General features: G+C 50.3%; 30 protein-coding genes across 30 annotated transcripts; 13 read left to right on the top strand and 17 right to left on the bottom strand.

Annotated features, from left to right (window-relative positions):
- Positions 1-38,810: 38,810 nt before the first annotated feature.
- CLAFUR5_11083 (Dicarboxylic amino acid permease) lies at positions 38,811-40,480 on the bottom strand (the record flags this gene model as incomplete). The annotated part of the gene is made up of 4 exons (XM_047910231.1): positions 38,811-39,019; positions 39,157-39,292; positions 39,351-40,026; positions 40,077-40,480. The coding sequence occupies 4 exons, from the start codon at positions 40,478-40,480 to the stop codon at positions 38,811-38,813; spliced, it is 1,425 nt and encodes a 474-aa protein (XP_047765132.1).
- A 1,637-nt stretch (positions 40,481-42,117) lies between these two features.
- CLAFUR5_11082 (N-acyl homoserine lactonase) lies at positions 42,118-42,993 on the top strand (the record flags this gene model as incomplete). Its single annotated transcript, XM_047910230.1, has 3 exons — positions 42,118-42,698; positions 42,766-42,859; positions 42,913-42,993. 3 exons carry the CDS (start codon positions 42,118-42,120, stop codon positions 42,991-42,993), a joined length of 756 nt encoding a protein of 251 aa, XP_047765131.1.
- Positions 42,994-43,358: 365 nt separating this feature from the next.
- Positions 43,359-43,979, top strand: CLAFUR5_11081 (uncharacterized protein; the record flags this gene model as incomplete). The annotated part of the gene is made up of 2 exons (XM_047910229.1): positions 43,359-43,428; positions 43,486-43,979. 2 exons carry the CDS (start codon positions 43,359-43,361, stop codon positions 43,977-43,979), a joined length of 564 nt encoding a protein of 187 aa, XP_047765130.1.
- Positions 43,980-45,144: 1,165 nt separating this feature from the next.
- On the top strand, positions 45,145-45,700 carry CLAFUR5_11080 (uncharacterized protein; the record flags this gene model as incomplete). Its single annotated transcript, XM_047910228.1, has 2 exons — positions 45,145-45,193; positions 45,252-45,700. The coding sequence occupies 2 exons, from the start codon at positions 45,145-45,147 to the stop codon at positions 45,698-45,700; spliced, it is 498 nt and encodes a 165-aa protein (XP_047765129.1).
- A 349-nt stretch (positions 45,701-46,049) lies between these two features.
- CLAFUR5_11079 (uncharacterized protein) lies at positions 46,050-46,580 on the top strand (the record flags this gene model as incomplete). Its single annotated transcript, XM_047910227.1, has 1 exon — positions 46,050-46,580. One exon carries the CDS (start codon positions 46,050-46,052, stop codon positions 46,578-46,580), a length of 531 nt encoding a protein of 176 aa, XP_047765717.1.
- Positions 46,581-46,601: 21 nt separating this feature from the next.
- Positions 46,602-47,488, bottom strand: CLAFUR5_11078 (uncharacterized protein; the record flags this gene model as incomplete). Its single annotated transcript, XM_047910226.1, has 4 exons — positions 46,602-46,608; positions 46,842-47,142; positions 47,205-47,238; positions 47,321-47,488. The coding sequence occupies 4 exons, from the start codon at positions 47,486-47,488 to the stop codon at positions 46,602-46,604; spliced, it is 510 nt and encodes a 169-aa protein (XP_047765718.1).
- A 924-nt stretch (positions 47,489-48,412) lies between these two features.
- CLAFUR5_11077 (uncharacterized protein) lies at positions 48,413-50,264 on the bottom strand (the record flags this gene model as incomplete). Its single annotated transcript, XM_047910225.1, has 2 exons — positions 48,413-49,850; positions 49,906-50,264. 2 exons carry the CDS (start codon positions 50,262-50,264, stop codon positions 48,413-48,415), a joined length of 1,797 nt encoding a protein of 598 aa, XP_047765725.1.
- A 2,527-nt stretch (positions 50,265-52,791) lies between these two features.
- Positions 52,792-54,051, top strand: CLAFUR5_11076 (uncharacterized protein; the record flags this gene model as incomplete). The annotated part of the gene is made up of 1 exon (XM_047910224.1): positions 52,792-54,051. The coding sequence occupies one exon, from the start codon at positions 52,792-52,794 to the stop codon at positions 54,049-54,051; it is 1,260 nt and encodes a 419-aa protein (XP_047765726.1).
- Positions 54,052-54,576: 525 nt separating this feature from the next.
- CLAFUR5_11075 (uncharacterized protein) lies at positions 54,577-55,206 on the top strand (the record flags this gene model as incomplete). The annotated part of the gene is made up of 1 exon (XM_047910223.1): positions 54,577-55,206. The coding sequence occupies one exon, from the start codon at positions 54,577-54,579 to the stop codon at positions 55,204-55,206; it is 630 nt and encodes a 209-aa protein (XP_047765723.1).
- A 1,438-nt stretch (positions 55,207-56,644) lies between these two features.
- On the bottom strand, positions 56,645-58,480 carry CLAFUR5_11074 (uncharacterized protein; the record flags this gene model as incomplete). The annotated part of the gene is made up of 2 exons (XM_047910222.1): positions 56,645-58,216; positions 58,331-58,480. 2 exons carry the CDS (start codon positions 58,478-58,480, stop codon positions 56,645-56,647), a joined length of 1,722 nt encoding a protein of 573 aa, XP_047765724.1.
- Positions 58,481-58,830: 350 nt separating this feature from the next.
- Positions 58,831-60,672, bottom strand: CLAFUR5_11073 (putative transporter mch1; the record flags this gene model as incomplete). Its single annotated transcript, XM_047910221.1, has 1 exon — positions 58,831-60,672. The coding sequence occupies one exon, from the start codon at positions 60,670-60,672 to the stop codon at positions 58,831-58,833; it is 1,842 nt and encodes a 613-aa protein (XP_047765721.1).
- Positions 60,673-61,096: 424 nt separating this feature from the next.
- On the top strand, positions 61,097-63,602 carry CLAFUR5_11072 (Ring assembly protein 3; the record flags this gene model as incomplete). Its single annotated transcript, XM_047910220.1, has 2 exons — positions 61,097-62,067; positions 62,144-63,602. The coding sequence occupies 2 exons, from the start codon at positions 61,097-61,099 to the stop codon at positions 63,600-63,602; spliced, it is 2,430 nt and encodes an 809-aa protein (XP_047765722.1).
- A 48-nt stretch (positions 63,603-63,650) lies between these two features.
- On the bottom strand, positions 63,651-64,595 carry CLAFUR5_11071 (3-oxoacyl-[acyl-carrier-protein] reductase FabG; the record flags this gene model as incomplete). Its single annotated transcript, XM_047910219.1, has 1 exon — positions 63,651-64,595. The coding sequence occupies one exon, from the start codon at positions 64,593-64,595 to the stop codon at positions 63,651-63,653; it is 945 nt and encodes a 314-aa protein (XP_047765719.1).
- Positions 64,596-64,966: 371 nt separating this feature from the next.
- Positions 64,967-67,087, top strand: CLAFUR5_11070 (uncharacterized protein; the record flags this gene model as incomplete). The annotated part of the gene is made up of 3 exons (XM_047910218.1): positions 64,967-65,656; positions 65,713-65,952; positions 66,002-67,087. The coding sequence occupies 3 exons, from the start codon at positions 64,967-64,969 to the stop codon at positions 67,085-67,087; spliced, it is 2,016 nt and encodes a 671-aa protein (XP_047765720.1).
- A 1,736-nt stretch (positions 67,088-68,823) lies between these two features.
- CLAFUR5_11069 (uncharacterized protein) lies at positions 68,824-69,087 on the top strand (the record flags this gene model as incomplete). Its single annotated transcript, XM_047910217.1, has 1 exon — positions 68,824-69,087. The coding sequence occupies one exon, from the start codon at positions 68,824-68,826 to the stop codon at positions 69,085-69,087; it is 264 nt and encodes an 87-aa protein (XP_047765258.1).
- A 1,592-nt stretch (positions 69,088-70,679) lies between these two features.
- Positions 70,680-71,519, bottom strand: CLAFUR5_11068 (uncharacterized protein; the record flags this gene model as incomplete). Its single annotated transcript, XM_047910216.1, has 1 exon — positions 70,680-71,519. The coding sequence occupies one exon, from the start codon at positions 71,517-71,519 to the stop codon at positions 70,680-70,682; it is 840 nt and encodes a 279-aa protein (XP_047765257.1).
- A 578-nt stretch (positions 71,520-72,097) lies between these two features.
- Positions 72,098-73,837, bottom strand: CLAFUR5_11067 (tRNA (uracil(54)-C(5))-methyltransferase; the record flags this gene model as incomplete). Its single annotated transcript, XM_047910215.1, has 1 exon — positions 72,098-73,837. The coding sequence occupies one exon, from the start codon at positions 73,835-73,837 to the stop codon at positions 72,098-72,100; it is 1,740 nt and encodes a 579-aa protein (XP_047765264.1).
- A 460-nt stretch (positions 73,838-74,297) lies between these two features.
- On the bottom strand, positions 74,298-74,772 carry CLAFUR5_11066 (uncharacterized protein; the record flags this gene model as incomplete). Its single annotated transcript, XM_047910214.1, has 2 exons — positions 74,298-74,645; positions 74,698-74,772. The coding sequence occupies 2 exons, from the start codon at positions 74,770-74,772 to the stop codon at positions 74,298-74,300; spliced, it is 423 nt and encodes a 140-aa protein (XP_047765263.1).
- Positions 74,773-76,656: 1,884 nt separating this feature from the next.
- On the bottom strand, positions 76,657-78,848 carry CLAFUR5_11065 (putative ATP-citrate synthase subunit 1; the record flags this gene model as incomplete). Its single annotated transcript, XM_047910213.1, has 4 exons — positions 76,657-77,093; positions 77,146-78,431; positions 78,489-78,605; positions 78,682-78,848. The coding sequence occupies 4 exons, from the start codon at positions 78,846-78,848 to the stop codon at positions 76,657-76,659; spliced, it is 2,007 nt and encodes a 668-aa protein (XP_047765266.1).
- Positions 78,849-80,436: 1,588 nt separating this feature from the next.
- Positions 80,437-82,007, top strand: CLAFUR5_11064 (putative ATP-citrate synthase subunit 2; the record flags this gene model as incomplete). Its single annotated transcript, XM_047910212.1, has 3 exons — positions 80,437-80,877; positions 80,930-81,697; positions 81,753-82,007. 3 exons carry the CDS (start codon positions 80,437-80,439, stop codon positions 82,005-82,007), a joined length of 1,464 nt encoding a protein of 487 aa, XP_047765265.1.
- A 433-nt stretch (positions 82,008-82,440) lies between these two features.
- On the top strand, positions 82,441-82,957 carry CLAFUR5_11063 (putative small nuclear ribonucleoprotein F; the record flags this gene model as incomplete). Its single annotated transcript, XM_047910211.1, has 3 exons — positions 82,441-82,446; positions 82,502-82,692; positions 82,885-82,957. The coding sequence occupies 3 exons, from the start codon at positions 82,441-82,443 to the stop codon at positions 82,955-82,957; spliced, it is 270 nt and encodes an 89-aa protein (XP_047765260.1).
- A 548-nt stretch (positions 82,958-83,505) lies between these two features.
- CLAFUR5_11062 (uncharacterized protein) lies at positions 83,506-85,596 on the bottom strand (the record flags this gene model as incomplete). The annotated part of the gene is made up of 3 exons (XM_047910210.1): positions 83,506-84,664; positions 84,810-85,036; positions 85,099-85,596. The coding sequence occupies 3 exons, from the start codon at positions 85,594-85,596 to the stop codon at positions 83,506-83,508; spliced, it is 1,884 nt and encodes a 627-aa protein (XP_047765259.1).
- A 970-nt stretch (positions 85,597-86,566) lies between these two features.
- CLAFUR5_11061 (uncharacterized protein) lies at positions 86,567-87,040 on the top strand (the record flags this gene model as incomplete). The annotated part of the gene is made up of 1 exon (XM_047910209.1): positions 86,567-87,040. One exon carries the CDS (start codon positions 86,567-86,569, stop codon positions 87,038-87,040), a length of 474 nt encoding a protein of 157 aa, XP_047765262.1.
- A 2,642-nt stretch (positions 87,041-89,682) lies between these two features.
- CLAFUR5_11060 (uncharacterized protein) lies at positions 89,683-92,367 on the top strand (the record flags this gene model as incomplete). Its single annotated transcript, XM_047910208.1, has 2 exons — positions 89,683-89,866; positions 89,918-92,367. The coding sequence occupies 2 exons, from the start codon at positions 89,683-89,685 to the stop codon at positions 92,365-92,367; spliced, it is 2,634 nt and encodes an 877-aa protein (XP_047765261.1).
- A 377-nt stretch (positions 92,368-92,744) lies between these two features.
- Positions 92,745-96,364, bottom strand: CLAFUR5_11059 (Glycerophosphocholine phosphodiesterase GDE1; the record flags this gene model as incomplete). Its single annotated transcript, XM_047910207.1, has 2 exons — positions 92,745-96,133; positions 96,223-96,364. 2 exons carry the CDS (start codon positions 96,362-96,364, stop codon positions 92,745-92,747), a joined length of 3,531 nt encoding a protein of 1,176 aa, XP_047765748.1.
- A 1,173-nt stretch (positions 96,365-97,537) lies between these two features.
- Positions 97,538-105,367, bottom strand: CLAFUR5_11058 (Cell morphogenesis protein PAG1; the record flags this gene model as incomplete). Its single annotated transcript, XM_047910206.1, has 2 exons — positions 97,538-105,258; positions 105,358-105,367. The coding sequence occupies 2 exons, from the start codon at positions 105,365-105,367 to the stop codon at positions 97,538-97,540; spliced, it is 7,731 nt and encodes a 2,576-aa protein (XP_047765749.1).
- Positions 105,368-107,340: 1,973 nt separating this feature from the next.
- Positions 107,341-109,268, bottom strand: CLAFUR5_11057 (Sporulation-specific protein 5; the record flags this gene model as incomplete). The annotated part of the gene is made up of 3 exons (XM_047910205.1): positions 107,341-107,854; positions 107,908-108,180; positions 108,235-109,268. The coding sequence occupies 3 exons, from the start codon at positions 109,266-109,268 to the stop codon at positions 107,341-107,343; spliced, it is 1,821 nt and encodes a 606-aa protein (XP_047765740.1).
- A 3,337-nt stretch (positions 109,269-112,605) lies between these two features.
- On the bottom strand, positions 112,606-114,748 carry CLAFUR5_11056 (NADPH--cytochrome P450 reductase; the record flags this gene model as incomplete). Its single annotated transcript, XM_047910204.1, has 2 exons — positions 112,606-112,902; positions 112,961-114,748. The coding sequence occupies 2 exons, from the start codon at positions 114,746-114,748 to the stop codon at positions 112,606-112,608; spliced, it is 2,085 nt and encodes a 694-aa protein (XP_047765741.1).
- A 910-nt stretch (positions 114,749-115,658) lies between these two features.
- Positions 115,659-117,119, bottom strand: CLAFUR5_11055 (Ammonium transporter 1; the record flags this gene model as incomplete). The annotated part of the gene is made up of 1 exon (XM_047910203.1): positions 115,659-117,119. One exon carries the CDS (start codon positions 117,117-117,119, stop codon positions 115,659-115,661), a length of 1,461 nt encoding a protein of 486 aa, XP_047765742.1.
- Positions 117,120-118,049: 930 nt separating this feature from the next.
- On the bottom strand, positions 118,050-118,480 carry CLAFUR5_11054 (uncharacterized protein; the record flags this gene model as incomplete). Its single annotated transcript, XM_047910202.1, has 3 exons — positions 118,050-118,094; positions 118,147-118,202; positions 118,270-118,480. 3 exons carry the CDS (start codon positions 118,478-118,480, stop codon positions 118,050-118,052), a joined length of 312 nt encoding a protein of 103 aa, XP_047765743.1.
- Between the last annotated feature and the right edge of the window lie 19,789 nt (positions 118,481-138,269).

Here is a 138,269-nt window from a genome sequence, read left to right as displayed (position 1 = left end):
CCTATAATACCTTATTAATATAAGACTAGAACGAGGCTAGGCCGTTATATAGTCCAAAGGGTAATACGAGGCATTCGTATATACCGTACCGTATCGTAAACGCCGTTAACTATTTATGCCCCTCTATAATACGTAACTTGTTAAAGGCTACTATAATGTCTAGCTTCGTAAAGTACTTCTTACCGTATATACGGTTGAGCGTCTCTTATATTAGGGGAATCGGATATCTGTTCTTGATCGTAATAGCGTTAAGGCCGCGGTAGTCGATATATACTCGTAGCCCTCTACCTAGTTTCCTTATAACTAGGACCGGCGTAGGCGATTAACTTATCTTTTGGCCTACTTTACGTATTTTGCCTTCTTCGGATTACTCTAGTATCTACTTCTTTATAGCTTCATTTTCCTTCTTAGCTAAGCCGTAGGGTTTACGATATAGTAGCTCCTAGGGCCCGTCCGGTTTAATATAAATCTCGTGATCTATCCCGGGTCGATAAGGTAGAAGTCCCTTATAATCTTTCGCCGAGAAGGCGTCCGCGATGTTATAATACATCTATAGGAGCTTCTCCTTCGGATTGTAGTTAAATTGCTTATTTAGGAACTGATCTAGATCATTAGCCGCTATAGCACTTAGCTTTAGGTCGCCGCCCTCGTCCTTACGTCCCGTAGGTAAGATATAGAAGCACTTAGCTCTAGGCCGGTACGCGTACATCTCCTATACGCGTTAAGAAACGCCCTAGTAGTCCACCTCTTCTTCGTCGCCTATACTAAACGATAAGACATTTAACTCCGCCCCTCCTACTATAAACCTACCGGAGGTTCTAGTAAAGGGCTCTAGTCCGTATCGTACTTATACCTACCTTCTAAGGTAGTTTAGGGACTGTACTATTATCGATGTCCGGTTAGGTAGATAATGACTAAAGCAGTAGTCGGATCTAAAAGCTACCTTACCTATAGCCTAGAAGATGTCGGGGTTATACTAGCTTAACTATAGTAGTCTAAGGACAATATCGTACTCGAGGTCGGTTACGTAGTATATCATTTGCTTATAATAACTACCGATAACTACGTCGATTAAGGCTACGTAGGTAAGGCGCCGTGTACTTACCTTTCTATCTCCTAGCGTAAGCCTCTTACTTTTTACTAGCTCGAAGAGGGGTATTATATGTTTGCGTATGAATTTCTAGTTAAGAAAGAGAGATGTGCTCGTAGAATCTAATAGGCCTCGAGCCTTTTTATGTTATATTATCACTAGTAGTACTATATAAGGATGTATATCTAGTTGTTATCCTTTTAGTACGCAAGCTAATAATCTTAGCTCGCCCTTACTATAGTCCGCCTCTTACATTCTATATCTCTTAATCTTATGCTCCTTCTAACCTAGGAAGTTCGGTTGACCGCTATCTACTACGCTTAGGTAGCGGTCGTACTATTTCCCTTTTACTATAGGTCTATAGTAAGGGAGCTGAGGTTCGGGTTAGCGTTCGCGTTATTTCGTAGTCGCGGTAGGCGATAGTCGCTATCGTAACCGTATATCGGGCACTCGGGGTTAGTCGATATATATAAGCCTATACGGTAGCGGTAGTACTTACCTTACTTCTTAAGTTCTTCGCGCTACTTACGGTTAAGCTATAGTAGATTCTATAATTGAACAGGCAGATCTTCCTTCTTCTTAGTACCGGCGTATTACGGAGGACGCTAGACTACGGCACCTACTACGCCTATAGCGGTACTAGTAGCTACTAAGCTATTCTAGTTATTCTAGCCGCCGTTACCGTTACTACGAGGACGCTCCTTCTACGGGTATAGGCGGTCTGTTTCGTAGAAGCTCTCGTCTAGGGTAGTATACTCTTCGATAACGTCATATATATTATATAGTCGACGGTCGACTTCGCGGTCACCGAAGGTCTTAATAAAGTACTTACGGTTTAGTCGGTTACGGAATAGTATAAGCTCGGTCTTATCGCTCTATTCTATCTAGGCACGTAGCTTCGAATAGCGAGCGTAGAAGGCTACGAAGGTCTCGCCCTACTCTTACTTATAGGTAGCGATATTAACTATAGCCTTAGTTCCTTCGTTACGGGTACTATACTAGCGTATTATCTAATCTAATAGTTCTTCGCCCGTCTTAAACTTATTAAAGGACTGTTACCCTAGTATAGGGATCCTCGGCTTAATACTTCGCTAGGGATCTCCTTAGGTCTATCCGTATACGAAGCGTAGACTATCTACTTCTATACGGAAAGTGGCTATAGTTAACTTTAGGAGTACGCTACTATACTAGCTGTCGAAATTTGGATCGTTATCGTTCTTAAAGTGTCTAGGATCTGGCACGCCTTTCCTAATCTCTATGCCGCGAGTTAGGGTGCGGTCGATAGTAAATAGGCGTTTAGAGAGGTCCGTAAGTAGTGTCTATATACGACTAGAACGTAGTCTCGAGTCGCGGTTATCTAGGCGTAGGCGATTATCGCGGCGGTTGTTACGTCTTCCGCTATTACTATTATCATCGTCATCTCTACTACTACTACCCCCGTCTCTACTAGTAGCTTCGCGGTACCTACGTATTAGCTACTCGAGTAAAGTCTTACGTAGGCGGGAACGAGAGGGTCGGCGACTAGATCGGCCTCGATTACCTCCTTCGTTCTATATAGTGCCTATAGCTTCGAGTCGAGCCTTTAAGTTATCGATCTCCTTCTATAGGGCCAGGTTTTTTACTTTAGCGTCCTACTTCTTTGCCTCGGCATCCTATACCTTCTTCTTCTCTTTCTCGTAGATCTTACTAAACTGCTTATACAAGTTATTAGCTTCCTTATACTTCTTCTCTACCTCTTATAACTTGGCTAGGTCGTAATCCTTCTTACTCTTAAGGTCCGCGGCCATTCTCTACGTTATAGCCTCTTCGCTTTATAGCATCTTATAGATACGGTCGTACTCGGTATATAGCGTAGTATACTAGTCGTTCTAGACGGTATTAGCTCGCTCTATTATATCGAGTTACTAGCCTTTAGTGATTATAGTATTGACTACCTATAGTACTAAATCGTAGGTAGTCTTTAGGTATTAGGAAGCGAGGTTCGCGAGTTTATCTAGATCGACATTCTAGTATTCGGATACGAGGATATACTCTGCCTCGTCGAGTAATAGATACACCTCGTCTAGTTCGTCGGGGTCGTTAGGGTTCTCTTCGAGCTTGAACTCGAACAGTTCTATAAAGTTAATCTCGCTAGCTACTACTCGGTCGATAGCCTTCTAGTATACTTCGTTAATCTCTTACTATAACGCGACACCGGTATTGACTATAACACGCCGGTTGTCGTCCTATGTCTAACTCTAAGGAAAAGAGGAGAGGTCGGGGAAAAGAGAGGTACGTTACTACTTACCTTTACCCTTCTAATTAGGCTACTAGGGTAGCGGTATACCGCTATCTATCTATAAGGTCATATTGTCTAGGTTGTTCGGGGGAGGCGTAACGATGCCTATATCCTAACTATTTACTAACGCGCGACTACCTACTAATAATGTCGCCGCGTTACGCTCTCTAGGTATCTACGCGTAATACGCCTTACCGTGTTCTAGGGTGTCGCGCTCTCGCAATTCGAGTTCTGTCCTATTATTACGCGTCCCTTACCTAAATCCGTGATCTAGGTAGGGTAGTAGAACAAACTATAAGGGTGCGCGTACTATAGAGTCTAATTGTCAGGGCGAGAGCCTAGCCTATAAGATATAAGGGTGAAAGCGAGAATGCAGGTGCGAAGTGCAGATGCAAAAGGGCATGGTATGATTGCTACACAAAACAAAAGACGAAGAAAGCAAGAGAGGCCTAGGGAAGGCCAGATATTTATACGCGACCCTCGCGAGTGCGTGTCCCCGCATTAACAGGGCTAACCCGTACGAAGCCGCGCTCAGCAGCTTTGCTCAAAACCTTATTCCAACCTGCCCTACGATCCGAGTCTTCCACGTGCTTCAAGGTTTGGTAGAGGGGTGAATCTGGAGGGCTGGGTCCCGTAGTGAATGTTGCGGGGCATGTGATTCTTGGCGTTCACACACCAAGCTGGACTGTCACTTCTTGACGACTTCTGAGCGCTCTGAGACTCTTCTGTCCCCACCTTCTGTACACTCTGTGGGGAGACCATGACAGTAGCCCCCCCGAACAAAGCTGAGTTCCTACGAAGCCGTAGTAGTTCCACATATCGAGGATGTTCAGCTTCAGTACCAGGCCTAGGCCTGATGTCATGGTCGATACACCATTGGTAAGCCCCGTCGAAAAGCTCAGATTCGAAGAGCCTGCCGATGTTGACTTCTGGGCCGTCTGCGCGGGCGTGGTATTCTTCGATTGCTTGACGATTGAAGATGATATGTTGGATAGGTTCCCATGAGGTATCCCACTCAGGGCAACCTTGCCATTCGACTTCATACTTGATCGGCGGTAGTCCTTCAACGTCGTTGGGCTCTACGCGGATTCCCCGGATCTTGCGGACGGCATAGTCGTCAGAAGGTAGGTTAACAGGCTCGTCGACTTCTACTTCATCGGGAGGACCTGGCATGTCTTGGTTTTGGTTCGGGAATGGGTCCTCAGCCGACGGCCGAAGGCGTACGGGATGGAAGACGTCGTGGATCTTTATGTTCGCAGGAAGAGCTAGACGGTAGGCGTGTGAACTGATACGCTCGGTGATCTCAAAAGGACCTAGGTTCTTCCAGTTCAGCTTCTTGGAGGGGCGGTCTGTCTTGATGTTCTTGGAGTTGAGGTAGACCATATCGCCTACTTGGTAGTCGGGAGCTGGCTGGCGACGACGATTGGCTTGATCCTCGTAGATTGCTTGTGCGTACACCATCTCGTCGTGAACTTCTTCATGGATCTGTGAGAGCATAGTAGCGAACTCGTCTGCTGCTTGCTCGTTTGCATCTTCGGTAGGCGGGAGAGGTTCTTCTGGTTCCATGCCTGTACGAGGGTGGTAACCTCTCGTAGTATAGAAGGGAGAGTAGCCAGTAGTCTCCGAGTCCCAGTTACGAGTAGCGAACTCTACCGCAGGGATATGCTGAGGCCAATCCTTCTGGTGGTAGTCGACGAAGCAACGAAGGACCTGCTCGAGGATAGCGTTCGTAATTTCGGTCTGGCCGTCGGTCTGTGGCTGAAAACTGGTCGAGAGGTTATGCTTGATGCCTAGGATAGCACACAGACGCTTCCAGAAGTGCGAGATGAACTGGGTGCCTCTGTCAGAGGTGATGCTATCCGGGAGGCCTTGAAAGCGCCAGACGAATTCGTAGAACAAGCGAGCAGTCTCCTTTGCGGTCATGCTCCAGCACGGGATCATGTACCGGTCCTTGGAGTGACGGTCCACGATCACTAGAAGGGCCTTTGCTTTCACGCCGCTGAAGGTCTTGCCGTGAGGAAGATCGGTGATAAAGTCCATAGTGATGTGCTTCCACGGACGATCAGGAGCCGGGAGAGGGTGCAAGAGACCGTGGGGACGGTGGCGGTTAGCTTTGGCTCTTCGGCAAGTAGCGCAGTTCAGCACGTAGCGGCGGACGTCCTTCCAGGAATGCGGCCACCAGTAATACCTAGCGAGGAGCTTGTGGGTCTTGGCTACGCCTGGGTGACCCCCAGAGGCGGAGTCGTGGATGATTTGAAGAATCTCAGCTCGGATATTAGAGCCTTCGGGCTGCGGTACGTAAAGCTTCTTACGGAAGTAGACGACACCTTCCTGGAGCTCGCACTCGGACAGCGAGAAGCCCGGGAATGTCCTCGCGCCAGATCTAAGGGCCTGAACTAACTCTTGGGCGTCTATGTCGGCATCGTACGCTGTTCGTACTCGTGCCATGATGCCTTCGGGCTGCTCCTCATTATCAAACCCCTCAAAGTCTGATTCGGATGAGCCGTCGGTCGTTACTGAGCCCTCTTCATCGTCGTTCAAGTCCTCAGCGTTCGAGGCGTATTCTTCAGGCTCGGATTCATCGTCACTCTCGTCAAGGTAGGCAGGAGCGAGCACGAGAGTAGCAAAGGAAGCGGCGAGCGTAGGCTGGCCGTTCGATAGGTACTCTCGAAGCTCGGAAGAGAGGTTGTGCTCTTTGATGACTTGTTGCCCTGCGATTTGCCGGCCCCCTCTTCGATCAACTGGAGAGTCTCCAGGGCGGCGGGTAAGGGCGTCGGCCATCGAGTTGGCCTTGCCGGGCGTGTACGAGATCACGAAGTTGAACCGGGAGAGGAACTCGCTCCAGCGGGCCTGGCGACGATTGAGCAGCTTGCTCTTCATAAAGTAGACGAGGTTCTTATGGTCGGAGCTTACTTGGACGGGCATAGCAGAGCCTTCGAGCTCGGGGCGCCACTCTTCGAAAGCTTTAACGATGGCGAGAAGCTCCTTGTCGTAGATCTCGTAGTTACACTCCGTGGCGGTCAACTTCTTGGAGAGGAAGGCGACAGGTAACCAGGGGGATTCAGGCGAGCGGCGTTGTAGCAGGACACCGCCCACCACGCCGTCGGATGCGTCGGTCTCTACACGGGTCTCCAGTTCGAAATCGAAGTGCTGTAGAAGCGGGTTCTCAACAAACTTCGCTTTGAGCAAGTCAAAAGCCTCCTGGCATTCGTCGGTCCAGGCGAACTTCTCACCCTTGCGCGTGAGCTTCGTCAAAGGGCGTACCACGCCCGAAAATGCGTGGATGAAGCGGCGGTAGAAGTTGGCAAAGCCTAGGAAACCCTGGACCTCTTTGACGTTCGTAGGAGCATCCCATTCGACGATAGCGTCGATCTTCTCTTGGTCCATCTTGATGCCGTCTGCGGTAATGATCAAACCAAGGAACTTGACTTCGGTCTTCTCAAACTCGCACTTGTCGATATCGAGCTGCAAGCCGGCGTCTGCGAGCTTCTGAAGGACCTTACAGACGTGCTCGCGGTGCTCCTCCTTGGTCTCGCTGTAGACTAGGATGTCGTCGATGTAGGCAGTGCAGAACTGATCGAGGAACTCCTGAAGGATGTCGTTAATGAAGTTCTGGAAGGTACTAGGCCCGTTACAAACGCCGAAGGGCATAACGAGCGACTCGAACAGCCCGTAGCGAGTACGGAAGGCTGTGAGATACTCGTGTCCTTCTGCCATTCGTAACTTGTTGAACGCAGCGATGACATCGAGCTTGGTGAAGTACTTGGCCTTAGAGAGGCGCTCGAGCGTCTCCTGAATCAACGGTATTGAGTAGCGGTTCTTCTTTGTAACAGCGTTCAAGCCTCGGTAGTCTACGCAGAAGCGTAGACCACCGCCGGGCTTCTTGACGAACATGACGGGACTGCCAGCGCTGGAACGGCTCGCTCGAATGAACCCCTTCTTTAGGTTCTCTTCGAGGTATCTCTTGAGGACGATAAGCTCTTCTCGGGACATGGAATATAACGGTCCGAACGGTGTCTCTGCACCTTCTTCTAGCTCAATCTTGTGGTCGTGAGGGCGATGAGGAGGCAGCTCGTCTGCGGCTTTAGCATCGAATACGTGGAGGATGTGGTGTGCCCAAGGAGGGACCTTCGTAGCAGGGTCGGTAGGTGTACGCTTCTTGTCGAGCTTCTCGAGGGCGATGTCGATATCGCGGAGAGAGGCGGCGAAGACTTGAGCTTTGGGCTGCTTAGCAGCAGTGGTGAAGGCAGCGGCGTTCACCTGGAAGATCTTGGTATACTCAGGACCGCGCTGAGGCGGCGGAGAAGGCGGAGGTGCCGGAGGAACTTCTGGAGGGAAGCTGACAGTAAGGGAAGTCCAGTCGATGATAGGTCGGTGTCGTCTGAACCAGGGGAGGCCGAGGATAAACTTCTGATGCGGTAGGGACGTAAGGAAGCTGGTGATCGACATACGCTTGCCTCCGAGGGTGATTGACGTGTGTACAACATGAGTAATCTTACCAGTGGTAGTCTCCGTGCCGTCAAAGAGTTCAAGGGTGCGAGGGTACTTAAGTTCCTGGGGTTCGAGGTTGAGAGAGGTCGCGAGTTTATAGTCCATAAAAGACTCGCCTAGTGCGCCAGTGTCCATGAGAGTGAGATTGGAAGAAGAGAGTTTCTTTGAGCCGATATTTACATTCGTGACGAACGGTTTGCAAGCGTGGTCCTTGCCCGTCTCGTCGTACAGGTCTAGCTGTGCTGTATTGATCCTCAACTTCTTTCCTCTCTTCACTTTCGGTAAACGTTGTTCTTGGTCTTCATCGCGTCGATGAGGAAGACCTAGGCTTTTTCCTGCTCAGCGGGAGCAGCAGTAGCAGGCTCGATAGCGCCGACAGCGCCGCGAACCGGGTTGCGGGCGTTACGGGCAGCGAGCTGCGGACAGTTAGCTGCGATGTGGCCTGGACCGCCGCAGTAGGTGCAGAGTCCGGCCTGGCGACGGCGAAGCTTCTCTTCGGGAGTAAGCTTACCGTTAACGAGGCCCTGGACTCGAGGGACGGCGGCACCAGCGCTGAGATCCATAGCGTCACCTACAGAGACGGGAGGGAGAGCCGTAGGAGCGGCGGCGCCTAGTGGAGCAGCGAAGTGGCTTCCGGGACCACGAGGCTGACGACCTTGAGAACGGGAAGCGAGGAGAGAGGCGGTGTGTTTCATGTTGGAGTCGAGGCGCTGGCAGGTCTCGACGAGCTCACGGAAGCTCATAGCACCAACGTCCTTGTCCTCGAGGGCTCGAAGAAGCTCTGCTGACAAACCACGGCGGAGAGTGCTCTTCTTGGTCTCTTCGTTGTAGCCGGTGAACCCGATGTCGCGGTTGAAGGCCGCGAGGTACTCGGCGAAGCTCTTGTTCTTCTGGAGGAGGTTGTGGATGGCGTTCTGGGCGGTGGCTCTACGGTCTGGATCACCAAAGGCAGCACGGAGGTCCTGCATCAAGGTGAGGACGTCCGGGCAGCCGATAGTCTGCGTGGCGTTGTCGATGTAGTGTTGTACCTGAGCCGCGGCGTCTCCCCGAAGGAGGGAGAAGACGTACGTGACTTTGTCCTTCTCTTGCGGAAAGTGGTCGGCATTAGCCAACAGCTTGATGGTGAGCTGTGTCTCAAATGCCTCAAACTTGCTCTTGTTGCCGTCGAACTCGTCTGGGTCGTTGACCTTCTTGGAGAAGTGCTGGCGGCGGTTGTCGTCGGCGTGCGGGGCGAGGTTCTGGAAGGTGTTCACAATACCTTGAAGGTATGTTGCTTGGTTGTTTGCTTGCTCGACCTGCTGGGCGGTCTCGCGGAAAGAGGAGACGGTGCGGTTGATGAGAGCGTAGGCGGTGTCGGGGTTGGCGTTTGCCCAGGCACCGAAGGCAGCGGCGTTCGAGAAGGGGATGTCAGTCCACTCACTGAAGTGGAATGGAGTGTCTTGGTTGTCGAGGTTGACACCTCTATCGGTGGCGTGGTCACCCATGAGGATGACTCGAGTGGTTGACGGTTTGTTGGTCTTTTGTGATGTCAGGGCGAGAGCCTGGCCTGTGAGATGTAAGGGTGAAAGCGAGAATGCAGGTGCGAAGTGCAGATGCAAAAGGGCATGGTATGATTGCTACACAAAACAAAAGACGAAGAAAGCAAGAGAGGCCTGGGGAAGGCCAGATATTTATACGCGACCCTCGCGAGTGCGTGTCCCCGCATCAACAGGGCTAACCCGTGCGAAGCCGCGCTCAGCAGCTTTGCTCAAAACCTTATTCCAACCTGCCCTACGATCCGAGTCTTCCACGTGCTTCAAGGTTTGGTAGAGGGGTGAATCTGGAGGGCTGGGTCCCGTAGTGAATGTTGCGGGGCATGTGATTCTTGGCGTTCACACACCAAGCTGGACTGTCACTTCTTGACGACTTCTGAGCGCTCTGAGACTCTTCTGTCCCCACCTTCTGTACACTCTGTGGGGAGACCATGACACTAATTGAGATAGTTATTGTTCTACGAAGCTACGAAAGAGGAGCGCGAGGCGCGGCGGGCTTATAAGGAAGCGCTAAGCCGCGCTAACCCGATACGGAAGGTCCGCGGTTTAGCCGGGCCGACGCTTTAGTAGTAAAGTAGCGCGGGTCGCCCGTAATAGTATCGTACGATTTATTAAGAGCTATATACGTACCTACCGCGCTTACCGTACGAACAAGAATACTAATATCTAGTACCTAGGGCTATTAAGACCGCTACTAGTACTATTTAGCGCTTAGGAGGATATCTCTATTAACTTCGTAGTCAAACTACCGAAGGGAATAAGCGTAGTCGACGGACAAATGTACGAGAATATTATAACCGTTATATACCGCTTAACTAAGGAGCGATATATTATTCCTATTACCTCGACAATAGTAGAGTATTACGTACTAGTATTCCTTAAGTACGTATTTAGTAGATATAGGCTCCCGAAGTCTATTATCTCGGATTGTAGTACGTAATAGGTTTCCGTATTCTAGCGTAGGATATACGCGCTACTTAGTATTAGTCGAAAGCTATCTTTATCGTTCTACCTAGAAATAGATAGACAGTCGGAGAACACGAATAAAGTAATAGAGCAATACCTAGGTATCTTTATTAACTATACCTAGGACGACTAGCTAGATTAGACTCTATTAGCTAAGTTTATAGCAAATAATATAGATAGATAGATTTGTTATTCCCCTATTCTAGGACCCTATCTGGCCTATATAGGTATATATCTATTGTTATAGATAGATAGATAGATTTGTTATTCCCCTATTCTAGGACCCTATCCGGCCTATATAGGTATATATCTATTATTATATACAAAGGGAAACCCGAATAGGTGAAAACCCTTCCCGCCCCTAACTACTCCTTATCTAGTTTAGCTTTCCCTCTGAACGTACGTAGTCTATATCACTACCCCGTTAGCCCCCGCTCCTAGCCGGTCTCGTCGCGCTACGTCGTGTCCTCTCTTCCTATACTACTCCTACTAGGCGGTACTATTCTAGCTAGCCCTTCTCTAGTATCTAGTTCGTAATACGCCGTAGGTCCTTAGCGTTATTAAGAAGTGCCCTAATCGTCCGGTTCCTCGCCTTTACTATCTACTCCCCCCTTCCTAGCGACTACCTCGGATAGACGAGGAGTACGTACCGTACGTTCTAGGAGCGATAGCCGTAGGGGTAGCTAGTATTTGTATATCCTAGAACCTTCCTCTATAATAGGTACCCCTAGAGGCCGATATGTTCGCTTCGTAGTTAGGTTGCTATACTACTCTATGCCCTCGTAAGGCGGTAGTGGATGAGCTTCGGGGGGTGCTTGACCGCGGATTTTGTAGCTGACCATTCCTTAGGTTGTCCCGCTGGCTGAGGGCGTCCACTATGCCCTACAACCTGGTTGTTCCACCTCTCTTTCTATAGTTACTCTACAAACGATTTCTTACCTTCCTATTATATTACTAGCTATTCGTCCCTTGCCCGGTAGTTCGGCTCGTTTCTAGGTCGAATGCCTCTATACGCTAGTACTGATTCGCGGGCCCTTACGACTATACTAGCGATGACCTTCTATACTAGGTACTGTGCCGACTTACCTAAGTAGGAGGTCCGTAGTCCCTAGATATATAGGTCGATCGGCGGTATAGCGGTCTCGTACTTAAGTATCCTTATTAGTATCGACTTATATACCCCGGTGATCTTCCTTAGGCATTAGTTTTAGATCTTCGCTAGCGGCGCGACGAGTCCCTTCGATAGGTAGGCCCTCTCGCCTAAGGACCACACTTAGCTACTATAGGTAAGGACTAGCCGTATAATAGCCGTATATAGAAGTCGTGACTACCGGAAGTCCGCCCCCTATATAGACGTAGTAAGCCTCTAGTATAATGCTATATTCTGTTTAGCTTTCCGTAATATTGCCTATACGTGCTTCCTCTACCGTAGCGCCGGGTCTACCTATAGTCCGAGGATCCTAAGCTAATTTGCCGGGTTAGTCGTATACCCCTATATCTAGATAGAAGCTTGTATATTATAGAACCGTAGCCGGCGCGTAAAGTATATTAGATTGTACTTTTCTAGGGCAAACCGAGCCCCGTGCCTCCTAGCCTAGTCCTCGTAGATCTTATACTTCTCTTCTAGTAGCCTATAGTTCTCCTTAGTCGAGGAAGACTACGCTAGGATGTTTATGTCGTCTACGAAGCCGCTCGTAGCGGTGTTCTAGGATTCTAGGGCTAGGAGTAGCGTCGTTATAAAGAAGAGGAACAGAATAGGTACTAGCGTTAAGCCTTACGGGATTCTAGTATAGACTGCTTAAAATAGGCTTCTATACTAGCCGACTAGGATCGACGTACTACGGTTTTAGAGGTAGGACCGTACGAAGTTAACAAGCTACTTAGGGAGTCCTTTCGACCTTAGGATATAGAGTAGCCGCGGGTATAACACGTAGTCGAAGGCTCCCGATATATCTAGGCTAAGTAAGGAAGCCACCTTGTCCCTATTCTTATACTAGATAGCCTTTACCTAAGAGGTAATAAGTTCTATCGCGGATAGCGTCGATCGCTATAGGCGCGCACCTATCTAGGTGTCCGGGAGTAGGGAGTGTTCCTCTACCGCCTCGGAGAGTCTCGTTATAACTAGCTTCTTAAGCGCCTTCCTAAGAGTGTTAAGGAGCGTAATTAGGCAGTACGACTTCACCTACGTATAGTCTTCCTTCTACGGCTTACGTAGGACCACTGTCGTCGATTGTTTAAAAGCTATCGGGTAGTATCCGGTCTATAGGTAGGCGTTAAAGATCGCTATAACTACTAGGGCTAGTTAATCTCTATACTTCTTTAGTAGCTCGTTTAGGATCCTATCCGGCCCCGGGGCTTTCTTCGCCGGCAACTTCCTTAGTATAGCGGCAACTTCTCCCTCGGACACCTTCTATTAGACCGCGATGCTAGGGGCTAGGGGAGTAGAGCTATTTATATCGCTTAGATTAGCCTCGACTAGGGGCGGGAAGAACTTACTAGCTAGTAGACGCGCCTTGGCCTCGGGGTCGCTAACCGGGCTACTAGGCGATTATAGCGCTAGGATAGAGAAGGAGGGGCCCTATATAGGGTCCTGTCGGGCCCATTTCGCTAGCTTCTACATCCTCTCTAGCTTACCGGCGATTTCTTCTACTATAGCCCTCTAGCCGACTGCTTTCTCCCTTCGTATTATAGCTTTCTTCTATTAGTATACCTCCCTATATACGTTCTAGGCCTCCTCGCTATAGCTACTCGTCTATACCCGGCGGGCTCTCCTTACTTCTCTTACTACCGTAGTGTACTCCGGCGTCTAGTATAGTTTAGACTATGTCGTTAGTTAGGTAAGCGGAACGTGAAGTAAGGTCGCTTTTCTTATTTCGTCTATCAACCCCTAGACTACTTCGTCTATCTCGTCTTTACTATTGTATTGCTACTACGCGATCTAGACTAGCCTCTTAGAGTCATCGAGGTACGCCTAGATGTTGGCCTAGTAGGCCTTTCTCTAGTTTAGCTTAGGGGTTCTCGCTAGTATACGTTATATCTATGTCGTAATAGAGGTCCTAACTAGTATATAGTCTAACGACGCCTCGAGTTTATGTTCGATCCTATAGTAGGTTACCGTATAGTAGTAGCTATCTAAGATCTAGGAGAGGTCGATCGTGCCTTAGAGTCCCCCTCTCTTCTAGGTGCCTAGGTCCTTCGGGGTATTAAGGGCAAATACGTTACCCGCTATCAAGTCGAGTACTTCGTCGGCTATAGGGTACGGCTACATAATAATTTCCTAGGAAGGGTAGTATATGTTAAAGTCTCCTACTACAATGTGACACCCTTGTCTCTTAAGCGTACTGTCTAGGTGTCTATAGACCCTAAGGTCGCGGCTAGACCTCGAGGCTAGCGGTTATATATATAGGTTGTATATCTAGGTACTACCTACGTAGAGGGAGGTAATATCGCCCCCGCCTTCTTCGTCTACGTAGTATACTACCTCCTAGTCGGATTCTAGTATGTCCTTACTAATATAGAAGCACGTACGGGGTCTGCCGTCGCCTCGTAGGCATATCGTATAGCCTAGTAACTTGTAGGTCGTTAGTCTCTTATAGTACGGGTTAATCTATAGCTCCTAGATTATAAGGACGTAGTAGACGCGCGGGTCCGCCTCGTATAGGAAATAGTTCTAGACTATATCCTTGCTATAGTTGACGTTATACTAGATAATACTAAGCGTGTCGAGGCTAGTTATCGGCATCGACAATTATTTCCTCTATATCGTCCTATATCCTACTACCCTATACGTCCTAGTCTACGCCTATCGGCTGTATACTAAAGGGGAGCCGGGCCTAGTTAGATTCCCTCGCCGTAGCTAGTAGAGTACGTAGCCTCCCGTACGCCCTAGGTTACGTATCCTTTATATCGTTCTCGGCCCTAGGGCGCTTATACCCGACCGCCGCTAGTTAGTTCCGGTATAGGCTAGCCTTACGGTCGCCGTAGAATCTTAGGGCGACGGTTCTGTCTATAATTGCCTTGTTTTTCGCTAGTTTCCGCTATAGGCATTCCGTACTATACGATAGGTAGTACCCCGGACAGTTCGCGTACCGTCTCGTAGTCGATATATAGTCCCTAGATATATAGTCTCCTACATAGTTAAAGTAGGCCTACTTATTTATATACGTATAGGTTTGGTGTCTATACTGTTAGTATTTGAAGTATTAGAGGACACGAAAGGATAAGGAGTGCTTTTCTACTATCTTAAGGCTATATTACTAGACTAGGCCTTGTTCTATCGCTAGATCCGCCGCTTTCGCGTCTTATAGCTATACTATTAGCGCCGAGGCCTTCTTGCCTTCTAGCCATTTCCTAAAGAGCCAAGTCGCCTTCTAGATTAGAGAGTTAAGAGTGACCGGGTTGTCCTCTTAGAGAGCGCGTAGGTGACCCTAGTTAGTTAGGTCAAACTCCTTAGGCATGTCGTAGACTAGGATCGTAAATTGTTTCGTTAAGATCTTCGCTAATACCGCAACCTTAGATACCTACTATAGCTATACCTCTAGGTACCTCCTAGTAGTAGTAGAGCTAGTATAGATCTATAGAGTGCCGTTAGACTATTAGTTCACTACGACCACCCCTAGTTAGTTAATTCGTTAGGCGAGCTCCTTGTTCGATAGCTTCGTAACTTCGGCCTAGTCTTCCTTTACTATAATACGGATCGTAACTATATCGTACGTTAGGCGGGGGCCTAGTATCGATGCCGCGACCGATGCCTAGCTATAGGGGTGTTGATTCCGGGTAGCCTTACTAATCGCCTAGGACGTCGTCCTTATTTCTTATTACCCTCGGTAATACGATAGTATAAGCGCCGTACGTAGCTAAGTGATTATTACCTATAGAGACCGGTAAGGGAGCTGATCGTTAGTTTCTATACTTTTTGCGTCCTCTATAAGTTACTACTAGTTGTCTTAGGGGGGCTTCGCCTATAGGGCCGTAGGCGCCGTTAGTACCGTAGCCTAGGCTACTATTGCCTAGGAGTTGCCTAATATAGCTAGGCACCTCCGCGGCGTTTAGAGCTAAAGAAATAGGGTGAAGAGAGCTTTAAGCTATCTAGATTAAATAAGGTAGAACTCCCTTAGTCCTAGGGGCAGTGGCCTGCTTTATATATCGTTAGAATAGCCTTAATAAGAGCTTTCGAATGTGTCTTGTTTTAGCGTAGAGATCGATAAAAAAAGCTCCTACGGTTCGTCGACAATATATTATCTATTGTTATATATAAAGGGAAACCCGAATAGGTGAAAACCCTTCCCGCCCCCGACTACTCCTTATCTAGATTAGCTTTCCCTCTAAACGTACGTAGTCTATATTACTACCCCGTTAGCCCCCGCTCCTAGCCGGTCTCGTCGCGCTACGTCGTATCCTCTCTTCCTATACTACTCCTACTAGGCGGTACTATTCTAGCTAGCCCTTCTCTAGTATATAGTTCGTAATATACCGTAGGTCCTTAGCGTTATTAAAAAGTGCCCTAATCGTCCGGTTCCTCGCCTTTACTATCTACTCCCCCTTTCTAGCGACTACCTCGGATAGACGAGGAGTACGTACCGTACGTTCTAGGAGCGATAGCCGTAGGGGTAGCTAGTATTCGTGTATCCTAGAACCTTCCTCTATAATAGGTACCCCTAGAGGCCGATATATTCGCTTCGTAGTTAGGTTACTATACTACTCTATACCCTCGTAAGGCGGTAGTAGATAAGCTTCGGGGGGTGCTTAACCGTAGATTTCGTAGCTAACTATTCCTTAGGTTATCCCGCTAGCTAAGGGCGTCTACTATACCCTTAGTAAACAATATAATGTCCGTAATAATAGGCGTCTTACCGTTCTATACTAACACTAGGCGTAATCTAAGGTTCTCTAAGTTCGACTTAGACTTACCTATACTACTAATACTATATAAATAGCGACTAGACGCCGAGTCCGCGGACAAGTTTACGGCTAAGATATAAGAGATATACTAATACTTACGATAGTAGATAGCCTTAGTATAAGTAGTCTAAGCTAAGTACGTAAACTAGACGCGTACGCCTATACTACGGTACGCTAAAGGCGACGAAGTATAGGTAAGTACTAAGAACTAGACGATAGAGAGACCTTCTCGTAAGATAGACGTAAAGTAGTCTAGACCGTACGTAATTACGGAGGTACTACCGGGCAATACTTATAAAGTAGAGCTCCTACCTACTTTAAATATCGATAATCGCTTCTACTTATACCTTCTTATACTAGTTTATCCGCCGGTTATAGGATAGACATAACCCGTACTACTACCGATCCGAATTATCGACGACGAATAATACGAAACCGATCCTACCGAACCCAATTAATAGGAAGTTAAGTAAATTCTAGACTATAAGAAGAGATAGCCGCGAGGACTAATACCGGTAGGAGGTAAATAGCTATATTAGGAATACTTAGTGAAATATATTAGATATAATAAGCTATCCTATAAAGCTACGAACTAGGTTATCGAGACCGCCGCTACCTCCGTAGCCGACTTTTACTATAACTACCCGAGAGTAACTAAGCTACCTAGTTTTTAACTACCTATAGACTAGATACTAAATAAGAATGCTATAGGTATACGTATAGCGCGCTAACTAGTAAAAGTAGCGATAACTCTAATACCGGTAGATGTTATAGTCTCCCTATAGAGTATATAGAAGGTAGGGACAGAAGAGCCTTAGAGTGCTTAGAAGTCGTTAAGAAGTGAAAGTCTAGCTTAGTATATAAGCGCTAAGAATTATATACCCCGTAATATTCACTACGGGACCTAGCCCTCCAAATTTACTACTTTACTAAACCTTAATAGTTTCACTTCGGCTCGTAACTATATAACTTACGGCACTCCCGCGAGCACCCGCGACTACGCTAGACCCTAGAAGAAGCTCGTAGAAGACTCGGAACGTAGGGTAGGTTGGAATAAGGTTTTAAGTAAAGCTACTAAGCGCGGCTTCGTACGGGTTAGCCCTATTAATATAGGGATACGTACTCGCGAGGGTCGCGTATAAATATCTAGCCTTCCCTAGGCCTCTCTTACTTTCTTCGTCTTTCGTTTTGTATAGCAATTATACTATACCTTTTATATCTACACTTCGTACCTACATTCTCGCTTTTATTCTTATATCTTATAGGCTAGGCTCTCGCCCTAATACTACGAAAGACTAACAAACCGTTAACTACTCGAGTCATCCTTATAGGTAACTACGCTACCGATAGAGGTGTCAACCTCGATAACTAAGACACTCTATTCCACTTTAGTAAGTAGGCTAATATCCCCTTCTCGAACGCCGCTACCTTCGGTAGCTAGGTAAACGCTAACCCCGATACCGCCTACGCTCTTATTAACCGTACCGTCTCCTCTTTCCGCGAGACCGCCTAGTAGGTCGAGTAAGTAAACAACTAAGTAATATACCTTTAAGGTATTATAGACACCTTCTAGAACCTCGTCCCGTACGCCGACGATAACCGCCGCTAGTACTTCTCTAAGAAGGTTAACGACCTAGACGAGTTCGACGGTAATAAGAGTAAGTTTAAGGCATTTAAGACATAGCTTACTATTAAGCTATTAGCTAATGCCGACCACTTTCCGTAAGAGAAGGACAAGGTTACGTACGTCTTCTCCCTCCTTCGGGGAGACGCTACGGCTTAGGTATAATACTATATCGATAACGCTACGTAGACTATCGGCTACCCGGACGTCCTTACCTTAATATAGGACCTCCGTACTGCCTTTAGTGATCTAGACCGTAGAGCCACCGCCTAGAACGCTATCTACAACCTCCTCTAGAAGAACAAGAGCTTCGTAGAGTACCTCGCGGCCTTTAACCGCGACATCGGGTTTACCGGCTATAACGAAGAGACTAAGAAGAGCACTCTCCGCCGTAGCCTATTAGTAGAGCTTCTTCGAGCCCTCGAGGATAAGGACGTCGGTACTATAAGCTTTTGTAAGCTCGTCGAGACCTACTAGCGCCTCGACTCTAATATAAAACACACCGCCTCTCTCCTCGCTTCCCGTTCTTAAGGTCGTTAGCCTCGTAGTCCCGGAAGCCACTTCGCTACTCTACTAGGCGCCGCCGCTCCTACGGCTCTCCCTCCCGTCTCTATAGGTAACGCTATAGATCTTAGCGCTAGTACCGCCGTCCCTCGAGTCTAGGGCCTCGTTAACGGTAAGCTTACTCCCGAAGAGAAGCTTCGCCGTCGCTAGGCCGGATTCTATACCTACTATAGCGGTCTAGGCTATATCGTAGCTAACTGTCCGTAGCTCGCTACCCGTAACGCCCGTAACCCGGTTCGCGGCGCTATCGGCGCTATCGAGCCTACTCCTACTACTCCCGCTAAGTAGGAAAAAGCCTAGGTCTTCCTTATCGACGCGATAAAGACTAAGAACAACGTTTACCGAAAGTAAAGAGAGGAAAGAAGTTAAGGATCAATATAGTATAGCTAGACCTATACGACGAGACGGGTAAGGACTACGCTTATAAACAGTTCGTTACGAATATAAATATCGGCTTAAAGAAACTCTCTTCTTCCAATCTCACTCTTATAGACACTAGCGTACTAGGCGAGTCTTTTATAGACTATAAACTCGCGACCTCTCTTAACCTCGAACCCTAGGGACTAAAGTACCCTCGTACCCTTGAACTCTTTAACGGCACGGAGACTACTACTAGTAAGATTACTTATGTTATACACACGTCAATTACCCTCGGAGGCAAGCGTATGTCGATCACTAGCTTCCTTACGTCCCTACCGTATTAGAAGTTTATCCTCGGCCTCCCCTAGTTTAGACGATACCGACCTATTATCGACTAGACTTCCCTTACTATTAGCTTCCCTCTAGAAGCTCCTCCGGCACCTCCGCCTTCTCCGCCGCCTTAGCGCGGTCCTAAGTATACTAAGATCTTCTAGGTAAACGCCGCTACCTTTACTACTACTACTAAGTAGCCTAAAGCTTAAGTCTTCGCCGCCTCTCTCCGCGATATCGATATCGCCCTCGAGAAGCTCGATAAGAAGCGTATACCTACCGACCCTACTACGAAGGTCCCTCCTTAGGCATACTATATCCTCTACGTATTCGATACTAAGGCCGTAGACAAGCTGCCTCCTTATCGCCCTTACGACTATAAGATTAAGCTAGAAGAAGGTATAGAGATACCGTTCGGACCGCTATATTCTATATCCCGAGAAGAGCTTATTGTCCTTAAGAGATACCTCGAAGAGAACCTAAAGAAGGGGTTTATTCGAGCGAGCCGTTCTAGCGCTAGTAGTCCCGTTATGTTTGTTAAGAAGCCCGGCGGTAGCCTACGCTTCTACGTAGACTACCGAGGCTTAAACGCTATTATAAAGAAGAACCGCTACCTAATACCGTTGATTTAGGAGACGCTCGAGCGCCTCTCTAAGGCCAAGTACTTCACTAAGCTCGATATTATTACTACGTTTAACAAGTTACGAATAGTAGAAGGATACGAGTATCTTATAGCCTTCCGTACTCGCTACGGGCTATTCGAGTCGCTCGTTATGCCCTTCGGCGTTTATAACGGGCCTAGTACCTTCTAGAACTTTATTAACGGTATCCTTTAGGAGTTCCTCGATCAGTTCTATACTACCTATATCGACGACATCCTAGTCTATAGCGAGACTAAGAAGGAGCACCGCGAGCACGTCTATAAGGTCCTTTAGAAGCTCGTAGACGCCGGCTTATAGCTCGATATCGACAAGTACGAGTTTGAGAAGACCGAAGTCAAGTTCCTTAGTTTGATCATTACCGTAGACGGTATTAAGATGGACTAAGAGAAGATCGACGCTATCGTCGAATAGGATACTCCTACGAACGTCAAAGAGGTCTAGGGTTTCCTAGGCTTTACTAACTTCTACCGCCGCTTTATCTACGCATTCTCGGGCGTAGTACGCCCTTTAACGAAGCTTACGCGTAAGGGTAAGAAGTTCGCCTAGACCGACGAATGCTAGGAGGCTTTTGACTTACTCAAAGCGAAGTTTGTTAAGAACCCGCTTCTATAGCACTTCGATTTCGAACTAGAGACCCGTATAGAGACCGACGTATCCGACGGCGTAGTAGGCGGTGTCCTGCTATAACGCCGCTCGCCTAAATCCCCCTAGTTACCTATCGCCTTCCTCTCTAAGAAGATGACCGCTACGGAGTGTAACTACGAGATCTACGACAAGGAGCTTCTCGCTATCGTTAAAGCTTTTAAAGAGTAGCGCCCCGAGCTCGAAGGCTCTACTATGCCCGTCTAAGTAAGCTCCGACTATAAGAACCTCGTCTACTTTATAAAGAGTAAGCTACTTAATCGTCGCTAGGCCCGCTAGAGCGAGTTCCTCTCCCGGTTTAACTTTATAATCTCGTACACGCCCGGTAAGGCCAACTCGATAGCCGACGCCCTTACCCGCCGCCCTAGTAACTCTCTAGTCAATCGAAGAGGGGGCAGGCAAATCGTAGAGCAATAAGTCATTAAAGAGTACAACCTCTCTTCCGAGCTTCGAGAGTACCTATCGAACGGCTAGCCTACGCTCGCCGCTTCCTTTACTACTCTCGTGCTCGCTCCTGCCTACCTTAACGAGAGTGACGATGAATCCGAGCCTAAAGAATACGCCTCGGACGCTAAGGACTTGAACGACAATAAAGAGGGCTTAGTAACGACCGACGGCTTATCCGAATTAGACTTTAAGGGGTTTAATAATAAGGAGTAGCCCGAAGGCATTATAGTACGAGTACGAATAGCGTATAATACCGACCTAGGCGCCTAAGAGTTAGTTTAGGCCCTTGAATCTAGCGCGAGGACATTCCCGGGCTTCTCGCTATCCGAGTACGAGCTCTAGGAAGGTATCGTCTACTTCCGTAAGAAGCTTTACGTACCGTAGCCCGAAGGCTCTAATATCCGAGCTAAGATTCTTTAAATCGTCTACGACTCCGCCTCTAGGGGTCACCTAGGCGTAGCTAAGACCTATAAGCTCCTCGCTAGGTATTACTAGTAGCCGTATTCCTAGAAGGACGTCCGCCGCTACGTACTAAACTACGCTACTTACCAAAGAGCTAAAGCTAACCGCTACTACCCCTACGGTCTCTTATACCCTCTCCCGGCTCCTAATCGTCCGTAGAAGTATATTACTATAGACTTTATTACCGATCTTCCTTATAGTAAGACCTTTAGCGGCGTAAAGGCAAAGGCCCTTCTAGTAATCGTGGACCGTTACTCTAAGGACCGGTATATAATCCCGTACTAGAGTATGACCGTAAAGGAGACTACTCGCTTGTTCTACGAATTCGTCTAGCGCTTTCAAGGCCTCCCGGATAGTATCACCTCTAACAGAGGCACCTAGTTCATCTCGTACTTCTAGAAGCGTCTATATACTATCCTAGGCATCAAGTATAACCTCTCGACTAGTTTTTAGCTATAGACCGACGGCTAGACCGAAATTACGAACGCTATCCTCGAGTAGGTCCTTCGTTACTTCGTCGACTACTACTAAAAGGATTGGCCTTAGTATATCCCTACGGTAGAGTTCGCTACTCGTAACTAGGACTCGGAGAATACTAGCTACTCTCCCTTCTATACTACGAGAGGTTACTACCCTCGTATAGGTATAGAACTAGAAGAGCCTCTCCCGCCTACTAAAGACGTAAACGAGTAAGTAGTAGACCAGTTCGCTACTATACTCTTATAGATCTATAAAGAAGTCTACGACGAGATAGTATACGTATAAGCAATCTACGAGGATTAAGCTAATCGTCGTCGCTAGCTAGCTCCCGACTACTAAGTAGGCGATATAGTCTACCTTAACTCTAAGAACATTAAGACGGACCGCCCCTCTAAGAAGCTGAGCTAGAAGAACCTAGGTCCTTTTGAGATTACCGAGCGTATTAGTTTATACGCCTACCGTCTAGCTCTTCCTACGAACATAAAGATCTACGACGTCTTCTATCCCGTACGCCTTCGGCCGTCGGCTAAGGACCTATTCCCGAACTAAAACTAAGACATACTAGGTCCTCCCGATAAAGTAGAAGTCGACGAGCCTATTAACCTACCTTCTAACGACTATACCGTCCGTAAGATCCGGGGAATCCGCGTAGAGCCTAACGACGTTAAAGGACTACCGCCGATTAAGTATAAAGTCGAATAGTAAGGTTACCCTAAGTAGGATACCTTATAGGAACCTATCTAATATATCATCTTTAATCGTTAAGTAATCGAAGAATACTACGCCCGCGTAGACGGCCTAGAAGTTAATATTAGTAGGCTCTTCGAATCTAAGCTCTTCGACGGGGCTTACTAATAGTATATCGACTATAATATTAGGCCTAGGCCTAGTACTAAAGCTAAATATCCTCGATATATAGAACTACTACGGCTTCGTAGGAACTTAGCTTTGTTCGGGGGGGCTACTATTATAGTATCCCTATAGAGTATATAGAAGGTAGGGATAGAAGAGCCTTAGAGTACTTAGAAGTCGTTAAGAAGTAAAAGTCTAGCTTAGTATATAAGCGCTAAGAATTATATACCCCGTAACATTTACTACGGGACCTAGCCCTCTAAATTTACTACTCTACTAAACCTTAACAGATTTACTTCGGCTCGTAACTATATGACTTACGGCACTCCCGCGAGTACCCGCGACTACGCTAGACCCTAGAAGAAGCTCGTAGAAGACTCGGAACGTAGGGCAGGTTAGAATAAGGTTTTGAGTAAAGCTACTAAGCGCGGCTTCGTACGGGTTAGCCCTATTAATATAGGGATACGTACTCGCGAGGGTCGCGTATAGATATCTAGCCTTCCCTAGGCCTCTCTTGCTTTCTTCGTCTTTCGTTTTGTATAGCAATTATACTATACCTTTTGTATCTACACTTCGTACCTATATTCTCGCTTTTATTCTTATATCTTATAGGCTAGGCTCTCGCCCTAATAGTAGAACGAGGCCTCCGGGCTTATAAGAAAGAGAGCGATACGTATAGTCTAATAGATAATAAGGTGTTCGCGGAGGTAATAAAAGATATAAGAGGAGAGGAGAGTGCTCCGGAGCGTACTCTAAGAGGGGGGGGGTAGTATTACCGTACCGGCGTATATTTACTTAAACCCGCGGGTACGTACCTAGACCTCGCGCCCGCTAACTAATCCGACTAGCGGCTTAGCGCCCGTATATAACTCTCGCGCCCTCCGCGCCTCCCTTAGATAGAACATCTATTCGACTTATACCTTACCTAACTACGTACTTATACCTACTTATAATATCGTACCCCGAAAACAAGTTTACTAAAGAGGCTACTCTATACCTAGTAAAGTCTTCCGAGAACCCGTCCGTATCTAGGGGAATGTTCGTATCCCTTATCGTTACCTCGTTTAAGAGTATAGCAGAGTTAATTAACCTATATAGTATAGCTTTGCTATTTAGCTCGACCTTCTTCGCTACTAAGAACTAAGTATTCGTATAAGTACCTTAACTATACTTAAGAATTCTATTCTTAATTCGAGCGCGGATTATCTATTCTATAATCGCTCGTAAGCTTAGGTATAACTAAATGTTCCGCGCCTACTACGGTTTATACGTAATCGTCGTGATTTTCTAAGGAGGTATAACATTATATCTGATCTACCGTATATAGCTAAAATACTACGCTAGGACACCTTCTTAGTTAAAGAGCATTTTATTAAATAGCTATCTTTCCTTAGCCGAGAGAGCGATACTAACCTTAATACTAGCGAGCCTTTTAGGTATAATCCTCGAGCCGCGTTCGATACTAGAGAACTTTTTAATAAGATACTTCCTATCGAATAGGCCTTACCCTACTAGTATTAGAGATTCCTAGTAAAGGGCCTTCTACTTCTAATCTATATTACTATCTACTTTCGACTAAGGCCTCTCGTAAACGCTCGTATTAACAGGTCTTTTCTTATTAGCTTTTCGCTTATATATAGTAAATATTAAGATGTAGTATCTTAAAGGGAGTCAATAATTAGGAAGTGATCTAGTAGCCTAAGGCATCTACGATGACTTAGTTTATAGGGAGATACCTTCTCTTCCCTTTAGCTTAGATAGACATCTAACCTAATTAACATATTATTTCCTAACATATTACTATATACTCGTACTATTAGTTAGTTAAAGATTGATCTCTTACTCTACTCCGCTACTATCTACCCGTACCTATTTAATAGTAAATAGGGAGATAGAATCAGGTACAGCCCCTATTAGGGAGTACCTCTAGGGCATAAGGTGTCAATACGTAGAGAAGACATTAGTATACCTAGCCTAGGGAACTATCTAAGTAGCTACTTAAAGGATAAGAACCTAGTAGGAGAGGAGGAGAAGACCTAACCGGCTATATATAATCCTATAGAAGGAAGTAGACCTAAAAACATTATAGGAAATCCTACTAGCCCTTAAACAGAGGGAAGCTCTAAGGGAGCAAGCTAATATAGGGGACAAAGGGAAAAAGAAGCAAAGCTAAGTAGAAAGGATCGTAGGTCACCTATAGGAAACGTGTTAGAACTAAAAACCGGTAAGGCTAGGAGCCCTACTAGTAGCTAGGACCTTCGGGAGGTATAACTACCTTATCTACAAAGACCTAAAGAGGGCGGAAGTAAGTATAGCTATCTGTATTTGCTCTAAGTAAATTAGGCTAAGAGTATACTTGTACTAAAGAAGAGTTCTAGGATACGATTCTAAACGTTACCCCTATAGCTACCTATCCTAAAACCCGGAGTATATAGTACTGAACTGTACTAAGTAGGTAAAAGGGAGAAGCTAGTAGAGGGCGAAGGCAAGAGATAGGCAATACTAGGCTATTATCTAGAACAGACAAGATATAAGGAGAGTAACAAGATAGATCCTTAACGAGGACTACCTAGAGCAATTCTCCCTAGTAGTAGAAACAGAAAGGTAGATAGAGAGGAGGGAGAGAGAGAGAAGAGCCGGGGAAATAGAAGGGAGAAAGGGAATCGAGAGGAGGACATTACTAGGGTTACGGGTAAGGTAGTTATAGGGTAACAACTATAACACTAGCGTACCCTAAAGGAAGGAGAACGAAAGGACAAGATAGGAAAGAACGAGAAGGGCAAAGACGAGGAGGTTTTTATCCGTTAATCGGGTTTCCTACCTACATAAATAGACCTAAATAGCGAGAGACCTATATAGGCTATAGGGCACTAAAACAGGCGAATGAATAATCTATCTATATATAGTAAATATATACGGTATCCTAATACCGGGTCTATATAACCCTACGCCTTGTTTCTAAGCCTATATATTGATCTAGCTCTATTTTAGGATCTTACTCCTACTATATATCTACTTAACTATATTATAAGCTTCCGATCGGCGCTATCGCTAAACACGACACATTCGAAAGCCCTTATTAAGGCCATTCTAACGATCTATAAAGCAGGCTACTACCCCTAGAATTAAGGGAGTTCTACCTTATTTAATTTAGATAGCTTAAAGTTTTCTTTACCCTATTTCTTTAGCTCTATAGCTCTAAACGCCGCGGAGGTGCCTAGCTATATTAGGCAACTCCTAGGCAATAGTAGCCTAGGCTACGGTACTACCGGCGCCTACGGCTCTATAGGCGAAGCTCCTCTAAGACAACTAGTAGTAACTTATAGAGGACGTAAAAAGTATAGAAACTAACGATTAGCTCCTATACCGGTCTCTATAGGTAATAATTACTTAGCTACGTACGGCGCTAGTACTATCGTATTACCGAGGGCAATAAGAAATAAGGACGACGTCTAAGGCGATTAATAAGGCTATCCGGAATCAACACCCCTATAGCTACGTATCGGTCGCGGCTTCGATACTAGGCCCCCGCCTAACGTACGATATAGTTACGATCCGTATTATAGTAAAGGAAGACTAGGCCGAAGTTACGAAGCTATTAAACAAGGAGCTCGCCTAGCGAATTAATCAACTAGGGGTAGTCGTAGTGAACTAATAGTCTAACGGTACTCTATAGATCTATACTAGCTCTACTACTACTAGGAGGCACCTAGAGGTATAGCTATAGTAGGTATCTAAGGTTACGGTATTAGTAAAGGTCTTAATAAAGCAATTTACAATCCTAGTCTACGATATACCTAAAGAGTTCGACCTAACTAACTAAGGTCACCTACGTACTCTCTAAGAGGACAACCCGGTCACTCTTAACTCTCTAATCTAGAAGGCGACCTAGCTCTATAGGAAATGGCTAGAAGGTAAGAAGGCCTCGGCGCTAATCGTATAGCTATAAGACGCGAAAGCGGCGGATCTAGTAATATAATAAGGCCTAATCTAGTAATATAGCGTTAAGATAGTCGAAAAGTACTCCTTATCCTTTCGCGTCCTCTAATACTTCAAATACTAATAGTATAGACACTAAACCTATACGTATATAAACAAGTAGGCCTACTCGAACTATATAGGAGACTATATATCTAGGGACTATACATCGGCTACGAGGCGGTACGCGAACTGTCCGGGGTACTATCTATTATATAGCGCGGAATGCCTATAGCGGAAACTAGTAAAAAACAAGGCAATTATAAACAGAACCGTCGCCCTAAGATTCTACGGCGACCGTAAGGCTAGTCTATACCGGAACTAGCTAGCGGCGGTCGGGTATAAGCGCCCTAGGGCCGAGAATAATATAAAGGATACGTAACCTAGGGCGTACGGGAGGCCACGTACTCTACTAGTTACGGCGAGGGAATCTAACTAGGCCCGGCTCCCTTTAGTATATAACCGATACGCGTAGACTAGGACGCGCTAGGTAGTAGGACATAGGACATTATAGAGGAAATGATCGTCGATAATAATAACTAGCCTCGATACGCTTAGTATTATCTAGTATAACGTTAACTAACTAAAGTAAGAATATAGATAGATAGATAGATATTTCATTAAGCTGTTATAGTGCCCTTTGGCCTATATAGCTATACTATCTTGTTTTTGTATATATAGAGGGGAAACCGTGTTAGTGAAAACCCCTCCTCCTTCCCGCCTATCTTTTCCTCCTCGTTATCGTCTTAAATTTCCCTTATTAGGGGTACGCTAGTGTTATAGGCCTGCCTTAATGACTACTCTATCTACTACCCCCCTCGCTTCCGCCTCTTATCTATCTACTCCTCCGTCTCGCTCGCGAGGCTAAACTACTAGAGGTATCCCTACTATAGTATCTACCGAGAGATTCGGCGAATATTGCCTTTGTCCCTAATAATTGACTTATAGTCTCTCCTTCCCGCTTAGTGCCTCCAATTTCCCCTACCTCTCGCCTACTACGGGCATCTTAGTAGTATATGTTCTAGGTTTTGCGATAGGTAGCTACACTAGTAGGCTAGGCTATAGATGTCTAGTACGCGTCTCCTAAACAGGTAGGCCCTTAATCTAATATGTTCGGACCTGATTTGGATCGCTATACTTGCTTCGGCCCTTATTAGGTCCCTATATAGCTAGTAATTGTGTCTCTAGAAGGCTCGGAGCGCTATCGGGCCTATTGTCTTAGGGGGCTTCCTTTTCTAGTCCTACTCCTATAAGCAGCTCGCTATCTATTCCGCTAGGCTTTAGTAAGGAAGAAATCGTATTTAGTAAGCTAGCTACGAGATAAGGTAACAAGTCTTAACCGCGCTTTCCTACTTATCTAGTACTACCGTATAGCCTCGTTTCGAGAGGTTAGCCCGGAGTAAAAGCTTCCCTCTACGCCCTCCCTCCCTATTTGCTCCTTAAGCCAATATCTACCTCTATAGGCCTAAGCCCTTTAGTGCTCTCTATTGACCGACATACGTATCCGTCCTCTCGGGCTATATAGACAGTATTAGCCGTCGCTACTAGTATATACTACGCCCTAGGTTTTGACGCCCTTTACGTTACCGTAGCCTATCTCTAGAAAGCGGCTGTCTATACCTCGTAGGTTTGCTCGGGGCACACACTACGCCGGGTAGCGTACTCCTTACGTTTCTACCTACTAACTAATATAAAGTTCCTTATTACCCTACCCTCGATCCTCCCCGATTATAGAACTAATCCACTTGTATTATACGTCTTTTCCCCGTCCTAATAGCCGTCTTTTCCTTACTTAGGCTATCGTCTTTTCCTCGTCGTAATCTACTATATTAGACTAGGTGCGTTATGTAGCGGGATAGGTAGTGCCTTAGGCAAAACCCTCGTTCCTATACCGGGTGTTTAATAGGCCCTTATAGGCTTCGTCGCGTGTCTACCTACCTACCGTATTGCCCGCTAGCAAACACTAGATTGTTTCGTAGTCCGCTCGACGCCGTTATATAGTCCGCTTAGTTGTTATTCTATAGTCCGCTCGTCTAATGTTCGTCGCTTAGCCTACTCGGTTTACGGTCTCCGGAGGTAAAAATTCTATACTTATACTAGAGGTGTCCTATCGAGCGTATAGGCCACGGTTCCGCGCCCTTCTTATACGTAGAAAGAAGAGGGACTCGCTCCCGACACGAGTACACGCTCGTCGGATAGTTTTCATACCCGTTTTGCTAGTAGTTCCCTATTCGCCGCGGCTTCGCCTACGTTACGCGCCCGTCGCGCCTACGACGCTCTAGCGTAAGAATACTTAGCTCTCTCGTAGCTAGACGAGAGGTTCGTAGCCGATACTACGTATAGGTGATTCTCGTCGTCGACTATAGTAAGAATATAGTATAAAACTATTTCCTATATAAGGCGGACCCGTACGTCTACTACGTCCTAGTAATCTAGGAGCTATAGATTGACCCGTACTATAAGAGACTAACGACCTATAAGTTACTAGGCTATACGATATACCTACGAAGCGACGGTAGACCCCGTACGTACTTCTATATTAGTAAGGATATACTAGAATCCGAATAGGAGGTAGTATACTACGTAGACGAAGAAGGCGGGGGAGATATTACCTCCCTCTACGTAGGTAGTACTTAGATATATAACATATATATATAACCGCTAGCCTTAAGGTCTAGCCGCGACCTTAGAGTCTATAGACACCTAGATAGGGCGCTTAAGAGATAAGGCTACTACATCGTAGTAGGAGACTTTAATATATACTACCCTTCCTAGGAAAGCCTTATATAGCCGTACCCTATAGCCGACAAAGTAATCGACTTGATAGCGAGTAACGTAATCGCCCTTAATACCCCGAAGGACCTGGACACCTAGAAGAGAGGGGGACTCTAAGGCACGATCGACCTCTCCTAGATCTTAGATAGCTACTACTATATAGTAACCTACTATAGGATCGAATATAAACTCGAGGCGTCGTTAGACTATATACTAGTTAGGACCTCTATTACGATATAGACATAATATATACTAGCGAGAACCCCTAAGCTAAACTAGGGAAAGGCCTACTAGGCTAATATCTAGGTATACCTCGACAACTCCAAGAGGCTAGTCTAGATTGCGTAGTAGTAATATAATAGTAAAGACGAGATAGACGAGGTAGTCTACGGGTTAATAGACGAAATAAGAAAAGCGACCTTACTTTACGTTCCGCTTACCTAACTAACGATATAGTCTAAACTATACTAGACGCTAAAGTATACTATAGTAGTAAGAGAAGTAAGGAGAGCCCGCCGGGTATAGACGAGTAGCTATAGCGAGGAGGCCTAGAACGTATATAGGGAGGTATACTAATAGAAGAAAGCTATAATATAGAGGGAGAAAGTAGTCGGCTAGAGAGCTATAGTAGAAGAAATTGCCGGTAAGCTAGCGAGGATATAGAAGCTAGCGAAATGGGCCTAATAGGACTATATATAGGGCCCCTCCTTCTCTATCCTAGCGCTATAATCGCCTAGTAGCCCGGTTAGCGACCCCGAGGCTAAGGCGCGTCTACTAGCTAGTAAGTTCTTCCCGCCCCTAGTCGGGGCTAATCTAAGCGATATAAATAGCTCTACTCTTCTAGCCCCTAGTATTACGGTCTAATAGGATATGTCCGAGGGAGATGTTACCGCTATACTTAGGAAGTTACCGGCAAAGAAAGTACCGGGGCCGGATAGGATCCTAAACGAGCTACTAAAGAAGTGTAGAGATTAACTAGCCCTAGTAGTCGTAGCGATCTTTAACGCCTATCTATAGACCGGATACTACCTAATATTATTTAAACAATCGACGATAGTAGTCCTACGTAAGCCGTAAAAGGAAGACTATATATAGGTGAAGTCGTACCGCCTAAACGCGCTCCTTAATACTCTTAGGAAGGCGCTTAAGAAGCTAGTTATAACGAGACTCTCCGAGGCGGTAGAGGAGTACTCCCTACTCCCGGACACCTAGATAGGTACGCGCCTATAGCGATCGATACTATCCGCGATAGAACTTATTACCTCTTAGGTAAAGGCTATCTAGTATAGGAATAGGGATAAGGTAGTATCCTTACTTAGTCTAGATATATCGGGAGCCTTCGACTACGTGTTATACCCGCGGCTACTCTATATCCTAAGGTCGAAAGGACTCTCTAAGTAGCTTATTAACTTCGTATAGTCCTACCTCTAAAACCGTAGTACATCGATCCTAGTCGGTTAGTATAAAAGCCTATTTTAAGTAGTCTATACTAGAATCCCGTAAGGCTTAACACTAGTACCTATCCTATTCCTCTTCTTTTTAGCGACGCTACTCCTAGCCCTAGAATCCTAGAACACCGCTACGAGCGGCTTCGTAGACGACATAAATATCCTAGCGTAGTCGTCCTCGACTAAGGAGAACTATAGGCTACTAGAAGAGAAGTACAAGATCTACGAGGGCTAGGCTAGGAGGTATAGGGCTCGGTTTGCCCTAGAAAAGTATAATCTAATATACTTTACGCGCCGGCTACGGTTCTATAATATATAAGCTTCTATCTAGATATAGGGGTATACGACTAACCCGGTAAACTAGCTTAGAATCCTCGGACTATAGATAGACCCGGCGCTACGGTAGGGGAAGTACGTATAGGCAGTTTTACGGAAAGCTAAATAGAATATAGCATTATACTAGAGGCTTACTATATCTATATAGGGGGCGGACTTTCGGTAGTTACGACTTCTATATACGGCTATTATACGGCTAGTCCTTACCTATAGTAGCTAAGTATAGTCCCTAGACGAGAGGGCCTACCTATTAAAGGGACTCGTCGCGCCGTTAGCGAAGATCTAAAACTAATGCCTAAGGAAGGTTACCGGGGTATATAAGTCGATACTAATAAGGATACTTAAGTACGAGACCGCTATACCGCCGATCGACCTATATATCTAGGGACTACGGACCTCCTACTTAGGTAAGTCGGCATAGTACCTAGTATAGAAGATCATCGCTAGTGTAGTCGTAATATTAGGGCGAGAGCCTAGCCTATAAGATGTAAGGGTAAAAGCGAGAATATAGGTACGAAGTATAGATATAAAGGGTATAGTATAATTACTATATAAAACGAAAGACGAAGAAAGTAAGAGAGGCCTAGGGAAGGCCAGATATTTATACGCGACCCTCGCGAGTACGTGTCCCCGTATTAATAGGGCTAACCTATACGAAGCCGCGCTTAGTAGCTTTACTCAAAACCTTATTCTAACCTACCCTACGTTCCGAGTCTTCTACGTGCTTCTTCTAGGGTCTAGCGTAGTCGCGGGTGCTCGCGGGAGTGCCGTAAGTCATATAGTCACGAGCCGAAGTGAATCTGTTAAGGTTTAGTAGAGGGGTGAATTTAGAGGGCTAGGTCCCGTAGTAAATGTTACGGGGCATATAATTCTTAGCGCTTATATACTAAGCTAGACTGTCACTTCTTAACGACTTCTAAGCACTCTAAGACTCTTCTATCCCTACCTTCTGTATACTCTATAGGGATACTATAATAGTAGCCCCCCCGAACAAAGCTAAGTTCCTACGAAGCCGTAGTAGTTCTATATATCGAGGATATTTAGCTTCAGTACTAGGCCTAGGCCTAATATTATAGTCGATACACTATTAGTAAGCCCCGTCGAAGAGCTTAGATTCGAAGAGCCTACCGATGTTGACTTCTAGGCCGTCTACGCGGGCGTAGTATTCTTCGATTACTTAACGATTAAAGATGATATATTAGATAGGTTCCTATAAGGTATCCTACTTAGGGCAACCTTACTATTCGACTTTATACTTAATCGGCGGTAGTCCTTTAACGTCGTTAGGCTCTACGCGGATTCCCCGGATCTTACGGACGGTATAGTCGTTAGAAGGTAGGTTAATAGGCTCGTCGACTTCTACTTTATCGGGAGGACCTAGTATATCTTAGTTTTAGTTCGGGAATAGGTCCTTAGCCGACGGCCGAAGGCGTACGAGATAGAAGACGTCGTGGATCTTTATGTTCGTAGGAAGAGCTAGACGGTAGGCGTATGAACTAATACGCTCGGTAATCTTAAAAGGACCTAGGTTCTTCTAGTTTAGCTTCTTAGAGGGGCGGTCCGTCTTGATGTTCTTAGAGTTAAGGTAGACTATATCGCCTACTTAGTAGTCGGGAGCTAGCTAGCGACGACGATTAGCTTGATCCTCGTAGATTGCTTATACGTACACTATCTCGTCGTAAACTTCTTTATAGATCTATAAGAGTATAGTAGCGAACTCGTCTACTACTTACTCGTTTACGTCTTCGGTAGGCGGGAGAGGTTCTTCTAGTTCTATACCTATACGAGGGTAGTAACCTCTCGTAGTATAGAAGGGAGAGTAGCTAGTAGTCTCCGAGTCCTAGTTACGAGTAGCGAACTCTACCGTAGGGATATACTAAGGCCAATCCTTCTAGTAGTAGTCGACGAAGTAACGAAGGACCTACTCGAGGATAGCGTTCGTAATTTCGGTCTAGCCGTCGGTCTGTAGCTAAAAACTGGTCGAGAGGTTATACTTAATGCCTAGGATAGTATATAGACGCTTCTAGAAGTACGAGATGAACTAGGTGCCTCTATTAGAGGTGATACTATCCGGGAGGCCTTGAAAGCGCTAGACGAATTCGTAGAACAAGCGAGTAGTCTCCTTTACGGTCATACTCTAGTACGGGATTATATACCGGTCCTTAGAGTGCCGGTCCACGATTACTAGAAGGGCCTTTACTTTTACGCCGCTAAAGGTCTTACCGTAAGGAAGATCGGTAATAAAGTCTATCGTGATGTGCTTCTACGGACGATTAGGAGCCGGGAGAGGGTATAAGAGACCGTAGGGGCGGTAGCGGTTAGCTTTAGCTCTTCGGTAAGTAGCGTAGTTTAGTACGTAGCGGCGGACGTCGTTCTAGGAATACGGCCACTAGTAATACCTAGCGAGGAGCTTATAGGTCTTAGCTACGCCTAGGTGACCCCTAGAGGCGGAGTCGTAGACGATTTGAAGAATCTTAGCTCGGATATTAGAGCCTTCGGGCTACGGTACGTAAAGCTTCTTACGGAAGTAGACGACACCTTCCTAGAGCTCGCACTCGGATAGCGAGAAGCCCGGGAATGTCCTCGCGCTAGATTTAAGGGCCTAAACTAACTCTTAGGCGTCTAGGTCGGTATCGTACGCTATTCGTACTCGTGCTATAATGCCTTCGGGCTACTCCTTATTATTAAACCCCTTAAAGTCTAATTCGGATAAGCCGTCGGTCGTTACTAAGCCCTCTTTATTGTCGTTCAAGTCCTTAGCGTCCGAGGCGTATTCTTTAGGCTCGGATTCATCGTCACTCTCGTTAAGGTAGGCAGGAGCGAGCACGAGAGTAGTAAAGGAAGCGGCGAGCGTAGGCTAGCCGTTCGATAGGTACTCTCGAAGCTCGGAAGAGAGGTTGTACTCTTTAATGACTTATTGCTCTACGATTTGCCTGCCCCCTCTTCGATTGACTAGAGAGTTACTAGGGCGGCGGGTAAGGGCGTCGGCTATCGAGTTGGCCTTACCGGGCGTGTACGAGATTATAAAGTTAAACCGGGAGAGGAACTCGCTCTAGCGGGCCTAGCGACGATTAAGTAGCTTACTCTTTATAAAGTAGACGAGGTTCTTATAGTCGGAGCTTACTTAGACGGGCATAGTAGAGCCTTCGAGCTCGGGGCGCTACTCTTTAAAAGCTTTAACGATAGCGAGAAGCTCCTTGTCGTAGATCTCGTAGTTATACTCCGTAGCGGTCATCTTCTTAGAGAGGAAGGCGATAGGTAACTAGGGGGATTTAGGCGAGCGGCGTTATAGCAGGACACCGCCTACTACGCCGTCGGATACGTCGGTCTCTATACGGGTCTCTAGTTCGAAATCGAAGTGCTATAGAAGCGGGTTCTTAACAAACTTCGCTTTGAGTAAGTCAAAAGCCTCCTAGCATTCGTCGGTCTAGGCGAACTTCTTACCCTTACGCGTAAGCTTCGTTAAAGGGCGTACTACGCCCGAGAATGCGTAGATAAAGCGGCGGTAGAAGTTAGTAAAGCCTAGGAAACCCTAGACCTCTTTGACGTTCGTAGGAGTATCCTATTCGACGATAGCGTCGATCTTCTCTTAGTCCATCTTAATACCGTCTACGGTAATGATCAAACTAAGGAACTTGACTTCGGTCTTCTCAAACTCGTACTTGTCGATATCGAGCTATAAGCCGGCGTCTACGAGCTTCTAAAGGACCTTATAGACGTGCTCGCGGTGCTCCTCCTTAGTCTCGCTATAGACTAGGATGTCGTCGATATAGGCAGTGTAGAACTGATCGAGGAACTCTTAAAGGATGTCGTTAATAAAGTTCTAGAAGGTACTAGGCCCGTTATAAACGCCGAAGGGCATAACGAGCGACTCGAACAGCCCGTAGCGAGTACGGAAGGCTATAAGATACTCGTGTCCTTCTACTATTCGTAACTTGTTGAACGTGGCGATGATATCGAGCTTAGTGAAGTACTTGGCCTTAGAGAGGCGCTCGAGCGTCTCCTAAATCAACGGTATTAGGTAGCGGTTCTTCTTTATAATAGCGTTTAAGCCTCGGTAGTCTACGTAGAAGCGTAGACTACCGCCGGGCTTCTTAACGAACATAACGGGACTACTAGCGCTAGAACGGCTCGCTCGAATAAACCCCTTCTTTAGGTTCTCTTCGAGGTATCTCTTAAGGACGATAAGCTCTTCTCGGGACATAGAATATAGCGGTCCGAACGGTGTCTCTACACCTTCTTCTAGCTCAATCTTATAGTCGTAAGGGCGACGAGGAGGCAGCTCGTCTACGGCTTTAGTATCGAATGCGTAGAGGATGTAGTGTGCCTAAGGAGGGACCTTCGTAGTAGGGTCGGTAGGTGTACGCTTCTTATCGAGCTTCTCGAGGGCGATGTCGATATTACGGAGAGAGGCGGCGAAGACTTAAGCTTTAGGCTACTTAGTAGTAGTAGTAAAGGTAGCGGCGTTTACCTAGAAGATCTTAGTATACTTAGGACCGCGCTAAGGCGGCGGAGAAGGCGGAGGTGCCGGAGGAACTTCTAGAGGGAAGCTAATAGTAAGGGAAGTCTAGTCGATAATAGGTCGGTGTCGTCTAAACTAGGGGAGGCCGAGGATAAACTTCTGATACGGTAGGGACGTAAGGAAGCTAGTGATCGACATACGCTTGCCTCCGAGGGTAATTGACGTATGTATAACATGAGTAATCTTACTAGTAGTAGTCTCCGTGCCGTTAAAGAGTTCAAGGGTACGAGGGTACTTCAGTCCCTAGGGTTTGAGGTTGAGAGAGGTCGCGAGTTTATAGTCTATAAAAGACTCGCCTAGTACGCTAGTGTCTATAAGAGTGAGATTGGAAGAAGAGAGTTTCTTTAAGCCGATATTTATATTCGTAACGAACGGTTTATAAGCGTAGTCCTTGCCCGTCTCGTCGTATAGGTCTAGCTATGCTATATTGATCCTTAACTTCCTTCCTCTCTTCACTTTCGGTAAACGTTGTTCTTAGTCTTCATCGCGTCGATAAGGAAGACCTAGGCTTTTTCCTACTTAGCGGGAGCAGTAGGAGTAGGCTCGATAGCGCCGATAGCGCCGCGAACCGGGTTACGGGCGTTACGGGTAGCGAGCTACGGACAGTTAACTACGATATAGCCTAGACCGCCGTAGTAGGTATAGAGTCCGGCCTAGCGACGGCGAAGCTTCTCTTCGGGAGTAAGCTTACCGTTAACGAGGCCCTAGACTCGAGGGACGGCGGCACTAGCGCTAAGATCTATAGCGTCACCTATAGAGACGGGAGGGAGAGCCGTAGGAGCGGCGGCGCCTAGTAGAGTAGCGAAGTGGCTTCCGGGACTACGAGGCTAACGACCTTAAGAACGGGAAGCGAGGAGAGAGGCGGTATGTTTTATATTAGAGTCGAGGCGCTAGCAGGTCTCGACGAGCTTACGGAAGCTTATAGTACCGACGTCCTTGTCCTCGAGGGCTCGAAGAAGCTCTACTAACAAACTACGGCGGAGAGTGCTCTTCTTAGTCTCTTCGTTATAGCCGGTGAACCCGATGTCGCGGTTGAAGGCCGCGAGGTACTCGGCGAAGCTCTTGTTCTTCTAGAGGAGGTTGTAGATAGCGTTCTAGGCGGTAGCTCTACGGTCTAGATCACTAAAGGTAGCACGGAGGTCCTATATTAAGGTAAGGACGTCCGGACAGCCGATAGTCTACGTAGCGTTGTCGATATAGTGTTGTACCTAAGCCGCGGCGTCTCCCCGAAGGAGGGAGAAGACGTACGTGACTTTGTCCTTCTCTTACGGAAAGTGGTCGGTATTAGCTAATAGCTTAATAGTAAGCTATGTCTTAAATGCCTCAAACTTGCTCTTGTTGCCGTCGAACTCGTCTAGGTCGTTGACCTTCTTAGAGAAGTGCTGGCGGCGATTGTCGTCGGCGTACGGGGCGAGGTTCTAGAAGGTGTTTATAATACCTTAAAGGTATATTACTTAGTTGTTCGCTTGCTCGACCTACTAGGCGGTCTCGCGGAAAGAGGAGACGGTGCGGTTGATAAGAGCGTAGGCGGTGTCGGGGTTAGCGTTTGCCTAGGCACCGAAGGTAGCGGCGTTCGAGAAGGGGATGTTAGTCTACTCGCTAAAGTGGAATAGAGTGTCCTAGTTGTCGAGGTTGACACCTCTATCGGTGGCGTAGTCACCTATAAGGATGACTCGAGTGGTTGACGGTTTGTTAGTCTTTCGTGATGTCAGGGCGAGAGCCTGGCCTGTGAGATGTAAGGGTGAAAGCGAGAATGTAGGTGCGAAGTGTAGATATAAAGGGTGTAGTATGATTGCTATACAAAACGAAAGACGAAGAAAGCAAGAGAGGCCTAGGGAAGGCCAGATATTTATACGCGACCCTCGCGAGTGCGTGTCCCCGCATCAACAGGGCTAACCTATGCGAAGCCGCGCTTGGTAGCTTTGCTCAAAACCTTATTCTAACCTGCCCTACGTTCCGAGTCTTCCACGTGCTTCTTCTAGGGTCCAGCGTAGTCGCGGGTGCTCGCGGGAGTGCCGTGAGTCACACAGTCACGAGCCGAAGTGAATCTGTCAAGGTTTGGTAGAGGGGTGAATTTGGAGGGCTAGGTCCCGCAGTGAATGTTGCAGGGCATATGATTCTTAGCGCTCCCACACTAAGCTGGACTGTCACTTCTTGACGACTTCTGAGCACTCTGAGGCTCTTCTGTCCCCACCTTCTGTACACTCTGTGGGGAGACCATGACACGTAAGGGCCCGCGAATTAGTACTAGCGTATAAGGGCATTCGACCCGGAAACGAGCCGAACTACCGGGCAAGGGACGAATAGCTAGCAACACGATAGGAGGGTAAGAAATCGTTTGTAGAGCAACTATAGAAAGAGAGGTGGAACAACCAGGTTGTAGGGTATAGTGGACGCCCTTAGCTAGCGGGATAACCTAAGGAATGGTTAGCTACGAAATCCGCGGTCAAGCACCCCCCGAAGCTTATCTACTACCGCCTTACGAGGGCATAGAGTAGTATAGTAACCTAACTGCGAAGCGAACACATCGGCCTCTAGGGGTACCTATTATAGAGGAAGGTTCTAGAATATACGAATACTAGCTGCCCCTACGGCTATTACTCCTAGAATGTACGGTACGTACTCCTCGTCTGTCCGAGGTGGTCGCTAGGAAGGGGGGAGTGGATGGCAAAGGCGAGGAACCGGACGATTAGGGCACTTCTTAACAACGTTAAGGACCTACGGCGCATTACGAACTAGATACTAGAGAAGGGCTGGCTAGAACAGTACCGCCTAGTAGGAGCAGTGTAGGAAGAGAGGACACGGCGCAGCGCGACGAGACCGGCTGGGAGCGGGGGCTAACGGGGTAGTGACATAGACTACGCACGTTCAGAGGGAAAGCTAATCTAGACAAGGAGAAGTCGGGGGCGGGAAGGGTTTTCACCTATTCGGGTTTCCCTTTGTACATAACAATAGATACATACCTGCATAGGCCGAATAGGGTCCTAGAACAGGGGAATGACAAATCTATCTATCTATATGTTGTCTGGGTTCTTGGGGAAGAATATCTGACTCAAGGTGCACCTTGTGCCTAGCTCCAGAGAATGTTCAGTCTTCGCCATCCAGTGACCGGCTTCGGAGGAGGCTCTGGGTTGTGCTCAGCAATCTCAATGTAGTGAAGTATAGGCACATTTGCCAATGGTACTATATTGCTCTTCTTGAACAACTTGAACCCGATGTACAAGGCGATGACCAATGGGATGTTGATGTACTTGGAGATGAAGGTCTCTGTGTCCCAGCCTCGGACTTGTCAGCATACGTAACACATGTCGTTGCAGCGCATTATACTCACTGGCCATGCATAAAAGTCGTATATCCTCCAGTCAAAAGCAGCACGATAAAGGAGATAGCTGCCAACCAAGCAATGTATGGCTGACCTGGCGCCTTCCATGACAGTCGGTCTCTGCTGATATTCTGCTTCTTCATGGCGTAGTAGAAACGCAGGTAGACAGTGCAGATGATGATCCAGTTGACGAGAGCGCACACGGACACTAGATCTTGCAGCCAAGTGAACTACAGTCTCGACGTCAGCGTAGTCGTTGTACAGAGGAGCTGTACAAAGGTCACCCACCACGGTCGATGCTGTATTCCCCGATGTCATGTATCCAAGACCAAGGAACACGCCCATGGACAGTACAGCTACCCACGGTATGCCCAAGCGATTAGTACGCTTCAAGATTCTCGGCGCACGGCCTTCCTGAGCAAGACCATATAGAACACGAGATCCTGAAAGAAGTCCACTGTTTCCCGAGCTCCAAGCGGAGTTCAGTACCACTGCATTGATAATCAAGGGCACGATCTTGATGCCAGCTCGAGTAGCGGCAATGACGAAAGGCGATTGAGCAGCCGTTCCCGAAGTTTGGAGCAAGTTCTCATCGTTCGAAGGTACTATAAGACCAACCATGAACATGGACAACGCATAGAACAGCCCAACTCTCCAGAAGATCCGCTTGGCGGCGGTTGGGACATTTCTCCTTGGTGATTCGGTCTCGGCAGCGGCGACGGCGATGTATCCGACTCCGGAGTAGGCGTAGACAGCATTGGAGAAGACAGTCCAGAAGCCTAGAAAGCGACCCAGACTGCCGTCGATACCAAGGTATTGCACGAAAGGGCCGGGATTGCGCCAGTACTGGAAGCCATATGCATGATGATCGGGTCCGCATCCACAGGCTACGACTAGTGCCATGATATTGAGGCCGACGATGAGCATGATTTTGAGCATCGCGAACGGAATTGTGTGGTCAATGCTGATTCAAGAAGCTCAGCCTTGATTGCCAATGTGTTGCTTACCATGAACTCAAGCTTGCCATAGATCCTGACCAAGATGATAATGCTGGCCACCAGTAAGAGACCAAACACTGTGATCCAGATAGCATTGTTGACCGTGAGCCAAAACTCAACTAGCACGGCAGCAGCAACAACCTCTGCCGGCGGAGCCATCAATGAGTAGTAGACATAGTTCCAGCCACCCGCGAAGCTCAGCGCAGGATCCACGAAGTGTTCAGCATGTCGGATGATACCACCAGATAGAGTGACCAGCGCGCTCATCTCGGCGATGGAGAAGACTGATCCAACCACGAGGACTCCAACAATGGTGTAGCCCAGAAATGCTCCAAGAGGTCCTGCTTGGGCGATCGCGCTGCCAGAGCCAAGGAACAAGCCAGTACCTATAGCTCCAGCAAGGGCTATCATTGGAAGCATGCCATAAGAGAGATCTGAGCCTGGTACATAGCCGTGCCAGTGCCGATCTATCAAGACATCGCGTGCTTGGAGGTTTGGCCATCGATCATGTCTGGCCTATCTTCTGCGCGATAAATACCTGAAAAGATCTGGTGTCACTCGACTAGTGCTCATAGAAAGATGGAAGGCCGATTTGACAGGGCGCATGTGTCTCAAGCGATGCGGACCTACAGAATGCGAACGACTCATGATGGTGGGTAGAGATGATGTTGTTGTAGGAGGAAGGTAGGAAACGTCGTGAAGCGACGTGTGTTAGTGGCGTTCAGTACGGCGTACTATATCTGCGTTTGGCGCCAAACCCGAACTACGATTTCTTGCTTCCAGCCTTCTTTCCTCCGATTCGCAACAGCCGCGAGGCTTCATGTGATCTATTATTGACTTTCGTAGCTGTACGGCACCATATTTGATATGGCCTTATCCATTCAGTAGGTTATCGTGCCCACTTCCTCCGGTCAGCTGGCATAAGGAACTTCTGAACATCCTGGACCAAAGCGAGAGTATTCAGAATCGAGCATCTCACGTACTACAGTGCACTGTTGACAGTGTTCAGTACGCGCAAGTAAACTGCAAATGCAAAAGCCATGCTGGGCTCGACTTCTACGCGCTGCCTGGCGCTTTGAACGTCTCTCGACGCTGGTGACCCGGCGTACCTAGCCGCCCAAGCAGATCACCCTCCTCCACACAGTGCATGAGCCATATTTCGCGTCTACAGGAGGTGGTCAGCAGTATTGTTTCCGGCTCCGTTGCTACTTGGTGGTCCCGGATAGTATGGTCTTACTTGCTCCATTGAGGCATTGCTACCAAGGGTACGGCCGACATGTGGCAGGGATGACCTTGATGGCGAAGTCCTTGGAGCTTATCCAAACCCAACTTCAACGTCGTTCAGCTCAGCTCAATTTCTTTGCCGTACGGGACCTGTCAGATCAGCCAATGCCTTCCGTACAATGCCCGGGAGGTTGACATGCCCGCCTCATGGACGATCTTCATGCGGCTCCGTTCGAGCGAAGGTCGCGTCGACGATACCACCCCGGCTGGAGAAACTCGGGATGCTCAGTGCTCAATCCTGAACGGCATTGTTAGGAGTCACTGCTGCAGAACATAACATTGTAGTGGTCCCGTGGCACAACCTTGGCTTCAGAGCTCCCCTCTAGTGACGTCGGTGCGACTTCAAATCTAGACCTAAGCTTCGCATTGGCTCCAGGAAGATCGACGCAGTCACCTATAACAATCATGCATACCCAAGGCATTGGTAATCTGACGCTCGAGCGGATGGCAGAACTATGATGCGGCAGCAGAGCTGCTTGAATACTACTGCGTGCTCATAAGACCTTCATCTCACTTGTTAACACTGACTTGAACAGACTATCAAAGAATCTTCTGCCACGAAGATGTCGACACAGAGTACGTCAACGTTCGGCCTTGACCTCGTGAATCAAGCGCCTGAGTCTAGTGTTATTGCGATACCGAAAGCTTCATTGCTGACCATCTACAGGGCACCAAGCTTTGAGTGAGCTCATAGTTCGAACAACCATCTTCATTTGGTGTCATTGACATAGCATACAGCTGTTGCACTGCGGCAATATCGAAGCCGATGAAGGATGATTCATGCGCGGTGCTGGCACATTGACTGCCTCGAACCCTACTCCAACCACGCAGCGTCGCAAGGGCGTGATCATATCAGTCCTGATTTAACACCCTACAGAAGGTTAATCCTGTTCGAGACTGGCGGAGGTGACAACTATCCAGAAGTCTGGGGAGCGCCATTGAACGATATTTTCGCTCTTGTTGATTATGAAGCCGGCCATGAGTTGCCAGCTCAGATCAAGAAATTTGGCCACGACATCAAGGACGTCAAGGCAGTGATCATGGGCCACATGCATCTGGATCATGCCGGTGGTTTGGAGAACTTCAAGGGCACTGATGTTCCAATTTGGATTCACGAGAAGGAGTTGAAGCATGCTTATTACTCCGTAGCCACAAAGTCGGATCTAGGTGTCTATCTGCCAAAGGATCTTGGGTTTGATCTCAACTGGAAGGCTATCCACGGACCATTCCTTGAGATTGCACCTGGCATCAACCTCAGGCACTCGCCCGGCCACACACCTGGCTTGATAATCATGCAAGTAAATCTGAAAGAGTCAGGAACTTGGATCTTCACTACGGATCACCATCACGTGCTGTACGTATCACCCTACCTACAGGCCTATCCACGTAGGTTTGTGGAGCTTGACGCTGATCATTCACAGCGAGAACTATGAATCTGATGTGCCACAAGGCTGGCTGGCAAGGGACCATGACGATTGGGTTGCTAGCCATCAGATGATCAAGGCTTTGCAGAAGGTATGTCTCCTATAGCCGGAACCGCGACTGGACTCCCTACTGATACGCAGCAGCGTACGAATGGCAAGTTGGTCTTTGGACACTGTGGAACAACTTTGTTCAAATACAAGGTCTCTCCCCATGCGTATACTTAGCACTCTGGTACTATCAATACGACTTCGTTCGTGACGATGAAACATCCATTCACTTGCAGCATTTGCGAGCGCTGGAATGCTACTCTCATCCCAAAATTCCAGAAAGACTAGGTCACGGCCAGATCACTCGTAGTCTTCGGGCGGGAGCAAGGGGAAAGATAGCGTTCCAACACGTCAAGGCGCTGTATTGGATAAGGTATATTCACTGTTTCAAGCTTGGCGCTGACAGCACTCGCGCTCGACCGTGGGACTGGATCACTGCACTGCAAGCTCTCGTCGCAATCTGCATGAAGCCTTTGCCAGCTACACTCATCCCTTCCTAACAACAGTGTATCCGAATCAGGGGAAACGCACCGATCGCTAACATGGCAGTGACAACCAGGCAGTCCGCCAAGGCACAGTCACACCCACAGGCAAATCTTCTGGGTCTGCCACGTAAGCTTGCCGCCCCCTCTGCGACTGACGTGGTTATCTGTACTGACCCATGATCAGGTGAGCTCCGCGATCTGATCTACGGCCACGTCTTCGACAATCTCCCACTGTTCAAGCTCGAAAAACGAACGCCCTACTACCAGCAGGTCGGCCTTGTCACAGCAAGCAGGCAGCTATACATCGAGACCGTCGACCTGTGCTACAAATCAACCACGATCTACATGGTGCACAGCGACCGCAAGAAAGGAATCGATCGCGAAGAGCAGCGTCTTTTCAAGTGGCTTCGACGACTGCCGAGAAAGCGACGTGACCTCATCAAGGAGATCTGGTGCGACTTGCCTGGAGTGTACTGCGCACTTCAAAGGCCAACCTGCGTATGCGGCTCGTTTGCGGACTGTAGGTGGACTAAGAGAAGGAGTGAGTATCGGCGCATGCAGCGCGTTATGGGCGACCAGGGCATCAAGCTCCGTCCGGGAGTGCTGAAGTTTCGCACGAGGACGTGTGACTACAGCAACAAGAAGCTGGTGTGGAGTTCTTTCGATGAACGGGTCTAATAGCGAATAGACTGGCACAAGGGGCTGCTCGTGCTTCGAGAGAAAGCTTGATCGACTATGCCACTGTCGTTCAGGCCAGTGTAGAAACACACTATCTCGTGGCTGCCGTAGACGATCAGGGCTCGTCAAAGGACCAATTGTGCTCAGTACAGGCGGCAGTTCTGGGCTTGTCATTTCGATCATGCTAAGTACATTGGACGCGCAGCTCTTCAAATGGCACACGAAAAAAGGAGCAGCGGTGGATATGAGTCATGGCTCACGTCTCCTTTATTCATTTCAACCTGGCTCACACTATTCCAATTTCATGAAGGCAACAGCAACACATCTCTGTACCACAAAATACAGCGCATACACAAGAAATCATCAATGGCGCCACAGCAGACTGCGAAAGCGCATCCGTTGCTCATACTACTCACACGAAACAGAAGAACTGCGCGACGAGATCTACGGTCACCTCTTCGACAAGGACAAGGATACCGCTATTGGTCTAGCCGCCACGGACGCTCCAACTCATCCAGCGGCCAATGCTTGGACGTGCAAGCAGCTCAACCAAGAGACTTACCAGAAATATGTTATGGGCACCATGCGCACCACGATTATCGTGGATGATATGGACCACCTGAGAGCATGGCTGGTGAAGCACCGCCAGAATGGAGCGCCACTTCCAACACCAACCCTCCTCACCACGTCGACCACGTCCACAACGAAGTGGGCTTACGTGCTTGTTGGCTCGACTGCCCTTGGCATAGCCGGCTTCAACCGCGGAGTGTTGGAAGACGCATGTGGCCTTCTCCACGATGTCATGAGATACACCTCTATGGCGGGTATCAGGCCGCCAGATGGCACATCTCATGTGATGGTGAGGACGGATGCACTTGGTGGAAGAATGGTGTCGACTTCTGAGCCCGCAAAGTTGCGAGGTGCGCAGGATCGGACTTTGAGCAGGCTCTACCGCGAAGGGTGAGGGTCTGGATGCATGCATTCACTTTGGATGTTGCCCCTCAGGCTCGAACTTCTCCTAGGCAGCAGCGTCACTTCGGAGCACCTCAAATTCAGTCAATTCTCCTTCAGCATCATCACTACACAACCGAGTCACGACATCGACATGGCTACTACTTGACAACATCAAACGACACCGATAACAAGATTCGCCGCCACCACCACTATGGCGAAGAGGCCTCGTAATCCGCAGGCACATCTGCTCTGCATACCTCGTACGTCGAACATGGAGTGTTATCGACCTCGACCAGCCTGACGCACGCATCCACCTAGGCGGCCTCACCCTTGCCTGTAAGCAGCTCTACTGCGAGACGCATGACCGCTTCAAGGGCATCACAGCTGAAGTCAAGGAGAAGGCGAATCTCTTCACTTGGTTGAAGAAGCATGGCAAGAAGGCTGCTCTGTTGCCGACCATACGACTCGACCTGCCACCTCGCTCTAGCACTTACCCGATCGTGGACCATGACTGCGCTTACGGCTGGGCTGTGTATCGCCGAATTAAGTTTCATGACAGAGTCCATCCCCTACGCAGTGTTCAGAGGCAGGCACGAGATGTCGAGATCAAGCTACCTAAGGATGTTCTACAAGTTCGAGTGTATGCCGATGCGGTGGGCCGTGAGATGGTCTGGACGTCTGCTCCTCAGGATCTCGAAGACACATACGATCGTACAATCGCCAGGCTACACGATGAGTTGACACTATCGCGGGCATCGGGATCATAAGGTACTGACTGGTACAGAGGACTGTGGTGCATGAGGCCTGGTTCCATCGTCGATTGCAGCCTCAACTTCGCACAAGTATGAGAGATGAAGGCGCAGAACCAACTCTCGCACTTGGCAATCTTGCACGCTCGGCGGACAGCTGAGGTTCGGGATCACACCACAGCAAGCCTTCTACGCAAGCGCAGTGCAACAATCAGCAAAGCAGGTTGCCACGTGGCATCGTTCACTATCAGGCATCAGCTTGGAAGCAATAGTCACCAGCAAGCAAGAATGATGTCCCGTCCAACAATTCCATGTACCTCATCTTCCATCTGCCATCTCTCAGCCCCCTACCAGCAATACCATCACCATGCTCACCCCCACACAACCACAAACTCCCCTCCTCTCCCTCCCGCGCGAACTCCGCGACATAATCTATACCTTCGCCCTCACCTCCTTCCCCGTAAACTTCAACGCATCCTCCACCCGGAGCTCCCTTCCCGGCCTCCTCCTAACCAACAGACAACTCCACGCCGAAACCCTCTCACTCTACTACAAGCTCCTCGTCGTGACAATCCACCCTTACCACGATGGCCACTTCTTTCGCTGGCTTGAGAAGCTGCCAACAGAGCGTGTCGCTCTTATCCAAGACATGAGGATGACGTTATCGAAAGAAGGATATGATAGGGGAAAGTTGATGAGGGTGAAGGATCGGGCGAGGAGGCACTACCTCTTGAAGGAGATGAGAGCGACGTTGGATCAGAGGGGAATCAAGCTTGGGAGGGGGGTGCTGAGGATGGAGGTGTGTGTGGGTGATGGTGTGGAGGATTGGGTTTGGACGAGTGAGCCGCTTGGGTTGAAGTGGAGAGGTGGGAGGGTGCGTGAAGTCGTGGACATGTGATAGCCCCAGCGCTTGCGAACTTCATGGCCTGTACACTGCTCAGTACGTATCTTACGCCTTCCTCGCGTCGGCATCCGCCTCTTCTCCTTCATGTACTCTTCTCGGCCCCTGAAATATACACAGCCCGTACACCACTCCATACGTACCATCCACCATCCACCTCTCCATCACATCGGCATCCTCCCCATCTCCTCCACCGTCCAAAACCTCCTCATATTCTCCGCCCCCAAATTCCTCACCTCAGAATCCAAATGTCCCCACAAAGTCTCCCCAAACCCATCCATAACGCGCTTCAACTCCCTCAAATCCAGCTCCTTCTCCCCGCTCTTCACATCCGCTATATACCCCTCCAGCTGATTCACGCCCTCGTGGATGCCTTTGTGGTCTGTAAGCATCGCCTGGTTTTCTTGAAAGCACGTCATTTTCCTGGCGAGGACGGGGAAGATGTGTTGTTCTTCGATCGTGTGGTGGATGGTGAGGTGGTGGCAGAATTGGTCGCCGAGTGAGAGGAATTGGCGGATTGACATGCCGGAGGGGCGTTTGTTGGTGGTGCAGGCTTTGTCTATGAGGTGGAGGGTCAGTCGGTCTTCGTTCATAGCGCTGTGATGCTAGGGGGTGACTTACACATTGTATTCCATGTTCTTCTGAAGTTCTCATGCTGTTGATCTGTGTCAGCGTCCATCCTCTGCGTCTCCTCTCTCCTGCGGCCTTCTCTTCACTTCGCAACCACTAGGACTCACAAACATATCCATATGCTCCGCCATATGATTATACACCCTGAACTCCTTCGCACTCAACTTCGGCAACTCTTCCTTTGGCATCGCGACTTCCGTAGGCCTCTCCACCTTTGGAACATCCTCCTCTTTTATCTTCTTAAACTCATCGACTGTATTCTGTATCTCTGCCATCGTAGCGATCGTTCTATGTCCTGTGGTCCAAATAAAATGTGCTGTTGGCGGTTGTGAACCTCCAAAGGTAAGCGTAGCGAAGTGGAGCTCTCTACCAACCCTTCTAGACTGCAAAGTAGCGTGCGATCCACGCTACCGCTACCCGACGTACAGTGCTTATTATACGACGACATAGGCGTTAGCGACGAGTATATGTTTGCGAGTTCGCCAACAGGCACAGTGCGGTAGGTCACGTGACCCTAGGACTTGAAAGTTGACCAATCAGAGCAGGCGCCGAGGCTAGTTGAGGGCTGGTGATAGAGCTCCACTCCCTCCTCGCTGACGCCACCACCGTAGCGACGTGTGAGCTTGCGAACACTCGAGCGTAGGTGGATGGCTAGCGCTCGTCGGTCGTTACGCTTAACCAATTCTCGCCCCTCATTCGGCAGTTGACGAGGGCAGGGGTCCGAGATCCGTTCGGCGATATCATTTCATCCACATGCACCGATATGGGTCGGTGTGTACATGGGACAACAGTAGATGGCATCCATCATCTTCTATCATGATTACAGCATTACACTCAGGCATCAACATCAAGAGACACCCTTGACGTCATCCTCCCAAGCATTCGCTCAAATCTAACCAAGAAGAACCAGATGAAGCATCTGGTAAGATCTCGCTCGCTCGCTCGTTCGCTCGCCTTGTCGAAGGCTGGGTATAAAACAAGTGGAAACAAGAATTGTATGCACGCACCACCACATTCGCTAAGACATGTCCCATTCTGTGTGATGTGAGTGGAAAAAGACATAAAAGGTCGTAAAAGCTTGCAAGCAAGATTGTAGAAGGAAGCCAGCCCCGGGAAACGCCTCGCTATGCCATGTTCATGCCGTGAGGATCGTCGTTGTAGTCGTACCGATGTTTGGAGAAATGCTCGATAAGGTCGTTCTAGGACCCTCTATCGGGGAATCCTCCTGGGCCGGACCCTTCTGTTGAGTCGCTGCCTTCGATGGTCTTGCGCCAATGCTGAGGTAAGCAGACACAGACCAGAGGGAAGGCCTTTACGACTTCGCCTTCGTTGTCCGAGGTTGGAGGGTGAGGGACTTCGGTGAGACCGCTGTCTCTTTGCGTCTTGTCCTCGGGTAGCCAGTGTTCAGCCTTTTGCCGCACACGAACACCAGTCGCCCAGCCATCATCCCATATGCCTAGCAGCTTGACCATATCGCCACGCTCTAATTGAAACTCGTCGTCGGCGCGAGGTTCGTAAGCCCAGAGGGTAGCGACCAAGTCACCAGGGTGAATCTCGTCTTGGGAGTAGTAGTCCTTGAAGAAATTGAGCTGTTCACTCTGGCCTTGTGACTCCGGTGATGTATAGTCAGCTCCTGAGCTCGGCGACGTATCCTGCTGTTCAGTGACACCAAGACCAGTACCAAGCTGCGACCCACTCGAAAGTGATCCGCTGCGCTTGAATGGTGGCGCAAGTCGTGACTCTGGTGTTGCTTCCTCCTCGGACTTGTCGTTGTAGGCGCCCAGAATGTACGGGACTTCGTTGTGCGAGCTGCTGGAACCTTCGAGAGCGGACATTCTTGCAACACGTCCACCGCCGAGGATAGCCATGCCTGGCCGATCGTTGCTGTGGATGTCTCGTGTACCATCGTGAAATGCCATCTGCGGTGACCTTCCAGGCGAAGGTTGATTGAAAACACTGGTAGCAGGGCTATTGCTCCTGCGTTTCCGGAACAGCACGCATCCCACGATGATCAGTCCAAGCAGTAGTGCAGCACCGAGTATAGATCCAATCACAATGCCTGCGATGGCACCCTTGCTGAGACTATTGTTGTTGGACGAAGCTCCGCCATTGTTGCTTGATCCTGCGGTCGGCACACCAGTGGCTGATGTTGTGACCGTGATGGGCTGCAGTGAGGCTGTAGCCACAATGGGCAATGAGACCCCTTCGCATCGGTCGGTCGTTTTCGAGAATACGCAACACGAATCTGTTGCATTGGGCGAGCTCGCAGAGCAGTATGAGCAAAGTCCACCAAGATTGTTAGTATAGCCGCATTCGTTGGGCTGGTTGGTCGACGCCTGTATGCACGAGCCGGTGATCGAGTTCGCAGGCAGGGCGCAGTTCGTGAAGTCGGCTCGAATCTGCGTGAGCGCATTGTTCCCAGTAGTGCCGCAAACATTACTTGCTGCAATCTCCTGTTCGCTTTGCGCATACTCGGCGCAGCTGTCGGCGCATAGTGGCCGGATTGAATCTCCAGTCAAGCGGCATGCTTCTATCGAATTCTGCACAATGGCATTACATAGGACACTGGTTGTATATCTGGCATAAAAGTCGGTGGCATTATCGGGACTGTTGGAACAGCCTATTAGTTGTTGGTATCTGCGGAGGTTAGCTTGGTTCAGATCCATGGTCGCTTTGTTTGTTTGGACCCTACCGTAATTGGGTAAAGTCGCCATTGATGTAGTCTTTCAGACCGCTGTCGAACGATGCAGCGTCCGTCACACCCGAGAGAAAGGGAAACAGACCGGCTAGGCTGCTGTCGGTCGAAACAGACGCTCCTCTGAACGCTTGACACGCCGTCGAGTCGGCCAAGGACACGCAGTTCTGCGCCATGGTGGTGGATATGCTGCTCGCAAGCAATGCTGATATGGCCAGCTCAGGAGTGATGCGAAAGATTCTTCGCCGTCGGTGGTGGCGCAATGAAGTATGTCTTGCTGATTGATCTGCACACTGCATATGCGATGTGTGTTGCTGCCCGCTGGACCTGCGTCGGATGCTGTTCTGGCCTTCCATCCGACCCTGATTCTCTCCCTCGATCGTCCGCAACCGCCAATACCACTTCGGTGCGCTTTTCGCTTGCGATTCAGGCCGGACCGATGTCGTGTGTGAGAGGAGTCGGTCAATTGTTCGCTCAGGGTATGTTTTCGGCGTCGAGACGAATGGGGTTGCTGTTGCTGATGTTTACGCTCAGTCGCTGCGGGTCAACGCGTGGTGGTCGGCGTTCATGCTGTCGGCTCGGTATTGAATTGAGTTGGCGGGACGTGGTTGGTAGCGACTGTGGGACGTGGAAGCACAGCGTGACTTCACGAAATGGCACCGACAGAATCGTCTGCTGTGGAAGGTAGGGACGGTGGTGTGCTACCACCGAATGTCGTCAAAAGGAAGCAGCAACGGAGGCCTCCGCAGGCGCAAATTGCCACGAGATCCTTGTCGTGTTCCCTTGTCGAGCTAGACGCAAATCCCGCATCGTGACTGGTCGGCAGGCGAAGTCGCCGTTACGCCAGCGCCGAGGGAAATGAGCTGCAGCCTGCAGTTCGGTTGCGCCCGTCTGTGCCTCGAAGTGATCGTTTCATCCATTCGATCGGGCAGGTATGTGAAACACTTTCGCCGTGAAGATACATCTCGAAGTCTGCTCATCAGCAGCACAAGATGTTGTCCGCTTCCTCTCCGTCATACTGCCAGGTACATGCACCGTATCACCGCAGCGCGTGCTGCTGACCGGATGCATCAATCTGCAGGTACCATCGCTGAAACTCGGGCTGCTCCGCGGGCTCCTGCTCAAGATGATCCTTGTCCAACGGCGGGTCTGTGTCGATGTAAAGACTCCGCCCCGGCTCCGCAAGTGTTCGGTTGGGGAAGCATGCAAGGATGCGCATCGAGAGCAACGACAGCACCGGATGTCGTGAAGCAGGACAACGTGAGGTCGGACGATACTGCATATGGTTTTGCGCAAGGGACGACGGATAGCTACACTATGGCATTGTTGACCGCCTCCAGTCCAGAAGCAAGGGACGACAACAACAGCTCACGGGACAATTTCAAGTTCGAACAGGTGTTTGATCTCGTTTTGCATCGGCTTGCAACCCATGACGATGATGCCTATTTTAGCTTCTGGATCTCGATTGCCATTGAGTCAAGTAAGGTATGAACTGCCGAAGAACCTCATGGCTGACATAGGTCTTCCGTCGCATGTCCAGAGGTGCAGTGGTAGAGCACTCATGCCATTCAAGCTTCCCGCGACGCAATGCGAGCTGTGTTTGTGTGGGACCGTTATCGTAGACCATTGGCATCCTGAAGAGCGAGCTCTCGAAGGCTGGCGTCAACATCGAAAGCCGTCGAGTGCTTCCATCAAGTGGAAGTAGAGGGGCGACTCAGATCTGCCTGGGTTCAGCATCATGGCGAATACGTCAAGGCGCCCGGGAAGTGTTTGTGATATTCTGCGGTCGTCCATTGTCCATATTGGCCAAAGTCCGGCAGCGCCTTTTCCTCAAGCCGTCGTGGCCACCTGTGGAAACCGGCAAACCTGGTATGCAATGCTACAAAGCCAAGGTGGTGGACATCGACTCGCCCGAGAGTGTAGGAATAGACAGCAGACTCGCCTTGCCATGACTGCCACAAAGGACTCTCGAGCTCCTAACGAGCCAGAAGATCGCTTGCCAACCGCCGAGCTCGCTGTTTGGAAGTAGCCTCGTTCTGTACGACGTCTCCATCCGCCATGAGCAGGTAACGCCTTTGACATGTGACAGCAAACACGACTCCGTCCAGCATCCTTCCTCCAGCTGCCAGGGGGCACGCGATATCAAGTCTGCCAGCTCTGGGCATATTTCTCGAAACCAGGTCTGGGGTGTGCCATGGCACTGGCATCGACATGTTGGAGGTTCCACTCGTTCAATGGCTTGGCTTGGCGACAAGCTGTGACGACGGGAACGAGGCGTTGGGGCACTTCTGGAATATCATGGGCTGGTTAATGACCAGGCCCGTCGCCAAACTGAGCAAAATTGTGCCATGCTGTTGTTTTTGGCCCGAGCGGTAAAGGGACGAGGAAGATGGTGCGCACCTCACGGGCCCAATCCATTGCCGCTCATCGACGTGCGTCAGAGATAACAAGTCATGCCAAATTCTTCTTCTGCAGGAGACCGGGCCGGCCCTGGTAGCATCTTGCATCTGCGAAGGTGAGCCCCAGCAAGTAGGTATGGCACGCATCAGGCTCGAGTATAGCACGTCACTTCGCTATCACGCTTCGGCCAGCACAATGGCACCAGCTTTGTGAGTAGTTCTCTCCGCGCTGAAGCAGTCGCGCCCTGCCCTGCGCGAGCAGCATGTGAGCCTTTCACATGTCTCCACTTTTCTATGTCATACGTTGGTGAATGAAGTGCACGCGCTTGTCACCCACCACAACAAGAATCTCGTCTGATTGTCAACCTCAACTTCTCACCAACTTCTGTTCCCACTTCTTGTTGTCAACAACACCATTGACACTGCTCACCCGACATCGCATTTGTCAACATCACCACTGCCAATCGCACATCTTCCAAGCCACATGGGAAACATCGCGACCACCATCACCAAAGGCACCACCGACGAGATGGCACCTACTCTCAAGCGCACTCGCGACAATCGCGATGATCTGGCTCAGCCACCAACCAAGAAGCCTCGTCTCGAGGAAGGCGGCGACAACAACGCGACAGCTTCTGCGCCTCGAGACCCCCAGCGCACGGGCAAAGACCCGGTGCGCATACCGCATCCTCTGCCACCACGGCCACCACAGGCCAGCAAGACTGCCGGTGGCGCGAAGGCGTCTACTACTACAAAGGCGCGCGAGGAGCCAGAGCATGAGTCGAAGACTGGGCCAGCGGCGACATCTGACAAGAAGATGCGCCCCGAGCAACCGGCAATTATCACCGCAACGCCATCTACTGCTGCACCTACATTCGCCCCCTCCGATGAGACCGGCCGCGATTCCAGCGAGTCAACAGCACGCGCTCCCGCCGCCTCGCCATCCCCACCACAACCTCGCCGCAAGACAGGTTTCCTGGACCTCTCGGCCGAGCTGAGGAACAAAATCTACCACCAAAACATGTCGTATCCTGACGAACCCAGCACTCGCACCGATAAGAACACCCCAACCGAGCCTACCATCCTCTCTGTCTGCAAGCAAATCCGCGCGGAGGCCTCGAAGATGTACTGGGACAAGCCTTTCGTCTTCAATGACATGGGTCTCGCTGCCGACTTCCTGAAGAGCATCACGCCAGAGAAGCGTGCACTCATCAAGGACATCCAGGTCGTCGCTCCATCACCGGATCGCGTCGCCGAGCTTACGCTACGTCGCGTCCGTCGAGCACTCATCGCCTGGAATAAAGCTTACGCTAGGAAGGGCCTCAAGGATGGGGTGGCGCGGATCCAGATGCAGATCCACGAATACATGAAGGACGAGAATGGTGTCGATATGACTGATCATGACGGGAATAGAATGATCGGAGACAAGAAAGTGATCTGGTGCTCAGCGAGGCCCCTCGACCTGAGGTCTGACGACCAGAAAGCCAAGGACAAGAAGGCTGCAGATGAGAAGGCTGCTCAGGAGTTGGCCGAGAAGGAGGAAGCCAAGAAGAAGATGACTCCTCAGGCCCAGTTCGACAAGGCTGACAAGGAAAAGGGGGCAGCCGAGCAGAAGAAGTCCAAGTTTGACCCAGCCAGAGCCGAGGACATCGAACTCTTCAAGACGGTAAGAACTCACCGGAACGTGTTCGTGAACGTCCGCAAGACGGCGAAGGATCTCAAGAAAGACGAGGAAGAGAATTGAGGGTGGAGGCCGACTCGTTCCGGGCTATTCACTCACACGATGCGGCCAAACCGGCAGTCGATACCGAGATCCCAGCAGGCTTGCCGATCGAGGACGTCCAAGCGCCGAAACATCTCGAACGTTGCCAAGATCCAGAGACTCGAACGCAGCTCACCGCACCTCCTCAGATCGAGCCCAGAAGCGCTCATACCAAGGCTGAAGAACCCAAAAATGCACATGAAGGACATACTACACCAAGATTGAAAGACGAAGAAATGCGAGCTTTGAGCCGCACGATCATGCGGCGAAATCACCACGCCAAGGCCGCTACTAGCCCCAGAGTTGGCATGGGTTCAGCGTCATTAGCGGTACCTTATGCCGGGAAGCTCTCCTCGCTTGCTGGCATGCGCATGTGCCTCCTCTCCACGCGTATATCAAACGACGTTGCTTCCTTCCATCCTACACCATGCCATTGTCCGCGACCAACATCTCCAGCTCGGACGGCTGCAGATCTCTCACCCCACCGACATTACCACCACTAATACCATGACCAACCTAAACATTCACATGCAACCAAACTGGCTACCTCTCACAGCACTACCGCGATTCTGCTTCAGCTCAGCAAAGCAGCTACCTACGAAACAGCCTGAACCACCACAGCAACCCTCAAAATCCTTCGCCGACCTCCCCGCAGAGCTTCGAAACCAGATATACAACTACACCCTCGTTCGATCCGCCCCAATCGAGCTACCTTATGCATATGAGAAGGCATACTTCCGCGAACCAGCACTACTGGCTGCAAACAGCTGGGTCCGCGCGGAAGCATTACCCATCTTCTACGGCTGCAACATTTTCGAGACCCCCTCCCCACCTTCGGCACATCGCTTCCTAAAACAGCTTGCTCCCGAGAACATTGCTCGAATACGACTTTTCAGGCCAATCGACCTGATCCTACCACTGTCAGTTCACAGGAGATGGTCCGATGCGCTGAGAGGAAACCTGAACCGCTTGGTTGCAGATAGTGGGAAGGGCGCGTTGAGTTCAGACGCGGTCCACGTTCCGATCAGAAATGATGCTGGAGAGGCTTCTTGGTGCAAACTCGATGCGATTGAAGACTTCAAGATTGTGCCTGGGAGCGAAGGCAGGTGGAGCATCGAATGGAGGGAGACATCGTAGGAAGAACCGCCAGGAAGACATCAGATGTGCGCGAGAATGACGGAGAATAGGGAGGTTGGAGAGTGTTGGTGCTGGCCCTCGAGGCACAAGTACCATAATTGCTCTTGGTCGCAGGATACGTTTGGGTGAATTGAGGGGGTTTCTTGGGCGGCGCGGTTGGAGGCGATGACAACACTACTTTGGAGAAGAGCATTGGACGATGATATTGTATCTTGAAGGACAGCGGCTGGGGCATATTGCAGGATGAGGTTGCAAGGGCCCACCTAATTCTCCTCCGTAAGAGGACGAACTCAATACCGATAGCAATGCCATGATCGTGGACTTTGCACTACCTACACCGAGCTCATCATACCATACCTATATTCCACTTCACATCTTTGGCAGCTCCAAGTCAATCACCACCCCAATGGTCACAGACGTAGCGATGTCCTCCACCGATTGCCTACCCTCAAGCAGCATCGTGGCCATCGCCGTGCAAGGCTTGATAGTCTCTCTCTGCTGTAAGTCACACCTTCTACATACTATCCGTACACGGTAATAACGTAACTCCAGCTCTACATCTACCCCATCAAATCCCTTCGCGACATCATGATTCACACCAAGCGCGATCTTGTGGACGACGATGGAACGGTTAAGAAGGCTCGCTGGCCCGGACGATGGTGAAAGCGCGGCTACCTTTGACCTGTGACGTGGTTACTGAGAGCTACTCCTGTCGGCTGTACTCAGTGTGGGAAGCTGACCAGCGCCAGCGGGCTGCGTCCAGGCAGGACAACCAGTGACAGTAGCAAACGATCAAGGTAAAGGTGCGACAATTTGCTGTGCTGGCATTCGATTGCGCTCAAGTTGACGCACTGCACACCCGCACTGTCTACAGTAGGGTGATGCACAGCTCCCGCGTCCTCGTTACCCCTGAGTAAAAGCATGCAGACACGAACGGACGTGGAACGGCTGCGATAGGTCTCATGATATCGGCACGTTGTGAAGGAGTACTCTGGAGGGCAATTGAAGTGAGTCACGCACGTAGTCAATGTGTATGGATTGCATCATGCACTGAGTATCTAGCTACACTTGAGCTCAAACTCATGTCCCAAAAACGCATCATCTCCTTCTCAGACCCAAATTCTCTCTAAGTGTTGGGACAGTTGAAGCCATTGACCGTAGGAAACCAGTACTGTAGGTCAGAGTTGATGGTGTCGGCCCCATTGATGGTGTCAATGAACCAAATGCGAGTGTGTCCGAATCCATCGTTGTGGCAGTGATAGTCGCGAAAGGTCATGTGATGATTATCCAGAGCTTGACCGAGCTTTTCGCATCCACCGAGGTCAAATCGGACAGCGACGTCAATGTAGTAGTTGTTGTAAAGACCATTGTTGACCGCGGTGCACGGTTGAGTATCTGCTGGTATCGGATCGGACGTCTTCGGGATGATAGACGTCTCCTAGTTGTCCGGGCAGTTGAAGCCATTGACCTCAGGCCAGTACTCGTGGAGGAAGTTGTTGATGTTACCGCCTTTGTTGATCGTCATTTCGAAGGTGATACGCGTATTGCCGTAGATGTCCTCGAAACACCTATACTCGTTGAAACCGATCCAAGCAGCGTCCATCGCGGCACCTGCGTCTCTGCATCGGTCCTCGTCAATGGGCCAGCCGATTGAGATGAGATACCAGTTGTAAAAGCCATGGTTGACAGTGTGGCAGGCCTGAGTTTGGGGCTCGAGCGGTCCGTCTGGGTAGTAAGTTTGACGCTTCTCAACCTGCTTCGGGGTCTCGTCACTGATCTGGTCCTTTTTGGCGACGGCTCGCTGCAACACATCGTTGACTGGGATGGGGTGACGTGGGCCACCAAATCGACGCTTCTGAAGTTGCTTCTCCTGCTCGCCGAAATGTAGAACACCGGAGTCAGGGGGCCAACGGAAGGTAGAGGCCCCGCAGTTGAACCCACCGTCGATTGATGGAAAGACATAAGACAGGTCGCTGTTGATGGCTTGAGCCTCAGCATCGCTGTTGGAGGTATTGAAGCTTATTAGAATGCCACCGGACCAATCAGGCTGACATGACCAGTTTGCGTCGGTGCCTTGATCGCGGTGGACATTAAGTCTCTTGAAGAGAGGATCGCAGATTGCTGGGTTCCAGTTGGCACCGATGTTGATGAGGTACCAGCTGAATGCAGCGTCGATTTTCCAAGATCTGCAGGATTGTGTGTTGGGATCAACGGCGTCTTCGGGCACGTCACGGCGGTGCATTTCATGCTTGCCGACAGGTGGGCCACCCTGGTCAACGGGCTGCTGGTGGACAGAGACCTCGCAGTTGAACCCGTTGATTGATGGAAAGAACCAGGATAGGTCGCTGTTTAAGGCTCGAGCCTCAGCGTCGCTGCCAGCGGTGTTGAAGCTTATCAGAATATGACCGGTCCAGTCTGACTGGCATTTCCATTCTGCGTCGACGCCTTGGTCTCGGTGAGCGTTGATTTTCTCGAATAGAGGATCGCAGATCCCCGGGTTCCAGTTAGTACCGATCTGGATAACGTACGAGCTGTAGGCAGCGTTGAGTGGCCAAGACTTGCAGGACTGGGTGTTGGGTTCAATGTCGTCGAGGACCTCGGGGTGGTCACGGAGGTCGTCTGTTTGAGCCAACGGTGCTTGTGCTTCGAGTTCGCGCTTCTGGTTGTTGTCGGCAAGGAGTGCTTGAATGGCACCCGAATCATCCTCGTGCACAACGTAGTAATCATCAGGGCGGCCATGAAGGCACTCCATACCGGCACCGCCAACCATGGGAGGGTCATCGCGGGCACGCTTGTCGCAGTGAGGGTGTGCCTCGTCGATTGGCTTCAGCTCAACGAGGGTGTTGCCATCATCGTCGCCGTCGCATGTGAAGGTGAAAGGACCGAAGCGCTGGTAGTGCAGTAATCTTATCGCTCGCTCGACGAGGGCGGCGCAGAAATCGACATCATACTTCCACTCAATTTCGAAACGCATGCAGGCTGTAGCTGTTGGGTCATTGGACTTGTTGCACTACGAGCAAGATAGTCAGCCATACTTCTCATCCGAAGGCAGCAAATGAACGAAGAGCAGTGAGAGCGCCACAAAGTGGTTGAGTTACTGCTGTGCACAAGGAGGAGTACTTACCGGGATTGCGGCGAAGTTGATATCAGAGTCTGGGTCGATGGCGGACTTGACGACGGGAACGTACTCCTTGTCGAATGGCGCCGCGGACGTGGTGGCGATGAAGATGCTGGTGGCTGCCAGCACCGACAGTAAGATGTTGGTGAAGCCCATCTTGCGGCTGTGTGTGGTGATGTTGTTGAACGAGTGTGCTGTAGCGTGTGCAGGTTTGAGCGAGCGTGATGAGTCTGTTTTTGGTGGAAGAAGATTTTCAGTGGGTGCTTCAAGTTTGATGACTGCCACTGAGCGCACAGAGCACTCGCGTGATCCCTGTCACGCAGCGTTTGCAAGTGAAGCTGCTTCGAGCTTCGGCTCAAGCCGGCTTCACCCCAACGGCTTGACGATAGCTATCAAGTGAAGCACAGTCGCAATGCTTCAGGGGTGTCCTCTCTCGCAGGATCCTCCCTCAGAGGGCCTCATCTCAGCTGACGTGACTCCATTGTAGGATGTCCTGCATTTCGTATTTAGACAGCTATGCCTCTCCTCGCCCAACCGCCAGGGCCGCGCCATGCATAGAACCACAGACCGCACGCGATCCACACGCAGATGGCCATGCCCCAGAATGTGCTCTGATAGCAACGAACTCCGTAGCAGAGCTTATCCTCCACAATATCGGTTCCCTCGATTGCATTCCAGTCTGCCGCCCATTGGTATACCCCTGAATATATGAGGCCCCATACAGTAGCACCAAATGCCGGCACAGTAGCACAAATGCCCCAGTTCGTGCCAAAATTCTCAACGCCCCAGATCACGCTGACAATGATCGGAGTAAGACTGAATGCAGCGCCGTAGCCCGCACCGATGAATGCCGAGACAAGCCAAAACCGTTCGCCGTGCTGCTGTATAAAGCCTGAAGCCAGGAAGATCTGGCCGATGGACATCAAAATGCAAAATCCTATCAAGAATGTGACACGAGAAATCTCAATGCCTCGTTTCGGCTGCTCTGGCTGCAGGGACGCCATACTGTTGGCAAGTGAAGTTGGACCTCGACGATGCTGACCAGCCGCGGATGTTGGGGCAACGAGGTCGGTAAGCGTTCCAGTCAAGATACGCGCGACCGTACTCATGATCGCTACGATGGAGACATGCGTGGCTGCTGTCGTGCGTTCCACCCCTTCTGGTACAGAGACGGGAGGATATAGGGTGCCGATGATGGTACCAAGATTGTTGATGAAGGCCTCACCAGGACCGGTGACGAAGAAGAAGCCAGCAGCGAGAAACCACATCGTCTTGTCGTTCAGAAAACGGCAGGTTTCTGCGTTCAGCAACCAGGTTTTCATGCGCTGTTCCTCATCCCGCTTCGCTTTTCGTTCGTCGGTCTTGCGGCGAATCTCACCAATTTCTTCGTCGTCGAGGGTACCGTAGCCCACCTCGTCCTGTCGTGCTCGCACTGCGCGGTGGAAGAACTGGCTGTCGTCCAAAAAGCCAGACTGCTCCAGCTCCTCTACGGCGTCCTCAATCAATTCCTCCTCGCCCACAATCCGCAGTGTGAAGAAGCCGATGATGCCAGTGGCGAGCAGGAACAAGCCCAGGAAAAGAAAGAAGCGATGCACGTCCACATCACCTTTACTGCCATCCGGATTCTTCTCGTACAACAGCTGGCTTCCGACTTGAGACTGCCACATTCCACTGAGTCCAAAGCATGCGATTGGCAGTGCAAGTGCTAGCCCCTTGTACTTTCCCCGACCAAAGTTCTTCGCGCAAGTCGTGACCGCCGAAAGATACATGAAAGAAGTGGCGTTTCCAATGAACACGAAAGCCACAACCATGACCCAGTACGGCCAGCCTTCGCCGCCGAGCTCGGGTGGAGGGCCACTCTTGTAGGCGAGAGCTGCGAGAAGGTACCCAAGGCCGAATGCGCAGCCTGACAAGAGGGAAGGTAGTCCAGGGCCGAACCGATCGCACATCATGCCCCAAAGCGGCACTGGAAGGTACATGGCGAGCTCCGCTGTTATCGAGATGCCATTGACCTGCAGTTGGCTGTAGCGTAGGTTCCTTTGAAAGAGCGGAGCATAGAGTGAGTATGCTGTTATGGACCCTGCTCCAAGTGTGTTGACCAATGCCCATGCAAAGCTTCCATATCTTGCAATCTCTCTCTGCAACCTCTCGCGATCGTTCTCCACCACGTCCTCGGCGACATCCTCAAAGAACGATCCTGCATAGCTTCTGTCCTCACTCTGTGTGCTGCTCTCCCCGTTCGCATGGCCATCATCGGCAAGTAATGGGCGCCCGCCAGGGTGGTAGTCAAGCTTATCGATCGGAGCATCACTGTTCTCGCGAACGCGGCTGGTAGGTCTAGATGGCATACTGTTTCTACTTCTTCTCGATGTCGACTGTCAGGAATCGCGTGGCTCTTCTGAGAGCTCGGTATTGCGTGGTCTCGTTGACAGCAGTCTCGCCCAAGGTCCGGTCAATGTTGCGCTTTGATCAGTCCATGGTAAGGTGAATTGCTGAAGTTCCAGCTACGCACTCTACGCAGCTCCGAGCACAAGCATCTCCGTCGCTCAGTATAAGAATGCTGTTCTAGCGATGCTGAGGTGAAGCCTGACTCCAGCTCAGGAACCGAGAATGCGGCGTCGGATCGGCAGTCGCGTGCTGTCAATGACGTTTGAGGCAAGCGCGTGCCCGCGGACCAGGATCACACGGCCAAGAATATCTCACCTGTGAACTCTATTCCACATACACGTGCGCACTCGCTCGATCACACCACTCGAGGAATGATGGAACGTGATGTCTTCAAGTGACGTTCAGGACCGAGTCGATCAGCTACTCACCAAGGCGGAGAAGTCCGCCCGCGATGGTGGCCTTCAGCAGGCCTTCCAAGCCCTCAAAGAAGCCTCACATCTGGATGCAGAAAACGCAAAAGTGAAAAATGCCTTATTAGCACTGCAGAAACAAGAGGACACTGGGGATGCCTCTCATCTCGTGCGCAGCTATCTCGGCAGCGGACCTGATCTGGATGGCGAGAAAGCAGTCTCAGCGTTGAGACAAAAGCAGTTGCCCGAGGACGAAGCCAATTTTCTACTCGACCTTTTGTTACAAACGACGGCGAAAAGGGACTTGCTTGATTCGCTGACTGGCGCTCTGCTATTGAAGAACGTTGCAGCGAGGAAGAAGATTGCTGGGGACTTCCGGAACATCGGTCTGAACACGCTGTTTGATCAGTTCTACGAACGTGGCGAAGAGAGCTTCAAAGCATTCTCGAACATCCCACTCGACGAAGCGCCTTGGGCCGACAAAGATGTGCAGAAAGCCGCACAAGTCGACTTGTTCCGGCTTTGTGTGGCCAAGATCATCGATACCGATGTCGATTATCCAGACCGACTGATGCAGGCCATCGCTCGGCAGCTGGCTGTCGCTCCAGATAATTTGAGCAGCGCAGTCGATGGTGATGTGCTGGAGGTGATCATGGATTGCCTCGACATACGGCTAGAGTCTCAGTTGCGAGGTCAGGCTATGCTAGCGACTTCTAAGATTCTGGAGACGCTGAAGGACACAGGCGAGACACTCTTCGCGCAGTATCTGGCGGACAAAGTTGCAAGACAGACAAACGATGAGTTGATAGTCGCTTTTTCCGCCGCTTCTGCAGTGTTTCCTATGATACCCTCGATCGCAGCTAAGCTGTTCATGACCGATGGCTTCGTGCAACAGCTTGTACCTAATCTTGAGAGGAACTCTGAAGCTGCGTCGCAGGGGCAGAGGTAAGTTCTTTCTGACTCCCTCACTCCACTTGCTACTATTCCAAGCTGGTATAGAGACTTGACTGATTGGAAGCAGAAAGAGCAAGACTCTCGAGCAAGCCGCTCTTGAATTGCTCAGCGCAGCCTGCGTTGACAAGTCTTGCCGTGAAGCAATCGACAGGTACTGCTCGCCTTGGCTTCACGACTTGTCCGAAGAACGCAACGGCACACATCAAGCTCTTGCTGCCCTCGTACTTGCAAAAGTGAACGCCGAGTCGCAAGACAGCATTACTGAAAAGCTTGCCGACCTGGTCTTGGTTGGAGGTGATGGCGACCAAGCCGTCGAAGGGTTGGCATACACATCGTTGCAGCCGAAGATCAAAGAAGACATCGCTTCGAATCAACAATTGCTCAAGCGACTCGTTGATGCGCTGAACGAACGTCCAAGTGCTGCTTTCGGCTGCCTGACGATCTTCACGAACTTGACAGCTTATCGGCCTGTACAAACCACCGAGCAGAAGAAGATGGCGCAGCTAAAGGCCTATGCTGCATCACAGAAGCCCACGCCGGATAATCCGCTGGATAACGACTCGTACGTGACGGGTCGGGCGAAGAAGCTGCTTGACGCCGATGTTGTGCCTGCCCTTGTGGCATGCTGCAAACAAACAAGCTCTCCCACCAACATCGCCATGGTCGTCAGAATCCTACTTGCACTCTCCAAAGAGCAGAAATACCGAGCGAAGATGGCACAGCAGGGCGCCGCAAGGTTGCTCCTTCAAATTCGCGAACGTGTTGCAAAGACCGACAAGTCAACGGCAGAGGCTTCCACTATCGAGCGCAACGCCTCGCACGCACTGGCGCGGCTACTCATCTCGGTCAACCCAGCACATGTTTTCTCTGCAACATTATCAGTCTCAACCGCCGTGAGTGCTCTTATACCACTTCTATCATACGATACAGAAAGCGAGCAGAGAGACCTTCTACCAACCTTTGAAAGTCTGCTAGCTCTCACGAATCTAGCTTCAATGGAAGACAACGCGGCTCGAAACGTCCAGATCCGCAACGCTTGGGACAAGCTGGAAGATCTGCTCTTCTCCTCCAACACCCTTGTTCAACGTGCTAGCGTTGAGCTAGTGTGTAATCTCATGGCATCACCGTCCGGTGTAGCAAAGTTCGCCGATGGCTCGAAGGAAGCGAAGAGACGGATGCAGATTCTGCTAGCACTTGGGGATGTCGAGGACTTGGCTACAAGACGTGCTGCTGGAGGCGCACTGGCGATGCTCACAGAGTGGGATTCCGCAGTCACCGCTGTTCTGGAGAAGGAGAGAGGGGTCAGTGTCGTGATTGGGATGTGTGAGGATGATAGCGATGAGATGAGGCATCGGGGGTTTGCTATCCTCCTGAACGTGCTGAACGCACCGAAAGACGTTGGGGAAAGGCGATTGAAGGCGGTCAAGGACGCTGATGGCGTAGAAGTCTTGAAGGAGGCGCTTCGCAAGTCGAAGAGTCAAGAGGTGCTGGGCCTTGGGGTGGAAGTGTTAAAAAAGCTGCAGTAGCTGCATACTGTCCATGGAACTCCATCTCCAAACATATCAATTCACACTTCAGGCCAACTTCCCCGGCACAAATGGATGCCCCGCCGTCAACCCACCACACACAGCCCAAGCCTGCCCGTTAATATAACTACTCTCATCACTCCCCAAAAACAACGCCACCCTCGCAATCTCATCCGCAATCCCACCCCTCATCAACGGATTCAACTGCCCAATCTTATTCTCCGTGCCCCTCTCCCTGGCCATCTCATACATCGGCGCCGTCATCCCCGTCTCAATAATCCCCGGGCAAATCGCGTTACACCTAATCCCCGTCCCGCTCAACTGATAACATGTCGTCTGCACAATACTCACCACCGCCGCCTTGGAGGCAGAGTAGTCTGTCGCGCCAGCGTTGGAGCGTAGGCCAGCGGAGGAGGCGGTCCCGATGATGGAGCCGGATGGGTACGGTTTGGAGGGGGAGGTGACGAGCATACCGCGAGCTCCGTGCTTGACTGCGAGGAAGACGGAAAGGGCGTTGATCCGCATCGTGGTCATGAAGTCTTTTGCAGAAGAGTCCAGGACGGATTTGGGCAGGACGCTGATTCCAGCATTGGCGAAGAAGATGTCAAGGCGGCCATACTTTTCCAACGCATCATTCACAATCCCCTCGACATCTTTCTCCTCGCCGGCGTCGACTTTCTTGGTGTGAATCTCGGTCCCAGGGTAGAGCTTGTTGATTTCCCGTTTGTGGGTTTCCAGGTGGTCGGTGTTCAGGTCACAGATGAAGATGGCTTTGGCTTCGTTATTGGCGTAGTGGTGGGCTGTGGCGCGGCCTATGCCGAGGGGCGAGTTGGCTCCTGTTATGATGATGACTTTGCCTTTTACGCGTGGTCCTTTGGAGTCTCCGGCTATGGTTGGGATGGTGGGGATGTCTTCGAATGTGCCTGTGCTGCGTGGACGGTTGATGAGTTGCTCGCTGAGGGCTTGCACTCGTTTCTTCGCGGCGGATGTCATGGCTAGATCACAGCTTTTCTATGGCCAGTAGCAAAGGTTGGACTGATGATTTGATGGTCTTTTTTGATGATCCGACGATGATGATACAGAACAGGTTCTACAGAGCTTACCTTTGTGTTGCTGGGGATCCATGGATGTCGTCCAACCCGAGGGAAAAGCCATCACCTCGGCTCGCGACTGCATCCCAGCCACGAAGTCCACTTTCTCTCCCGCGATTTTGCTGACACCGACAAACTTCAGTCGGCCGACGACATGAGCTACATCCAGACGGCTTGTCGGTACATTGCAAGGTGAAGCGGTAGGTACGGGAAGAACCTGATGACGGCGAAACAATGTTCCTTCCGTCAATGCATCCTGTTTCTTGACCATGGATGACGAGGCAAGGGACGCCACTGCACATCTGGTGCCGTCTTGCAACAGGCACATGTAGATGTTTCAATTTTGGTCTCTTCCAATGGCTATGCAAAAGGATGAAAGCTCTCAGGAAAGTACGCGACCGCATTGGCCACCATGATACTCAGGATGTCGATGCCGCAAGGCAGGATCAACTGGAAAAGCCTTTCTTCCTAGGCAGCAAGGACAGCCTCCACATTGATGGCGAAAACGACGAAGAGCGATCGAAGCTCGAGGCTTTGAAGAGCAAAGCCAGCTCTATCAGACGTGCAGTCGTTCACCCTCGTCAGACTCTCAAGGAACGACCCCAGAAGACGCTTGCCAACCAGTTTATTCTTACTGAGCGACCATGGCTGGAGGACGAGCAGAAGGCCGATCAGAAGCTGGAGGAGGCATACGACGCACTGCATATTGCCCAGGAGAGCTGTCGGCAGCAGCCCAGAAACGCTGTCCTACTCGCCAGTATTCGCGAGGCTGAACGTCGTATCAGTCACCTGGAAGAGAAGAGGGAGGAGATCGAAGTGGCGTGGCACATGTCGCGCTATGTTCATCGAGCTCGTGTTGTCCGCCATGCAATGTCAATGCCATCGAAGCAAGCCCCTGAGTTTCGGCGACTCGATGACAAGGGTCAGAATGAGCGCTTTCTGTCGATCAAATGGATCGGGCACGTAAGTAGAGTGAACGTGTGGAACTTGACCAAGATATTATGCTAATCAAGTCCCAGTTGGTGCTTTACGGCTTCCAGAACACTGCCAACACTTACATCGACCCTACGAACAATCTACCTTATAGTCGACAGGAGCTGATCCGCAACATTGAACGTCTCCTGGTCACATCTCAAGGCTTCCAGTATTGGTGGAATCGCGTCCGATACGTGTATCGATGGGAAGACCCTTGGCTGACTACCAAGTGGTTCCTGCTCTTTCTCGTGCTGCTTAAGACTGGCTACTTTGTGACCTTTTATGTAAGTCGGTGTGCTCGCCAGCAGGCACAATTTTGCTTATGTTCCTTAGTACTCCTATCTCCTCTACTCATACATTTCGAACATCGATGGCAAACACACACGGCGCTGGCTGTTCGACTCGTCGAAGCGAGCGGACCAGACGCATGGCCGCGCAGTCATGCTATCTGAGCTGATCCTTCGCCATGGCCAGGACGCATGGTTTGAACCAGTCATGGAAGAGATAGGGCCGTGGCTGCAAGAGCAATTCCTGGATCTGGCCCAATTCCTGGAGATGGCAAACAACTATTACATGTGGCGTAATCGATCTGCCGGCATGTACACATGCTTCGGATACGTATGTCTGGCGCTGGTCTGTGCGATCCCGAGCATCGAGTTCTCTATCAAGGTGTTCTGGCTGTCCTGTGGTCTTTTCTTCTTCATGGCAAGGCCTATTGCTAGCTTGTATCCGAGGTTCCGCCATACTGTGGACCCGATCAGGTGGCTGTATTGGAACCACCCTACACAGTCCGAGTTCTGCTTCCTTTGGCTGCGCAGTCATGCGTCTGATATGCGAGCACGGCGCCCACGTCCGGAGTACGACGACCACCTGATATCGGGGGATGATCCTGATTCGGAGGACGTATTCCACGAGTGTACTGGCGAAGAACGCACCGGGACGAACATCCATCGATATCCTGATGAAGGCACCCAGGATACAGCAATGATGTCTTGGCCAGCGCACTGCAAAGAACGTCGTGGGCGGCTCGAGGTGACCCAGCAGAGATTGCGCTTCGTTACTCGTGGGGGTGTGGACAGCGATACGATCTGGTCGCGACCTCTAGACGAGCTCCTGGAACTACAAAAGCTTTCGCTGCCGCTCACCGATCTGCCAACCCCAGGACCATCACTAACCAAGTTCTCCAAGTCTTCAGCAGCATTAATTGTGCTGTGGATGAAGCCGGAGAGGCCACTCGCCGTGGACACCACAGAAGAAGTCTTCAACAATGACAGCGTGCGTGATGAGATTGTAATGTACGGTATGCATGAGCAGGCTCGGGACGAAGCTTTCAATGCAATTATCGGACTCAGTGCTGTGACTTGGCAAGAGTTGCAGCCTGAAGTGCGACATAAGATGAATGAAACGTTCTTCAGATGATAGCATATTCTACAATGCCAGTGATCCCGCCAGTACTCGAAGTCTTAACGATCACATCACAGCGACCTTCGGTACTCGCGCGGAAGCTCGCGCCTTCTGCAATAGTCAGTTGCTGGCACTACTCCTCAGGTGATCAGAACGCTCGACAGAGGCTTTGAGCCAGTCGTTAAGTATTGCCGCTGCGTTTCCAGCGTGCGCTACTGTTCCATGGACCTGTTCTCAGTCTCCAACAACCAGCAGCGCTTCCGCATGAACCGAGTTTCGCATTGACTGTCACGATATGTAGCAGCCAATCGATTTACTCACCGCAGCTACAACACAACGACCGGCGTCTGCAGACTCGCCCGCACTTGCGGAGAATGCCCAACATGCACCCCGACCAAAATTGCACCGACAATGTCCGGAGAGCGGCAGAGGCAAAGACATTGGAGGCAGGCCGACTCGCACGAATGTCGAAGCGAGCAGGCCGCAGAATACATCCTCCTGCTACAGCTTGCAGCTGTGCAGATCCCCGACAGGCAGATCTCAAAGCACCGCCTCTTCAAAGCACTCGCATTCTTTCAATAGTCTTGACTCCGCGGCGCGACCACTGTCCCTCGTCGTACGCGTGTGCATTAATGTCATGCGGATTGCAGAACCTTTCAATAGTCGGATGCCTGGAGTCTTATTAACACGGGCTCGATGAAAAAGGTTTGGCCACCGCGTGTGATTCGCGTCCGCTTCGAGCCCCTCCGACTGCTTTGCTGTGGCAGCCACAAAATCTGCTGTGCCTCTGGTCGCGTGCCGCCAGACCCGGCCTGGCAGCTCCTCTGCATATTGATAGAAACATTCCAAGCAGATCACGGTAGACGCTGTGGCAGTCCAGAATCCTGCTTGTTTTGCCAATACCAACAGGAAATAAAGAATGTTTGTGCTCTGGCCGGGAAGCGAGGTCTAGAGCGCTGTCCGAGACGGAGGGTCCAATATTCAACCAGTGGCCAAGATGCAGTTCTATTTTCGCCCAAGCTTTGCTTCCCTGCACGTCGAGCGCCTCAACGTCGTGACAGACGTTTCACGTTACCAAGTCTCGGGAGATGTCAAGAGAGTGTGGCAGCCTCACAACCAATGTACAATCTCGCAAGGCACAGCAGTTCCTCTCAGCGGTGACACAAAGCCAATGTGAGATGATTGCGTCCCGTCGTTAAGCAGGGCTCGGCGCTGCGGTTCCGACTTTTGTCACGTGGGTTCGTGGCTCAGAGAGAGCAGCATGGGTTTGCGATCGTCATATCCTTCGCCAGAGCTGCATCTCGACGCGGCATCTTGCGAGTCCCTGCACACCAGCTTGCCAATTGGAGGTTGGTCGTCAACAGCTGCCTTTCATCGGGATCAGCGAGTGCAGCGTCATCCTGCGCAGGCATTCGCCTACTACTACTAGTCTTCTGCGGCATGGCGCGTTTTGCCTCCGTCAACGTGCATCCAAACCGCTGGTGTACTACCAGAAAAGGTTTGGAGGCGGCAGTTTGGATCTGGTCACCTGCAGGGGCTCGAGACGCATCTTCTGCGGCGCAAGACCCTTTGAGACCCTCGCGACCACGACTTGGAGGGGTCCTGTTTGGGTCACATTAGTATATTGTCCTCGCTCGCCTCGGCCCTCTCGTGTTATTACTGCTGTACGAACGATCGACTGGCACACTGACAACATTGATCTACAACGCACCACTGACACCTTCTACTGATCAACGACTACTCACACCAACATGACTTCCTCAAAGTTCGTCGAAATTCTCGACACCTCGAACGCTCCGTATTCGCAAGCCAACGTCAGTCTGGACGATGTTCTTGCAGAGACTCGCAGACGATCACAGTCGGAGACAAGTCTGAACAGCTCGGGAGCAAGCGACAGGTCTACTTCGCCCACATCGCCATCGCCATCGCCATCAAGCTCCTTCTACGGCCAACAGCCAGCTCAGCCAGTGAAGACAAGACTACGAGGCTTCTCGATCAGGAAGAACAAGCCATGACCAGCCCGGAGTCTGTTGAGGAGCAGAACTTGACCATTTGACGACGTGCGCACAATCGCAATAATACAACAATAATGTCTACGACGAACTACACGAGCCTTCGACGGCTTTCGACTGGCCACGTCGACCTATGATACCCCTTCTCGAAGCGTTTTCGGCGAATTTTCAAGAACACGAGAGCTACGAAGCACATTGAGACTCAGTCCGCCCACGAGCATGAGCGCTACGACCACCAAAGCAAGACTGCAGCGACCAAATCTCATCCTCGCCTGGAAAATTGTTGCGCCCTGCAGCATAACCTCCAAGGACCTTCCCGTCCTCAAGCACACCCAGCGCCACCTTCCACCTCGGCTGGCATCACTCAGCACATCAGATGACTTGCAGACCAGCACAGCATGGCTTACGAATGACCATCGGAAATGGACAAGTGGTATGGAAGCTCTTGGCAGTAGGTCGCACCGACGACGGGCCTGTGTCTAGGTTGGAGTAGCAGCATGTGAGACGACGTCACCAGGTGACTGGGATAGATTCAATCGAGATACGTTATAGCTCCAAGCTGTGGGTGATGATCAGGCATACGCCTGGTTGTGAAGTGGAATAATATTTTCATCACGCGACTAGCAGTCTTTTCTCATCTCATTTCGTCGAGCCGAGTAGTCATATCACACACTGAACCGTAGGGTACATCTCATCCAACTGAGATGGTCCACCAGCATTTCCGCGATATTCGTCCTCTGCGGACAAGTCCATGAACACGAGGCAAGAGCTCCAAGCTGACGAGCGTACGAACCAGCTCCACCTTGCCAACACCGCAAGCCGGAGTACTACCTACTCCAAAGGTTCTTCTGCGGTGCCATCAGACCGCCTTGAGTACCTTTGATGCTCGACGCTCACACGATCGCAACAACTACTTCAACATCAACTTACCGAAACGAGAGCTGTTGCGCGAAAATGCCAATCGACGTAGCTCTAACTTCCACTCGGTTCTTCTTGCCGACACAGAAAAGATTGTAGCTCTAGACGACCACGGACCCTTGTACACAAAAGATATCGGCATGCCGGGATCCGAAAGCAACATGCACTGCACATGTGTCGATGCGGCTCAGGGCGGATATGACATCGTTGTGCTTGTGAAGATATAACTAATGAAGCAGGTGCAGTGACGATAGTTAGAGGTGTTCGCAGCTCGCATACGTGTACGCAACATGAGCAACGAAAGCCGCGCGTTCGTAGGTCTAAACTTACGAATGCTACCACGTTATCTCCAGCATACCAAGTCTTCCAAATGCAGGTGCTGTTTCCTCACATTCCTGTCACACGTCATCCGACAGTGACGTGATGAAAGGGTCCCTCTGTGTATCAGTCTTTCCGCCAATGCTTACCACCAAGATGCTGACACGATCGAAGGACAAGGTGCATCGTGTCCTAAAACAGAGAATAACTTGGATGGAAGGACGATGGAAGGTCCTCCCATTCCATGCAGGGTTCGCTGTTCGAAACCGTGACAGCTGTCAAGGCAGCATCGTTTCGTGTGTGAGAACCCTTGAACGATCACAGAGGTATCCCTGAGCTTCAGACTCTCCATCACCATATCACTTCCCCCTAACAGCATCATAAACACTCTCCACCCCCTCGACCGCCTCCAACAGCAACCCCACCGGCCTCGCGAACTCCTCCCACTCTCTATACGTCATCTCCTGCGGCTCGAGTCTATGCACAGGACTCACAGGTCGACCACAGTACCGCTTCAACAATAGACTCCAGCCCTGGACCTGCTCGTCATAAGCCACCGTCGCAAAACTCCCTTCATCCTCAGGGAGCGGTAGCACTTTGACATTCTCCCACCAGAGCCCAAGCACGGGGTCGAACATGTCCTCGCTGACGAAAGGCTGTTCGTAGTGATTCCATAGGAAGCGGATGTCTGGGCCGATGAGGTCGTCGGGAGGGATGCCGCCGGCTGTGAAGTCGTGGCGGAGGAGTTTTGAGGGGCATGGGGTGGGGAGGTCGAGGAGGCGGCGGTTGGGAGAGGGGAGCACGATTTCGCCTCTATGATGTGCTCGGCGGACACGTTTCATCGCTATCTCATTATCGCCATCGGTAGATTTCTCTCTGTTGCTTATTCGATGCGCACGGCGAGTCCGTAACGTTGATTTCTCTCGCTCGCCGTCGGTGGGGTGGCTACCGTTGCCTGTCCGAAGCGCACGGCGGATCCGTTTGGTGACTTTTGTATCCTCGTCGTCGCTGGAATTGCTGCTGTCACTAAAGTGACTTCCTCTTTTCCTCTTGATGCCAATGCTCGGACTTATGACACCGTTAAATCCTGTCGAAGAAGCGAAGCTGTTGCCCTTCGGTGTGCGAGATGGGGATGTTCTGAGGTTGTATGGCGTTGATTGGGCGCGGCGCATAGTCATGACCTGCGTGATAGTGTGCATCCTCGTGGGTATGAATGACCAGTGAGCTGTGGATTGAGCTGCAGCTCTTTCGAATGTCACCACGACATGGTTTGAGGTCCAAGCCGTGCGTTTCTTTGACAAACAGTGACAAGAATGCATGTCTGGGACAAAGCAGCCATGAGACCGCACGATCTCGAACAGTGGCATGTTGAAGCATTGTGCGGAGAACAAAGGATCTCTTCAACATCGACCGAACCCAGCCCGATACATACCTTTGGAAAGATTGGCGGGCATCATTCAGGGTGTTGCAGGTCTACCTAAACATCGTTGGTATCATGCAGGCAACTGGAGGGACCAAATGCTGCTGATGGGTATTTAGGGTAAGGCAATCCAGATGGATATTGTGTGTGATGCCGCATATAGCGCAGCACAAGACTCTCCGGCGAGCTCAGAACACATTTTTAGGAGATTGACATTCTGCAGAAGATCGGTGGATGGTATTCAACTGGTCAGTCGCTCATTGCTCTATGAAGCGTCCCAATCACATCACATCGTCGCTACTCGTGCCTTTCACGTAAGCTGAGCGAGGCAGTCTCTTGAGATGCCTGGAAGATACCTCAGTCCGTTTCCTTCTCGACAGCAGGAGCTACGCCGTTCGAAGCATGTTCCTCTGTCTTCGAAGCTGCCAATTTCTTGCGCAAGGTAGCAACACCTTCAACATGGCTAGTCTGCGGGAAGAAGTCGAAGCCTCTCAACGTCTCAATCTCGTACAGTCCTTCCAGACCTTCTTTGCCACCCGAGCCCGGTAACCCACTCACAAGCCAGCCTACGTCGCGCGCCTGGGTGTGCACATTACAGCTCACGTAGCAGACTCTAGCAGGTCCGTATTCCAGTAGCTGCCGTATGAAGCCTTCGTCGCAGCCCTTGCGCGGAGGATCAATGACTACGACAGTCTCAGCTGGTGGGAACTTCTTCGTATCGACGGAAGCGAAGAGTGCATTTGCGTCCGCAGCGATGAAGTGTGTGCCGTCCTCTGGAAGGCTGTTGAGTTTGGCGTTTTTGCTGGCGAAGTCGATGGACTGTGCTGAGATGTCGATGCCGATGCTGTTGTGGAACATCTTTGACAGGGTGATGGTGAAGAAGCCGGAACCACAATAGGCATCGATCATGTTCTTGATCTGCGGTTTGCCGTCGGGATTCTCATTGGCTGCAGGATCGAGGATGTGGTCGCGAATGTACTGTGTCACGACTGGAAGAATCGAGTTGTTGTTCTGGAAGAAGGCACCAGCTGGGTTGTCAAGGCGGTAGTCGTCCACATACTCGGTCGAAGTCTGCTTGTGGTCGGTAATGCAGGTCTTGCGATGCACGTAGCTGCCACGATCCTCAAGCACTTCATCCTTCGGCTCAGTGTCCTTGTCCTCTTCAACCATGCCTGCTTGTTTCTCCAGTCGCTCTGTGTTTTCTCGCAGGAGTAATGTAGCACCCTTCTGATATTGGTCGATGTTCCCGGCGACTCTCTTTCGCTCCCGCTTCATGCCCAGGCGCACAGTATCTGTACCGATCGGACAGTCCTCGATGTCCATCGTTTTCCTTGTGCCCTTCTTCATGAACCCAATTGGCGGCACTTCTGGCCATGTGACTTGTTTCCCGTGCCTTTTGTCTCTGCGACCACCAGGTGGACCATCGAAATGAGGCGTGAGCTTGGTTCGGTAGCCATAATGCAGCGGTGATCCGATCGTGTCGCCAATTTTGGGTACTGCCGATGCTGGCAGCTTGGAGAAGTTGCGATATGCTTTCTCGACAATGGTTCTCTTGTGCGCGAGCTGGTCGTCGTAGGACATGTGCTGGAACTGGCAGCCTGAGCATTGTGTAAAGTAAGGACATTTCGGATCCTGCGTTCGTAGCTTTCCTGGTTGAACGACTTTGACAAAGTCTGCGAGAGAGTAGGATTCATCGTCAAAGTGCTTGTAGACTCTTGCAGTGACAAGATCGCCAGGAGCAGAAAAGGGGACAACGTATACTTGGCCATCTTTCTCTGCGAGACCATCTCCTGTGGAAGACAGTTCGTTGATGGTGACATCTATCTCGGCGTGCATCTCGGGCAAGATCTTGGCCTGCTCTTCCTCTGCCGCAGCATCATGGCTGCTGATTTTGACATTCTTCAGCAAACTTCTGATATCTGCCAGTAGCACTTCTTCGTTCGAGCCCTCTGCAAGCGTCGATGTCTTCTGCTTCTTGCTCTTTTTGAAGTGCCTTTTGCCCTCGTTGAAAGGTCGCTTCTGTGCCATTGTGGGTAAGAATGTCGGTCGCGCGAGTGTTGTTGGCCTCGCAGTCACAATGCGACGCAAAGTGAACATTGATGTCGAGTAGAATGTGCTTGTGAGAGCTCGAGAAATGTTCCGCGAGACTAATGTACTGCTATTCATTGGTTCTGAGCCTGCGTAACGCTAGCGTAAGATCCCTGGCAGCACCTCCAACCTGCTTCCGCCCTCCATGTCGTGACTCTCTTCTGCTTCCTCCACTTTGACTATGAGAAGACTCGATCCTCTTGCCGTTTCACTATGACCACGACATATCTTGTGGTGCACGCTTGCTCCACTCATACCGACCGCATATCGAGGTGGCTTCGAGCTTGACAGCCAGTTTTCGCCGGGTGACGACTCCACACTCAGCACCAAGCACTCTCATACGAAATATCCTACCTAACCTACACCCTCTCTGTCGCAGTAAAGACTGACCAAAGATTCCCACCCATCAACGCCTTCCCTCCCTCTATCCCTCTACCCCCTGTCCCATTCCAACCTCTTCTTAGCCCAACTACCACCTCCAATCATCAAACCGATCATCATTCTGATAATACCTCCCGCCCGGTCCAAAAGGCCTAAGCCTAGCATCCCTCGGCCCCTCTCCAAAGCGTCGACGACGGTCATTGTCATTAGGGAAGCGGCGACGGGGGTAATCGTAACGGTTGTTGAAGCGGTTACGGTTCCGTGGGAAGCCTCTGTTAGGGTTGCGACGGTTGTAATCGTCATCGGCGAAAGTGAGGTCTTGCGGACCCCAGTTGTCGCCGTCCTGCTCGGCGCGCTTGTCGAGGATGGCGTTGGGGTCGGATACTGCTGCTGGAGCTGGGGCTGCGTCGGCATTGGCGATGGCGTTTGGGGCGGCCTGGGAGGGATGGTTAGTAGGGTGTTGTGGGGGAGGGGTGGAGGGGGTGTACCTCTGGTGCTGGCAGGGCGATGGCGCTGATGGCGTTCAGACCAATGAGGCCTACGAGGATGCTTTTGAGCTGCATGGTGTGGGTTGGTGTGGCTGAGGTGATGTGATGTGAGGCAAAGAGACTGAGTTGCTGAGGGTTGTAGATTGGGTTGGAGTTGCTTGTTGTTGTTCATGATGGAAGGAACAGTCGATCGACCTGGTCACTCTTATACCCTCTGATCTACAGTCGATGAGACCAGAGAATGCAGCCGCTACGGACGCTGCGGATGAAGACTCTTGGACGATGTCGCACATCCTGCAGCCTTGAGCACACACGAGGACTCAACGCCATGAACGAACAGCTCTTGAGACCGTGCCAGACTGTGAAGATGTCCACTGCTCATCGATACTCGCAGCCTTGGCGTCGTCTTCACGACTGTACGAAGCAGTATGACCTTCGCACTCGGTGCGGCATCTCCTCATCCGATCACTGGAAGATACATCCTCTCACTCGCACTGCCTCAATCTGCAGCTGGGCAGTTTCAAGTAGACCATCAGGTGTCTTGGCCGTGATGTAAGTAAAGGGGTGAAGTGCATCGAGTCGAAGATGTTGCTGATGCCAAGTCAGATCGTGAAGGGAACGCCTCGTGCAGGCGAAACAGGGCAAGGGGACGAACATGTTCCATGCAGAGATCATGCTTCAAGATCGCCACGTGAAGGACGTCGTATTGGCGAAAGGCATTATTGGGATAAGGTTGGCCAGCATGAGCTCTTGTTATGGAACATCTTGGATCTCGGCGGTTCTTGATCGGTTTTTGGGCAGCCTGATGAATGAACGGGCCTTTGGCTTGATGTACGTCTTGTGTTCTGGACGTCAGCCTCATCGCTCTACATCCGAGTATGTGGCTTCGCACGACAAGCATGCGTCGTTTTTTGTTCATCGTTCTGGCATGCGGACCGTCGTACGGGTTTCGATCTGGGATCAGGCCTTAAGCACAACTCTAACTTGACCCAAGGCGTTCGCATCTGCTCCAGAACCCGCAACAACATAGCCGTTACACGAACCAATGCAGACGCAATGCGTACTGATTCCCACATTTCACAGACCATCGCAGATTCAAAATCAACACCTCTGCCTGAGACCATCTCGACTCTCTTGTTCCACAAAGACCCCTTGGCGTCCAGGTACAGGCGTTGAGGTCGAGAGCTTCACACAGCCGGACCTTCTGTCGAACGTTCCATGACACTTACTAGAAGCGAGCGAGCGAGCGATCCGAGATATGCAGTCTTCATAGGTAAGGGACCATGATAACTGCTTGGTGATGAGGCGAGCATGTTGTGCACACCGCGCGCACACAACCTTGGGCGTGACTGGCATATACAAGCTGAGACTCAAGAGCCTCGCTCAGCTCTGTCGTATGCGAAGGACCTTGACATGGGGGATGTCTGTCTGTCCGTCGAAGGTCAGTCGTCCGGGGTTATTGCGGTCTGGTTCACTGCAGATGAAGGTGCAGAAACGTGCGATAGCTGATGTTTGCCTTCGGAAGTAGAATGTTGGTCCTGTGGCAGTCCAGTGATATCCGGTCGCATTGTTGCATGTTGTCTTTACAATGTCCCGGTGAGTTGATGAATTAGATAGACATGTTGAAGGTGCAAGCAAGGGCTGGTTCATCCTTCCAGCCGAGCGAGACGACTGGGATCCACTCTTTCCATCCGAGGACCAACACAAACCCAACAGACACATTTTCGAACTTCTTTGTAGTCGTTGTCTTCATCTGACAACATTGAACGATTTACCATGTATCATTGCGGCACTGTCGGCACGAAGACCTGGTATAAACTACAAAAGCCCAAGGAATTTCGCCACTTTCTATGCTCATCCCAGCGTAGCCCATCGAGAACTCCATCAAAGCGGTCATGACACCGTACGCGCAGAAAAGCATGTTTTGTCTTCATGATATGCACAGCTCTTTCTCTGGATCTAGCCGACGCTGACCTCGACACGGCCCTCGTTACCCGGCGCACCCTTGCCCAACTCTGGGAGAAGGTAGGTGATATCGTCCCAAGGATGTCTGTACAGACCAGTGCGCAGTCTCTTCTGGTCGAGGAAATGGGCAATAAGACCAATCGAACGACCAAGGACGAAGAGACCGTTGAGCACACCCATCTTGAGGTAGTCTTCCGCCTCTTCTGGTGAGAATGCGCCGGAGTTGCGGAGGAGATCGACGAAGCAGACGGCAACGCAACCATCGACGTTGAGGATCAGGTTGTCCTTCTTGGAGGTGGTGACGGTTTCGACGGCGAGCGCGTAGTCGAGGAGCTTGTGGCTTGGGAACCTCGCCTGGACGTACTCCTTGACGAGGGATACACGGAGATCTGGGTTGTTTCGCGACTTGACACGGTGACCAATACCAGGGACTGGAAGACTGTTAGCATCGCGAAATCCACGCTCTCGAGAATCACCACTTACTGAGCTTGTTCTCCTTCCTCATGGTGTCGACGAATTCACGTGGCGAAAGACCCTTGTCGAAAGCGCGAGTAAACTCCTCAGCAGCACCGTCAAGAGCACCACCGAAACGGGAACCAATTGTGAGGAGACCAGCGACCAGCGCAGAGATCAAGTCCTTTCCGGCACGGGTAGTAATGATGGTGTTCATGGCACCAGACACAGCTGGACCGTGGTCCGCAGTAAGCATGAGGACCATCTCCAGGAACTTGCTGGCGTGCTCGGGCAGTCTTCGTCGGAACCACAGCAGCGACATGACACCACCAATGCCAATGTCCTCTCTGAAGACATCTGAGATGGGCAGACCGGCGTAGAGAAGCTCTTGGCCACGGTCGTCGGAGATGGTCGAAATGAAGGCTGCTGGCTTACGGATGAGACCAAGCTCCTGGGCCCAGGAGTAATCGATCGGGATCTTTGGAACAGCTGGCTCTGCAGCTGGCTTGATGTGACCCACACTGACAAGCTTCTGGTAGACCTGGGAGAGCATGCCTGGCAGCTCCTCGAATGTCTCTGGCACGAAGAAACCAGCGTCGCGCATAGACTTGTTCTTCACAGCAGCAGTCTCGAGCTGAGAGTTGGCGAGCGAACCAGCGTGACCGAACTGGACTTCAGTCTTGAGCATGCTGGCGACTGTTCCGATGGCCCATGCAACGATTGGCTTGGTGATTATGCCGGCCTTGACAGCCTCGATCACACGGTACTCTTCAACTCCACCAACCTCACCGAGCAGCACAAGAATCTTGCACTCTGGGTCGGCTTGGTATCTGAGCATGTGATCGATGAAAGTGGTTCCCGGGTATCTGTCACCGCCGATGGCAACACCCTCGTAGACACCATCGGTGTTCTGAGCAATGATGTTGTTCAGCTCGTTGGACATACCTCCAGACTTGGAGACGTAGCCGACGGAACCCTTGCGGTAGAGCTTGGATGCCACAATGTTGTCCATCATACCACCAGTGTTACCAATCTTGAAAGCACCTGGCTTGATGCCACCAACCGTGGCTGGGCCAATGATGGTGACGCCCTTCTTCTTGGCGACATGGAGGATCTCACGTGCGCGCCTCTCTGGGACACCCTCTGCGATGATGGCAATAGCCTTGATCTGTGGGTACTCCATGAGCTCCATGGTGGAGCTGTAGACGGATCGGGAGGATGCGAAGTTGACAACTACGTCAACGTCGTTGTGCTTGGCCATGGCGGAATCTACTGATTGGTAGACTGGGAGAAGAGTCTCGGAGGTACCCCAGTACCTGTGTTGGAGTCAGTCCGGTGCTCTCAAAAATGCCCGGGATCTTGCGATTGCTCACATCTTGCTCACGAACTGGCCGCCGAAGGTGTAGATGATACCTGCGACGGAGGGCGTTTTGCGCTTGCAGATGAAATCGAAGTCAAGCATTCCCTGCACAGCCTTGGTCTGCATACCGCTGTGCTGATGTCAGTATGCCATGTGCTATATCCTGCCTGCTCTGAGCATAACGCATGCCCGGTGTCCGAACTTACTAAACGAAACATCTTGTCTTTGGGTGGAACAGGGCGTGTGATGGCTGTGGGCTGAGAGGCCTGCTTGGTGCAGCGAATCTCTGGATGTTGTCGTTCGCGGAGAGGTTGTCGGCAGCGCTGCCATTGACGCCATTGGCAGTGCCGTTTGGCCCGGCACCTGGAGCCATGTTGGTCGGATTCGGCTGTTTCTCCGACGTGTTGGTGTGTCTGGTTGTCGTGGACTGCAAGAAGACAGGTCAGCTCGAATACTTTGAGCTTCGTTCTGTGCCACCAGCGAGTCTCGTGGTTGCTGATGCGGTGGAGAGCTTCTCTGACCACTTTGCGGGACAATTCTCGCTGGGATAAATTTTGAGGCGGCAATGCTCGAGGAGCGCGGTGGTGCACACAGCAGCGAGGCAGTACGTACCACTGAAACAGACAGCTGGTATGAGAGTGCGAAAGTGAGATGTGTTCGGAGGAAGAGGAGGACAGCAGCGGATGCGAAGATGGTTGGCGAAAAGCAGCTTCACTCCCCCATGTTGACTTCAGCAGCTGCAGGTCGGTGGGAGAGCCACATGGCCCCAGCGTCAGAATCCCTGCAACCATAAATCCAACGTGCAGGACTCCGACCGACATTCCCGACGGCTCTCCATCATCATTGTACGGGACATCTTCCCGATCTACAGCTCACGAATTGGCATGCACTTACATGTCCGTTGACAACTTGACTGCTGGTCACGACGACGAGACGGCATGAATGTCCGAAGTGTGCCAGCAGGGCAGCAGGAACGAAAAACCATGCATCAATGCTGTTCTTGGAATCGTACGACTGTGCCATTGAGCAATCGGCTATTATTCATGCAATTCGACGGGACACGCGAGCACGTACATGGATGTGTGCTAGTTGAAGAACGCCCGAACGATATTCTGCGTCGTTATCGCATTCAGCTGTCTCAGCAGTCTTCATTATACTGTAACAGGCGGGGCAGCATTGGGTGAGATGCGTTTCCTGGTGCTGGTACCCGCCATTGCGCTTGCTGAGACAGTCCACCTGCTCCATGCGATCCGATAAGTCTTCGTTGAACCCATCCGCGCACTTGTGTAGGGATGCAAGCATCATTGTGGTGCATTATGCCGTCAACAACACTTTTTAGTTGAGCTCGGAAAGCGGCGTGGGCGGGTAGCTCAAGCGGGTCCAAGGGGTCCCTGTGGCTTGAGAAGACGCGAAGAACAGACACAGCTCTCGATGGGATCCCGAAACAACACTGCGAACTGCGATTCTGCTTCTTCCTCGCAACTCCTCCCCGATACACACACAACTCCTCACTGCAGCGGTCGACTACACCATCACGTTCCGCATCTAGAAACAGCTGCGTCGCACAATATCCAGCCTCGAAAGGTGAGTTCCTATTTTAGCTTTGCTTCGGAGCTGGTTTTGGAGGAGCGGTTGGATCCCCGCGAGCACCGTTGACGCAGGCGGAACATTTCTGCTTCTTCAACAACGGCAACAGGAACGAGAGCGACAGACGTACGATACCACACTTCTCGCCCGCGGAAGAGAGCGGTCAGCACAACAGATCCTCATCCATCTTCGGGGTTTTGGCACATTTCATCCAATTGTACAGCTCACGGCTAGTTCTAAACTTTTTCCCACCGCTCGCGCCTGCCCCGACTCTTTGGCGATCAGCTCACAATTCTGCCACCTTCACGATATAGGACTACAGAGGAGCAATTGCTTACCAGAATCAGCAGAACAGACCATAGAGCCGAAACAACATGTCTGCCAAGTCCATTCTTGAGGCAGATGGCAAGGCCATCCTGAACTACCACCTCACACGCGCACCAGTCTTCAAGCCCACCCCACTTCCACCTTCAGCGACGCACAACCCTCCAGCGAAACTTGCGACCATCACATTCGCAGACGGTGACGACATCAATGGCGTTCTTGACGCAGCAGAGGCCAAATACCCATTCCTGCTCGTCGCAGGCTCAAAGTTCGTTGCAAAGCCAGATCAGCTGATCAAGCGAAGAGGCAAGTCGGGCCTTCTCAAGCTGAACGCAACATGGCCAGAAGCGAAGGAGTGGATTGCCGCACGCGCGAACAAGATCCAGAAGGTTGAGCACGTCGAGGGTGCGCTGAGGAACTTCCTCGTTGAGCCATTCGTTCCACATCCTCAAGAAACCGAGTACTACATCAACATCAACTCTGTCCGCGAGGTAAGGAAACTTCTCACTGCACCATGCAGCTGATCACTGACTTCGATGCCAGGGTGACTGGATTCTGTTCTACCACGAGGGTGGTGTTGATGTCGGCGACGTCGACGAGAAGGCCGAGAAGCTTCTGATCCCAGTCGACCTCACCGAGTACCCAAGCAACGAGCAGCTCGCACAAGGTCTCTTGAGCAAAGTGCCAAAGGGTGTGCACCCAGTACTGATCGACTTCATCTCCCGCCTTTACGCTGTATACGTCGACTGCCAGTTCACCTACCTCGAGATCAACCCACTTGTCTGCATTCCCAACGCCGCAGGCACCGCCGCTGAGGTTCACTTCCTCGATCTGGCAGCCAAGATCGACCAGACGGCAGAGTTCGAATGTGGTGTCAAGTGGGCTATTGCACGCGCGCCAGCCCAGCTCGGCATCCCGACTATTGGCAGCAAGACTGGAGCCGTCCAGATCGATGCTGGCCCACCAATGGAGTTCCCAGCTCCGTTCGGTCGCGAGATGAGCAAAGAGGAGGCATACATTGCAGAGATGGACGCAAAGACTGGTGCTTCGCTCAAGCTTACGATCTTGAACTCGCAAGGACGTGTCTGGACATTGGTCGCCGGTGGTGGTGCTTCCGTCGTCTACGCGGACGCCATTGCCTCCGCAGGTTTCGCTAGCGAGCTTGCCAACTACGGAGAATACTCTGGTGCTCCAACCGAGACTCAAACCTTCCACTACGCACGAACAGTTCTCGACCTGATGCTGCGAGCACCGCAACACCCAGATGGCAAGGTCCTTTTCATTGGTGGTGGTATTGCCAACTTCACCAACGTAAGTCAAACAATCGGCAACAGACCATACGTACAGTACTGACAGATCGTCCCAGGTCGCAAGCACATTCAAGGGAGTGATCCGCGCTCTTCGTGAAGTCGCATCTCTGCTCAACGAGCACAAGGTTCAGATCTGGGTCCGCCGAGCAGGCCCCAACTACCAGGAAGGTCTCAAGAACATCAAGGCTGTCGGTAAGGAGCTCGACCTCAGCATGCACGTTTTCGGCCCAGAGATGCACGTCTCCGGGATCGTGCCACTTGCACTCATCCCGGGCAAGTACAACGACAGCATCCAGGAGTTTGAGGGTTAGGAGTCCTCGAAGAACCATGCGATTGTTCGTACCGAGAGCTCTCCGTACGATGGCTTTAGCTAAGTGTATAGAAGGAGCGCGACGCTGTGTATTGGCGTAGGCTCAAAGGCCGCACGCAAGAAAGGCGAATGCCACATGAATGAAATGGGTTGGGAGTTGCGATGGCACGCTAGCGATTGCTTGAAGGCGCGGGCATTTGCAACGGAGTAAATAGATTATGCTTGCGAATATCCTCTGCTTGTCCTCTGCAACTGCAACAGTATCTTGACTCACCGTCTCATCACATTTGACCGCTAAAAACATCACTTTGCTGCGTCAGTTTTTGATCACGTGACATTACTCTTTCGAGACCTCGAAGCTGTCGCATAATTTCATCTCAAACATTCGCGACAAGCAGCGTCATCACCTTCTTACACAACCCACTACCGCAATCATGAGCGTACGCCACAACCCACTCACCCTCTCAGCTATCGCCACTGACATTGCGCGTCTAGTTCATCCCCCTCAATCCCCGCCCCATGCTCCAAAGCCTCGTCGACAAGGAAGTCATCATCCGCATCAAGTGGGGACAGGAATACACGGGCCGTCTGGTGTCAGTGGATAGCTACATGAACATTCAGTTGAGCAATTGCAGCGAGTGGAAGGATGGGCAGGATATGGGAGTGTTGGGACAAGTTTTGATTAGGTGAGTGCAAGCACGGAATGAGCGAGGAAGAGGATGGCGTGAAGAGGGAAGCCGCGCGGGGCCTGCATGGATTTGGCGAAGAGATGAGGCGCGAGGTGTGGGAATGAGGCGCTGCGAGACTTGACTGAGGCGCGAGGTCTGGGTATGAGAAGGGAATGCATGAGGAAGGTGCTGACTTAGTGGTGATCACAGATGCAACAACGTCCTTTGGATCTCAGCGCGGAACCAGAAGCAGGAGAATGGAGATTCCAAGATGGAGGATTAGATGCTGAGGTGGCGACGGAGTTGCAAGAACAAGATGATCACGGCCACGAGAACCATCGGAAGGGTGAAAGAGGCCTGAAGCAATGCAAGAAGTGCTCTGCATGAACCTGACGCCAAGCAAGAGTACTCGATGCGCCTGCGACAGTGGATACAAGGACAACATGCAGCCGCAGAGGCGCAAAAGACCTCAACTCTGGCAGCCTGCGAGCAAGCCCAGTCGGGGACCTGTTCGCAAAAGACGAACACAGGCGTTCAAGGCGAACTCCAAGGCGCGAATAGGTTAGTAGCGTCCAAAATGACATGATCTCTCACGTTGCTGAACTGTTGTCCAGCTCGATCGAGCCTGGAAGCTACCGTATCCCAAGCGCCGAGTCGCGATCACCAGTCTTCAAGTCTTCAGCTGTTGGATGCACCACACGGAGAGAAACTGAGAACACTGAAAGGGTATCATTGCAGCTACGTACACCTCGCATCTCGCAGCCTGGCTCCATCATTTATACCTCATTGCTCTGCGTTTGTCCTCATGAAGTCGTAGCATCCATCTGTCTCTCAAACCACCTCCCTACTCTGCACCGGCCTCAACCCCTCCGGATCATGAAATGGATTCTCCCTCTGCTCCATACTCGGCCTAGCACTCAACCCACGTCCTGCCTCCGCATTCTTCATCTCCCAACTTCCAATCCTCTCATGCCCACCGCTCGGACTCATCGGTGCGTCCACCACACTCGCGCCCACCGTCACGCCATCTTTCCCCTTCGGAATCGTCAAGTCCTGATCACTCGCCATTTTCTGCCCACCCTTGAAGCCACCCAGCTCACTTCTCTTCTTACTCCCATCTCTCCTCACTCTCACACCACCCAGAACCATCGCCATGCCGAATATAATGCCTGCTATAGCCAAGGCAATGATAGCACCGATCACTCCGGCGACAGCGGGAGCCATCCCATCATCGTCATCTGAACCACCGCGCCAGCCTCGATAAGGTCGCGAGCCCGAGGCCGTCAGGTCAGAATTGAAAGCTGCGCAGAACAAACTAGGCGAACCGCACTGATTACACCACTCCGGTACCACCTCATTCCCACCAAAACTAATCCTCTCCATCTGCGTCTGAAACTCCTCCCACGGCATCTCCGTCGCATCCGGCCCTCTGCCGAAGATGGGATAACTCCTAAACTCATCCTCCACACCACTCGTGCCGTTCCTAAACGAGAAGCGGACGTAAAGACTTTCCGCACCGGGATACGTCGCGTTCGTGGAGTTCTCGTAGGAAAAGAGTTCGAATACAGCAGATGCGGCATAGTCCGGAATGCCATAGAAATTACTATTCAGCCCCGGCAGCCCCGCGAGAGCGAAGAAGCTCATCAAGGGGTAAAAGTCCGCGAACAAGACATTCAGCTTGAACTGCGCTCCCGCGCTTGCGATGGCGTTTTCTAGCTGCGCTAGGACTTTCGAGGCGAGCATGTTGCCGGGAAGCGTGGAGATGCTGCCGGTGACGGTTTGGAGGGAGGAGGCGCCGGTGTAGGGGTTCAGGGCGGCGAGGTTGCCGAGCATGGCGTATTGTTGTTGGGATGCGAGCCAGGAGAGTTGGGTTAGGTAGGAGGTGTTTGTGCGGACGTCGCGGAGGGTGGAGAGGGCGTCGCGGACGGTGGTGTTGTGGGCGTTTTGGTATTGAAGGTAGTCGTAGACTGCGTAGGCGTTGTTGTAGCCCCTGGGGAGGGTGTTAGTTCGTGTCTTTTGTCTTTGAGAGCTTGGTACTAAAATGTCGAACGAAGGGCAGATTGTGGTGGTCGATGGGCGCAAGAACATGGCCTTGCATATCGTTCGGCGCTGTCGTCCCTGGAGATTTCACATACCATGCTTCTGGCGGTACCAGACCTCTCAAAACAGCGCTTCCTGTCGCAGCATATATCCCCTCAAACTCCTCTTCCGTAACACTATACTGCGGTGTAAGCGTCCAATCTCTCGACTGCCTCGTAAACGCCGGACAATTCCAGTTCGCTCCCGTGTATATGAAATTCGGATCAAGGGCGCCAGTAACATGAATATACGGATACTGATATCCATTCAAGGGTCCCGTAACCTGCCAAAAGCATCAGTATATCGAATTACCACATCGCCTCACCCGCACGGCTCAATACTCACATAGCTCCCATCCGCCAATACATCCTCCTCCCCCTCAATAACCGCCCCAGCACTCCGATTAGCCCCCGGCGCAAACGGCGGATAAAAGCCCTGAAACCACGCCTGCGCCGTAGCCACATTCCACTGCTGATCCAGCGCCGTTGCATACATCTGGAGTTCATCATAAATATCCGCGTCTAAACCTGCCAACCGGGCAGTCGAGTTGCCTGCACCATTAGTGCCATTGGAGGCGCCCGTGTTCGTGGTTCCGGTGCCAATGTAGCGGTTTCGGAAGAACTGGCCAGCGGACTGGGCTTGGTTTGCGCCGGTTGAGGTGAGAGTGATGGGGAGGGAGGAGTCGCCGATGATTTCGGGGGTGCGTTCGCCGGTGCGTTGGAAGATTACGCTGGACCAGACGGTGTAGTAGCGAGGGGGGGATTGGGCGAGGGTGGAGGGTGTGAGGAGGAGGAGGAGGAGGATTGTGGCGAGGAGGGTAGATGTGGGAGTGGGAGTGAGCATCCTGGCGATGGCCTGGAATTGTAGTCCCTCTGCAGGATCACTAATGTCCAGTACCCAGTGCTACGAAGCAACAGACGATGCCTCTACCGCCGTCTTCGAGACAGTAGTACGAGAACGACGACGACAAGCGTGAGCCAACAGAGGAAGCAACGTCTCCCACCTACCTGGAGCTGAGCTCTGTCCTCTTATCGCAGCTCGCACAGCTGCAGGCCGCATCGCAGGCGGCTCACGCTGCTGCACCTAGTCCATGGCACATAATCCATACCTCTTGGGAGCCAGATGCAGTCAAGTGTTTTCCCGAAAGACGAGGTCGTCAAGAGGTGGGGAAGGCAATAGAGTTTAGTATGCATGCTGCGAGAGGCACAGAACCCTGGGCAGCGTTTGTTTCCTGGGATTGTGCAGCCGGATGACAGCCAGGCTCTGTTTCAAACTTCCTGTATGAGCTGAGGTGTTATACCGGACGGTATGCGGTGTCTATATCGAAGCTGGTTCTCTTCGTATCACATGCCAGTCTTGATTTTGGTAGTTGAAGTCGCAGTCGAAGTCGCGATGGCGGGCAAGCGGGGCACGCGGGGCTGGTCTCAAGCTCGCTTCGGAACTTCGGAAGGATGATGGCACCACACCACACCATTCAATGGAGAGGCTGGGTAAGCGTGAGACGCTGCAAACACTTGCGATTGCACGTGCAGATAGCATACCGGGCATTCTGACCTCATCCTCGGCATGTGCGAACTCCCGCGAAAACGATAGACGCGAGGAAGTGGAATTCCGATCCAAGGTGGACAAAATTCTCGTAAAACCTCGTAAGCGTAGTGGATAAGTAGAAACCTCTGGCTGTTCATAACCCTTCCCATCTCACCTACACTCTCATCAGCTCCTCATTAGATCCACCACGAAAGTCAGTCCATCACTGAGACCGACTCAACGAACGTACAATCATCCGCGACCTTCCTACCAATCCACCACCGCAATGGCAACGGTCTCTTTCTCGATCCCGATCCTCTCCATCCCACTTTACTACCTCCTCGCGATACTCCCTCATGGATATGCGATCAGCAAAGCCAGCCAAGGCGACCTCAAGAAACATGACAATCGCAACCCCAGAGGCAGCACCCAGCTCGAGAACATCAAGAAACGCCTGACGCCAAAAGAGTTCGCAGCGTTCGAGCGCGGAGAGTCATGCCACAGAAACCACCTAGAGAACATGCCTCTGTATGTTGCGACACTGTTCGCCGGCATGCTGGCTGAGAATCGTGTTGGTGAAGGAGAGCTGGGGCTGATCAACTTCGTGGTCGGATGGATGGTGATCAGGACGTTGTATACCGTGAACTATTTGGCGACGGAGCAGAGCCAGGGCTGGACGCAGGTGAGGAGTTTGCTGTACTTCCTCGGCACGGGCTGGTCATTCTTGATTCTGGGACGGGCAGCATTTGCGTTGGCGTGATGAAGTGGTGTCAGAGCGAGGAGGATGTCTGCGAGATGTGCAGTTAGCAACTCTTCTCCACCATCGACCCGGGGAAGACTTATAAAAAAGTGGTCAGCCGCTCCTCTCGCCCTTTGACAAGTTCAAGGAAACGGCGACAGCGTTCAGAACGCTCAAAGGGATCCCGTCTCAACCTTCCACAGCATACAGTAATCTTCAAGTTCCCTTTCAGGTCCTTTGCGCCAGTAGTGTCTCTCGTCCTTGCCATGCACAGCAGCGAGTCCAGATCGATGCCACATTGCAGTGGCAGAGTTAGAACAAGTCAGCCTTATATGCAGGCAAGGACAGGTTGCAGACAAGCCAAAGCTTTGATCCTCACACGAGAGAGGTCCCGCTTCCTGTCCCTGTGCTCCAGCATGAAGACTCCATCGCAACATCATCCACCACGCGCAGCAACATCGTCCAGGTCGCGGGCTGTGAATAGCTAGAGATACAACACCGGCGCAAAGATGTTTGACCCTTCCAGCAACCTTCAATCCAGGTAGCTGCAAAACCGTCGACAGAACCACATGCAATACTCCAACACCCCACTCGCTGACATCTCTCTTCCCAATATCAATCTCTTCCTCAAAACACCACATCATTTCACCAATCCATCCTCACAACCTCTCCATCTCCACACCGCATCCTCTCAGTTTGTAGTAAGCGCTCCCCCTAGAGACAGTCTTTGATTCGATCTCTCCGCCTAGGTGACTCCGAGAGGCATTTTCGTCCCACAACAGAACGCGCAACGGACAAAGTACATCTACAAAAGCCGCTCGCCTTCTCACAAGATGTGAGGTAAAGTCCTGTGCATCCAGTAATAAAGGAGACAAGGTTGTTAGTTCGGGCTCATCGATCGACTCTCACACTGAATGTGAAAGGAAATGATTGACGCGGCTGATCGGATAGAGTTCCGTAGAACTGTCACACCTGTAGAGGATGCTGTGGTGTGAGCTTTAGGGAACGATAGGTGTGCGAGGGGTGGAGAGAGGGTGGCTTTCTGCTGAGCAGCGTAGCGGGTGAGAAGAGTGCGCAGGACGTCTTCGCTGTCCAAGGGAGTAGTGAATGCGGCGGAGCGTGGTGTGAGGCCGTTTGTTGCGTACTGGGTCCGGATCGCGTAGCTTGGAGACGAGGGTCCACAAGACTTGCAGCACCTGCCCCTGGGAGACGGATCATGGTGAAGGCTTGGCTGAGCAAGACAGCTGGCGGGCTGGAGCTACGACATGCCTTGTCCTTGACGGACTGACTGTGCAGATGTGGATGCCTCTGTGTGTGAGCACGATCACCTCGCTGGAAGCCGCATATGTAGCCAACTTCTTTCGGACGAGTGCGATCAAGTGCCAGTGATAAGAGGCAACCATACTGCGCAATCTGTGTGTAGGCCGAGATCTTGGTGTCAAGATGCTGTAGTGCTCTTGCCAGTGTCCCTTCCAGCCAGCAGTCACCACGAACGCCATCACCAAGAACAGACACCACTTGAGGTGCTCATGAAGCAAGCCCAAGCAGTCTCGAACCAAACGATCCAGTATCCAGTGTTGCCGACCATCACAACGCACACCACCTCAATTCTTCCTTGTCCAGCATTGAAGATCCTCAAGACAGCCTCAACGCAGAGACCTGCCCGTCACTCCTCGCCCTTCTCTCTCCCTCTTACATCCCAGCTCTGACCACCAAAGCTATCCATTCATGACCAAAGCACTTATCCAGCCAGCAGCCTCGACGCGCGCTTCCAACGGAAGTCTTACCAAACCGACGCATGAGGCCGCCGTATTACACATGACCCCACCCGTTGCCAGGCAAGAAATCACACCGGACATTTACCAACTCCACTTTCGCCCGACATCTCACTGAAGATCTGCCAAGACTAGTCGTAGAAGCCAGCTGCTTGCCCTGTATCGAAAGTGATACAAGACACACGCGAGACGCCGAGAAAATCGCTTAGGGTTAAGCACTCCAAGACGCGCCATCCACTCGATCAATCTGCTCGGCCAGGTCCAAGGATGGGTTGGGGTCCTGACGTTGCGGACCGAAAGAGCGCAGCCGCGGGGACTATTGCCGTACGGATTGCGAGAAAGCGGCGAAGCGATCAAGCGGTACGCAGACGATGGGCGCAAGGAGGGACTGTGGGGAGGGTATGTGCTTCTGGTGTGTTTGTTGGAGAAGATGCGGGCGTGAGGACTTCGAAATTGGTCAGATGGTTCGGGTAGATGATGCTGAATGGTGAGTCGGGAGGATTGGCGTCGTCAGGTCGAGATAGTCGATGTCGGCGGCGGGAGTGTTGAAAGGGGCGATGTTGTTGTGTGAGGGAAAGCGCGTGTCGAAGTGGTGTGGCTGGGATGACAGGGATTACTGTGACTAGGCAAACGCGCTAACGAAAACACGCGACGCCAGGTCAGGTGGAAAGTGCCATCCAGCACCGAAGTACTCTCGACGACGATTTGTACGCAATTGAACTCTCAGTCTTCGACTACGAACACCCACGAACTTTTATAAAGCTGGCAGTGTTGCTGGAGTAAACACTTGCACCTGCCGTGGGGGGTCAACTACAGGCAACAACACGAAGCGCGTCTTCAAGATCGACAGCGTCAATAGAGCAATGACTTGACCACATTCGCCACGAAATGCCTCCCGCAATACAGGACTCGGAAGATGAGGACGAAATTCTGTTTGAAGACGAACCGAGTCAGCGTAGCACGTTCTCTCAGCTCGCCGACCATGCAACATCCATTTTGAAGGACTTCCCGGATGTAGTGCCACAGCTCGATGGAGCTGCAGACAAGCCGCCAAGGGGTACTTCATCCTCAGGTATGTACTACGACCGACATGTGGTCTTCGATCCAGCTGATGTGTGCTCAGACCTACGAAGACAAGTCGCAGACGCAGAACGAGGCCTTCTTGCCACCAATTCGGACCAACCATCGAAACATGCCGCAGGAATGCCCTCTTCTACCTCACCCGCACTCCAAAGGAACAAGCGACGTAATACGACTGTTGTCGGTTCCGATTCTGGCGTCAGTCCTGTCAAGAGTCTGAAGCGAGTCAAGACTTATGCTCAAACACGCTCGATTCTTGGTGACGATGATGATCGCCCGCATGCCCCAAGTGGTCTACCAGCTGGAACTATCGCAGATGATTTCATGAACCACGAGCCCAATGTCATGTTTCGAGACACTGGCACTACAAATGCCTTCAATGATTCGACACAAGAGGAGTTGGTGGAACAAGCTCGTGGCGGCAACAACGTACAAACTGCCAATGAAGCCCCTCTTCCCAAGGCCTCGAATTCGGACAAGAGCTCTTCCTTTCCTTGGACCGCTTCTGCAGAGCCAACACAGACCGAGGGGTCGCCAGTCAAGGCAGACGAGCAGATTATTCAAAGGGAAGACAACACCACGGCTCAGCAGGTCCCCAACCTGGTCCGTAGACCAACGATCGAACCTCTTTCGCCTGTTGCAAAGAGACCAGCATTCTTCCAGAAGCCAGAAGACGACCGTCCTGGTACGCAAGAGGCAGCACCACCTGCTGCAAAGGCTCGCTCGCCACCCAAATCTAGTCCGGTCGTGATCATTGACAGACGGGATGCAGTATCGGAGCTTCGAGATGAAGAGAACTCGGGCGCTCAGAAGGCGAAGCGAGGTCGCAAGCGAAAGTCACAGGAAGCGGTGCACGAGCAAACACAATCCGATGACAGGCTCGACTCTGACGACAGAATGCTGAAAGAAATGGGTCTGCCCGAAGATCAGTACAAGCCAAGACCCAGCCGACGGAGAGCCACGCAGGTTGAAGAGCCACTCGACATGTCTTTGACTGTCGAGAGGGCGGTCAGGAAGCAGCAGCGAAGAAAGACCGATAATGCTACAGCAGAAGCTGCCACTTCATCACAGTCTCATGCTCAGAACGGCTCCCGAGATGGGCTCTATGCGTGTCCACTGGGTTGCAGTTCGAGGATGACTGAGGAAGAGGTCTTTCCTCATCTTGATCTATGTCCTACCAAGCAAAAGGCCACTCAGCCGAGCAAAGACAAGGCCACGGAAGAGAATGACAGCGTTCACGTGGTCTCGCCTCAGAAGATGCTTGAAAAGGGCAGGAAATCTGCGATCAAGCCAGTCACTGTCGAAGAACGCCCAAAGGCGTCTTCTCGAGCAAGCAGCATCGACGCAAGCCCTTCTTCAAAGACATTGGGCCAGCTCTCGTCTGAGAAGAAGACCGACGTTGGCCTTATGTTACCTCCTACTATGCCCGCATCGGCCTCGAAGAGAGCACGACGAAGCAAGACCACCATCTTTGAAGATCATGTCGACTTTGGTGGTAGCCAGAGGTCGCCGAACCTAAGCCAGCAGCAAGCAAAGCGTAAGGCTGCTCTGCTGGAAGTGACGAACGGGTCCACGCAGAAGTCACGCCGCAAAATCGTGCAAGATGACGAGGACGATGAGGATGAGCTTGCCAAGGAAGAGGCGGAAGTCATAGAGCCTCCACAAAAGAGAGCCAGAGGTCGTCCCGCCAAAGCATCAACCCAGAAACCTGCCAAATCCTCTGAAAGAGTGCTTAAGGACTCCGATGCCGAGGATGACGAGGAGGAGATCGAGCTCAAACCACCTGCCAAGCCGAAAGCCCGAGGACGTTCCAAGACAGTTCTCCAAGACTCTGACTCAGACGACGACGATGAACTCGAAGCTGAAGAGCCTCCAGTCAAGAAAGGCCGTGGCCGACCACCGAAGACCAAGTCCAAGGAGAAGGTGCTTCAAAACTCTGATTCAGAGAACGACGATCTCGAAGCAGAAGAGCCTGTAGCAAAGAAAGGTCGCGGTCGACCGCCCAAAGCCAAGTCTAAGGAGAAAGTTCTCGAAGACTCAGACGCCGTGGACGAGGACCCCAACGCAGAAGAAGACGATGTCGAGCTTGATGAGTCGCCGAAGAAGAAACGCCCGGGCAGACCGCCCAAGGCCAAAGCTGACAGTGGCAAGCCAGTCGATAATGCTCCCGCGAAAGAGAACAGTGAGATCGACATACCCTCGAGCGACCTCTCAGCGCTCAACAAAGGCGATAGCAGCCCGACCAAGGCTGCACTTTCACGGAAAGACTCGAACCAGCAGCCAAAAGCCAAGGACATGCAGTCACCCAGAAGCACACCTCCGCAGAGACCTGATGCGAAGCCAGCCCCAGTAACGCATTCGCCCATCAAGAGCATTACCAAGGCCGGTAGCAATGGCAGCTTCCCAACCTACCGTGTCGGTCTCAGCAAGACGAGGAAGATTCCCTCTCTGCTGAAGATCGTGGGTAAACCGAGGCCAGACACTCGACGCTGATAAAGCCGCTTGGAATCAACCTGTATTCGTACCTGCACATTATGATACCCAACACTGAAATCGCTGCGAACGGAAGGCTTGGAGTGAAGTCTGGCTTATGTATATCATGCAATATAATCTAGACTTTTATATTCTCTCAAAAATCGCCAAGGCCATCAATGCTCAAGCACACACACCACGACCCTCGTTCTGTTGGTCAGGATCATTAGTAGTCGTGCGAGCAGCCACCAGCACCTATGCCGAAAAAGGTACACCACTCTGAAAGAAAAATCCCCGAAACACCATCACCCCTCCCAATGCCCACCTGCACGTGCCAACATAGAACCTTCTAGTATCTGCACATGTTGAATGCTCTCCATCACCACTATGCACCTCATCTAGACCTTCAACTTCTCCATCATCTCCTCGCCCATTTCCTTAACCTGCCCATTCGTGACAGCGCCAGCCGGACGCGTCTCCAGCAACTTCGTTTCGCTCGATCCATTCCTCTCCGCATCAGCATCCGTCAACCCCTTCCTCACTCTCGCCACGGAATCGACAATAACCGCGTCAATGCCCGCCTGCGCTTGCAAATTGCTATTGTGAGGATCGTTGTTCAGCGTGCCATAGGACACACAGACCAAGCCAGAAGACTGGACCACGTTGATAAGTCTCGGACAAAGAACGAACGGTTCCGCCGCTGAGACGATTCCCAGTAAGCTCCAGCGACTCGCGAAGCGGATGGCTTCTTGTAAAGATCCAGCGCGAATATCGCCAACGGGTGAGACGCCAGCGTCCGTGAGGAAGAGGACCGGGATGGAAGGTTGCTTGAAGGTCAGAAGCAAACAGATATCCGGGTGGAAAGAGCTGAAGACGATATTCCTGCCCTTCCTCCTATTGTAAACCAACTGCAGCACAGTGTCGACGAACGTATTCAGTTCCACCGCGTACGTGTCCATCTCCTCTTGCACCGTCTCAAAGAGCATGGGATACTTCATCTCGATATTGAAGCCGACGTCTTCCGGTATGGTTGTGAACATTTCCTCGAGGGTCGTGAAAGGCTGCTGGATGAATTCGCCGCGCATGTTGCCTTTGTAGCCTTTCGTCTTGAAGTCGCGGGTATTCTTCATGCGTTCGCTGCCACGGGCGTCGAGGGGTGCGCCGACGGAGTAGGAGCGTTGGATCCGGCCGGGAGGCTCGCGGTTGTCTCTGCTACGAGACTTGCCGTTGGTCTCGGCGGGGGATGAGGGTCGGGTTGGCTTGGGTGTGTCGCTGAGGGCGAGGAATTGCTCGAGGGTCAAGGTGTGGACGGGGACGTCTGCGCCTGTCTCGCTAACGAGGAAGTCGTGGTAGATGACCGGAACATGGTCTTTTGTCATCTGGACATCGAACTCGACGTACGATGCACCCAGATTGGCTGCGGTGATGAAGGACTGGATCGTGTTCTCGCCTAGCTGGAGCGATGTCTTGGTCGCCATGTTTTTGCCTAGACCACGATGGCCGATGACCTTGGTCGAAGACTTCGTCCAGTACGTCTTTTGCTCATCGATACTGATGTTGGGGTGCTTGAAGGGTGTAATGATGAGGAAGTTAAAGTTGATGGATCCGATGACATCAAAGTCAGGACCAGCAAGTAGAGGCACGCTCATGTCAGTCTGTAGGGTCGATCGCTTGTTACCAACGCCAGGCTTGATACTCGAAAGCAATGCCACAGCACGAGCGATGCGCTTGTCGGTCGCGCCGGAGTATGTTGGGACGAGGTCGAACAGCAACTTGACCTTGGAAGGGTCCTTGGTCATGAATGTGATCGGCGAAGTGCTGATATCCTCTTGAATGGGCAAATCGATCACAGTGGGCTCTCCGCTTGCCCCATGAGCAGTCACCACCAACGACAAGGCAGTATCAAGCTGTGTCGCGTGCGCATCGTTAATCGCAATGTTCTCCAGATTGATAGGCTGCAAGTCTTTATGCTCGCCCAATGTGCCCAGACTGACGAGCACCATTGTCTCCTCTGTGAGGTATCGATGTCCGAAGGACTTGACTGGCTCTGGCACACGTGCTCTGAGCTCCTCCTTTGGCACACCATGTGAGCGCCTGTCCTCCAACGAAGATGCAGCTGGTGGGGAGGATGACAACTTCGCTTGTGCTGCAAGTTCTGGGCTAGCATGTAGACTTGGGGGCGGTGTTAATGATGCAATGTACTTCGCAAGCTCAATGTGTCCACGTAGCGCAGCGTGTTCCTGAGGCGTCCAGAGCGAGGAGTCAAGCTTGTTGACTTGCGCACCAGCATCGACCAAAAGCTTCGCTATCGACAAGTGGCCATTAACCGATGCAATGAACAATGGTGTCCATCCATACTCCTTTTCGGCGATCTCCAGATTGATGCGGTTGTCGCCCGAAGTGGCTGCAAGTAGTGCCCTGGCACATTCCTCATGTCCGAATCTGGCGGCCACATGCAACGCTGTCTCACCCAGATCATCGCGGAAGTTCACATCGACGCCCGCATCGACCAAAAGGCCAACAATCTTGTGAAAGTTCGACTTGGTCGCCAGCTCCAGAGACATACCACTCTTCTCCACATGCTTGCTAGTAAGGCGATGGTCTGTGAACTTATGCCAGTCATCGACCAGCAAAAGGGCCTTGCAACTCCGATAGTGACCAGCAATGACAGCCAGATGGAGCGGCGCGAACCCGTCTAGATCTTGCCACTGTGGCGCGTCGATGCCCTCAGACACATCGAAGAGGTTCCACTGCTGCAGGTGCTTCATGACCATCTGGCTTGCGAACACGAGTCCATACTGCGCGGCATAGTGCAGTGGCATGCGGCCGTAGACGTCTTTGCTGAGCGCAGACTGGTGGTGCTCTTCTTTGAGATGATCGAGGACGAAGGCGAGCAACCGTTCAGCTTCCACATCCCTACTCAGGTCGTTTTCCGGATCTCGTTCTTCGACCTTGAATGCTCCCGGCGCTCGCACTGGTGGTTGAGCAGCGTTGATGAAAGCTGTCGCCTTTGAGATTTCCTGGAACCCTCCTGCGTCTTTCGATGCCCTGACACGTCCGATGGAGATGATCAGCTTGTGCAAGCAATTCCGCTTGTTCAGGTCGTTGTCCGGATCAATGCTCGGCACTTCGCGCAAGATGGCCTCAATGCTATTGAAAGCCTTGAATGCAATAGCTCGCTGGAGTAGATCCAACAGCAAAGCCTTCTGCGCACCAACCTCCGGTGCATTCTTCGAGACCAACAAGAAAAGGCGTGTAGTATCCTCCTCCTTCACGGCAGACTCCATGGCCTCCAACGCAGCAGTCGGGATCTTCAGCGTCGTCCTCGATCCCATTCGATGTATGGATCCACTCGAGCTGCCCGAATGTACCGAGCTCGCATCGTCGACAACTTTCACCTCACCTAGCTGCGAGAGCCAGTCATTAATCGCCCTCATGTCCAGCGTCAACTTGTTATTCGTCGCAAAAGCCTTCGGATCCACCTTGGTCGCCAGGTATCGACTCTGCGTCGTCGAGCTCGCAATCTTCTTATCCAGCTTCTTCGTGATCTTGACAAAGCCCCTCCTGTTTACCTCGCCATACCACTGCAAGTTCCTGTACTGTCCCCTCAATTCGAGCAGCGCGCCCATGAGATCGTCCATATCATCGCGGTCCATGCCGTCCTTGAGCTTCGAGGCCATGCCATATCGATCGAAGAGGAGTCGCAGGCGGCGGGAGAACTCGGCATACTTGCGGTTGTAAAAGGTGTCAATGTCTTCGAGCTGGCGGTCAAGAGTGTAGAAGAACTCTGTGAGGAGATTTCGTTAGGTTACCGACCGTGCCCAATGGGCTCGCTCACCTGGGTGATAGATTGGTGTGAGGCAATCATGATCGTACCGGCCAAGTCTGGCTCCTCCACGCCATGCTGTTCCGACTCCTTCCTCGCGGCCTTGATGAGCTTTTTCAGCGCCTTGTAGTCGATGTACTGTGATGCCCATTCGGGGACTTGGTTGCGGGGGAGGTTCTGTCCGAACTTCATCGTTTGGAGCGTGAAGCCGCGAGGCAGAAGCCTGCTCCGAGCGATTGTGTGGTTGTCGACGCAGTGCCAGACAATGGCTGTGAAAGAAGGAGCGAAGCTATACAGAGCAGTGAGGAGACGGCGGCACACGACACCCTGCTGCACAGCAAGACAGCGAGTGGTGACTGCCTGTACGCAGCCGTTCAATGCAGCAGCGCCGATGTGAGCAGCTGTCTCGACTCGCGCGAGGAGGGAGCACTCCACACTCAGCACTGCGGGATGATGATGATGATGATGATGATGATGATGATGATTGCGGGCAGCTCGCGGCCGGCTCCCTTGTGTTGAGAGAGAGCTGGAGTTGGAGCTCACAATGGAACTCTGGTGGTAGGGACAATCGAACGAAGGGAGGGAGAGTAGAGAGGCGAACGTGCGTGGCCAGCTCACCAGCAGCACAGCGAAATATCACCGGCCATCCGCTGACGTTTGGAAATGATGCGACGGTGAAGTTGTCGTGATCATGTCCGGCTGCCGCTGCCAATGTCTGCAAAGCAATTGCGGCCAGGAAGGACGGCGGAGACTGAACGCTTGAACGTCGCTCGTGGCGGCCAACGTGCCTCTCACTGGTAGACTAAAATCGGTCCCTCGTTGCCGAAGCCGGGGGGTCACATGCCGAGCCGGGCAGTGTGCTACCACTCCTCGCGCGTTCCAGGGGTCATGTGAAAATGAACAGGTCAGGAAAACATGTCGTTGGCAGGAAACGAGATTTGCAGTTCTACAGCCACCCTCTTGTACGTTTCGTACGCCGTGCACCATCCCACACAGCCCGTCTCCTGACACCTCACTTGACTTTGCTCTTGCGTCACAAGCTCCACCTTCCCTGCTAGCTCTCCCGCTCTCTGAACACAGCCACCAGGCACGTGGTCGTCTGCATGCTCAGCTTGGTGTTAGCCGGACATATACTCGAACACCACGTGGCCATGTCTCGGCAAGGCGGGCAACGTACGACTTGCAGTCGAGATCAAAATGTCAATCGGTAACAGTCCTCCTTGCCATGCAATGTGGGTATCGATGCTAATCCTACACGCTCCATCTCCCAAAAGCTCCCAGTGCTCCATCATACACCACCAGATCACCACCTGTACAAGACCAACACCTTTTCGCAGTATTGGCCATTCCCGTAACCTCGCCATCCTAAGGCTCAGCACTAAACGGTCCAACCTCCTTCATGTATCCCACCGGCATCTTCGGCACCTTGGGACTCTTACTGTTCGCAGCCTGCGCTCTCAACGCATCCCTCGCCTCTTTATTCCCACTACTGCTTGTGAGCCTCCTCAGTCCAGTCTTCAGCGCCTTGAAGCCACCACTGGGCTTGACGGTGTAGGCCGCCGGGAGAGTAGAGCTCTCGTTCGTCTGCGACCTGCTGAGTGTGCCTTCGTCGTCTCCGTCAGAGAACGGTGCGTCTTCATCTCCGGCTTCGTCACCGGACATGATGTCGTTGTGTAGGCGTGAGGGGTGACGCAGAGACGGGGCAGGGGATGTAATGGATCTGTTGTGCATGCCTGGACGTGTCGGTGGCGGTCCAGCGGACTGAGCAAACGCACCCGGGTTCATCGTTTGCTGTTGTGGCTGATAACCGCGTTCCGCGAACCCGGTCTGAAACGATGTTATGCTTGCGTTTCGCTTGAGCGAGCGATGGAGAATGGGCAAGGCTTGCTGATCGTACAGATTCTCCCGTTCGTCGACGTTTGATGGATAGCGAGGTGTGCCGCCGCCATTGGTCATCGCTGGAGGCGACTCGGCCGGGTCATCGAAGAAGTCGTCGAGAGTGTCCAGCTTCTCTGCTAGCTCGCCAATGCTGGCATCCGCGACTCTGGTGTCGTCAGATAGCATTGTGGCAGTGCGCTCGGTGAAGTATGAGTCCTGGTAGTCGTCCTTGTGGAACTCGATCTCCGGCGTCCTCGTTGTCGTCTCCTGCGCGCCATTGATGCCAGCGTATGCAAGCGTGTAGTAGACTGCGTGCACATTTGATCTCGTCTGCGCGGAGTGGAGAGCAGGCATTGGGATCGACCATCCAGACTCTTCCGGAATGCCGTACAAGCTCTTCGTCGTATCATACTCCTTGCGAGTAGCGCGGCTGGAGTGCGAGCCTGCCATGCTCATTCGCAGATGCTTGTTGTCCAGTGGCGTGCCGGTCATGTCAATCACATTGTCAAGCACCTCCAAGGCTTGTTGGCAATGCTTGGTCTGCAGTAGTCGTAACAGAGGCGAGATCAGATCCGGACCTTGGCTCGCAATCTCTGCCTTCCGCATGTCAATGTCAGGTATCATGACACACAGAATCTGCATCGTCTTTACTTTGAACCACGGCAACTCGTTGTTGACCATGCCAAGCAAGAAGACCAGGCTCGGGAACTCCAATGCCGGGAAGAAGGTGGTACGGGCGGCGGTCATGCAAAGCGACAGGAAGTCCTTCACTGATCGATGTCTGCCCTGTTTGAGACCTTGGAGCACTCGCGCGAGCGCCACGAAGCCCTGACTTTCAGCTGCAAACGATAGTGTTTCTGCCGAGTCTAAGCAGTTCACATCGCCGTCGTCGTCGAAGTAGTGAAGGTATTTCGGTAGGTTGGCAAGCACCGTGAACAGAAGCCGGTCGTCACTGCCCACCAGATCGCTGGAAGGTAGCTTGACAAGCCTCTCTAGTATCGACAAAGATCGATCCATTGACTTGCTTGATCTGACGCCCTTGTATATCAAGGTAGTGACTCCGTGGAAGCCGCCCTCCCACTTGGCTGGCTGTGCATCTCTGACAATCTTGAGAACGGCCGGGTCGCTAAGGTCCATCTTCGTCAAAAGAAGGTTCAGCATGCTAAGTCCTTCTTGAAACTCTCGCTCGAAGATCGTTTCGAGACAGGCACATGTTGTCCAAAACAGCTGAGGGTATGCGAGCAGATCCAACGGCTCCAGGGCACCAATAATGCTCCGTAATGTTGTCAGAATCTCGAGCGAGAAGATCAGGTAGTCGTGGTTCTCGTCGTCAGCAACGGTGTTAGAGAGTCTTGCCAGCATGTCTGCGAGCATTTTGGTGTTGAGGGTCGTCGAGACACATCGGAAAACCTGGAAGCTACGACATGCGACGTGTCTAACGGCGCATGAAGTGGCCCACTCCATCGTGACCTTGCCCCATTCTTCTTTTATGTCGGGATAAGTGACAGAAAAGATGCGCACGACCTCATCCACAATGTAAGCCATAGGCTCAGAAACAGCGCGGCTGTCTTCTTCACCGGGACGAACTTGGCTATCCGCGTATCCCCATGCAATTTTCGGGTCGTGGCGGCGCACTGACTCTATGAAGTCCTCGATCGACTTTTTGTCAGGTTCCGTGCAGCCGGGGTCTATCTTGGAGATGACAAGCTCATGTATCAGGTGAACCAGCATTTCTCGCGCTTGCTCTTGGACAACACTGACGTACTGATCCCACTGCACAAGTATGACCTGCAGGAGTACAGGTACTTTATCGGCAGGGAGCTGGAACGGCGAGACCACCAAGTCTACAAGCAAAATCATGCTCAGCTGTCCTAGGGACAAGCCATTCTGCTTTGCACCGCTAGGTAGCACATTAGCAAGATCTGCGATGTATGAGAGGCCGACGGTGTCGACAGGAGCAGGAGCAGGCGGCCGACGCTCAGCGACCATGGTCTTCGGGCAGATGTGCATGAGCAAGTACTCGACCACTCTAGCGCCGGCTGGCGTCTTCGAGAGGAAGACCACTATCTGCTTCGCGAAGATCACAAAATTCTGTTCTTTCTTCTCCAGGCAGATCGTGATGATGAAGTCAAGCACCAGCTGTACATTGCCGCCGTAGGGTCCAGTAGCAAGAGCTTGCCAAAGTGCTTGGATCTCATTGTGCAGAGTTGTTGGACTTCTGACTGTGATCTCAAATAGGTTGACCAACAGCATGTACGAACTTGCCGTCGGACCACCATTCGGATCTAGCTGCAGCTCAGTGGCCTGGATCCAGGGCAACATTCCAGACACCATGTTCCGCTGATGATCTGGCTGTAGCTCGTTGAAGTACGCCGAGAACTCTGAGAACACATGAAAAGCTAGCTCTGGATGCTGACTCGCCAGTCTTCGTGAGATCTCAAACTGTGCAAGCTTGTACACAGCGGTCGTCTTGTCTGAGACACTGATGTCCAAATCTTGCAGCTTCGAAGTCTTGCCTTGCCGTTCTTCGAGCGTTCGCAGTAAGCGGCAGGATTTCATACGAATGTCGGTATCCTCATTACCAAGTGTGTACAGGCCAGCACACAGCGTCTTCCAGAAGGGTGTGTTGACGTTGGCATTATCCGTCAAGACCTTTGTGACCACCTCAAAATAGCTTGCAAGGGCTTTCGGCATACGGGCGATGTAGCACATTCGCATTGTCTGGGCCATCAGATACGGCTGATCCACGTTATGGACGATCAAGTTCTGTAGAGCTTTGCGCCCAATGGTGTGTGTGCGGTCACTCGGAGCCTCGAAGATCGTACTGATCCAAGCTAACATTCGCCGAACGTCGAATTGCATCAGCACTCTGTTGTCCGCGATGAAGCGTAACGGTCCAGCGCACAGAGTAGCCATGGCGCCAAGTGCAGCGAACTGAAGCTCAATTTTCTCCTTCTCGATTGCAGAGTTGATGATCCCACGGTTGCGGATATCACCCTCACGCTCGAGTACAGACCTTCGTATGTGCTCCTGCTGTCGGCGGATGTGTTGCTCGTTTGGCGAAAAGCCACACCAATTTTCCATGAGTGCGAATGTGGCTTGTCTAGACTGGAATGATAGCCATTGTGTGCCATCCTTGAGCTTGCGAATGCAGTCGTAGAAGCCATCGACCAGATTGCAGAAGTGCATACGCAGCCTCTGATACTCTAGCTCGCCTTGGATCTCGCTGTCACTGAGGAATATACGCAGCTGCTTTGTATAGTCATTGAGATATGTCATGACATAGGAGTCGCCAGCGATCTTATCGTCCTGGAGCAGGTGGCTAGTGAGACTCAGCAGGTGCGTGATCTCCGTGCGTAAAAAGTCAGTACGGCGATTGCGGCGTGGGTTGCTTCCGGTGCGCTGATGTGCGGTCAATCGCTCCTTGGCGTCTACATTACAAGCCTGAACGTAAGGCTGCAGTGTCTCGAGGAGTGCCTGGAAGAGGGTGGCGTTGGTTGCTCCTAGACCAGCGACCGCAGCCGCACGTACAGATGCATTGGAGACCGACAGTACCGGCACAACCTTGTTGAAAAGCTCCGAGGCAGATGCTATTTTCTCTTGGCTAGAGACGGATGTCTTCGAGCTCTTGCGCGTGTGAGTGGAGTTGTTACTTGACACTGGAAGATGAGTCGCACTCCCTCCAATGTTGGTCAAAGTCGTGCATGCGAAGATGAGATGTATCTTCCACTGCTCAATGATGATCTCTGGCGATGTGCTGTTGAGACGCGTTGGCGGTTTGTTGTTGTTCGTGAACGCTTGTTCCAGCGCGTTTGTGGTCTGCTTTGTGCCTTCGCCCAGTGCGCCGATCATCCGATGACTATGAGACAGTCGCTGACATACGAGCTCCCGTGTCAATGCAACAGCATGTAGACATATCTCGGAGCTCAGTCTCACCAGATTCGGGAACACTTTGAACCACAAGTTGGCGTCGTGTGCAATGTCGCTGCTGCACAATTCCACAAGGGTGCTATTGACATTACTTTTCCTGAGACCCTTCTGGAGACGACTGCGCTCTGCCAACGAGAGCCGTTCATCGTTCACGTCAATGACTTGTTGCGAGCTGCCTTCCAGAATGCTGATGATACGGTTGCTGGGCTTGCCAAGCGCAGTGTCAAATTTGGTGATTAGTCTCAGCACATTCACGGCGACTGCACGTACAGCCCGTGAAGGCGAGCACAAGAAGAATAAGCCGTGTGACTCGACTTCATCAACGTGCGCGAGTATGCCTGAAAGATCGAGTGGCAAGCGTCGGCCACCTGGCTCGTCTTCATCGAGAGGGTCCACCACAGCTTTCTTGGTACGCTGCTGAATATCATCGATCCATATTTGGAGCAGTTCCACATAGAGCTTCAAGGTGTTCTCGATGTGCCCGGGTCCCAACAGACTGCCATCAGACACGGTGGAGTATCTGTCATCGAAGTTGAAGATGAACCGGGCGAAGCCGATCGTCACCTGCTGTGCGTGGGATTGTCTCGCTATTGACTTGAGAGACTGGGCCGAAGACGTAGCGATATGAGACTGGACGTGGGCTGTTCCAGTACACAGTAGGTTGACCAGCGCGTTGATCGGTAAATGTGGTGAAAGGCATCTGGGTAGAGCCTCTACCGCCACGTGCAGTAGGTCGTAATAGTGTTGCCGTAAATCAGTAGGGTTCATTAGTTCGTCCCTCTTGTTGAACGTGAAGGCCTCAGCCATAGGCGTCTTCGGCGTATGTGACGAGAATTTCTCGTCCAGAACTGCTTGTCCACCAAAAGTGTTGTCGCATATCATCGTCAACTGGCCAAGCATCTTGCAAAATTTGATGTAATACTCCTTCGCAACATCGTTAAGGTTCGTGGTCATTACGGGGCGTGAAAGGCGCTCTGTTCTGCCAGCAGAGAGAGCGAATCCTTGAGATCGTGTTCGGCGATGGGTGATGGGCAATCGTGAGTAAGGGTCTATGAATGTATCGCACTCGAATCGTGCCGGGAAGGCTGGTGGCTCATTCTTCTCCAGATCACTCATGATGACAAGGAACGCGCGGATAGCAATAACAGTCTTCTCTGGATCCAGATTCTCAATCTTGAGATCCTTCTCCGGGCCAGAGAACAGCTCCGCATTCATCAGTGGGAAGATGATGTTGCGGAAACAGAAATCCTGATGTTTGTAACCGATGATACGAATAAGCTGAATGAGAGGATCCGCAATCATTGGATCTGTCGAGATCAGAACTCGCTTGCCGCCCTGAAAGACGAGCTTCACGATCTCATCAAGCTTCCGGTTGATCGAATTCTGACTTTCACTGAATCGGTAAAGGTAGCGCCATACCAATCGACATATTGCTTTCAGGGCATGTGACCGACCAACTCGGTCTCTAGCCTTTGGCTGGAAAGATGTCACCAGGGGTAGCCATTGGGTCGCAAAAGCTTCCGGAGGTGACGCGCAAAGCAGTACCGCCTGCAGCGGATAGACGTATGGCCAGTGGTCGGCCTTCGACAGCATCTGTGTGATCTTGGGCTGAAGTACAGAGACCACATCCCGCCACTTTGGAACAGTGAGTTCACTCGTCGCTGTCGCAGCAATAGGCAGTAGCAGGTGCTCGAACAGCTCGGCATAAGCATGCTTCATGGTCCGCCCATGAACTTCGGCGAAGAACTTGGCAAGAAGCTGCAGCATCTCGCATGACCTGTGCCATGCCTCTTCTGGTACGGAGCGAACGTGCAGCCATCGCATGCTCTGTACCAGGAGCGCAGTCTTGGCAGCCAGCCGTTGGTCTGCAATGCCCTTCACTGCAAGGCGTTTCTGTGCTGATTCAAGGTCCTTGATGAAACGCTCCACGACTTCTTCGAATCTGACGCCGCTCATGACACCGAGGAGCTGGCCTCGGATAACCCAATTGGCCTTGATCACTGGTTCTCGAGCCAGAAGCTCCGGATCTGCGCTTTGCAGCTGGCCATAGATTACATCTTCAAGGCGGCCAGCTGTATTTAATGTGTTGTCCGGTCCGTTCAGTGCCTTCAATGTGGTCTGTCCAATAATCTCTATAAGCACTCGGCACAGGATGTAGATCGACACCGTCGACCGGCGATCCGCCAGGGCTACCTGATGCTCCATCAACGAGATATCGTTCCCGTTCGGTGATGATGATGCTGTGGACGCCGAGTATGGAGTGTGACCGTTCGCCGGTCCCCTTTGCGTAAGACCAGCTGCTTCACGCAATGCTCGCAGCTCGTTGTACATCTGGTTCGCAGCATCTGCCTTCTTTTTGCGCCAATGAATGACGGAGTCGATCAGACTATTCGGCTTGTGTCGATTGATATGTCCGAGCGAGGTTATCAGCTGGTCGAACGTCGGATCCGCACCTGGTCCACAAATGCTCTCAATGCGCGGCTCCGCTTCGCCCGGCCTCGCCATGCATCTCTCAATGCGATCGTCCGCTTCAGCAATGAAGGATGTAAACAGATGATGCAACGCATATTCGCCCACTGTCTTCAATTCCGTACTCTGCGCTTGTGCTCTCGACTGCGACCGATTGTGCTCGTGACTCCGCTTCACTCGACCACTGTGCATCCTCGCCGGCCCTCGCTGCCCAGAGGCCATGCCAATGCCAATGCCATTCTCAAAGCTCCTGTTGATTGGTATGGCCGCCGCATTCGGCACGTGTCCGTTGCTGTGTAGATTCCCCAGAGACGGGCTCTTCTTCAAACTTGCGGTGGTGTATGCTGCTGCGTCGGGCGAATGGCTAGCCATGATCTTGCCTGGACTCAGTGGACTGCTGTTGGTTGAGGCCAGCAGGCTCGGGTTGCGCGAGTGCTGCACGCCATGCACGATCGAAGCCTGCCGGTGGTGGCTGTAGGACACGGAGGGCTTCCGTTCGATATCGACGCTCTGCTTGTTCGACCGGGATGGAGCTCGAGCTTGGACGGGGGTGATTGCTCGCGGCGATGCATTGCGAATGCTGGTACTCAACGCTCTGCCTCTCGCCTGGCCGGCTGGATCGCGTGATGCCCCTCCGACCGTGGCTGCTGATATGGATGGGTATGCTACGGGGATGCCAGGGATGGTCGGCGGCGCGACGAGGAGCGGTTCTGGCGGCGGACTGCTGCTTGTATCGAGATCTGGGCATATCAGGCCCGCTGGCGACTGCGAGGCCGGTGTCTTGAAGCCATCTGAAGGCGAGGGCGCGGCTGATAAGACGCAGTGTGTCGTCAGCGAAACATGCCTCATCGTATCGCGACAGAAATGACCAGTGTAGCAATTTCCCGGAGAGAACCTTGGACACTTACCACTGCTCATCCTCTCTGCAAACAAAGTATCGCATGCATCTCCAGCATGTCCCGCGAAGATATCCAAGTGCGAGAGACTCCCCCCAGCTCCAGGCGCAGGAGACAGCGCGACGAAGGGTATAGCGATATCACAATGTGATGATGATGTTTTAGAGGAGAGGACTGGCTGCGAAGCGTTTGGCCAACTGAATGCCGCGCAAGTCTCGATGGCGTTGGCGTTGTACCTGCACCTGCAGCGGCTGCTAAACCCAGTCGATGATAGCGAGCTGCCATCAAGTCCCGCCAATCGGGCTCAGCAACACCAAAGTCTGCGCGAGCTTGCTCAGGTACAGCGAACCATAGTTCTAATGATCAGCGACTAGTTGACAACACCTTCTCGCAGCTGTTCTTGTAGTCTCACAAACACGCGTACCACCGCCACCACCACCATCACCACCACCAAGTCTGGCCACCATCACCCTCCGGAGCCGCATTGGGCATTCGCATACATGTACATGAAGAGGAACGCTAGCAGCTGACGTACAGAGCAACCACGCTTCCACCTCCGGCAAGCTGTACCAGTAACCACATGCCGAACGGCAGCCGAATGGGAATCAAGCACAGAAAACGACTCACCATCTATTTTCATCTAGTCCTGCGTGAAGCATACCCACTCACAGAGCCCTACATGGAAGTCCCGCTGCAGCTACAGCAGTGCGGCAGTCCGTCTCGCTCAACACCTTGACAAATGAACCACATCATCCTTTTCTCCACGTTTCATGTGAGGGCAAGTACAGTTCACTTCCCTGCACCAACTATCGATACCGTAGCAATGTGGCGTGATGCGGTCAGAAAGGCTTCCTGTGGCTGCAGCGAGTCGTGAGCGTCGTCTGCAAGCCCAACGTATATTGTCGTCTACCGCATCGAGCACAGTAGCGTTAGTAGCTGACTCTGTCACACGGCCAGCTAGGTACAGTATGTAGACTTCACATGAGAAAGATCCCGAAGATCGAAGCCGACTGAAGACTTCAAAGCCGACACCCATAACCCTGATAACCACCGAACCTAGAAAGCACGTTAATGCTTTCACCAAGGGGTCCTGGCTCGGAACTCGTCTCGAAAAGATCTAGAAAGAACGAAGAACGACCAGAGCTCCGCAACTCCGTCAGCGGCAGTATGTAAGGTACTCCAAGAATGACAAGACGATAATACCACCAGGATGCTGTCCCAATGCAGTCAATGCCTCTCGCTGCGCCTCTTTCGTGCAACGACACATGCTACTGATCACGGACATCTGTCAAGATGGTGCGTGTCACCAAACACGATTCGACGGCGGCAAAGACCAGGGTCTCTCAGCTGAGGCTGGACGCGAACGTGAGGCGAAGCACTTCGAAGAGGCGACAGTGAGGCAGCAATATTGAGTGACAAGGCGACAAGCAGATCGTACCGCTCTATTTACTTTTCCATACCATGCCACAGTGATTCATCCTCATTACCATGATATCCCGACACCATAGCCCTCCATGCAAGTGAACATTTTCCATTGCCCGCGAAGGCTGCAGTCTGAGTGGTTGACAGAAGGATTGCTGAGCTTCGAGATGCCATGTCGTGAGCATGCTTGCCGCCGCCATCCTTCATTCGTGAAACCATAAGAAACTCCGCCAGTAAACCATGAACAGCTAAGTACAGATCGAAACTTCCAAGCCAGCCACAGGTGGCATGACCAACACACATTGTTGATGTCATGTCGTAAGATGCCACCAATATCACCCGTCAGTAAGTAGTTGTTCCATTGTTGTTGAGTAAGAGCGAGTGACACAGCCCAGAGGCGACGCCAGGCATGCGGTAGTAATGCATGGAGCTGAACTGTTGAATGCGTCTTGTCGTAATCAATCGTGAAGCTCGTAACGACAGCCGTCTAGTCGTGATGTTGTACAGTGCAAGTCGCTCGTTGACAGTAGTGATACCGAAAGGATGGGTGGGGAAGTACCGGCGGTCGGGTCCTTACTCCTGCTCAGAGGCAACAGGAGAGTCGACACCAGTGCCCGACGTGGCAGCTGGCTTACAGTCGACGACAGTGCCGCTTGGAGATGTGACCTTGGCATCCGCTCCAGAGACGGCAGCAGAGGTGTCCAGAGGTGCTTGCGACGAGCCATTGTAAGGCAGAGCACCAAGTGGGCTGCGGCCTGGAACCTGTCGAATGGCAGACTGTGCCCAGCGCTGACCTTGGATGGGAATGGCAGGTGTAGTGCCCAGGTACTGATCGAATTCGTTGCCATTCTGGGTTTCGTGCATGGTGGAGCCAGCGTATGGTAGACGGCCCTGGCGCCATGCCTGGGTGGCATACTCATACTCCTGAGATCGGAAGGTGCGAGCAGCTTGTGTCTGCTGCTTCAGTTGCTTCTGCTCCTGGGTGTCGGCGAAACGAATCTGAACTTGAAGCTCTTCGCCTTGAGACTTGATGGTGTGGTTGTTGAAAGTCTTGATGACCTCTTCACAGTCGTCACGGGTCTCGAAGCTGTTGATGGAAGTCAGCATGTGGTTCACGATGGGGTACAGTGGGTGGCATACCGTGCAAAGCCAACGCCGCGGCCATGGCCGTTCTTGTCACGCAAGATGCGAGAAGAGCAGACCTTGTGTGGAGCGAAGAGCTGTGCGAGCTCGTGTTCGTTCATGGACTTGGGCAGGTTCGAGACGTAGAGGTTGGTGTTGTTCTCGTCAGAGAAGGTCTTGAGCTTCGAGTAGAAGGATTCGCGGGCGAAGCTGACTTCGTATCCAAGGTAGTGAAAGCCACGGATGCAGTTCTCAGCATCCTCGTAGTTGTGGTACTTGACGAAGCCAAAGCTGGAATAAGGTTAGCAGGAGGTGACAGCACGAAGAGAAGGCGGCATCACTGACCCTTTGCAAAGACCAGTGTTGAGGTCGATGATGGACTTCGAGCTTCTGATGTCGCCAAAGCGCAGACCCCACTGCTCGAGCATCTCGTCGGTCGTTTCCGGCAGCAACCCTCGAATGTAGACGTTGGTCTCACCGCGCTGATTCTCGAGGGCACGGTCGAGAGGCTTGAGCGGTGAGGATGGAGCAGGGATGGCTCGTGGGATCGGTGGTGACTGGGCGAGGATGGCCTTGATCTCGGGAGATACATCGCTCTGTTCTGGCTGCTTGGCCAATGCCATACCGTATGGTCCAATCATTGAAGTCGGCGAAGGTGTGCTGTGCGTGAACACACCACTGGGGGATCGGTTGATGACAACGCCGCCATGTGTCACGAAGCCTGGGTAGCCGGCGTATGACGGAGTGGTTGGTTGATCATTCTCATTCGATGAGATTGAGTCGCGGCGAGGAGTGATGAGAGTCGGAACCTCGCCGGTAGCACCAGCAGTGGTCGGAGTCCAGTTCGAGGACAGTGGAGAGTTGTCGTGCTGCTGGTAGCCACCGTAGTTGAGTTGTGGCATGTACTGAGCAGCGTGTGGAGTGTACATCCCTGGCGACTGGCTGTTGGCATTGTTGCCGTAGTTGTTCGGGAACACATACTGACCGCCGCCGTACATGGAACCTGGCATCGAAGTGGCCACTGGTAGTCCGCCGTAGTTGCCGGTCTGGTTCGACATCATTGCGTTCTTGGCCTGAGCTGCGAAGGAGTTGTTAGACATGTTGATGCCTTGGAACGAATGAGCGAGTGCCGCCATGGGATCGGAGCTGGGGCTGTGGTGCATGCCGTAGTTCTGACCCTGCTGGCCACGAGTGGAGTATTGCTGATTGCCGTACATGTTGCTGCCGGCGTTGTAACCTGTTGCCTGGCGGTTGTAGTTCGAGTTCTTCTGGTCCATGGCTGCCATGTTCTTGTACCCACGGTCAGTACCAACGTGACGACGAGCTGGCTTGTTGCCGTAGAGCAAGTTGTGCGGAGGAGGATAGCCCATCGCCGCCATTGTGGAAGTGGGAAGGGGAAAGGGAAGAGGTCCGTGGGATGTGCTCGGGAAAGAATGGGCCTGAGTGTGACTGCCGGCAGGTATGCCGTCCACCTCCTGCTGCTGGAGCCGCAACGGAGAGTCTTACCAGTTTGGTCTGGTGTAGATGGATATCTTCCAAGAGAGTTCCGGTGAGTACGCGGGTCGAGTCCTGTCAAGTGAAAAGTCAGTCTGTGACCTTGCAATGGATGTGAGGAAAGTGATGGAGGTGAGGTACGCCGAAGCCGCTCGATATGGGCGAAGGTCGTGGGCCGCGGATCAGTTCAGTGAGTACGTACCTGCTGAAGAGACTGGTGTACAACCTCGTCGCCGAAGGCTGAATATGGTACTGGTGACGGTGACGTCGTGGGAAATGCAGATAGCGGCAGAAAGGAGTGACGGGCGTGATGCTAAGCTGGTATTGTCAACGGCGAATGCAACGCAAATGAAGAAGAAGTGTGGAGTGTATGATGAAGTGGGTGTTGTGTGTTGATGAGTCGGGAAAAAGGGAGGAAGAGGATGGGAAGAAGTGCAGTGTTTGAGACTCGAGTCCAAGCTTCTCGCCTTCCTCCGCTGGGAAAGAGCGCAATGGCGACAACGACGTACCTCGAAGCTCGTTATCCGGGAAGGTGAGTGCCCGCCGCTGCTGCTCGAGGGGTGCTTGGCGCTGTCGGAGGAAAGGTCGCCGCCGTCGAGATGGCAGTCGAACCACGTGGTGCTAGCCGAACGAGAGGCTTTCGCCTGGAATCGGTGGCAGTGATGCTCGCAACGGATGAGTATGGCGGCAAGCGCCGGCCAACGCGGTCGAGTCTACCTGCAGACCGATGGACTAAGGTAGCTACTGCTGCGCAACGCTACCAATCTCAAATGCAGAGGAGTAACGATGCGTTAACAATGCTGGCCTTGGTGCTGTACAGCGACACTGCCCGGGAGGCGATATCTCGCAAGTGAGGACGGGATGGAGGTGAGGGAGGAGGTGAGGTCTCGTGTCAGTATAGATGGAGGATGTGATGTGCCGAAGGTGGCAGAGGATAGCGGCGCCCAGGTCGAGTATAGGGCAGCAGAGCAGTTTTGTTATTGCCCTGCAGCACCGTCGCTGCTCTCAAACCTGTCACACGTACAGGGGCCGCGGATTGTTTTGCACCTACCTGACCTGCAAGCCCGGCCGCCTTTGTTCTCTCACGCCCAGCGCTCAACGATCCGCTGCCCTTCTCTGCGAGCCGCACATGCCCGCTACACAAGCCCTCACCATGCGCAGGCGCCACAAACGCTCGCTGCGCCAGTTGAGACCAGCCCGCACGCAGCACATGTACTCCGTTACCGCACCCGCACCTCTCCACCGAATGGTAGCTATCGCATCTCTGTTCCGTCTGCTCATGATCATGCCCATCAGACCGCACCGGGTGACGGGTTGGCTCGACGGCTAATGATCTCACTGCCGCTCAGCGACGCGCTAAGCAATCTCTGCGTTTGCGAGCTGTCACTTTTCATCGCATACCCGCCTCCGTTCATCTCGAATCCTCGACTGCTGTCTTCTGATTAACCTCACTCGAAACGGCACTAGGCAACGCACCGCCGTTATCTCTTGTGGGGAGCGTTTCTGTCGCAGCGCTGACGCAATGCGGCTGCATATTGAACTGCATGTTTGACAGGAACGAGAGCCCACACGTTGGCCTAATAGGGACTGGGCGTCTCTACGATGGGCGAGAATAGCCGCAACAATGCTGATCAATGTCGTACCTGCATCTGACCTTGTGCCGCTGACCACCCAATTCAGGCAACCCGGTCGAGGGTGCATCGGCAACCTGGTTCAATGCAGCGGCAATATCAACGCCAAATGGCTGCCAGCACACTACCCAGAATCCTTCCTCCTATTTCGATTGCGTGCTGGCGGTACTTCAGTTCGCTTCATCCTCAGGTTGATGAGCCTGCACCTATCCTACCACCGGATCTTGGTTCTGTCATGTGGCAGCCAATCGCTTCGGCATTGACACCCATCCCGTGCTTCCGGTCGTCATCCCCTGGTCTTCGATCAGCGACTCTTGGGGGGACAAGATAGCAGCTTGTTTGACCAGATTTGAGAAGACGCGTTGTGTGCGCTGGCATCAAGGAATCTGCTCTGCAAGGAGCCGTAGAGGGTCCCGACACGCCGCTGTGGAACGTAAGGCCGTGAGGGGTGTTTCTCAACTCTTCAAGATGTCAGCTCGTCGCCTGCAATGCAAATGCACGACTGACACTCTCCCCGGACTGCATCACAATGAGAACCACTCATCTGCCCGCACACCATCCACCGCGACTCGCGCGCGGCCTCGTCAGTCCGCTGGCCACGACATTAGAGCGCAGTGGTGCGAGACCTCCCGCTGTAAGGTGACCGGCGATTCGAACCTGGTTTCTGGGACTGCTCGGGATCCCACATTAGACGCGCTGCTGCTCATCACCAAGCATATGCGCGCAACGTTCGGCGTCTGTTGCCGAAATCCTATCGCCGTTCACAGCAGCGTCAAGTGACTGGAAGTCTTGACGCGCCTCTACAAACACAGCGATGGCAGCGGAGCAGTCGAGCAGACGAAGTGGATGCCGCAGCATTGGAAATCTTCGGCCAGCAAGGGTCAATCTGCGGAGCGACACGACATTGTTGTCGATCTTGATGGTATCCGGTGCTCTCACACCATTTCTGCATCTACGGCCATGCTCTTTTGTCCAGCGACATCTTCGTTGAAAGTGCTTCCACTCTGATGATGTGCAAGCTGATGTCAGGACAGATGACAGCTGACCCTGACCAGCAAGCAGTCTCGAGATCTGGCCCAAGCTCGCAAGGTTTAAGATAGCTCATCTCTACCACGTCACGTGAGAGGAATATTGGAGCAGCACAACCAAAGCAACAAAAGGAAACGAGCATTTGAAGCCTGGCTGCGTCACGAAGCAACGTCTGAATTGCACCGAGACTAGGCGCGGCACCGTGAAACCCACAGGGCATCCATCACTAGCAAGCTCATGAGCAACGAGCCTCCCGCCAAGCCAACCCTCGCGGTGGTAACACAGAACATCTCACCCGCAGCACCACAACAAATCGCCAGTCTACCAATGTTTCGAGCATATTGCATTCTCACTCAGATCATCCCTTATCGACATTGCACATGCATCAAGCAGATACCTTATCTACAGCCACACAACGAAACCCCTCGAAGACGCCTCTTCCACTGATTCGCATGATGAGTGCTCTTCCATCACGTCAACAAAGGATTCCGCTGCAGATCGCACACGCGCTGGTCAGACTCAGCCCTCTTCATCCACACTATATCCTGTGCATGCAACTCTTCTACGACCACACATCCTCCTGGTATTGGTTGGCTGCCCTCATGCTCTTCACGGCATCCTCACCCTTCTTCTTATCCACTCCCCTCTGCTCCGAGATGATCGCAGCAAGAATCTCGTTGACCTCCCTTGCCATGTTCGCGGCGTCACCACAGACGTAGAAGTATGCCTTTTGCTCGAGAAGTTTATTGATTTCCTCCGCCCGCTCCTTGAGGCGGTGTTGCACGTAGACTTTCTTTTCTTGTTCGCGGGAGAAAGCGGTGACGATTTCGAATTGGCCGGCGCAGTCTTTGGTCCATTGCTGGGAGGATTGTCAGTGAAGAGGAGTGAATAGCAAGTTGTGGAATTCTAGTACTTACCTCCCACTCATCCTTGTAGATAAAGTCTTCGTGCGAGTTCCTGCAACCGAAGAAAAGAATTGTCTTGCCGATATTCTCGCCGTTCTTGGCTTGCTGTGCTCTTTCCTGGACGAAAGCACGGAATGGAGCGACACCAGTTCCTGGACCGACCATGATGATGGGCTTGCTGGGATCTGAAGGGAGCTTGAAGTTCGAGTGCCGGATGTGGACTGGTACGTGGATGCCGTCGTACTTATTGCGAGGTCCCTTGATCGCATAGTTCAAGCCGTGTGGATCTGGGTTGTCGTGACCTTCCTGCTGGAGCTTCAGGGAGAGTAGATAGTTGGTTGTTACACCCTTGACCACATGCGGTGCGCCGGGAACCTCAACCGACTCGACGACTGCTGTAATGCCGACCTTGTTCTTCTGGACGAGCGACGAGGAGGAGATAGAATAGTAACGTGGCTGGATCTTGTTGAGACCTTCGATGAGGAGCGAGAATGGGATCTTCTCGAAGTTCTGGCCTCCACCGATGTGCTCAAGGAACTGACCGATGTTGAAGTGCTTCTTGGCGACTTCCTCAGCGAATGCATCCTTGTCACCTCCAAGCTTGGTCAACTTCTCCTTCACATCGTCGTTTGGTGCGAATTGAGCGAGTGTCGATACAAACTGCCGGGATACTGGAGCGGCGATTTCGAGCTGATATTGGAGCACGGCTTCGTATGTGGTAGGTGTTGGGAAAGGAACCTTCGCAGTCGCATCGAGACCCTTGACCTTGATCACTGTCTCGCGCTTGTTGCCGAGACCAATGGCCTTCAGAAGACGGTCGACCTCGCGACCTGCGTTGTTTGGCCAGACTGCAATGTGGTCACCAGTTGTGTAGGACAGATTGGAGCCAGAGATATCGATCTCCATGTGCAAACAGTTCCTGCTCTTGTCGTGGAAGATCTCCTTGGATGAAGCGACTGGTGCGATGTATGGGTTGTGCGCGTTGTATGGTCCCTTGGAAGTGCCCTCAAGATGGTTCTTGTTAGGCTCGCCAAGGTAGACGGTGTCGTGCTCAGGAGTCAGGTCTGGTTGTTCAGTGATCTCGAAGACCGGTTCGTATACAGCTTCACGCTCCTCGAGGTTCATGGCATCTGCCAATGCAGCCCACATAGGCTCCTTCCAAGCGAGAAAGTCTTCTTCCATTGTTCCAGCACCGTCGTCGCCCTCTCCAGCATCGCCAATACGCTGTGCGCCAAGCTTGGTCAGATACTCATCCACCTTGCGGACCATGGAGTTGTAGTGCTCGTATGTGTTGTTTCCGAGACCAAAGGCCACGTACTTCAGGCTCTCCAATGGCTTCTCCTCCGAGCTCTTCTCGCTGAAAGATACATCCTCGCCGCCGATAAATTCGTAGAACTCCACAGCGTTGTCCGTTGGCTCTCCCTCACCATATGTTGCCAGCACGAAGAAGGCGATCTTGTCCTCTGGGAATTGGTCCAGATTCTCATAGTCGTACTCTTCCAGATCCGCGGTCATCGTCTTCAAGCCAAATCTCGAGGAGCCTTCCTTGGCTAAGCGGGAAGCATAGTCCTCGGCTGTACCGGTTTGAGATCCGTAGAAGATAACGCAGTTCTTGCCCGACTCTTCCATTCTCTCGAGGATGTTTCTGCTCTTGCCAGATTTGGCTGCTGCGCCATTGGCCATGGAACTGGCATATGGGTCCTTCTGTACCGCCCAATACGTGCCCTTGGTGAAATATGCAATGGTTCCTAGCAGCAGAACTGCCAGGACCAGGATGTCCAGAGTGTCGAGTGAAGCCATGGCAGCTGTTCTACGCGCTCGACGCCCTCACAAGAGTGCAAGAAGCTGGTGTGATAGTGAGACGACTCCACTCTCCACGAGAAAGCTGCCAGCTGTGCGGCGGCGGGTGTGCTTATCGAGTCGCAGAAGTATATCGTGTGCGGTGGGGATGGTGGGGTGGCGTCTCTCGTGTGGATGGTCGTCCAACTCGAAATCCTGGCGCTGTACCGATCTCCTTCTTGCCAGCCAAGAGAGACAAACACGTCTGCCTGTGAAGAAGCAGCCGAGAGCCTTCACAAGATGGATTGCGTCAAGAGATCAGCCCGTGCCCTAGTCCCAGCGACTGCTCAATCGGCTTAGACCCTTCCCGAGAAGTCTAGATCGGATGGTGGATTCGTGGGAGCTGCTGTCGGCAAATGCTGCACTCGGAGTTGGACTTGAAAACGAGAGCGACGGCTTGTGATAGTGGTGACTGAGGAGCAACCTTGGAAGACACTGCAAATCAGGGTTGGTGGTAGTCATGAAGGAAGGATGAGTAGTCGCCAGCTGGCGGTGCACGGCCAAATGCTTCTCGGCCTCCCACTCTTACGATTCTTCCTCTGCCGACCCGGGGTTAGTTCTACAGTGCGAGCACAAAATGTATGAGAAACAATAGTTCTATGGCACAGGCGAGACGCACCTATCAATGCTGTCATGGACGATGACTGCTTCATTTAGAGACCGGATAGCGTAGGGGGCTTCCGACGTCGCCTCGCACCCATCGGTCTCCGTCTCAGCGTCAACGTCGCAACATCCTCCAGGAAGTGGCTGTCATGGACGATGACTGAGCTGACTGTGCCGTTAGATGCAAGGTACCACGTCGCTTCGTAGCATGTAATTGGGGAACTACACAGACTATCTAGATCTATCGCCGCCTTCGCTGATCGCACATTCAGTCTTGTCTCTCGCTCTTGGGCGCGTCATGTTTCGGCGCCTCGCGTTCGTGAGACACAGCGCTGCTCAATGGCAGATGCTGTGGCACGCCATGTGTCACGATCTTGGCCTCCTGATGCTCGAAGAACTCCCAGTCGCCGATCTGCTCATCGCAGAATTGGTCGAGGTCGAGTCCGCGCATTTCCGCCTCTTCACTGACTCTCAGGTGCATGCCGGGAATATACTTCAGGATCAAAAGCAATATGCAGGTGACCACGAAGCTGTATGAGCCGATCGCGGTGATCTCCGCGAACTGCTTTCCAACTTGGACGCCGTTGCCGTTGATGCCACCAGGTGCCAGCGTGCCACCATCCAGAGCTGAGATGGTCTGATCCGCGAAGATGCCGGTGAGGAAGGAGCCCACCATGCCGCCCACACCATGAAGCTTGAACACCTCAAGTCCTTCGTCGATGTTCAGCCAGTCGTTCAGCTTCTGGAGGCTCGCACAGATTGCCGCCGTAACGAAGCCGATGACCGCCGCCAACCAGAATGAAACATAACCCGCTGCTGGAGTGATGCCCACCAGACCAGCTATGGCACCTTCACACGCGCCAACGACACTAAACTTGCCGCCGGTGCGGATGTAGTCTACCGTCACCCAGCCTAGCACGCCTGTCGATCCGGCCACATTGGTGTTGAAGGCGGCGTACATCGAGCGCATCGTGGCATTCAACGCGGATCCGCCATTAAAACCGAACCATCCGAACCAGATCAGAACGGTACCGAGGAAGACCAAGGTGGTATTGTGTGGCTTCTTGTGGCTCGTCTCACCGGCATGCTTTCTCTTTCCCAGCACGAAAGCGTATGCCAGACCCGCCCACCCCGATGCGATGTGTACTGGACCTCCGCCAGCAAAGTCGAGCGATGGGAGGTTGTATAGCCATCCGTTCGAGTTCCAGGTCCAGCAGGCGATCGGACAGTAGACTATGGTCGCCCAGAAGAAGCTGAAGATCAAAGATGGCAGGATGCGACCACGTTCGAATGATCCGCCAATGACAATCTGCACTGTGCATGCGCAGAACAGTAGCTGATACAGACAGAACACGATCTCCGGGATGTAAGCTGAGCCAGGCGAAGGTGCCGCGCGAACCTTCATGAGACCAGAGTTGGACAGGTCGCCGATGAAGGCATTCGCTGTTCGTGAGTAGGCCAAAGAGTAACCCCAGAACATCCACTGGAAAGTTGTGACGGCTGCCACCATCAAGCTTTGGAAGAGCAAGCTCAGACTGCTCTTTCGCCGGGCAAGACCGCCATACAGGAGACCGATACCGGGAATGATCAGCCAGACGATGAAGGCGCAGAAGATGAGGTAGACGTAGTGGAACTCCAGGCCAGCATATTGTGCGTTAACATCGACTACCAAAGGATCACCACCGCGTGGCTCGGAAGAATTGAACTCAGGTGCTGTCGGTGTTGACATGATGAGTGGACCAACACAGTGATCTAATGGGAACAGTAACAGTCACGGTCGAGCGAGCGAATTGCGCGCGCAAGCTGAGCTCCCAGCTACATATACATATTCTGCTCACTGATAAGGAGAACAAAGAACATCGACCACGGAGGCAACTCGCTTACAATTCTGTTTCGCCGGAGCATGCACACATGCTGGCAGCCCACTCACTTCGACTCGTTATTGGATAGCAACCTCGCCAACAACATGATTCATATCGCTAACCCTCATCCCAGCCAGCACGATCCCAAGCGCGCCGCAAGGCGGATGGTATTGTACCACATTTGGAGAACAGCCGACGTGCAGGAACGCGCTACTGGACGCAGCTACGATGCTTATCTAGACTTTGTGAACCACGTTCTTTGTTGCCATGTGTGCGACTGATAAGCTCGTCAAAGAAGGATGTGCTCCTTGAAAGAACGTGGACGATGCTGAAGCTACGCCAGGCGAAAGTTGAGAGATAGGCGGAGGAATCCCTGTAAGCCACGATCCTGGCTGCCGAAGTGGTTATCCTCGCGGAAGTTAAGGCGACCTCACGTACCTATTCTCAACATGCAACGACTGGACTGTCGATACTTCGTGTGCGATGTGGCACTTCGGGAAGCTTGAACAATGGCCGTGGCCAAGTTGGGTAGACAAAGCGGATTCTGGCTCGGATCGGGAGCTTGCGAAATGCTCGGTCCTTGACGAACCACATTACTGTTACTGTCATGAGCATGGCCTTACCACTTACGGTAGTCAACAAGCTCACTACGAGAAGCACAGTGCTCAGAACCAGACGATTCTTCAAATTATCAGCTCTGTAAGGTCTATCGTACACATCCCTATTCCCCATTCCTCTACAACCGCGAACTCTGATTAATTCCCAGCACCCATACCGAACCATATGTATCAACCAATCTAAGCAGAAATTGGAATGCACTGCGCGTTGATGTTGAGCGTGCCCTACAATTTCGTCAGTACAACACCACCAAAACCCAAATGACACATAACTCACATCGCTGTTGCTCGGGCAGCAGAAAGTGTTACCAGCCGGGCAGTTGCTGTTAAGCGCTGCAAATCACACCAAATCAGTCACCAATCCTCACCACATCATCGCCCTAAGGCATGAATGACTTACAGCTCAACAAGCTCAAGTTATCCAACAAGCAGCTTCCACCAACAACATTGCCAAGCAGATCGCTGTTGCTGCTGTTGGTGGTGCAGCAGGCAACCTGCGCGCCCGTGGCGCAGGTGGAGCCCTTGGAGGCGCCGGTGGCCGAGTTGTCGTCGGGGATGGCGACGGCGTAGGCTACGGCGGCCACGGCGAGGATGGAGGCGATAAATTGCATTTTTGTGGTTGGTTGAGCGAGTGTGGTGAAGTGAAGTGATGTGTTGGTTGATTGGGTTGGTTGGTGGATGATGAAGATGGAGGGATGGATTGAGAGGAGGAGGGTGGGTGGATTTATAGAGCAGAGGAGAGAGCGTTTGGTGGACTCGAATAGGGTGAGAGAGATTGTGGACGGCGGGATCGACGGTCTGTGGTGGTAACGTACCGGATCATGCTAACGTCTGTATCTCAGCAACTCGACAACATGGCCAAATCCAATACGATTGAAGAACAACGTTCATCTATGTTCCAACGCTGTCCCATCTGGAGTGGTCCAAAGTGGAGTGCATGTCTCACTGCCCATCTTCTCTCAGAATACCCGGAGCGAAGATGCGGATGATCGGCACGGACAGTGTCTTGGTTCCCCAAAACGTGTACAGGGTGTCAACTGCATACGTGGATAGTGTCAGTCGTGGCGTTGATCGCTGGAGTTGTCTCATTCGCTGAAATCCAACGGAAACCCCCTTCTTTCGCCCATTCTGTACTGCCGACTGGCTATAGTGAGTTAGCACTAAAGACACTATCCACACATGCACGAAACACCCTGTACGAAAGGAGAACAATCACCAATGAATCACAGTCAAAGCATACCAGATCGCAATGTCGCGGGAGGAAGGCAACGTCAAACAAGAAAGGAGAAAGATTTAGGCAGTGTGGTCCCCAAGCCAGCCAACTTAGCGTGGCTTGGCTTGGCTTGGCTTGGCTTGCAAGCCAAGCTAGTCAAATTTCGATCAATGATTAAGTAAGCTCAGCTAAGCCAGCTAGCCTAATTGAGCTTAACTAGCTTAAATACTAAGTATCTATAAAGGGCTATTACTCCGCTTCCTCCTACTACTATCTAGTCTCTATCTTTTTAGTAGTAGTAGCTATAGATACTAATTTATAAGTAATACCTATTACCCTATTAGTATCTAGAGAGCTCTAGTAGATATTAAGGTTATCTAGTCTATTAAGAATAGCTTAAGAAGTATCCTAACTAGTTATAATCTACTCTATTAGTAGTAGAGTAATAGTAACTACTCCCTTCCTTACTTAGCTCTTAATAGTAGCTCTACTATTAATAGACTTAGGCTTTAGCCTATTCCTTCTCTTAGTAACTATGAGACTAGTATTACTAAAGACCCGCTCTAGCTTATTAGATATAACGTAAAGTACGAGTAAGCTAGGAATACTAGTAAGCTAGGAATTTCTATATAGCTGGGAATTTCTATAAAGCTAGGAGGCGACCTTAGTAGGAAGGTAGGATTTACGAAGAATCTCTCTATAAGGCGAAAATAGATAGATAGATTTGTTATTCCCCTATTCTAGGACCCTATTCGGCCTATATAGGTATATATCTATTATTATATATAAAGGGAAACCCGAATAGGTGAAAACCCTTCCCGCCCCGACCTCTCCTTATCTAGATTAGCTTTCCCTCTAAATGTACATAGTCTATATTACTACCCCGTTAGCCCCCGCTCCTAGCCGGTCTCGTTACGCTACGCCGTATCCTCTCTTCCTATACTACTCCTACTAGGCGGTACTATTCTAGCTAGCCCTTCTCTAGTATCTAGTTCGTAATACGCCGTAGGTCCTTAACGTTATTAAGAAGTGCCCTAATCGTCCGGTTCCTCGCCTTTACTATCTACTCCCTCCTTCCTAGCGACTATCTCGGATAGACGAGGAGTACGTACCGTACGTTCTAGGAGTAATAGCCGTAGGGGTAGCTAGTATTCATATATTCTAGAACCTTCCTCTATAATAGGTACCCCTAGAGGCCGATATGTTCGCTTTGTAGTTAGGTTACTATACTACTCTATACCCTCGTAAGGCGATAGTAGATAAGCTTTAGGGGGTACTTAACCGCGGATTTCGTAGCTAACTATTCCTTAGGTTGTCCCGCTAGCTAAGGGCGTCTACTATACCCTACACTCTAGTTGTTCTACCTCTCTTTCTATAGTTACTCTATAAACGATTTCTTACCTTCCTATCGTATTACTAGCTATTCGTCCCTTACCTAGTAGTTCGGCTCGTTTCCGGGTCGAATACCCTTATACGCTAGTACTAATCCGCGGGCCCTTACGACTATACTAGCGATAACCTTCTATACTATATACTATACCGACTTGCCTAAGTAGGAGGTCTATAGTCCCTAGATATATAGGTCGATCGGCGGTATAGCGGTCTCGTACTTAAGTATCCTTATTAGTATCGACTTATATACCCCGGTAACCTTCCTTAGGCATTAGTTTTAGATCTTCGCTAGCGGCGCGACGAGTCCCTTTAATAGGTACGCCCTCTCGCCTAAGGACTATACTTAGCTACTATAGGTAAGGACTAGCCGTATAATAGCCGTATATAGAAGTCGTAACTACCGAAAGTCCGCCCCCTATATAGATATAGTAAGCCTCTAGTATAATACTATATTCTATTTAGCTTTCCGTAATATTACCTATACGTACTTCCTCTACCGTAGCGCCGGGTCTACCTATAGTCCGAGGATCCTAAGCTAATTTACCGGGTTAGTCGTTTACCCCTATATCTAGATAGAAGCTTATATATTATAGAACCGTAGCTAGCGCGTAAAGTATATTAGATTGTACTTTTCTAGAGCAAACCGAGCCCCGTACCTCCTAGCCTAGTCCTCGTAGATCTTATACTTCTCTTCTAGTAGCCTATAGTTCTCCTTAGTCGAGGAAGACTACGCTAGGATATTCGTATCGTCTACGAAGCCGCTCGTAGTAGTATTCTAGGATACTAGGGCTAGGAGTAGCGTCGCTATAAAGAAGAGGAATAGAATAGGTACTAGCGTTAAGCCTTACGGGATTCTAGTATAGACTACTTAAAATAGGCTTTTATACTAACCGACTAGGATCGACGTACTACGGTTTTAGAGGTAGGACCGTACGAAGTTAATAAGCTACTTAGGGAGTCCTTTCGACCTTAGGATATAGAGTAGCCGCGGGTATAATACGTAGTCGAAGGCTCCCGATATGTCTAGGCTAAGTAAGGAAGCCACCTTGTCCCTGTTCTTATAGTAGATAGCCTTTACCTAAGAGGTGATAAGTTCTATCGCGGATAGCGTCGATCGCTATAGGCGCGTACCTATCTAGGTGTCCGGGAGTAGGGAGTATTCCTCTACCGCCTCGGAGAGTCTCGTTATAACTAGCTTCTTAAGCGCCTTCCTAAGAGTATTAAGTAGCGTAATTAGGCGGTACGACTTTACCTATATATAGTCTTCCTTTTACGGCTTACGTAGGACTACTATCGTCGATTGTTTAAATACTATCGGGTAGTATCCGGTCTATAGGTAGGCGTTAAAGATCGCTACGACTACTAGGGCTAGTTAATCTCTATACTTCTTTAGTAGCTCGTTTAGGATCCTATCCGGCCCCGGGGCTTTCTTCGCCGGTAACTTCCTAAGTATAGCGGTAACTTCTCCCTCGGACACCTCCTATTAGACCGCGATACTAGGGGCTAGGGGAGTAGAGCTATTTATATCGCTTAGATTAGCCTCGACTAGGGGCGGGAAGAACTTACTAGCTAGTAGACGCGCCTTAGCCTCGGGGTCGCTAACCGGGCTACTAGGCGTTTATAGCGCTAGGATAGAGAAGGAGGGGCCCTATATAGGGTCCTATTAGGCCTTTTTCGCTAGCTTCTACATCCTCGCTAGCTTACCGGCGATTTCTTCTACTATAGCCCTCTAGCCGACTACTTTCTCCCTCCGTATTATAGCTTTCTTCTATTAGTATACCTCCCTATGTACGTTCTAGGCCTCCTCGCTATAGCTGCTCGTCTATACCCGGCGGGCTCTCCTTACTTCTCTTACTACCGTAGTATACTTCGGCGTCTAGTATAGTTTAGACTATATTATTAGTTAGGTAAGCGGAACGTAAAGTAAGGTCGCTTTTCTTATTTCGTCTATTAACCCTTAGACTACCTCGTCTATCTCGTCTTTACTATTATAGTACTACTACGCAATCTAGACTAGCCTCTTAGAGTTATCGAGGTACGCCTAGATATTAGCCTAGTAGGCCTTTCTCTAGTTTAGCTTAGGGGTTCTCGCTAGTATACGTTATATCTATATCGTAATAGAGGTCCTATATAAGGGCGCGCGTACTATAGGGTCCGAATGAGGGACTTGTTATTCTACGAAGCTACGAAAGAGGAGCGCGAGGCGCGGCGAAGTTATAAAGTAAAGCTAAGCCGCGCTAACCTAATACGGAAGGTCCGCGGTTCACCCGGGCCGACGTAGCTATAGTAAGGGGTCGCGGGCTACCTATAATAGTACCTCCCCTCTCAAAATACGTCTTAGTCCTCTAAGCGTTATCTATCTTATACGGCTACTTACCCGTACTACTCTATAACCGTACGAAAGTCTAATTATCCTCTAATACCTTATTATCGTCTAGTAACATATCTATATCCTGTCTATCTATAACTAGCTTATCCGCGACCGGCTCCCTTCGAGAAATATACTACCTAGTTAGCTAGTTTGCCCTAGACCTAAGTCTATCTTCGGCTAGTACTCGCGTATAATCCTTATAGCTAAGATTAGGTATTATTATAGGCTCTATAGGTTTTACTCGAGTATCGGTACTACTACCGGTACTATCGTAGAGCTAAGGGTAGTAGGTAACACCGGAGTCCTTAGTTAAGATAGTAGGCTTTTCCGTAACCTAGTTAGTATAGCGGTACGTAGTAAATATATACCAAGTAGATTCTATTAGAGGTATAGCTCGAGACAATTTATTCGTAACGGTGTTACTATTAACCCTAATCGTATTAAGCCCGAGGACCTTATTACTTAGGAGGACCTAATTAGATAGAGCTACGAAGCCTATAGGCGTAGACAACTCCGGCCGGTTATAGTAGAAGTCTATAATAGCGGCGGCCGTATGTTTAAACATATTCTTAGCCGGTTACTAGGTCTTACTATCCTCCTTATTCTAATATCTAAGCTATTTCACCTTATACTAAGTGTCTACTTTACGCTTCTACCCCTTCTTTACTTTGCCTACTCGCTTACGGGTATATATATCTAAGATCTTCTCTACCTTATATATATATATATAGGTGTTACGACTATATTAGCGACTATATCGGCTTCTATAGTATCGGGCTCGATAGTTATTAGCGGTAGTAGTACTAGATACTAGCCTTCGAGTAGTAGGAATTCGGGATAATCGGCTTGCTAGAGTAACGAAGTATAAAAGTAGTTGTCGAGTCCTACTATAGCGTTCAATAATCTTAGTTTATATAAGAGCTTAGCTATTATAACTTCTATAATCTAGTATAGGCTAGCGTATCTTCTATTGAGCTTCTTAGAAGGTCGAGTCGTACGGATATTCTTAGTACTTAGGTATACCTAGTCGCCTACTTTATAGTCTAGCGGGATGCTTTAGTAGCGGCTTACTACTTTAGCTTAGAGAGCTTATAACATCCTATATTTTCTTAAAGGTGCTTATAAAGGTCGTAAATCCGGCGTACGAAGGCTTTAGCCGATCGCGTATCTAGTAGCTAGAAAGTAGTTAGTCCTCCCTCTTTTCTAGCGCTTAGGTCTACGCGCTCTATAAACTTAGGGTTATAGCCTAAAGTAGCGTAGAATAGCAACATACTAGTAGTTTTAGAAAGGTAGTTATTGATCGCGAACTAAGCTAGACAAAGCTATTCTACCTAGTTATCTTATACCTCGTTAGTAAATATACAGAGATACTATTTTATTGCTTAGTTAGTACGTTCCGACTGTCTATTAGTTTCTAGGTAGTATAAAGAACTTAGCTTACGACTTATATAAAGCATCTTATAAAGTTTCTTCTAGAAGGTAGTAACCTATTACTTACCGCGGTCTAAAGTAATAGTATTAGGAAATCCGCGTCGGGAGAATATATACTTAAGGAAAAGTCTTACCGTATTCTATATAGTTATCGCTCCGATCGAAATTAGCTCGACTTCCTTTATTAGCCTATCTATTACGGTTATAATGTTATTATAGGTTATGCTATCGAGGGTACTATAAGGAAGTCCGACTACGAAGTCTACCGCGATATACCTCTAAGGTCGGTCCGGTACTAAAAGTAGGTATAATAATCTAGGTAGCTAGGAGTATAGAGATTTCGTTATACGGTATATACGGCAATTCGCGGTATATCTACGTACTGATCTTACTAAGCTAGGCTAATAGAATTCTCGTACTACGAGTTTATAGGTTCGAGCTCGTCCTAGATGTCCTACTACTAGAGCGTTATGATTTATTCTAATAAGCCGAGTCCGTAGGGCCTAGTTATCGGGTACCTATAGGCTCTAACTATTATACTAGTTTTGTATATATAACATATTACTATCTACCTTATAGTACGCGGGTTATATCTTCGCCTTCTATAAGAGTAGAGGGATAGTACTATCTTTCCGTAGTATCTTAATTACCGCCTTAAGTTCTTAGTCTACGGCGTAAGTAGTCGTTATACGGTACTCGAGTTTAGCTTCGACTTCGGCTTTATTCGTAGTCTATACTTCCTAAGCTAGTACTAGCTATATTTATAGTACCTATTCTAGTTCTAGAATAAACTCCATTGCTTTAGGATTTAGGGGAGTCGTCTCTTCTTCTTCGGGCGTATCTTTAACAGTAGCTCGTATAGAGTCTTCTTCGGGCGTATCTTCGATAGTAGCTCGTATAGAGTCGATCTTAAGGAATCGCTCTAGCGGAAGTAATGTCTAATACTAGTGCTGATTTCTCGGATCGTCTACCCCCTACGGAAGGTCCTTACTACGTCTCGTTAGGCTATCTAGCTTCGTTCCTTATATACCTAGGCGGTATATAGTCTAGAAGTTAAATTATAATAGAAATTCTACCTATTATTAAACAGGTACGGGTAGATAGTAGCGGAGTGGAGTAAGAGATCAATCTTTAACTGACTAATAGTACGAGGATACAGTAATATATCAGGAACCAATATGTTGATTGTGTTAGATGTCTATCTAAGCTAAAGGGGAGAGAAGGTATCTCCCTATAAGCTAAGTTATCGTGGATACCTTAGGCTACCAGATCACTTCCTAATTGTTGACTCCCTTTGAGATGCTACATCTTAACACCTATCGCGCTTGTCGGCGATTTAGCTACTTCGTAGTTATAAAATATTCGAGGTTCTTATAGTCGGTAAACACTTTAACTAGATCGCCGTCCTTATCTACTTCGTAAGTAAGCTCCGGGCGCTACTCTTCGAATGCTTTAATAATCGCGAGGAGTTCCTTATTATAGATCTCGTAGTTATACTCCTAGGGGCTTAGCTTCTTCGAATAGAAAGCTATAGGATGTAATACTCCCTACTTGTCGTATTATAAGAGTATACCTATATTAATAAAGTCTAAGGAGTTAGTCTCGACGACGGTCTACCTACCTAGTATATAGTATACTAGTATACCCGCCTTACTAAACGCTACTTTTAACGCCTCGAATGCCCTCTAGTAATTATTAGTCTAGCTAATTCTACGGTTCTTATAATTGCTAGGCCTATCTAACTTCGTTAGGTTAGTTAATAGGGATATAATACGAGAGAAGGCCTCGATAAACCTACGGTAGAAGTTCGCGAATCCTAGGAAGGCTTAGACATCCTTAAGATTAGTTAGTACTTCCTAGGTCTATATATATTCCAATTTCTCCGGGTCTATCTCGATACCCTAGAGTATAATAATAAGGCCTAGATATTTTATACGTTCCTAGTAGAACTTAGACTTATCGATATTAATAGTAAGCCCGGTATCTCGTAGCTTAATTAATACCTTTCTATTACGGTTTACTACTACCGTGACGTCGCGCGCCTTAGCGCTTCCTTATATATCTCGCGCGCTTCGCGCTTCTCTTTCGTAGCCTTACTAAATAACGCTTATTTTACGGTAACTCTATACTATCGTCTTATAGATTACTACCCGTAATAGTTTGTTCGGTCTTATAAGCGGCCTATCTAGTTAGGCTAGTAATTATAATCAAATCGTACTAATAATAACTATAGTCGCGTAAACAAGCGTATTAGTTAAGTTAATAGATCACCTCTCTCCTTCGCGTAAAACGCGTTAAGGTAGGTCAAGTTTACTATAGTTACTAACCGTTAAGTCGCGCGTATAGGTGAACTAACAATAACTATAGTCGCGTAAACAAACGTATTAGTTAAGTCAATAGATCACCTCTCTCCTTCGCGTAAAACGCGCGCCTCCCTACTCTTATAGGGCCCTTATATACCTACTAAGAGAGCAGTCTTATCTACTACGTAATAGTATAATATAGCTATAACCGGTAGCACTACTAACGGGGTGCTCTTGCCTAAGTAACCTCTTTATCTAGATCTTAGTAAGTATAAGCGTTAGTCGCTCGTACGCGCTAAGCTTTTCCTAACCGTATCTACTAAAACGTAGACACTCGATAACCTAGGTACCGATACCGCCCTAGGTACCTTCCCTTCCGACGACGACTCGAACTTCGCCGCCGAATAATAAGAGATCGAGAAGGATCTACTACCTAAAGAACAGTAGTTTACCTTAACCTCCGACCCTATTAACTTTATATAATTTCTTAACGAAGAATAGATCTTAGAAGAAGGAGGAATCAAGGTATATAAGGTTATAGAGTTAAGAGATGATATATCTATATAAGATAGTAAAACTAATGATATACGCTAACCTAAGGAGTAGGTAATCGCCTTAGAGTATACTACTATTAAGAGCCTAGCTAAGTTCGCGACTCGTACTATAGTATACCTAGAGATTATTTTTCACCTCGTTCGCTAGATATAGTTAGACTTCATTATACTTTTTAACTAGGTCGAGTCCCTAAAGAAGGCTAATAAGGTTATATAGTATAAGTACGCCGATATAAAGAAGGAACGTAACATCGTATCCGAGAGTCTTAGTTAAATCGAAAAGGATAAGGATGTTAAGGGCCTCTTTATATTCTACTTTAACAAATACTAGAAGTATAAGAGTTAGATACAAGACCTTTACGAAGCTAATTAGCGCCTCCGATAGGATAATGATACGCTCTTCGGATAGGTCGAGGAGTCGTAGGTAGGTATATTACCTAAGGACATTAAAGCCCTATCTAAGCGTAATTAGGCTCTAAATAAGGAGGTAGTAGAGCTAAAGGCTTAGCTAGTAGCTAAGGACACGAACGGTACTAGCGATACTAGCGGTACTAACGGTAATAATAATAATAACCGTAGTCGTTAGGTCCGCGTCTACTCCCCTTATCGTAACGGTGTTTCATAATTACCTACGCCTCCTACTTAGTAGGACCGTATAGGTAGAGGTACCCGACGAGGAGGTAGTAGAGGTAGTAGCGATAATGACGGAGATAACTCTAATAACGATAAAGGTAGAGATAATAGTCGACTACGCCGTTACCTACGCCGTAACTCCTTACGACGAGAACGCTAGGGCATACCTAGTAGTACTTCTAGGGTAACTAGCAATACCGCCGTTAGCTAGTTCACTACTATCGAACCCTTAGTTAATATTATATATACTAACAAGTTAGTCAAGGTCCTAGAAAGTAAGTTCAATAATAAGAATATAAACTTTGACCGTTAGCTCGATTAGCTAGAGCTTAAGCTGTCCGTAATATAGTTCTAGGCTATCGAGGACGGACTACGCTACATCCTTAACTACCTCGACGAGTACCCGTACTAGCTATACAATCCGCGAGTACCCTCTAAGCGTACTAAGCGTAATTACGTTAACCCCTTTAAGTCTATCGATAGTATAATCTAATTCCTTATCGATCGGTATAGTAAGAAGGACGTCGTAGGCAAGGCCTTCTAGAAGCTCTAGGTCTTATAGTAGGGTAAGAACGAGTCATTTTCCATTTTTATCGCTAAGTATAACGAATAGCGTAACTTATACAACCTATTAGCTAAGACTAATTACCGCCTACTCGAGGGTAAGCTTAACTATAAATATATAGAGGTACTGCCTATAGAGACTAAGGACCGTAAAGACTTAGTCGACCTATACTATAAGCTCGAAGCTAAGTTCGAGCGCCTAAAGTCAAAGACCCTAGCTATACTACGACTACCTCGTAGTACTAGCGGTAGTAACGGTACTATACTTACCGCGCCCGGCGTAGCCTAAGGTTTAGGCCTTAAGCTATACGCTTAGATACCGCGCGAATTTAAGGAATTTAAGAAGCTCGAGCCTAAGGAGAAGGCTAGTATTATCGTAGTAGGCGGTTATGTCCGCTACCGCCGTATAGACTATAACTTATACTCGCTAGACTACCCTATTAAGTAGTATAAGCGCCCTCCGCCGCGCGCAAATACTAGCTCTATAATATAGACACCGGCTAACCCTTAGTAATAGGGAAATAGCTAGACTAACGGTTAAGTACGATAAGCGTTAGTCCTACTTACGAATATAATACTAAGAAGGAAACATAGCGAGATACGGTAATATAAGGACTAGAGTACGCTTTACGTATATTAGTAAGCTCTCTAATACCGCCTATTATACGAGGGGCACTAAGGCCGAGAGTGTCCCCTTACCTTATAATGCCTAGTAGTATAGATAGTAATTAAGCTCTTATCTTCCTTAATTATAGTACTACCTCTTAGTACATAAATTCTATATACGCTCGTATATATAATCTTCCTAGAGTCGAGGAAGAACCTCTTTAATTAGGACTAGCTAATAGCGGCTCTACTAACGAGCTTATTACCGAGTCTACGTACTTTCCTTTTAATATCGGCGGCTACGTCGAAATCCTTAGCTACTACTTAGTAGAATCACTAGAGTATAATATCGTACTCGGCTCTAGTTAGTTCGTAGACTACGAACTAGAGATATATTAGGAGAAGGGCATTATAATAATGAATTATTTAAAATGCCGTACCTATAAGGTAAACTAGAGGTCTAATAAGTACCTAATAGTATAGTCTATTAACTATCTAGCTACGCTAGTACTATTAGGCAATTATCGACCGCTAATAGTAGAAGATAACCCCGACGAAGTTACCGCTCCTACGCTATCGTTACCTAAGTATATACCCTAACTATAGTTCTATACGACGTTCGAGGACGAAGAGGATAACTTCCGTATATATACTCGATAATAGTTACCGGTAGATAGCGTTAAGACGTTAAAGCGACCGTACCGATATACGAAATAAAAGTAACGAGTTGTTGAACTAGAACTAGAGATCGATATCGTAAATATCTCCGCGGCCTACGTAGTAAGACTAGCTCGTAAGAAAGGAGCGGAAGTCTATATAATGTAGATTATACTACCTAGCTAGAAGTACTACGCTAACCTATTACGAGCCTACGTAATAGTAGCGACTAGGCAAGACTTTAATCCTACTAGGCTCTACGCTATAAACCTTCGGAAGGTATAGTTAGTAAACCCCTTAATAGTATATATAATGATAGTAAATAACGACTTCGACAGATTTATAAAAGGTAAAGACAAGGCCTAAGATACTAAGGTCTACTTACCCTAGGAACTATACGATTTTAAGGACTATTTTAACCGTTAGGATATATTAAAGATCCTACCTTACCGCCCTAGTAAAGACTATAAAATACACCTTAAAGACGAAACTACGTCACCTCCTTTCAAGCGGCTATACGTAATGTCGTCTCGCGAGAATAAGGTAATTAAGAAGTAGGTCAATAATTAGCTAGAATCTAGAGCGATATAACGAAGTACGAGCCCGGCTTCTATACTAGTACTAATTATACGTAAACTAGGCGGCGGTCTACGGGTCTATATCGACTATTGTCATAGTCTCCCTATAGAGTATATAGAAGGTAGGGACAGAAGAGCCTTAGAGTACTTAGAAGTCGTTAAGAAGTAAAAGTCTAGCTTAGTATATAAGCGCTAAGAATTATATACCCCGTAATATTTACTACGGGACCTAGCCCTCCAAATTTACTACTCTACTAACCCTTAATAGATTCACTTCGGCTCGTAACTATATAACTTACGGCACTCCCGCGAGTACCCGCGACTACGCTAGACCCTAGAAGAAGCACGTAGAAGACTCGGAACGTAGGGTAGGTTAGAATAAGGTTTTAAGCAAAGCTACTAAGCGCGGCTTTGTACGGGTTAGCCCTATTAATACGGAGACACGTACTTACGAGGGTCGCGTATAAGTATCTAGCCTTCTCTAGGCCTCTCTTACTTTCTTCGTCTTTTGTTTTATATAGCAATTATACTATACCCTTTATATCTATACTTCGTACCTATATTCTCGCTTTTACTCTTATATCTTATAGACTAGGCTCTCGCCCTAATATTACGAAAGACTAACAAACCGTTAACTACTCGAGTTATCCTTATAGGTGACTACGCTACCGATAGAGGTGTCAACCTCGACAACTAAGACACTCTATTCTACTTTAGTAAGTAGGCTAATATCCCCTTCTCGAACGCCGCTACCTTTAGTACCTAGGTAAACGCTAACCCCGATACCGACTACGCTCTTATTAACCGTACCGTCTCCTCTTTCCGCGAGACCGCCTAGTAGGTCGAGTAAGTAAACAACTAAGTAATATACCTTTAAGGTATTATAAACACCTTCTAGAACCTCGTACCGCACGCCGACGATAACCGCCGCTAGTACTTCTCTAAGAAGGTTAACGACCTAGACGAGTTCGACGGTAATAAAAGTAAGTTCGAGGCATTTAAGATATAGCTCACTATTAAGCTATTAGCTAATACCGACCACTTTCCGTAAGAGAAGGATAAGGTTACGTACGTCTTCTCCCTCCTTCGAGGAGACGCCGCGGCTTAGGTATAATATTATATTAATAACGCTACGTAGACTATCGGCTACCCGGACGTCCTTACCTTAATATAGGACCTCCGTACTGCCTTTAGTAATCTAGACCGTAGAGCTACCGCCTAGAACGCTATCTATAACCTCCTCTAGAAGAACAAGAGCTTCGCCGAGTACCTCGCGGCCTTTAACCGCGATATCGGGTTTACCGGCTATAACGAAGAGACTAAGAAGAGCACTCTCCGCCGTAGCTTATTAGTAGAGCTTCTTCGAGCCCTCGAGGATAAGGACGTCGGTACTATAAGCTTCTATAAGCTCGTCGAGACCTACTAGCGCCTCGACTCTAATATAAAATATACCGCCTCTCTCCTCGCTTCCCGTTCTTAAGGTCGTTAGCCTCGTAGTCCCGGAAGCTACTTCGCTACTCTACTAGGCGCCGCCGCTCCTACGGCTCTCCCTCCCGTCTCTATAGGTAATACTATAGATCTTAGCGCTAGTACCGCCGTCCCTCGAGTCTAGGGCCTCGTTAACGGTAAGCTTACTCCCGAAGAGAAGCTTCGCCGTCGCTAGGCCGGACTCTATACCTACTACGGCGGTCTAGGCTATATCGTAGTTAACTATCCGTAGCTCGCTACCCGTAACGCCCGTAACCCGGTTCGTAGCGCTATCGGCGCTATCGAGCCTACTCCTACTACTCCCGCTAAGTAGGAAAAAGCCTAGGTCTTCCTTATCGACGCGATAAAGACTAAGAATAACGTTTACCGAAAGTAAAGAGAGGAAAGAAGTTGAGGATCAATATAGTATAGCTAGACCTATACGACGAGACGGGCAAGGACTACGCTTATAAACCGCTCGTTACGAATATAAATATCGGCTTAAAGGAACTCTCTTCTTCTAATCTTACTCTTATAGATACTAGCGTACTAGGCGAGTCTTTTATAGACTATAAACTCGCGACCTCTCTTAACCTCGAACCCTAGGAACTAAAGTACCCTCGTACCCTTAAACTCTTTAACGGTACGGAGACTACTACTAGTAAGATTACTTATATTATATATACGTTAATTACTCTTAGAGGCAAGCGTATATCGATTACTAGCTTCCTTACGTCCCTACCGTATTAGAAGTTTATCCTTAGCCTCCCCTAGTTTAGACGATACTAATCTATTATCGACTAGACTTCCCTTACTATTAGCTTCTCTCTAGAAGCTCCTCCGGTACCTCCGCCTTCTCCGCCGCCTTAGCGCGGTCCTAAGTATACTAAGATCTTCTAGGTAAACGCCGCTACCTTTACTACTACTACTAAGTAGCCTAAAGCTTAAGTCTTCGCCGCCTCTCTCCGCAATATCGACATCGCCCTCGAGAAGCTCGATAAGAAGCGTATACCTACCGACCCTACTACAAAGGTCCCTCCTTAGGTATACTATATCCTCTACGTATTCGATACTAAAGCCGTAGACGAGCTACCTCCTTATCGCCCTTACGACTATAAGATTAAGCTAGAAGAAGGTATAGAGACACCGTTCGGACCGCTATATTCTATATCCCGAGAAGAGCTTATCGTCCTTAAGAGATACCTCGAAGAGAACCTAAAGAAGGGGTTTATTCGAGCGAGACGTTCTAGCGCTAGTAGTCCCGTTATGTTCGTTAAGAAGCCCGGCGGTAGCCTACGCTTCTACGTAGACTACCGAGGCTTAAACGCTATTATAAAGAAAAACCGCTACCTAATACCGTTGATTTAGGAGACGCTCGAGCGCCTCTCTAAGGCCAAGTACTTCACTAAGCTCGATGTCATCGCTACGTTTAACAAGTTACGAATAGTAGAAGTATACGAGTATCTTATAGCCTTCCGTACTCGCTACGGGCTATTCGAGTCGCTCGTTATACCCTTCGGCGTTTATAACGGGCCTAGTACCTTCTAGAACTTTATTAACGACATCCTTTAGGAGTTCCTCGATTAGTTCTACACTACCTATATCGACGACATCCTAGTCTATAGTAAGACTAAGGAGGAGTACCGCGAGTACGTCTATAAGGTCCTTTAGAAGCTCGTAGACGCCGGCTTATAGCTCGATATCGATAAGTATAAGTTTAAGAAGACCGAAGTCAAGTTCCTTAGTTTAATTATTACCGTAGACGGCATTAAGATAGACTAAGAGAAGGTCGACGCTATCGTCGAATAGGATACTCCTACGAACGTTAAGGAGGTCTAGGGTTTCCTAGGCTTCACTAACTTCTACCGCCGCTTTATCTACGTATTCTCGGGCGTAGTACGCCCTTTAACGAAGCTTACGCGTAAGGGTAAGAAGTTTACCTAGACCGACGAATACTAGGAGGCTTTTGACTTACTTAAAGCGAAGTTTATTAAGAACCCGCTTCTATAGCACTTCGATTTCGAACTAGAGACCCGTATAGAGACTAACGTATCTGACGGCGTAGTAGGCGGTGTCCTACTATAACGCCGCTCGCCTAAATCTCCCTAGTTACCTATCGCCTTCCTCTCTAAGAAGATAACCGCTACGGGATATAACTACGAGATCTACAATAAGGAGCTTCTCGCTATCGTTAAAGCTTTTAAAGAGTAGCGCCCCGAGCTCGAAGGCTCTACTATATCCGTCTAAGTAAGCTCCGACTATAAGAACCTCGTCTACTTTATAAAGAGTAAGCTACTTAATCGTCGCTAGGCCCGCTAGAGCGAGTTCCTCTCCCGGTTCAACTTTATAATCTCGTATACGCCCGGTAAGGCTAACTTAATAGCCGACGCCCTTACCCGCCGCCCTAGTAACTCTCTAGTTAATCGAAGAGGGGGCTAGCAAATCGTAGAGTAATAAGTTATTAAAGAGTATAACCTCTCTTCCGAGCTTCGAGAGTACCTATCGAACGGCTAGCCTACGCTCGCCGCTTCCTTTACTACTCTCGTACTCGCTCCTACCTACCTTAACGAGAGTAATAATAAATCCGAGCCTAAAGAATACGCCTCGGACGCTAAGGACTTAAACAATAATAAAGAGCGCTTAGTAACGACCGACGGCTTATCTAAATTAGACTTTAAGGGGTTTAATAATAAGGAGCAACCTAAAGGCATTATAGTACGAGTACGAATAGCGTACAATACCGACCTAGTCGCCTAAGAGTTAGTTTAGGCCCTTAAATCTAGCGCGAGGACATTTCCGGGCTTCTCGCTATCTAAGTACGAGCTCTAGGAAGGTATCGTCTACTTCCGTAAGAAGCTTTACGTACCGTAGCCCGAAGGCTCTAATATCCGAGCTAAGATTCTTCAAATTGTCTACGACTCTGCCTCTAGGGGTCACCTAGGCGTAGCTAAGACCTATAAGCCCCTCGCTAGGTATTACTAGTAGCCGTATTCCTAGAAGGACGTCCGCCGCTACGTACTAAACTACGCTACTTACCGAAGAGCTAAAGCTAACCGCTACCGCCCCTACGGTCTCTTATACCCTCTCCCGGCTCCTAATCGTCCGTAGAAGTATATTACTATAGACTTTATTACCGATCTTCCTTACGGTAAGACCTTTAGCGGCGTAAAGGTAAAGGCCCTTCTAGTAATCGTAGACCGTTACTCTAAGGACCGGTATATAATCCCGTACTAGAGTATAACCGTAAAGGAGACTACTCGCTTATTCTATAAATTCGTCTAGCGCTTTTTAGGCCTCCCGGATAGTATCACCTCTAATAGAGGCTCCTAGTTCATCTTGTACTTCTAGAAGCGTCTATATACTATCCTAGGCATTAAGTATAACCTCTCGACTAGTTTCTAGCTATAGACCGACGGCTAGACCGAAATTACGAACGCTATCCTCGAGTAGGTCCTTCGTTACTTCGTCGACTACTACTAGAAGGATTAGCCTTAGTATATCCCTACGGTAGAGTTCGCTACTCGTAACTAGGACTCGGAGACTACTAGCTACTCTCCCTTCTATACTACGAGAGGTTACTACCCTCGTATAGGTATAGAACTAGAAGAGCCTCTCCCGCCTACTAAAGACGTAAACGAGTAAGTAGTAGACGAGTTCGCTACTATACTCTTATAGATCTATAAAGAAGTCTACGACGAGATAGTATACGTATAAGTAATCTACGAGGATTAAGCTAATCGTCGTCGCTAGCTAGCTCCCGACTACTAAGTAGGCGATATAGTCTACCTTAACTCTAAGAACATTAAGACGGACCGCCCCTCTAAGAAGCTAAGCTAGAAGAACCTAGGTCCTTTTAAGATTACCGAGCGTATTAGTTTATACGCCTACCGTCTAGCTCTTCCTACGAATATAAAGATCTACGACGTCTTCTATCCCGTACGCCTTCGGCCGTCGGCTAAGGACCTATTCCCGAACTAAAACTAAGATATACTAGGTCCTCCCGATAAAGTAGAAGTCGACGAGCCTATTAACCTACCTTCTAACGACTATACCGTCCGTAAGATCCGGGGAATCCGCGTAGAGCCTAACGATATTAAAGGGCTACCGCCGATTAAGTATAAAGTCGAATAGTAAGGTTACCCTAAGTAGGATACCTTATAGAAACCTATCTAATATATTATCTTCAATCGTTAAGTAATCGAAGAATACTACGCCCGCGTAGACGGCCTAGAGGTTAATATCGGTAGGCTTTTCGAATCTAAGCTCTTCGACGGGGCTTACTAATAGTATATCGACTATAATATTAGGCCTAGGCCTCGTACTAAAGCTAAATATCCTCGATATATAGAACTACTACGGCTTTGTAGGAACTTAGCTTTGTTCGGGGGGGCTACTATTATAGTCTCCCTATAGAGTATATAGAAGGTAGGGACAGAAGAGCCTTAGAGTACTTAGAAGTCGTTAAGAAGTAAAAGTCTAGCTTAGTATATAAGCGCTAAGAATTATATACCCCGTAATATTTACTACGGGACCTAGCCCTCCAAACTTACTACTCTACTAACCCTTAATAGATTTACTTCGGCTCGTAACTATATAACTTACGGTACTCCCGCGAGTACCCGCGACTACGCTAGACCCTAGAAGAAGTACGTAGAAGACTCGGAACGTAGGGTAGGTTAGAATAAGGTTTTAAGTAAAGCTACTAAGCGCGGCTTCGTACGGGTTAGCCCTATTAATACGGGGACACGTACTCGCGAGGGTCGCGTATAAGTATCTAGCCTTCCCTAGGCCTCTCTTACTTTCTTCGTCTTTCGTTTTATATAGCAATTATACTATACCCTTTATATCTATACTTCGTACCTATATTCTCGCTTTTACTCTTATATCTTATAGGCTAGGCTCTCGCCCTAACACCGCGAGGCGTATAACTAAGGCTTTGTTCTAGTCTCTCCGCTACCGGAGCTACTTTAGGTAGGTATACTACCGGAGTTACGTATCTACTTAGAATCCTAGGACGCGGATAGATAGCTATAGAGTAATCTAGCTTACGCCGGTCCCGGCCTCGATCGTAGCTTAGAGGTTATACTTCTTCGGGGTCCTCGTAAGGTAGATTATCTAGTACTTCTTAGGTACGAAGACTACCCCGTATCGCGCTACCTATTCGTTATATATCTCGAGCGCCGCTTCGAGTTAGCGGTAGTTAGTCTTAGTTAAGTCGCTATATATTAGGATAGGTCGACGACGAGAATTACCTATACGTAGTATCGGCTACGAACCTCTCGTCTTACTACGAGAGAGCTAAGTATTCTTACGCTAGAGCGTCGTAGGCGCGACGGGCGCGTAACGTAGGCGAAGCCGCGGTAAATAGAGGACTACTATTAAAACGGGTATAAAAACTATCCGACGAGCGTATACTCGTATTAGGAGCGAGTCCCTCTTCTTTCTACGAGTAAGAAGGGCGCGGAACCGTAGCCTATACGCTCGATAGGATACCTCTAGTATTAGTATAGAATTTTTACCTCCGAAGATCGTAAACCGAGCGGGCCGAGCGATAAATATTAGACGAGCGGACTATAGAATAATAACTAAGCGGCATATACGACGGCGTCGAGCGGACTACGAAACAATCTAGTATTTACTAGCGGGTAATACGGTAGGTAGGTAGACACGCGACGAAGCCTATAAGGGCCTATTAAGTACCCGGTATAGGAACGAGAGTTTTACCTAAGGTACTACCTCTCCCGCTATATAACGTACCTAGTCTTATATAGTAGATTACGACGAGGAAAAGACGATAGCCTAAGTAAGGAAAAGACGGCTATTAGGACGGTGAAAAGACGTATAATATAAGTAGATTAGTTCTATAATCGGGGAGGATCGAGGGTAGGGTAATAAGGAACTTTATATTAGTTAGTAGGTAGAAACGTAAGGAGTACGCTACCCGGCGTACTATATACCCCGAGCAAACCTACGAGGTATAGACGGCCGCTTTATAGAGATAGGCTACGGTAACGCGAAGGGCGTTAAAACCTAGGGCGTAGTATATACTAGTAGCGACGGCTAATACTATCTATATAGTCCGAGAGGACGGATACGTATATCGGTTAATAGAGAGTACTAAAGGGCTTAGGCCTATAGAGGTAGATATTAGCTTAAGGAGTAAATAGGGAGGGAGGGCGTAGAGGGAAGCTTTTACTCCGGGCTAACCTCTCGGAACGAGGCTATACGGTAGTACTAGATAAGTAGGAAAGCGCGGTTAAGACTTATTACCGTATCTCGTAGCTAGCTTACTAAATACGATTCCTTCCTTGCCCTAGATATAGATTAGGCGGTTAGCTCTAATATAGTAATAGGAGTTATAAGTAAGCTAAAAGAACGAAAAGCCCTAGGCCTAGATAGGATACTAAATATACTACTAAAAGAGTATAGAGAAGAGATCGCGCCGAGCCTTATAAACCTATTTACCGCGTACCTACGGCTAGGGTATCACCCGAAGCCGTATAGAGAGTCTATAACAGTAGTGCTACGTAAGCTATAGAAGGAGGACTATACTTAGCCTAAGTCGTATAGACTAATCGTACTTCTAAACACGATAGGGAAGGTCCTAGAAAAGATAGTAGCCTAGAGACTT

This window comes from Fulvia fulva, chromosome 8 (assembly GCF_020509005.1).
Source record: "Fulvia fulva chromosome 8, complete sequence".
Lineage (NCBI taxonomy): Eukaryota > Fungi > Ascomycota > Dothideomycetes > Mycosphaerellales > Mycosphaerellaceae > Fulvia > Fulvia fulva.
This window is presented reverse-complemented; position numbering and strand designations above follow the sequence as displayed.